Source organism: Cibotium barometz, chromosome 20, assembly GCF_041138505.1.
Source record: "Cibotium barometz isolate CiBa-2024 chromosome 20, ASM4113850v1, whole genome shotgun sequence".
Classification (NCBI taxonomy): Eukaryota; Viridiplantae; Streptophyta; class Polypodiopsida; order Cyatheales; family Cibotiaceae; genus Cibotium; species Cibotium barometz.
In genome coordinates, this window is record NC_141065.1 from 25,977,694 (window position 1) to 26,099,589 (window position 121,896).

Sequence of the window (121,896 nt, forward strand, 5' to 3'; positions counted from 1 at the left end):
CCATAGAGGGCCAATAATGTAACACAAATGGGAACAGGATGATGGCATCAAATGTTGCTCAGTTGATGATGGTCTGCACTTGTAGCTATAGCAGCTAGCTTCAGATCACATAAGATGGGCAATGGTCGTCGACAATGAAGAAGAGAACCACCAATGGGATACAGGATGGCACAAACTGTAAGTTGCAATGAGGTAGGTTAGGGGTGTTGTGGCAATTGGTGTTGGCTTGTAAAATGGCGAGCAGACGGAAGTGAAGCTGTGTGTGAAGAAATCACGACAACAACAGATCTTAAGACGGTTTAGTCTCATGCCCGTGCAACTGGGCAACATGTCGTCCGTGTTGTGGCACAAGGACTGGAAGGTTCTAATACCATTGTTGGTATCTTAGGGTTAGGGTTAGCATAACCTAAGGAGGTTAACCTAAGGAGGTTCAAACAAGAAAGCCATGGTTATGGTGTTTGGGAGCTTGACAGATATAGAAAAAGAGAGTGAGAGCTAGAGAGAGTAAAATACACGACTCAATGATATGACATTAGATTGTATTCATTCAATGGAGTACAAGTATCTTTATATAAGTACAAAGGTTCTCTTTTGACATCATTTCTTATGTCACTGCGCACACATAAATATCTAGATATTATTTATACCTCTAAGAGGTGGTACACACACACATAAACATAAAACCATACCATATAAATGAGTGTGTACACCCTTTTTATATGGATGTTCACACACACACACACATGGATACACAAACACAATTGCACATATTTCAACATACTCAAACCACCCATCAAAGTTGCATCCTCTTGTCTTTGCCATCTATGCATCCTCCTGTCTTCACCACATGCGCTATGCAAGTTGTGTAATCTTTCTCTCATACGTGAGCTCTATTACATCAATCTCTCCCTCTCTCTCTCTCTCTCTCTCTCTCTCTCTCTCTCTCTCTCTCTCTCTCTCATCCTTGTGCATCATTATTATGGCTTCGAGTCCCATATCACTCCATGAGCTTTTATCTCTTTTCCTATACACACACACCATGGATGACTTCAAGCTTCCATAGATCTTAAGCACCCCTTGATTTTCTACATTGTATTAGAGCCATGTATGAGTTCTATGCATTTTTTTCATTACCCCCTAGAAGTGTACATTTTTCTTTTCTTCCCTTTGTACATTGTGAGCCTGTGTTTCTACTCATCCACAAGATTCTACCTTGATTGCCTCTCAACCCTCATGCTGCTCGAGGATGGCTGCATTGCCTTACCCCTCTGTAAATGCCTCTGATTATCTTACCCCTTTGCATGGCCATTAGGAAATTTTCGAGGTCATTGAGAAAATAGAACGCAACCAATGAGGAAGAAGCACACGTAACGTTGAAAAATAGCTTAATTCATTGAAATTTTTTAAAAAATAGTCACGTTCAAATTCAATGAGGGTATCTTTTTAAAAAACGATTGAGTACACATTCAATGCGGGTATCTTTGTCAAATGAGGTAGAGTTACTTTATTAAATACGGCTCACGTCATCATTGGATAAGAAAAAACACTTCAAAGCTAAACTTTGTAGACACTTGGGTCTATACATTTCTTCTGATGGTATTTTGATGTTGAATTTGGTGCTTTTGACATCACCATTGCATCCAAAGTGGCAAAAACCCCCAAAATGACTTTTGAATCACTTAAATCGGACACCTGGAGAAGCAAAAACGACCAAAAGAAGGGGAGAAGAGGCTTGTGCAATTTGGCACGCATAGAGGCCTCAAACCCCCAAAAGGACTTTTGAATCACTTAAATCGGATACCTGGAGAGGCAGAAACGACCAAAAGAAGGGGAGAAGAGGCTTGTCCTCTACGCGCGCCAAATTGCACAAGCCTCTTCTCCCCTTCTTTTGGTCGTTTCTGCCTCTCCTCCAGGTGTCGGATTTAAGTGATTCAAAAGTCCTTTTGGAGGTTTTTGGCCACTTTGGACGCAATGGTGATGTCAAAAGCACCAAATTCTACACCAAACTGCTGATAAGTGTAGACTGTTAGAGTAGCATCAAATTTTTGGAAAAGGTGCCATATGATGACATAAGTGCCTTTTGCAAACCCAAAAAGTTGAGAGCAACTTGTAGCTAGTGCACATATTTCAATACCTTGTCAGATCCATTTTTTTTATAACTTGCGACAGTTTCTTGTCAAGTACACATTTAATGAGGGTATCTTTTTTTTAAAAATTCTAGAGAGAGAAAATACGAGTTTGTGAATTTCTTACAAGGCCCTAGAAATGACCTCCAAAATTTCCTAATGTTATCTCACTTCTTTGGCCTACTAATGGCCTTGATTTTTTGGTTGTTTATAGTAGCCCATCTTTGCGTTCAACACTGCAACCAACTCCTCCTGGTGGCTATCCCTCTACAATCAACCTTTTGGCTGTATTTTTTTTAGTTAAGCAACTTCATTGCACCATAGTAGTGCAATATTACTCTCAAGATCAAATCTACGTCATCTTATCCCTACTCATTTTTGTAATGCCACACCATAGGCCATTTTGTAAAATCTAACAACCAAAGATGCCCATGGGTCATCCAAAAAAGCCAAGGAGCACTATTTAAAACCTAAAAGCCAAATATTCTCATAGGTCATGCATAGGTGTCTCTTAAGGTGATGGATAATCATTTGAGAGGGAGTGTTAGATAAGCAAGAAATTATCTATCACATGTGGTGTGCTCTTGATAACAGATTTTGACATAAGATAATATCCCACATGGGATTACTTTTTATGTACTTTTGGTGCCTATAAAGGGCTTCCTCCACTAATGGGGGCAGTTATCATTGTTGCCTCTATCTTTTATGTTCACTCTCCTTAATCTCATGTGTGTTGCTCTAATTTAGTATTAATCATAATAAGGGTTTCTATCTTGCTTAATCATCATGAGTAATCACTACTTCTATCCATCCTAAATTCTTACAGGGATTTGATTTTGCATCGTTCAACCATACAAACCTTGTCCCAAGCTTTTGTGGAGAAGTGTCCATGGTCGCTTAAACATGAAGCTAATCCTCGGATTTGGCAGCATATTCTAGGAGGGGCTCATATTCTTCATTCTCATCTTTATCACCTAATATCTTATTACAAACTCTACAGATATCAAATTGACGTGGTGTGAGCCTTTGGGTTACATCTCTATAAATATCGATTGAAGTGATCCAAGTAGTTGTGTCAGACACATTGGTGAGAATTCCTCAACCATGGGATGAGTCTTCCCTATTTTCAACTTTTTTTTCAACAAGGACTGAATACCCGTGTATATATAAATATGATTGGTTTCCCAATCATGAACCAACCTTGTGTATCTCATCTAAGGCCTTTTGAGAATCATGGTGTATCACCCTCTTCTCTGAAATGGATATACTTGGTTCTAGGAATGTTGTCCTGCATTGTTTCACCCTAATTGAGGTTATAGACATGTGGGATGTAGCTCGATCTGGCTCCACTAGGCAAGAATGTCACTATGAAAGTGTGTCTCAAGACCTCATATAGCTGGGCTTTTCAAGTGGGTCTAGTGACCTAAACCATAGGCCTGCTTTGCCTTCAAGATAAAGTCCAAATGAGCAAATCTTGGTCGGATACCATGGCTTCGCAAATTTGATCGAACTTCTCTAGGCGTTGAATGGGATCTCTAGTTCCATAAAATTTGGTCATCATCCTTGAGATGTGGATTGGATTTCTTTTGCCCAACTCTAAGCCTCTAGGTGTTATGTTTATGATAACCTCCCTTCCCAATTCAAATGTTATCCTAACCATGTATTTTGTATATTCACATGGCGATGAAACGTAAAACAGTGGTTGTACAAAACCCTCCATTTTAGGATATGGGATCTCTTGCCCTATGAGGTTGGTGGGCTACGTGGTTTCCAATGGCACTTGTCCTCTTGCCAGCCTCACTTTAAGGTTGTAGGCTCCCACATTCTGTGAATGCCCTTGTTGACGAGGTAGTCCCACACATTGGCTCTTTATCCCTCTCCATTTTCCTTGTTTATCGTCTAAAACAGAGAAGAACTAGAATTTAGTTCCGTGATAAAGGTTCTTCCATAGTGAGCTCTTGTGGAAAGTGAGACTTATGCTTACTTCTTGCTCTATGTGTGCTTATTATTGTTGCGTATATTTTGGAACACTAGTACCTGGTGAGAGACAACAAAAGAGGCATGTCCCAATTGTCATATTTGTGGTTGGTAGGCCATTTTGTTGGTCATGGTTGGCTTGGGATAAACCTAGCTCACAATTGACACCAAATGTTTCAATGGGGGGTCTAACATGGTTTGACTACTTCTTGTGGGAGAAAACCTTGAGGTTCCTAGTCCTACTCTCGCCCTCCTTCACTAGAGCTATGCCCAAAGAGATAGGGAAGTGGAATGTCTTCTTCACAAAATTTAAGGCATTTCTAACAGAACTAGCTAGTGAATTCAAAGCTCAAAGGCCCATGGCAGCTCTCTTATTTCCAGGGGTTCCATTGTCTCTCCACTCACATATGTGTTTTGTTAGCTCATTTTCTTGCTTTAGGTGGATCCGAAGGAGTCTAACCTTCTTAACAAGGAGCACTTTGCTAATTGTTTTTCATTTTCTCAGATTGAAGGCTTGGTGGGTTTGAGAAGGTGTGGTTTGATGCACAGTTAATTGTATTATTTTTTCTAATAATTAGTCCAAATTAGTTCATATCAAAGGTGCAACTTGGTGTCTTAAGTGCATATCTGTAAAAAATAATTTTACACAAAATTTATTTTTTATTTTTTATTTTTGTTGTTTTGCTAAGCTCACATGTCCAGGTTCACACCCATCTCCATGCTCAAATCTATAAATTTCACGTCTAGAAGTTCTAGACTCACGTCTCTCTTGGCTCACATGTCCAAGTTCATGCCTCTAGACTAGCATCTCAAGGCTTACATTTATAGTTTCACGTATCTAGGTTCACATCTCTACTCATGTTTGTAGGCTCATGCATTTTTTGTATGAGCTCGTCTCAAGTACTTCCCTTGTATATGAAATGAGCATACCTGGGGCACGAAATTCTAGAAATTATACCTATGACAGGGTTGATGTGCAATTATTGTTGGGTACTTATTCTCTAATAATTATGAAGGCTAAGATTTTTCTTTGGAATTTGTAGCTATGTCTAACAATAAAATCTTCCAAGGACATGGGTAGGCATCTCCATACATGTCTTTATGACAATAATATTTGGTCCCCACTATATTAGGTATACCTACTTCTAGACTCATATCTGCAGGCTCACACGTTTACAGGTTCATGTGTCTAGCCTTATGGCTCACGTGTCTAGACTCACGGCTCACATATCCAATCTCATGTATGCGGGCTTACATGTCCAAGTTCACGTCTTTTTACGCGAGATTGTCCCTTACCCACCAAGAGCTAGTTTAGCCTAGTTTTTGGATGTTTTTGATAGATTTTGAACTTGTTAGGTCATCATTATCTTAATTAAGAGTTGTATTGCAAGTAGTTTAGCCTAGTTTTGGATGTTTTTGATAGATTTTTGAACTTGTTAGGTCATCATTATCTTAATTAAGAGTTGCAAGTAGTTGAATGGTTTTTTGTTATTTTTTATGGTTTAGCATGCTTGTAATTACCAAATTCACAATACATAAACACAAATTAGTTATTACACTCTAATTCAACCTAATGGAACTTAATTCTCATTTTTTAGGTGTGGATTCACAATTGGTAAGCAAACAAATCTAAGCCTCTGGGCTCCAATATTACGCAAATCACCAAAGAACCAGGGTTTTTTCTACCAATAGATGAAAATAAATGCTCTAATGCAAAATAAACTTTAATCAAAATCAAACACACAAATAAATGCATCCAACGCTCTGAAATTGTATGTTTATCGGAGTATGACCTCCTAATCAATACCAGGAAATATTGGGTGATCCTAATAGCTTGGAATGAATCAAAAAACGAAGCTAAGCCCTAGGCTAGTCCCCAGGAGCGGTGTCAAAATATGTTCAAGTCAAGGGCTTACCTTAGCCTCGCCGAAGCATGTGTCATTAGGTCTTGCCTTCAAGCCGCTAATGCAACTTCCCATTGTGGGTGCACTAGCTCGTCCGTTGTGTCCTCACACCGTTGTCGCACCAAAATGCTCCTTGCCAAAAAAGGGTGAAGGGAGAGCTCTTGATGCCTAGATGGAGGCATGAAGAGATCCGTCTTCAAGGTGGTTTGGGCTTCAAGGTTTTTTTTCCCCGATTGACCTTAGGCCCAAGACTCTCCTATAAGAGAAAACCTATAATCAAACCTATCTAGCATGCAAGATTATCTTGTAGGAGAAAACCTACAATCAAACCTATCTAGCATGCAAGACTGACTAGAATGCAAGCAATCAAGAAGAGGGAAGAAGCAAAGCCCACAATAAAACTGATTGTGCCTTGCTTATTGTCAAAAACGACTTATATACGAATGACTAGTTTTTTTACTAGGCAAGCCAAACTTAAAACTAGTAGGGTCTCTATTACTAGTCTTAAGCAACTATGTCCATGTACTTTTCTTCATTAAGTTCACGGTAAAGCCACTATATATGTTCTAGCACCGTCTTAGAAAAGATAAGTGCATGTTCACGTGGGTAAGATGGCAATGGTAGTAGGTTGGGGGGTGAAACCATGTAACTAACATAATGGTTAACTAGAAGCAGAGTTGGGGCTAGTGTTAGAAAGAAACATTTTCACCAACAAGTCAAGATAAGGAGAGGTATTTAGCTTTACCATGGTAAAGCCGCTTAATATGTTCCAGCACCATCTTAGAAACGATAAGTGCATGTTCACCTGGGTAAGATGGTAAAGTGCCTTCTTACAGTGGTGGTAGGTTGGGCGGGTGAAACCATGTTAACCAATAGAGTGGTTAACAAAAGCAATAGAGTTGGGGTTAGTGTTAGAAAGAAACATTTTCACCAACAAGTCAAGATAAGGAGAGGTATTTACCTTTACCAGTTTTTCCTCAAAATTCTACAAATCTATACGTTTTTTAACTAAAAATTTTAAAATCCTAGCCAAGGAAAAGAAAAATTTCAACTGGTTTTTCCAAATTTGAGCCATGAAAAATACACTAAAGAATGCCACAACTGGGACAAGTGCTGGTGGTAGGGAGTCTTATACAGAAGGTTAGGGCGGCTCGGGACTATAGGACAAACTTACTTGGTGCTATAGGGACATGCATGAAACTAGCAAGGTCTATCAAGGTTGTGAGGCAAGTAGGTCCAAAACAAATGGTGGATATACTATAGTGGCATTGTTTCTACATTGGTTGCACAACAAAGGTGTGTATGTTGATGGCAATGCCAATTGCCATGGTAATGATCATACAATTGGCATGCAAGGGGTATACGGTATTGGCAAAGGCACTATGTGATCTAGCAACAACAAGGTACAAATGCCTACTTTTTTTGCAATGTTTTTTTTCTCGCACACTCCTTTTAACCAACCCATTTGGTTTGGTTGAGTGGGAGGAGAGGTGGGTTAAGTTTAATTCAGACTCGTATCTCAGATCCCAACTCTACCCACATTGGGTTATTGTCCCCACCTCCCACAGACACCTAGTTTTATGATGACAAAAGAGAAGCTAAAAACATGGTCAAGTTTGTAGAATAAGAACCTACTTTCAAAGTTTACGAAAAGTATGCTACCCCTTGTGCATTGTCGATAAAATTTGGGCTCTACTACTCTAGGGAATGTGTCTCTTGATAGTGATAGTTTAGAAACCCAAGATGATTAATTGTACAATTAGTTGCATTATATTGTTAAAACATCAACATATCATTTTGAGTTGTTTTATATCCTCTTTGTTTAAGGTTTTTTGGTTTTGTGTTAGTTTTTTACATAAAAGAAAACTCCCCTCTTTACCAAAGAGCTGCTTGAGCTTTCTTTGTATGGTTTCTCACCAATAGAAGCATGAAATGCATTGAAGATTCCCATTATAATATCTACTAAAGGCTGCCAGTCTACCACGTTTGAAGGATAAGTGTAAGTAAAAAAATGAAACATGTTTTTACAGAGAAGCAATAGCTGCTCACCAATAGAAGCATGAAACACATATACTATCTCTAGGCTGCTAGTCTACCACGTTTGAAGGATATATATCTATAAAATAAATACAAGATAAGTGTAAGTAAAAAAATGAAACACGTTACATAAACTTAATGTAAAAGCCTTCCAAAAAAAACATTCACTTACAATTTGGTCCATGGAATGGCATGCCATTAGGCAAACGTTGCAAATGTAGTTCAGAGTGCATATAGGCATGTTGTATAAGGACTTTATTAGTGCTCCTACTTGTTAGATAGCTTGAAATATTTAACTCTGTGTTTGTAAGTATCAATGAACTCATTCGTCGCATTTTTTCTCTTCCTTGTGTGCAACATAACTCAACTACCAATAAAGATGGTGATAGGAATCCACCTTTGATTATCCATATCAAAGCTGTTGTATACTGCAATAGCTCTAACAGAGGAGCAGCGACACCTAGGATATGTGTTGCCATTGAAGCAAACACAAGCGTAAATGCAAATGAAAGAAGAGATAACCTTTAAAACGTACAAACATGGAAGAAAAGAACTTTAAAAGCCTGCGAAACTCTTAGAGGGAAATCCATTCATTAAATGAGCTGAAAAATTTAAAGAATTTTTAGAGGAAAAAACTACCTTTATTAAATGAGCTGACACCACTCTAATTTTCATGTGCGTTAATGAACTGTCAATATAAAGCGTGTAATTTTGGGCCTTTTTTCTCTAGAGAGAGAAAGGGTCTGGGGAGGAATAGGAAGAGAGCCTTCGTAAAAACGAAACTTTTGATAATTAGATGTTTTTCATATATTCTTTATATGAATATATTATTAATAGAGAAAAACGAATTACATTCGCAAAATACTTAAACAGTCAAATTCTCCCCTAATGCTGTTTCATTGTATTTTTGACATTGAATTGCAATAAAAAATGGTCAAAAGAGAAGTAAACTCAGTGCCATGAGACAATCGCCTTGATATTTGACCATAGTGACAAATATGATATACATTGAGGTTGATGGTACGTCAATAAGCACGTGAACCTATTTTTGCCTTTTGATAACTACTATGCTTATAGCATCAACTATTGAATATAAGATAGTTCCAATGATGTGATGAGGCGCTTCCTCAATGGCATCACCTATAGGCGGGCAAAAAAGTACCTATGGATGATGAAAAATAATAACTACGGGAGGATCTTGGGCCTAAGGCCACTTGGGGGGAGGGGATAGTTGACCTAGTTTTGCACAAAATTGTTTAGGTTTTTACCAATTTTATGAAATATTTTGGAGGAAAACTTGTTATTTGAGAGGTTTGAAAGACATGAAATTATTTTCAAGGGTTTAGCCACCACAATACATGTGTTCATGTTAGGAGATGTTTTTTTGGAACATAGAGGTCTTATTGAATACATGGAATGACACCACCTTGTAAAAAAGGAGCAACATTTACTCTAGTGCAATAACTCCAAAAGGCTTCTAAGTTTTTTTTTAAAAAGAAAACTAGTTTTTGCTCTTAATGATTGGCAATAGGCCATCTCGCGTTAAAAAACTTGTTATACTCACTAGAAGGGCTAAAAATAAGAAGTTTAAAAAACAAGTGTAAGGCAAGTGTATCACTTGCCTTATAGAAGATGAATAAGGAGGATTAAAATTATGAGCATAAAACTAAGAATTTTCTTGCCCCCCCCCCCCCCCCCCCACACACACACACACAGATTGTTTTGCCACATGCATGTACACCCATTAATTGCAACCCTTCTCATAAGTTTTAAAAAAGATCCTTTACATGTGTCTAAATGACTTTCATATAAGACTCTGTGTGACAATTAAAAACATGATTCCGTATCGTAAGCGATTAAACTCCAATGCGAACTACAAAGTATATAAAGACATAAAATATGAGAAGTAAGGGAAGGTAAAAAGACATAAAAAAATCAATATCACTATACTAAGGTTGCATATAACTTACTATGATAATATGCCATTAGCAGGAGAGCTGAGCTACGTCAAAATTAATGGAGCTAAACCACGGGCATACATCCACGAGAAAAGTCTACTGTGTGAAGTCAAAACAGCCGAAAGGCGAGAATCTACAATATAAACTTTCTCTTGAACCTCTGATAATGGGAGATTTGATAAAACCAAGCTGCATAGAAAAAATACAATATATAAGTCACTTTAAGCAAACAAAATACTTTAGAATCAAGATGATGAAAAGGATTTAGCAAACCTTAGAGAGCAACCAGCAAAACTTTATCGCTGACCTCCTTATGCAGATCCGATAGAATCCGAATCTCCTTCTATGTTGAAAGGAAATAATTGTGGAGTGTTTTGTATCGAAAGTTTTGACATAAAAGGAGAGACCCAAGATACGAAGTGATTCAACATTATTATGATGAATCACCTGACATGCATCTTCAATAGCAACATCCCTCCTCTGCCTCTCTTCCAGCACCTGATCCCTATCTTGGAGATCTTGATCCCTAGCTTAGTTACCTCTAGCCTGTGAATTGAGACGTGTGCCATGAGAATGAGTGACATCTATCGCATATGTGACCTGAACTTTTTTCCTCAAAGGAGGGATTTCAAGAATGTCTTTCATCTTCATATCCGAAAGATGCATAGGCTCAAGAGTCTTGTAATATTGAAATCTAACAAGCAAAAGGGAGTTAATATCCCTCGGCATCACTGCGACACTCTGCACATGAGCAACGAGGTCATAACTATCTTGAAAGAATTTGATAAGAAAGTCCTCCGCAATCTCATGGGGCCAAAAAAAAAAAAACTACGCACCATTGCGTCCAATAATTTATTAATAGGTGTACACAAGAAGTGAAAAAATGAGTTCATTAATTGATAAGATTTGATTGTAGGAGATGGAGAAAGGGTGGACTGTAGTGGTTAGCAAGAAGTAGAGAAAGAATGGATAGAAGTGGTGAGAAAACACCCCATACCCCCTTAGAAGAGCCACATGGACAACTGTGTCATCACACCCATCCAAGATCCCATGGACCCCAACAATTACAAGACCCTTATGATTGGCCACACATTGGCCAAACTTTATGGGTCACAGTACTTGAGATGGAGCATCATGCTCATCTTCCACGGGCAACTGCCCATCAACGTTATCCTTGGTAGCAACAACTTGTTCTTTCTGGGAGGAACCTTTAGTTAACCTTCAAAAAAAAACTTTGAAAGCCTTAAACATAGAAAGCTATGTGTTTTACTCTAACTCAGGTAGTAGAGGTACGTCCCTTAAGGTGAGAAGGATGAGCTAATATATACTCTTGTACTTATTTTCTAATATCCCGCTCCTCATTTGACAAAGCCATGAGAGAAAAAAAAAACCAATAAATGGCAAATTAGACTCTTTGTTCCTAAACACAGGCTTCAAACTTAACCATAAGCCATAAGTTGTTCTTTGTTCATTGACATATGCTTTCATTAATCAAATCTAGCAATGTTCTAAAATGATCAATGGATGGAGAGAGAGAGAGAGAGAGAGAGCGAGCAAACCCATCTAGCTTTCATTAATCAAATCTAGCAGTGTTGTAAGATGATCAATGGATGGAGAGAGAGAGAGAGAGAGAGAGAGAGAGAGAACAAACCCACCTGTCATTCGACATTGAGAAACTTAAAAAAGCCTGATGAAAAAGATTCAACTGTTGATTGCTTATACATGAATGATCAACCCTGTCTACCCATTTTCAATTTATCAGCATTTTCTACCCATAGACACTGACTTCAGTCCATCTCTTGTTGCCAACCTTATCCAGCCATAACCAAGATGGAAGAAAACAAGGTTGAGTGTCGCTAAGAGGCTGCCAATTTGATGTACAAAAGCTCTTGGGGGCACCCTTCCCGACAGCTACGTGATGAGAACATCAAAGAAATGCAATGTACTTTCACAAGCCTTTTACCCAAAAAGCGCTGCATTTGTGTACAGTGTTTCAAATGTGGGCATAAAAACAGCTGCTGCTTTGATATTTCTTTGTGAAAAGAAAAAGAAATCAGCTGTGTGTGTGTGTTGTGTCATCTTCTTCGCCTCCTGTGCTACCACCACTAGCATTTCGAGAACTTTATGAAGTACTGGCCAACAAGGCACAGCCCAGCAACAATTGAGCTTGCTGGAATTTTCCTCGGCAACAACAACAGCTGCTGGAAATCTTGTGGAGTTCCTAAGATTTCCCCAGAATGGGTGTAGCCCCTCACATGGAACCATTCTCCAAAATGGAAAAAAGCAATCACTTGGATTGCAACAATACACAAAATCTAAACAAAAGATTGATAAGGAATGCTCCCAAATAGAAAACACATGATGGGCACATTCCCATAGGGAGAGGAGCACGCGCGCGTGCGTGCGTGCGTGTGTGCGTGCGTGCGTGCGCGTACGCCCACGTGGAGTAATTTCTTTGGGTGGGTCCTTCGAGACCGACATGCAAAGACCATGTGTGGGTGCTTCCAAGACCAATATGCAGACACTTATTATTCAAGGTAATCTTTTGCTTTCCCTAGAAGGTCCATAGAAGCAAGTGGTGGTTATAGGACTCCTTTCCCAAATGGGAGTATTTACAGTTGAAGTGGTGGTTTCTTGTAGAGATTGAAGTAAGTATCTGCTAAGTCCTGGAATTCCCATGCATCATCTACACATAGGTCACCTGCGATCAGAGCCAAAACACCCAACCATGCATCAGTCCTGTAACTACACAACCATAAGATGTTGTCTCGAGCCTTGACTAGTGTGTCAATATGCCTGAGTTCTACAGCCCCACACAAAATCCATGCGAAGAGTGCTGACAACCTGTGGCACAACTTTAAGATGTGCAAAACAAAAGAAACCAACTTACCAATTTTCTCACGCCTTAATTTCGTCAAATGTGCGCAACTGTAAAGCAGAAAAAAGGAAACTCACTCACTCACTCTCTCTCTCACACACGCACACACACACTCTCTCTCTCTCTCTCTCTCTCTCTCTCTCTCTCTCTGGTAATAGTCATAGTACACATTTAAAATCTCTCCAAGGAATCGGGTCCATTATCCACAGCTATCAATTTCATAAACCCGCTATACTTGATGGAGCTACGCAGACATACACCTTTGCCTTGTCTTCTCTTGAGCAAAGTGATGCATTGGCTTCAACGCTTTTATCCTCTTCTCCTAATCTTTATATCCTAGCCATCCATCACAAGATTCTTTCTTGTGACACAGAAGGGCAGCCAATAATCCTCCCAAGCAGACCACAGCCCACAGGTGGCACCTGAGCAACTACGTCTCCCAGGAGTCATCGTGGATAGAGCACACTTGTTGCAGCGCACCAGACATGCACAGCCACCTGGCCCAAAATGACCCTCCACGCGGCTGCTCCAGATTCAAAGAATCTTCGGAGACGTAGGGATGCCCCTCCACACGCAGTGGACATAGAGAGCTTATATGACGTCATAGATGCAGCCCTGACGCTAATTATATTCCCCCTTGCTCTATTTTGGATGATACCTTGTATCAATGATTTAGATGTTTCTTTTTGGAGTCACGAGCTACCTCTAGTACTCGTGTGATTATCATTGTCTAGGCAACTAATTTTGTTATTTTTCAATTTCAATGACAGTACTTTATGGAAATTTCATAACACAATTTTTTGGTCTCATAGACCCTTTGGGTCTTATGTATACGTTAATACAACACACACTCTCTCTCTCTCTCTCTCTCTCTCTCCCTTTGGGTCTTATGTAGATGTTAATAGAACTCTCTCTCTCTCTCTCTCTCTCATCTCGGCCCCAACCACCTAGACCCCTCCCTTGCCAGCCAACCATCACCAGCTTCGTCCAAACCCAAGAGGAGGAGGACACCCATACAGTGTAACTCTCTCTCTCTCTCTCTCACCTCAGCCCCAACCACCCCGACCCCTCCCTTGCCAGCCAACCATCACCAGCTTCATCCAAACCCAAGAGGAGGACACCCATACAGTGGATCCTGTGGCACCTCAAGCTGCTCCGGACCCACCTCGCCCAAAAGGAGTTACCTCGGTCCAACGTGCCTGACACCCCCAATCCCCCCGACGTCGGCCACAATCCCCTCATCAGCTCCAGATCCAAGACATGCTCCACCACCATCGAGCTACCTTACCTCTCGGGCATACTTATGAGTCATTAGCCACATGCTTGATATTTTGGAGAGTGGTGTACCATCTAATGGGGGCTGATGCTCATCTCATGTTCCATGTTCCTCGTATTGCATGATGGGATTTCCATAGATAATTTTGTATCACCCCAGTGACATAGCTTTGTTTTGTTTCTATTTTACTTTCCGTTCCATGATGAGATATGCCATGGACATTTTTGTATCACTTTGGTCTCATAGGCCCATTGGGTCTTTAGTAGACGCTTAATCTCTCTCTCTCTCTCTCTCTCCGCCGACAACATGGCATGCCCTCACCATAGCCACATCTGCCATCAGGAGGCTTATAGAATCGTGTTTCAGTTTTCAGATTTCAGTTTTCATGTTCTTTTTTTGTTTTTCCACGGCCTTGTATACCCATGGCATCATCGTACTATTCATGGTCTCATATTCCCTTCGTGTCTTTTGTGGACGTTAATATACCTTGCATTCTCTCTCTCTCTCACACACACACACACAAGCTTGCTCGCTCGCCACACAACCACTCTTGATCTCTCTTTGCCTCTATAAGTCCTCACCTCGTAGCTCACCACCACCATTCATGCTCCACATACGCATGTTTTTCCTATACCATTCGCTCCAAACCGAGCCCCCTCTTGTCTCACAACCTCAAAACGGATGGTATGTGTTACATCCCAAACGGCCAAGAGTGAGGGCTAGGGACACGTGTGTTAACCCAAGATTAGGGTTAAGAAGAACTAAACCAAGGGCATGGGGACATGGAGGGTTCCCAAGTGGGCTAAGGTCGCTAGCACGAAGAGGTCTCGATTGGCTAAGAGCTTATAAATAATAGCCTAGGGCTAATAATGGCTAAAAGGTTATAAATAAAGCAAGAAAGCTTATAAATAAAAGCAAGCCACTTATAGCAGGGTTATTACTATATAAGGGACCTAGGGTCACTTATTAGACACAAGATCAAGGAGCCACACCGTACCCTCAGGCTACTACAGAGCGTGCAAGATCTCATGGTCATGGAACTGACAACGGGGGTGGCTGTCCCTTGGTGGTATGGAATGCTAGATTGGAGTCATCGGTGACTGGCAGGCTCACAACAATCTAACCTTAGGCTCCGGGATGGTTCGAGGTGCCGAACCTACGGTTGGGTGTCACCAACCTGGACATTTTCCAGTATGAAAGGGGTCTGGTGGACTCCAGGAGTCTAAATATTTGGAAAGTACAAGCTTTGGGAATGGGGGATTATCCTAGAATACAAAGGACCACACTCCTAAAATTTAAGAGAGTTGCTATTTTTGGCCCGACTCCGATGGAAATTCTGTTCGCGTCATTACATCTCGAATTGAGCAGATACCAAGAGTTGGCAAAGTGCCTATGACAGAATGTCTACCAGTTGGGATATTTTTAGAGATAAAGTTTATGGAAGGACCCATCTCTTAGATTGGGACATGTGGCAAGAAAGTAGATCTAGATCAAAGTGAGACAAGTGGCCCCAGACTCGTCACTTCAGCTATTGTGTGGCTCTCCACTTGTCATTGTAGCCTTCTCTTGCCTTTTTAGCTCATGGGAGGCCCAAATCTATAAATTGGAGCCCTCTCTCTTCATTAATAGAGGCTCTCTTGGTGTACACTAGCCTCTACCACCGTTACAGGTAGCCCTAATGATGGCTACTCTCTTTCTCTCTATCTTGAAGGCTGCGCATGAAGAATACCGGCTGTTGGGGACTGTTTTGGAGGCTTCCATCGTCGCGAAGAAATACTAAAGGCAAGGATATTTAATCATTTATTACGATTTCTAGCCACTGTACTTGTTGTACCAGTCCTTGTACCGGCAATACCAGCTTCTGTACTTGCTGTACCACCCATTGTACCGATTGTACCAGCTTCTGTACTTGTTGTACCACCCATTGTATCCACTGTACCAGCTTCTGTACTTGCAGTAGCAGCCACAGTACCTGCTGTACTAGTCACTGTACATGTTGTACCAACATTTGTACTTACTATACCTGCTGTACCAACCACCGTACCAGCTGTGCCAGCCACCGTACCTGCTGTACCAACCACTGTACCGACTGTACCAGCCATTGTACTTACTATACCGGCTGAATGGAGAGTTGTACTTGTTGTACGAGCTCTATTGCATGTAGACCCGTGGTTTTTGGGAAAGAATCAGTACCCACACGGAGGTATATGGATTACGTTGTTGGCTCGGCATTTCTACAACTTGTGTTCCGGCTCGGTTGCCTCGTGTTGGGCTGTGTTATGACATTTGTATATGGATAATCCGGCATCTCCCGTGGGGAGAGTAAGGCCCTCAAAGCTTGTACATGATATTATTCTCCTTGGATAATAAAATACTCGGGGGGGGGGCATTCCGGCCTCTATGCGGTGTCACATGTGCAAGCTCCATTTTCAACATTTGTGGACGTTTTGTCCAGCTTTTATGTTTCATGCAAAACGATGATGGATATGTGTTAAGGTTGTGGCCATGTTTAAATGTTTTAATATACATTGATGGTATCAACAAGTGTGTCAAAGGCCCTAGTCCCCCGGGCACCCGCCGCGAGTTTCATTGGTATCAGAGCATAGGCTTTCTTGGAAGGAGGCTTCCTTCTATCAATAAGGAAGAGAAAAGATCTTAAGTGGAGACTACACTTACCATCATTGCTATTAAGCATGGCCAGCCGCTTCATAGCTTATGAAGCAAGAGCATGAGCAGTAGACAGCTTGTTGGTCTAAGGATTTACGAATTCACAGAATTTATCTTGGAAGTATTGAGTTGGCTTTATGAGCACACGTTTAGCACTCTTTCCATATGGATATTGTGGATTATATTATCAAGCTTATAGACAAGCTATACGGAGATATATCTCACGATATCTTAAGGATATGGTGATGAGATATTTCTTTTGGCTTCATGACCAACCTGGCAAAGAAAAGCTAAGTATACTTTGAGTTTGCAAAGTTGGTGCTTTGGCTATTTACTATGAAGTATTTTTGATGTTCACTAATCCTTGTATAGCCATGCAAGGAGAAAGGTGGTGTTGTTTGCCTTGAGATGGTTTCGGGGAAACATTGTTTATGGCTCCCTTTATTGGGATGGATTATATCTATGGAGATTTCTTTCTTGGACGAGATTTATATAGATATTGGGCTTCACAAGCAATTTCTATGGACGAATTTGTCCGAGTTTATAAAGAAGAAATCTTTGGATATCTCATGGATATGATGCTTTTATGGATAAAGTCCACCTCTACTCCAAGGTGTGTGGTTAACAGTATGTGGTAAGAGGTATGGTATACAGGTCTATGGATTCCTGGACTTCTTTTCTAGGGATTTGGATCTACCTCAGGTTTATGGATTATTCTTTTTAGCTCCCTTTATTTGGGATGCACTGGACTTATGAAACTCATGGTTCGCATACCCTGTGTAGTGTTCTCTTGTCCTACGTGCTCTCTTGAAGATTGTTTCTACCATGTGGTGTGGATGGAACAATAGAGAGCAGATGGAAGGGAACATGGGCACTTCAGAGGGTAGTGTCGAGCACAACATACCGTGTGTAGTGTTCTCTTGTCCTACGTACTCTCTTGAAGATTGTTTCTACCATATCTGGGTGGAACAATAGAGAGCAGATGGAAGGGAACATGGGCACTTAAGAGGGTAGTGTGAGTTGGTGGCCGAAATGCCTATAAACTATGTGTAGCAAAAATGCTTATGGAACACCAGGTTATCTATGCCTGCGAGTGATTGTTTTATCTTGTTACTTGAGCCCACCTCTCATCCAAGGTGTGTGGTCAGAGTACCAACACGGAGTGCAAGTGGTAAAGTGGACATGATGCCTGGTTGGCACTGGACTTATGCCTATGCCAAGGGTCATGTGGACCGATGCCTTGTTAGCAGGAGACTTATTTTGTCTCGCCCATTTACTTGGGACATGGATTATGATATCTCGACTTATGGGACTGTTTTGTCTCGCCCATTTATTTGGGACATGGATTTATTAACCTTTATGCCATATTAGAATCACTATCTCCCCATACAGAGGCCAAGAGGTTCATTGTTCATCTCACCATGCATGTGGATTCATGTTGGGATTGTGAGAGGGCAATTCAATGAACACTCCACCATACACGTGGATTCGTGTTGCGATTATGGAGTGAGTGTTTCATTGTTTCCACACCATGCTTATTGATCAGAGTTGGGATTGTATGGGAGAACATGGGAACTGTTGGGATTGGGAGAAAGGATTGCCAGAACTATGGAAAACCAGCTTTTCTGTCACCATGGTTTGTACTTTTGAATGGCACCAGTTTGTGTGCATAGCACATGTTTCTGTGCGACACACTAGTTTCTTGTGCATGGCACTTATTTAAGTGTGTCTTAGCACCTAGTTCGTGATTTTCATTGGCATATGATTATCTCATTGATATTGGTGATTGAGACACAATTAGCTCTTGTGCCTTTGTCTAGCATATCTTCCACGGAATTCTCGCCTATTTATTTTCGGACATGATTTTAATATTGCTATTATGTGTTCTATGGACTCAGACAGAACGGGTCTCCAGTGCTTCAGTTTTCCGAAAAGGTTATCACTTTAGCATAGCAGTTAGGGCTATCTGGGCAGGCCAAGATGGATCAATTCATTCATGGATTAGATCCCAACATCCGGTTCACAGTTCATAACTTTGAACCCAGTACATATGACCGGGCTTTGACTCTCGCTCAAAATGAAAAAATGAAGATGAACGGAGGCAAGCCCAAGCAATCATCCCAGTCCAGTACCAAACCCCAACAGCAGCAATCTGCTGCACAGCCAGGGAAAGGTAATGCATTTTCCAAAGATGCTAAGGAGGACGGCAGTAATAGCTCCAGTTCAAGGGGTAAGAAGGATAAAGAATCTAAGCCTAAGAAAACCCCCGATGAAAAGGCTAAAGCAAGCATTACTGAGCCTAGCACTAAGAGAAGTAGTAAATAGAAAGAATTAGTACAGCAAATAAGTAGTTGATAGGGAAAATACACCACTAAAGATAGAAAGAATAAGCACAATATCAACTGGCCGCAACTCCGACGAAGAATTCACAATGTAAAATCTGCATGTCCGCTAATACAGAATTAGTGTCGAAACATCATGAAATGCCGAAGTCCATTGTAGGAGATAGAGATCCCATGACTATAAGTCTCTTTTGGCGGACCTTGTTTGAGAATATGGGTACCAAATTGGACTTCTCATCAGTTTATCACCCTCAAATGGATGGGCAAAGTGAGGCTACAAATTCAGTCGTGTTGGCCCTCTTGAAATGGTATGTGGCGGATCAAAAGTCTTCTTGGGAGAAGTACTTACACCTTGCATATAACAACAAAGTGCATGCATCCATGGGAAAGGCCCCGTTTGAGATTATTTGTGGTTAGGTGGTTTTGCCACCTAGCCTTTGCACAAAAGATGAGATATTTGCAGTTGATAAGTATGTAAGAGACTTGGATATTGTCTTTGCTCAAGTGCGGGCAGCCATTGCCAGGTCACAAAACAAAGATAAAAAGACTATCGATAAGCATAGAAGGCAATTTGATGTCAAAGAGAATGATTGGGTATTGCTGAAATTCAAGAAAGAAAGACTTGGAAAGAGGCCTAGCAAAGAGGGTGCATACCCTAAACTTGCAGCCAAGTACTATGGGCCTTTTTGAGTGATCAAGAAGATCAATGGAGTGGCTTTCAGGCTGGTATTGTCTAGTCATTGGCATATAAACAATGCTTTTCATCTTAGTCTCCTTCGCAAGTATGTAGGCCCACAGCCCAATGAACCGGTCATTGAGGATCCACCAGAAGTGGATAAGCTCGAGGAGATTTTGCAGCCAGAACAGATTGTGTATCACAAGGAACGCAAGCTTGCTGAAGGCAAACTTGTTAGGTGTTACCTTGTGAAGTTTAAGAACTATCCTCCCATTGATGCTCAATGGATAGATGAAGAGTTTTTTAGAGATTGCCCACACTTGCTTCAAACGTATTTGGATGCTTTTCAGTTGCAGAAAAGTGTTTAGAAGCCGCCCGGGGGGGGGGGATGTCACCATTTCACCACCCAACTGGTCCACCCTTGCTTTCTCATTATGTATATACATTGGACTAGTGTCCATGGTTGTTATGCAGGGATTGATGCCAGTCATGTGGTAGTGTGGATTTAGCTTTCTACCGCTGGGACTCGTGCCCATGTGTACATGCCCGAAAATGCCTGGAGGATTGGTGTTCCACTAGGTCTGGTATCTCGTGTACTTGCTTGGAACACGTCTATTTTGGTATAGTCTCATGAATGGAGATTATCCATACCAATATTGCATTGCATAGCATCTTTATGTGCTTGCCTGCAAATTGAATTTGCATGCTGTTTTCATACTTGCTTGACCAATGTGTAGTTCCGCTTAAGGGGACGCCCACCTGTGAACAGTGTGTGTGAAACTGTCTGTTGACATGGTTATGTGGCATGTGGCAAGTGGTAAGTATTAGTCAATTGCTCAGTGGCAATGGCAGTTGCGATCAGTTGTTGCAAGGTGTGACCAAGATACATTTGTAGTTCCACTTTGTACACGGGTTGTAATCCCTATTGAAACCTTCTCTTCCTTTCCGCCTCTAGAACATGCATAAATGGAGACACCTCCAAAAGCACTTTCCAAAACTTACACGCATATGCATACATTCACCCTTTTCCCTTTATTGTGTTTCACCCAATCCCACTTCATTGTTATCTCATTTAATGCATTGGGAGGCAAGAACTGGGCATTAAATCTCTACTTAAACTCTTCCCATGATCTAACGGGATTTGGGGAGAGCTTTTTAGTAAGCCACCAATAAGAAGTAATAGCTTTCATGGACATGCTTACATGTCGGATCATGGATTTGTGAGTGAAATCCTCATCACTAAAAGCAATATCAAACTGGGCAATAAAAGCAAGTGACGCATCATATTCCCCATGATAAGTATCAAACTTAACAGATTTGTCTCCGGCTTTAAAGCCACGAGACTTTGATGCATTAGTCTCCACCTCCACATGTTTTCATGTGTGTATGTCCCTTGGGACAACCCCTGTGGACTGGCATCATTTTGGGAACAAAAGGGGATTTATTGGGCATAGAAACATGTGTCCTATAAGCATGAGGCATGGCTAGCCCCTCAACATACACTGGTGCATTCTCACCCATAACTTCTCCATCACGAGCACACTCGAGGGCCTAAGTAGCATGAGAGATACGTGGAATACTTGAAAATTACAGCCCATGTCGGATGTGTTATACATGTACATTTCTATCCGGCAATGACATTTGACATACATTTTGACCACTACCATAAATATCGCATTCTTCATGGGCTACATAAGGTACACCTACCACGCGTAAAGTCGCAGATGGTTCCTCTCTAATTGTGTGAGGGTTCATCCTCTTAGACATGTACTCTTGTTCAACCACTTGTGGGATACCAAGACATGTGGGATAGTTACATTTTTTCCATATGCATTCTCAGTACGCACATGTTGCATCCCTCGGTTGCATGTGCAACTCTTGAGCTATCACTTCCTCGGTTTCACTTATATTCAGTTTATAGGTGTTTTGGTCCACCCGGCACATTTTATGGCCGAACATGTGAACACATCTCTTTAGGTCACTATTATGTGGCTATTGTACTTCACTTTTTTATCAAGCTGAATACACAAAAGTCGTGTTCTCTCTCTGTTGCTCTCCACGCCTGTTTGCAGCATCTCCAAACCCTAACCCTAACACCCCTTTTGCCTTCATTTGGTATCAGAGCTTTGAAGACTTGCCCTTGCCCTGCCCGTACACTGCCACATTCTGTCTCCGTACAACCCGTGCGCCGTCTGCAAACCGTACAGCTGCCGACTGTACTTGTTCGCTTGCAGCTGCTGTACCTGCTCGCTGCCGTCAGAGCAGGAGTACTGAAGCAATCCGTACAGCCCGTACAGTCAGCGCCGACTGCACCTATCAGCGTCCGTACCTGCTCCGTAGAGTCAGCGCCGACTGTATCTGTCAGCGCACGTCAACCGGCTTCGAACTGTACTAGTCGACTGCATTAAGTCGACTGCTTCTGTACCCGTGGTACCTGCCTGCAGTGTACCTGCAGTGAACCCGTACTGTACCTGCCTGCAGTGTACCTTCACAGTACCTGCAAAGTATCTACTACAGTACAAGTCGACTGTACCTGCACAGTACAGTCAACTGTACTTGCTCTTTTGGTGGACTGTACCTGCATAAGTACCACAATCTACTCAGTCAATCTGTGGTAAGCATTAAAAATTCTGTTTTTGGGCAATACTATTTTCTCTGTGAAAATATACAGGCACTACAGGCAGACTTTCTAGCAAAGAAGTCTACAGGTTTTTTGCACACTTTTGCGTGCAGTAAATTTGGGCATTTTGGCATTGTGTACGCCATTTGCTGCTCTACTCATTGGTGCATTGAGCTGCACATTCAGAGGATTGAGAGTGCAGGCATATTTGGGTGAACTGTATTCAGTGGAGTACAGTTGTTTTCAGGGTTCTTGCGATTGGGTTTTTTGATACACAGGTACAACATTGTGCGTTGGCATAATGGCAAATCAACAGCAGAGTGATGTATTCACGTATTTGTCTAAGGAAGACAAATTGGACGGCACGAACTACTCCTTGTGGAGTTTTATGCTGAAAAATGTGCTTGTGGCAAAAGGTCTTTGGGATTTTGTTAGTGGTGATGAACCACGTCCAGGTCCATTGGCTCCAGAGACTCCTCCCCAAGGGGGTAGGACAACAGGTACAGGCTCCAGGGCAGCCATTGCCTGTTCAAAGAACAAATGCTCAAAAGACATGGGATGCCAGCGATGCACAAGCTTTGTCACTCATTGCATTGTCAGTACAGAGGTCTATTATACCTCATATTCGTTCAGCTGGCTCTTCACAGAATGCATGGGTGACTTTGGAGCAGATGTATGCTGCTCGTAATGAGGCTAGGATCTCATTTTTGAAAAGAGAGCTGGAAAATCAGAAAATGAATGAAGGAGATGATATATCTAGCCACTTAAACAAGCTGCAGGATTTGAGAGAGCAACTCATCAATGTGGAGGAGATTATTCCTGAGACACAGCTTGTGTCCACCATCTTGCACTCTTTGCCAAGATCTTACTTGGCTTTTCATACCTCTTTGAACCTCAGCATGAGGAATGCTGTTGAACCCCTCAAGTATCAGGAACTTGTTGTTCTCTTGCTACAAGAAGAGCAAATGAGGAAGAATATGAATATGAACACAAATGCTGAACAAGCATTTACTACAGGTCAAAAGGGGAAAGGAAAAACTCAGCCAAAGAGTTCAAATCAGAATTCAGGTGATGGTGGTTCTTCACAGGATACCAAGAAAGGTGATGGACAGCCCAAGAAGAAGGGCAAATGTCATTACTGTAAGAAGCCAGGTCACTACATCACTGAATGTAGAAAGAGGATTGCCAAAGAAAAGGCAAAGGAAGCTGGGATGTCTGTTAATGATGCTTCTAAAGCTCCTCCAGAGACTGCTTCTTTTGTTGAGGACAGGGATTACTGTTTTTATACATGCAGCTATGATGCCTCTTGGTCTTCACAGGCACTCAGTATGACAGAGCATGCATGTACTTGGTATTTTGATAGTGGTGCCTCAAAGCATATCACATCTCGCAGGGATTTGTTTAGTCATGTTGGCCCTGCCCCTGTTGGCAGAACTATTCAGTGTGCCAACAATGCTTCATATCCAGTTCGTGGCATTGGGGAGATTCAGCTCACAGCCATTGATGGCTCCATTCTCCGCCTTACAGATGCCTTATATGTACCAGGGATAAAGAAGAATTTGTTGTCCATTTCTTCTTTAGCACATTGTGGTATGCAAGTCCACTTTGATGATGATAAATGCATGGTCAGAGACAAAGCTAATGCCTTGACCTTGATGCTTATTGGTACATTATGTCATGGACTTTATCAGTTGGATGCATTTCAGCCAGTGGATCAGTCTGCTTATAATGCATTCACTCTTACTCCAGCTATGGTTGATGCGGAGTTATGGCATGCTCGCATGGGGCATGTAAATTTTGGTAGTCTTATGCTTATGCAGCGACATAACATGTTTACAGATCTACCTCTCATGGAGAAGCCTCCAGATCACATTTGTAAAGGATGTATTTTGGGAAAAATGCATAGGTTTTCCTTCCCACGTGATCAGGCTCTAAGAGCAACTGTAAAGTTGCAGCTTATACACAGTGATCTATGTGGTCCCATGCAGACGAAGTCATTAGGTGGTTACTTCTATTTTGCAACATTTATTGATGACTTCTCTCGTATATGCTGGGTCTATCCTTTGACACAGAAATCACAGGTATATGATGCATTTTTGGCCTTTGTAGCACTTGCTGAGACAAAGTCAGGATGCAAGGTCAAGACTCTCCGTTCTGACTGAGGGGGGGAATATATGTCACACATGCTGAATTCCTTTCTTGGGAGTAGAGGTATAAAACATCAGTATACTACTTCTTACACTCCACAGCAGAATGGGGTTGCAGAAAAGAAGAATCGGTCACTCATGGAGATGGCCAGATGTATGCTAAAGGCAAAGAGGCTACCACATATCTTTTGGGTGGAAGCTGTTATGTGTGCTTGTCATATTTTGAATCGATGTCCCACAAAGGCATTGGTTTCCATTACTCCTTTCGAGGCTTGGCATGGCCGCAAGCCTTCTGTATCACATTTTCGTATCTTTGGGTGTCTTGCATATGCACACATACCCAAAGAGTTGAGGAGGAAGCTGGATGATAAAGCCACAAAATGCATTTTTGTTGGGTATAGCCGTGAGAGCAAGGGCTACCGGTTATATGACCCACTATCCAGGAAGATATTCACTAGTCGGGATGTGATTTTTGATGAAAAATCAGAAATATCCATGGCTGGTTATGAGGCAAATCAGGCTGAAAATGATGTGTTTGAAGGTCTACTACCTATGGAGTTTCATTCCACAGTTGGTGATCCAACTCATGAGGGTACAGGACAGCCAGCAAATGCTGTAGGTTGTGCAGAAATTCAGCAGCAAAATGAGCCAGAAGCTGAACCAAATATGGGGCAGCAGGCACCACAGGTCAGACACATACCTAGATGGTATTTGAGGACATTACAGGACAGCCATTTAGAGGGTCCTCCTGCTGGTCGTACTCGTAGGGAGACAAGGACCAATGAGCATGCACACATCATGGATTTGAATCTGGTTATGGCAGCCAGTTTACAGGATGATGATGAGCCTGATTCATTTGTGGATGCACGAGATAATGTGCATTGGAACAAAGCCATGCAGGATGAGCTTGATTCTATTAAAAGGAATCAAACATGGGATTTGGTTGATCTGCCCAAAGGCAAGAAAGCAATTGGTACTAAATGGGTCTATAAGTTGAAAAGACATGCAGATGGATCCATTGACAGGTACAAAGCCCGTCTAGTTGCAAAGGGCTATGCACAGACGAAGGGCATTGATTATGAGGAGACATTTGCTCCTACATCCCGTATGTCGACACTTAGGTGTGTCATTGCATTGGCTGCACACCGTGGTTGGGTTGTTCATCAGTTGGACATAAAGACTGCATTCCTACATGGGGACCTCGAGGAGGAAGTTTATGTATTTCAGCCCATGGGTTTTGCAGAACATGGTCATGAGGGGAAAGTATGCAAGCTGAAAAAGGCCTTGTATGATTTGAAACAAGCTCCACGAGCTTGGTATGCAAAAATAGATGCTTTCCTACTCACTCAGGGATTTGTGAACAGTCCATCAGAAGCCACTCTGTATGTAAAGAAAGAAGAGACAGATCTGCTGGTCATCAGTCTTTATGTGGATGATCTCTTGCTCATGGGATCAAATGATGACAAAATTGCAGCTTTTAAAGAGATACTGCAACAGACATTTGACATGTCTGACTTGGGGCTTGTACATTACTATTTGGGCATACAGTTTGTGCAGGATAACAGAGGCATTGGGTTGTTGCAATCACGGTATGTTGCTAAACTTCTGGAGAAGTTTAAATTTCACGATTGCAAGCCTATTAAGTACTCCTATGGAGCCTCGGATGAAACTGTCACTACAAGATGACAGTATTTCCTTTGATGCCACTACATATGCTCAGGCTGTTGGGTGCCTTATTTACTTGTGTAATACAAGGCCAGATATTCAGTATGCAGTCTCTCAGTTGAGCAGATTCATGCACAGCTCGCGGTTGTCACATTGGCAAGCTGTGAAGTGTGTATTCCATTATTTGCAGGGTACCTTGTCTCTTGGATTGCTTTATCCTGAGGGGGGTGACATGCAATTATACGCTTACAGTGATTCAGATTGGGCTAGTGATTTTGATACCAGACATTCCACTAGTGGAAATTGTTTCTTTCTTGGCTCTTCATGCATTTCTTGGCTAAGCAAGAAACATACCACAGTGGCCACTTCGTCTTGTGAGGCAGAGCACAGAGCAGCCTACACTACTACTGTTGAGTGTGTTTGGCTACGTCGTCTCATGACTGATATGGATATTTCAGTGGAGGAGCCTACACCTATCTATACTGATAGTCAGAGTGCCATTGCTGTGGCCAGGAATCCTGTGTTTCATGCTCGCACGAAACACATTGAGATTCACTATCATTTTGTTCGGGAGAGACTCCAGGCAGGAGATATCAGTCTGATCTACTGTCCTACAGATCAGAATGTGACAGACATCTTCACCAAGGCATTACCACGTCCGAAATTCGAAGCATTCCGTAGTGCTTTGAATTTGTTTCCTTTTGGTGGATGATGTACAGTAATCACATATCACTCCAGGGGGGTTTGTTGGGTTTTATGCTGTGTATGCACCCACAGGAGTGCTAGTGATCATCAGTAGATTACTGGGGCACTTTTTACTTCAGTTAGTGGAGGTTTTTTCCCCCAGTTTAGCTAGTTTCACTTGTATTCAGTTTATAGGTGTTTTGGTCCACCCGGCACATTTTATGGCCGGACATGTGAACACATCTCTTTAGGTCACTATTATGTGGCTATTGTACTTCACTTTTTTATCAAGCTGAATACACAAAAGTCGTGTTCTCTCTCTGTTGCTCTCCACGCCTGTTTGCAGCATCTCCAAACCCTAACCCTAACACCCCTTTTGCCTTCAACTGCTTCAAAAAGTTGGAAAAAGATCAAGAAAAGCATCATGCTAATCTCATAGCTGATGAGATGAGGAGGTGCCAACTGAAGATGAAGAAATAACCGCTGCAAATAGCCCAAGTCTCCCTCAATGAGGAAGACTATGACTGGGCATTCTAGCTACTTCTATGTGGGTGAAAGTCAATAAGGATTCTCTACCCTGGGTAGTCCCTCTAAAATCTAATTGTACTTATGTTTGTGTGTGCCTTTAGTTATAAAAGACTTTGTGTTATCCTTATCCCAAATAGGAGCCAACGGGTGACTAAAGTGATGGCCTTGCTACCTCGATTGTATTATGTGATTGGAGGGCTATCATGACACGGGAGGTGTGCATGATGAGTCGGCTATGACACACCATGTGATGGAGTTAGAAGCCTTGTCTTTGATAAAGACACACAAACTCAGGTAATGTCACATGGCAAGGCCTATGACATCACCGCTTATTACATTCATACATAAAAGCGGCTATAAGAGATTGTTCACACACAAACACACTAAGTCATCTAAGGGTTGTTTCACACACACATGGGACTCTGAATATCCAACAAACCCCCCTTCAAAGAGCGAAGGTGGTGAGACCCAACACGCAACGGAAGTAGCTACCTTATAACTCCATCACATCCAACAAGGGAATGATCTAGCCAGCTGCCATGTGCACCTTCCATGCCATGCTAATTCTCCAATCAAAAAGTAGCCAAAGCAGCAAGGCGAACTCTTCGTCACCTCCTAGCTCCAAACAAGAATAAAAGATATCAAGAAGCCTTTTATAGCATCAAGGCACACAAACACACTTTTTACAATCTTTTTCGGGAGCCATCTTGGGCCAAGAACCCTAATTGACACACACATAAAAAAAACAACTAGAATGCCCAGTCATAGTCTTCCTTATTGAGGGAGAACCTTGGGTTGTTGCTGCAGCTTCTTCACTTGGTACCTCCTCATCTTCAGCTGTGAGATTTACTTGATTTTCTTGCCCTATTTCCAGCTTTTTTAAGCAGTTGGACTCCGTGTGCCCCATCCTTGTGCAATACCTGCATTGAATCTTTTTATTACTCCTCCATTTCTGTGTTGCTCCAAACCCTTTGTCATAATCTAGTGATACCTTGTTGTTCTTTGTTGTTTCTTCTATCCTTCTCAAGAAGCAAAGCCACTAGGTCTTCAAAGCTTGTAGCCGCCACATGGAGGATTTCTAGAGTCTACTCAAATTGAGTGACCCTCGCATTCTCTTAATGAGTACAGCCACCTTGTCTTCATCCTCAGGTTCACATTTAAGGCTAGCAAGTTGTTGGACTATTGACCCAAACTTGGCCAAGTGATCACTTAACGCTTTATTTTCATTCATTTTAAGATCATTAGACTTGAGCTTCATGAAAACCTTAGAGTTAATGATTTTGTCACCTAAGATACCTTCCATTTTTGCCCAAATTTGTTTTACTTTGGATTTGAAATCTATGTGATGCACCAAGGAATCTGTAATACTTAGGCCGATCAGGGCAATGGCTCTCTCATTGCGTTGCTGCCAGACCTTTTTCTTGTCTGGTTCTGTATCTCCTCCATCTTTTGTCATCTCCTGAGACTATTTTTCCCATACTCCCTCCCACATCAACAAGAGCTACATATTGGTTTCCGATGCCAAAGAATCTATCAATTGCAGATGTTGATAGTGCCATTAAGAAGCAATGCTGAGAATATTGTGAACAGGATTATCAAACAGTTTCATCTAATTTTTGGAAAAGCCCTATAAATGACTGCTGATGTGGCATGTTCAGAGAGCGGCAGCACTGTTATGTATGGCCCACGAACAGAGCAGAACGGCCCTTAGGCGCAATGCAGAAGAGAATGTTGGGGTAAAGGCATTATGCCCACCCTTATAGTGTGTACAAGCCCATAAGTTATAGTACATAGTACACTTAGTACTTTTAATGTACTAAGTGCACTATGTGCATAGTTACCAGGGGACGGGGACGGGGACGAGGACGGCTCAAGATAGGGAACGGGGATGGGGAGTGGGGACGGCACTCAAAATTGTTAATTTTAGAGGAGTAAAGAATCAAGATTAATCAATCAATAACAACAAGCTTTCTAACTCCAAAAGTTATGAATCATGATACACATTACATTTAAAATTAAATTACGCTACGAGGTGCAAGAGTCAAGAGTCAAGACTTGCAAAGTCGGAAAAGAAAGACTTTAAAGTTGATAACATTAAATAGATATACTCAAAAGATGTTGGGGCCTAGGCGACACAAAATATAAGTCACTCGCGGGCCTAGGCGATACAAAATATAAGTCACTCGCTCCCATACTCTGCGCTCCCAATAAGAGAGGTGCTAGCCTCATGATCATGAGTGCGTGAAGTGTGGATGGGGTTTGTGTCATCCGATGAAGGCTCATGATGAGAACCATCTGTCCCACCCTCCTGTGCAATAGTTGTAGCTGCCTCCTCTTGTTCCATCTCCCACTGTGTAAAAGTATCGGCATTGCATCTTGCACTCTTGCCAAGCATGCGCAAGTTTGCGCTAATGAAGACAAGATCATTAGCTCTTTCCACCCCAAGCCGATTTCTTTTCTTTGATGAAATGTGACTGTAGGAGTACCATAATTGCTCTAGGCAAGAAGAGCTAACGGACTGGCTCAAGATCCGGATCGCCAACTGTTGTAGCTCTTGTCCATCTGATCCGAAGTCCTCCCACCATAATGCTGCACCAACCTTGAATCTGTCCTGCTGCGCATCTGCACATCCATATGAGCCTTGAAATGCCCTGTAATTAGAGAGCTGGTCTCTAATTTTGCGCCTAATTTCTGCATCCGGCGTGAGGCGATCCAAGATGAGTCTCCAACCGTTGCTCACCTCTTTATCACCCTCCTGCCCTTTTCCCTGAAATTCTGGGTCCACCATAAAAGCAGCTGCATGTAAAGGAGAGGAATATGAGCTCCATCTCGCCACACAAAGCGAGTGGATCTCCTCATATCTATCTACGTCTGGCTCAAGCTTCTCAAGACTCTCTATCATGTGGTCCATGGCTTCATATACTTTGCCGATGCATGGCTACATAGCATCAACAATCCTGAGCAAGTGGACAATGGGATGCACCATGGCGTCAGTGTGCTTGAGGTCCTCCCAAAAATCAGCATCGACGACCTTTTTCTTGCATGAAATCCCTACCTGTGTACGTGCAAAAGATGAGCAAAACTCATCACTGATGAATAGTTGCCACACGGCACCCTGACAATCCTTCAAGCGATGCAACATAAGAAAGTTGTATGCAAAGCGAGTGTCCGAGTACTTGAGAAGGACCTTTGTGGACCTCTTCCCAAACTCGGATCGAAGGTATGTGTGATTGTTGATGAAGGTCACAATTGCACATGCATCATCAATCATCGATTCAATCCATGACAATTTCCCAATATCTTTCAAAAGATTATTGAGACAATGTGCCATGCAAAAAGAGACGGTGATTTGAGGATACATACTCTCAAGAATAGCTCCCGCTGGGGAGGCCATCCCTATCTGAGATCTGCTCCTGCGAGCTCCGCCTCTCCCCCTCCCGCTGCTTCTCGCCGTCGCGTCCCTCTCCCCCCCGCCTGTCCCCCGCCTTCTCCTCCGTCCTCTCCCCCGCCTCCTTCCTCGCACCCTTCCTCGCCATCTCTCCCCCGCCTTCTGCCTCGCATCCTCCCCCGCCTTCTGCCTCACATCCTCCCCCGCCTCCTTCCTCGATCCCTCCCCCGCCTTCTCTCCCCCCCCCCGCCTTCTCCTCCTCCACCTCCTTCCTCGTTTCCTCCCCCGCCATTTCTCCCCCCCCCCCGCCTCCTTCCTCGCTTCCTTCCCCCGCCATCTCTACCCCCCACGCCTTCTCCTCCGCCTCGCTTCTCTCCCCCGCCATCTCTACCCCCCCCGCCTTCTCCCTCTCCTCCCCTTCCGTCTCGCCCCTCCCCCCACCGCTAGCTCCCCCGCCTCAGCTCCCCCCCCCCCCCCCCCCCCCCGCTATCCTCTAACCTTCCGCCTCTCCGTTTCCTCGTAGGGCTGTGTCCCTCCCGTTGGTGACCCCGGTTTCTGGCCTTTTCCCTCTGGAGGACTCCATGGAAGCCGCTCCGACTACCCCTGCCGATTCCGGTCTCCGTCTGGAGTTCACAGCTGCATATCATCAGTTGTTTGTTTCCACAGTATCCGCTCTTGAGGCCTCCTCCTTGGTCTGCAAGATAGTGGGTAGCCGTCCGATGCGGAGAGAGCTTCGCGACCTTTTGCAAGGCAGCCTCGTTGGCATGCCTACCAAGATCGTCAGCATCGATTTTTTGGGACGTGGCTACTACCATCCAACCTCCCCTGGGGGGCCCCCGCGAGTGATGGGGCTCCCAGTGCATTACGGTTTTTTCAGGTGCCTCCAGCTGGATGCTGGCCCGTTAAAGACACTAGTCGCGCCCTTGCGAGTTTGCGTGGTGTGCCATCCCTCTCGTTCTCCTTCAGTGGTGAGCAGCATGGTGGCCTTCTCCTTTCCTCTCAGTGTTGCCCCAGACACAGCATGGGATTGCAACTCTGTAGAGGAAGTTTTGCATGATCAGATACTAGAGTTTTCTCACCACTTCAGTGACTTGGGGCTCACAGACCTATTGCAGACCCGATTACACTCAGCCCGCATGAGCTTGTTTGGTATAGGAGATTGGCGGGCGGATCCGGTCCACACCTCAGTTGAGGCGGTGCTACTGATTCTCCTCCATGCCGCCCTGAGGGTGCAGCCTACCTTTAGATACATATATGCAGAGGATTGGTCTCACGCCTATGCCCTGGACAGGGCGAAGGCGGAGTGGGGCTAGACACAGAGACAGGTCACCCTCTTTTTGGAGAGACTCCGCACCCGGACAGACAGTGACTATTCTCCCTCCAAGCCGGCGCCCAAGACTCACAGAGTGGAGGGCAGATCATCCGGGCCAGCTGAGAGGGGTGAGCCAATGGCGGCTGCTTCACTTGCCATAGCTCATCCATGAGGATCCTCTCATGGAACATCCAGGGTCTCGGTGGACATCGCTGCTACATTGGTCGGGGCAGACTTCGCCAAGAGATCCAGAGGGCTCTCGTTGGAGGACCCATAGATATCCTTTTGATCCAGGAACACCACCTTTCTGCCGGGCGTACCCGCACCTGCGGGAAGATCTTGCCAGGCAGGAGTCACACTTTTTGGTCACCGGCATATGGCTCCCAGGGGAACCAGGGTGGAGTATGCATCTCAGTCAGCGAGCAGCTTCTATCCGAGGTTGTGGATTCTGGCACTCTGGTCCAGGGTCGAGCGCAGTGGATCAACCTTCGGGTTGGGGAAGACCGCATTGGCTTCCTCAACTTCTACGCCCCTAATGGGGCGACCGGGAGAGCCGAGTTCTGGAGCACCATTAGGCAGTCCCTCCCCATGGCAGACCATTGGTGCCTAGGGGGGGATTGCAACATGCTGGAGGATGCAGAGGACAGGATGGGGGGCAGCCAGGAGACCATTCATGGGCCGGAGCTCGCTGCCTGGGAGGAACTAGTGCTGCAGGTGAGAGGCCAAGATCCGTGGACTCTCTCGGAGTTTGGCAGGTTGCAGGGGAGTTTATCTTTCTCGCGCTCGGATAGACGGGCCACAGGAGTTAACCTTTCCCGCATCGACAAGTTTTACATTGATGAGTGGACTTGTGATAGAGGTGGCACTGTGGGCAGGTTGCAGGGGAGTTTATCTTTCTCGCGCTCGGATAGACGGGCAGCCAGGAGACCATTCATGGGCCGAAGCTCGCTGCCTGGGAGGAACTAGTGCTGCAGGTGAGAGGCCAGGATCCGTGGACTCTCTCGGAGTTTGGCAGGTTGCAGGGGAGTTTATCTTTCTCGCGCTCGGATAGACGGGCCACAGGAGTTAACCTTTCCCGCATCGACAGGTTTTACATTGATGAGTGGGCTTGTGATAGAGGTGGCACTGTGGGCATACTTGCAGGCTCCTCGTTTTCAGACCACTTTCCAGTGCTTCTCCAGATCGAGGACCCTACGAGAGGAGAGCGAGGCCAGAGCGTCCGGATTCCAGATTGTCTCATAGAGGAGCCCGAGATTGCGACCAGAGTTGAGCAGGTCTGGCAGGAGCTGCAGTTCAGGAGAGGATCGACAGCCAGCGATCTTGCCAGGGGCTTGCAGGAGATCAGTAGGATGCTCAGACAGGCTGCCCTGGACCGTCTGGAGGCCTTCAGAGAGCAGGAGAGGAGCCTGTGGAGGAGTCTAGCGTCCCTTCAGAGACTCCAGGAGAGGGATCCTACGAGCCCTTGGATTTCAAAGCAGATGGAGTCAGCTCGCACAGAGATCAGATCCATCGAGGAGAGGAGGGTGGAGTTCCGATTCCATGCTCGGGCTTCTTTTTAAACACAGGCTGGAGACAGAGTGACTCGAGATTTCTTTGAGGCGACAGGGCCTCGCTTCAGACGAGAGGGTCTCAGGCGTCTTCGGCAGGCTGATGGCCAGGTTGTGGTGGATCCCCCCAGGGTTCGGGCGATAGCCACAGATTTTTACAGGGATCTACTCTCTGCTGAGCCAACAGATGACAGGGTGAGAGAGGCTCGGGAGGCAGTCTGGAGCTTCACGAGACCGGTTGTGCCGGCCCATTTGCAGCACTCCCTTCTCTCCCCCTTCTCGAATACGGAACTGGAGGAGGCTCTTCAGGCACTTCCTCGGGGCAAATGCCCAGGAGAGGACGGTCTCTCAGTGGCTTTCTTCCAAAGGTACTGGGGTCTCTTGCATAGGGGTTTCAGATTGGCATTCCAGGAGATTATGGAGTCGGGAGACATGCCGGACAGCATGGCAGAGGGGTTGATTCACTTGATCCCCAAAGAGGGAGGAGACAGACTGGAGATTAGACAATGGAGACCAATCACCTTGCTAGGCACAGCCTACAAGGTCCTAGCTAAGGCGATCAGCAGGCGGCTTCAGCCTCACCTTTCGGACATCATCCACTCCACGCAGACAGGCTTCATCCAGGATAGGAGCATCCTGGATAACATCTTCTCTTTCTGGAAGGCTACGGCTTTGGCTAGATTTCGGCAGGAGGATCTGGCAGTGCTCCTTCTCGACTTCGAGAAGGCATATGATCGGGTGGACTAGGCCTTCTTGGAAGGCACTATGGAGAGGATGGGCTTCCCCCCTCAGTGGATCTGTGGGGTCTCTGCACTCTACACATCGGCTCATAGCCAGGTGCTGATACAGGGCGTGCACGGAGAGAGGTTCCAGCTCTCGCGCTCGGTGCGGCAGGGGTGCCCCTTGGCGCCCTTTCTTTTTCTTTTTGTGGCGGAGGCCATGAGCACTTTTTTGACGGCACAGGATACAGGTTTGCGGAGCTCCTAGACTCGGAGTTTGCGGATGACACTGCTGTCTATCTTCAGGGAGGAGAGGAGAACCTCCGCCGCTTCGCCTCAGCCATGGACAGGTTTTGCAGAGCTTCGGGCGCTTTGATCAACTGGCACAAGTCGTGTGGGTTGTGGGTCAGTTCTGTGCCCCCCCCCCGACTTGGAGGCCAGTTGATGGTTTTCAGTGGCTGCCCCCCGGCACTGTGGCTGCCCCCCGGCACTACAGTGCGCTATTTGGGATGCTATGTGGGCATTGACATATCTCCGGAGCAGCAGATAGCTCCCCTTCTTCTGAGCATTCGGAAGAAGCTTCTGTATTGGAGTACCGCTCGTTTATCTCTGGCTGGCCGAGTGGTTGTGGCCAACCAGGTTCTGCTTGCTACCATGTGGTACATCACTTCTTGCTGGGCCTTCTCTCTCGGGCGTGCATTGGCCAGGTGCAGAGGCTCATCAGGAACTTTCTTTGGTCCGGTGGCGACGGGCGGCCCGCCAGGGCCAAGGTGGCATGGGCTGTGATCACTCAGCCGAGGGAGAGAGGCGGCCTGGGCATTGTTGATCCTATTTGCCAAAGCCGAGCTTTGCTTGGCAAGTTGGTGGTTCGTGGCCTCCTACCAGGCGCTGAGCCGTGGAAGGAGTTTCTTGTTTCCAGGATTCTCAGCCGCACTCCTTCTCTTAGCGGCCCCTGGACCCCCAGCATCAGGTGGATCTTTACAGAGCAGCGATCCAGAGGAGTGGGCCTTGGCTTCGAGGAGCGTTTTGCAGCTAGCCTTCTGAGGGCCTGGGCGCATCTGAGGCCGTCACTCTTCCAGACTCCCCCGGGCACCGATGAGGAGCGCCTGAGGCAGCCATTGATCTGGAACCCCTTGATCTGACTTCCCAGTGGTCATATGGTTGGATCTCGGTCTCACGTGTCGTGGGGCCCGTTGAGCTCCGGCCCAGCCCAGTCCCTAGACGACTGGATATGTTTTCAGCAGCTGCCTCTAGAGGCTCAGGAGAGGAGACTCAGCGGGATGAGGGGCAGAGAGTTGATGAGGCAGGACATTGAGGCGACCATCCCCCGGTAGTGGCGGACCCCAGTACAGGACCCTCCACCTCCACAGTGGATGGGCGTCTTTACTCGGCATGAGATCCTTCTAGCGGTCTGCGGCTCAGCAGAGAGAGAGTCGCCCCACTCACTTTCGAGGTGGGAGAGGGTGGCTAGCTTCAGAGGACACGACTAGATTTGGATGAGCTCCAGGGTTGTATTTTTCAGAGGGTGCGGGTGGTCGGCTTTCATCAGAGACAGTGGCATGTAGACCCCTCACCGGCCTCGATAGGGGAGGACTTTTCTTGGAGATTATGGGCTTGGGACAGCAGGCCTCTTATTCGCCTTCAGTGGGATCCAGGTGAGTGGTTTTGGCGAGATCCCTACTCGGCCCCTACCTGCCCAGGCATCCCCTTTTTTCAGTACACAGCGAGGCTGGGGCGGCGGATCCAGAGGCACAGGATAGCGGGCACCCCGGCGGTGGCCGAGCATTGGCGGCGACAAGGGCTCTCCCCTGCCTTCCTTAGGGACTTCTGGCAGCGCCTTTGGGCCAGCTTCCGGCGCCGGAAGGTGACGCTTTTTCTCTGGCTTACAGCGCATAGAGGACTGGCTGTGGGGGCCTGGCTAGCTTTTGGCAGACACCCAGCGTCCTGCCCTCGGTGCGGCCATGCACAGGAGTCGCAACGGCACTGCTTATGGGATTGCCCACAGGCACAGCAGGTCTGGCAGCGCGCTCTCAGGATGGTTTTTGCAGGCTCGCCAGGTGAGATGATGGTGACGTGGGGTGCGGTGGCTTGGGCCACGGACAGCGGCCCGGCCCTTGGATACGAGGACGTCCCTGGCAGTGCGACCATCCAGGTCTCTGACAGGGCGATGGCGGTGGTTCCGACGCCAGACTTCTCTTCGACAGTCTCCCAGGAGGGGGACGGGCACAGATGGGAGATGATCAGCAGCATGACGGCTTGGCACATATGGAGAGCCCGATGCAGGGAGGCCATTGACCACCAGGCGACTCCACCGGCGGAGGTCATACAGGCCCTCTGGGTGGACATCATTCACACCTTGAGAGGACACTGGGGGAAACAGGGCGACTCGGATCGCATGAGAGGTCGCCGCAAGGCTTTCCTCCGCACTTGGCAGCCTGACCCTTTCCTCATCGCGAGGGGCGAGGATGTCACTTGGCACTATAGGCCTCCAGTTTGGCTCTTCTCACCTCCCACATGTACTACTAGGTAGCCCCCCCCAGAGAGCGGCCAGCCCCACGGGGGTGGAGCTCAGGTGTTCACTGTGTTTATTATCCCTCCTTGTGAGGTGAGCTTTGTAGCCTTATGGCGTTTTCTCATTAACTAATAGAAGGATCGTTTTTCCCCAAAAAAAAAAAAAAAAAGAATAGCTCCCGCTGCCCTATTTGTCGCCTCACCATCCGTGATGAAACCGATCACACATTCGGGGCCGATAATTTCGATAGCACTACTCCACTCAGCAGCAAGTACATCCGCACTCTTTCCCGTCCTTGAAGCATCATGTGAGGAGACAAAGTACATCTCCCCCCGTGAGTATGCCACAAGGCCATGGATAGACCTTTTCCGCGTGTCACTCCATCCGTCTGCAATCAAAGAGACTCCATTGCGAGCCCATTGTCTCTTTGTGTTTGCCGCCGCTTGCTCAACAAGGCGTTTCTCCTTGTCAAGCATAGTGGTCCGCAAGGTTTCGGAGGATGGAGGTGTGTAGTGAGGACCGTACTCGCCAATCTTCTTCACCATCGTTTTGAAGTAGTCGGACCTATTTATCATTTCAAAAAGTTGACCTCATCCCACCATGACCACCCATCCGTTCTACTCCTACCGCCTGCACGAGAAGAGGATGCCATGAATAGTTAGTAACTTAGTAGTAGTCTAGTAGAAGAGGGTGGAGAGAGCTTAGAGGGTAGAGTAGGAGAAGAGGTAGAGGGAAGATTTGCCTATCATCGACCACCTCTTGCCTATCTGCACACACGAGCAGCTATATGAATAGTACCATGAAGCCTACTGCACTCGCAGGAATGCTACAAATTGTGATCATGAGGCTACCTTAAATGTAATCTAAAGTGGTGTTGCTCACTGTTGTTTCTCTTCACCACCGCCTGAAAGGAACTGGGTATGTGGCTAGCTGTTTGTTTGGCTACAAGATCACTTTATGGGTGAGTAAGAGAAGTGGCTGCGCTGCCTCTGTGTATTATCCTCTCTCTCACAACCAAAAAGCAGAAAAATGGCTCTCTCTCAAAATGACATTTGAAATTTGTTCAAGTAGTCTAGTAGGAGAGGGTGGAGAGGTCCGAGGAAGGTGGTGGAGTAGGAGAGGGTGGAGAGGAAGGTGGTGGAGTAGGAGAGGGAGATAGTGGAGAGGAAAGCTTGAGTAGGAGAGGGAGATGGTGGAGAGCCTAGAGGTACATCATCATTCATGGAAGGCTTGAGCAATGAGTAGAAGAGGAGTAGCATAAGCCCATTATATAGCATATGGCAGCTCTCTCTCTCTCTCTCTCTCTCTCTCTCTCTCTCTCTCAAAGCCTCAAACGGCCAGCCTCAAACGGCCAGCTGCCAACACCTAGTAGCCGTTGCCCGAAAAAAAAACGGCTAGTTTTCTGTAGCCGTTGCGCCGTTGCAGGCGTCCCCCGTCCCCGGCTGACAACGTCCCGCCGTCCCCATCCGACGGGGACACCCGTCCCCTTGCCACGTCCCCTCTGTCCCGTCCCCTGGGCCGTCCCGCATCTGTCCCGCGCCTGCAGTTAATCGGGACGGCGTTCCCACGTCCCACGTGGGCGTCCCACCGTCCCCCTGTCACTATGACTATGTGTACTAGTGCAATATACATGTGTGATAGGGGAGTCACACACTCATTCCCATGAGTTGACTTATCCCCACAACTCTCTCTCTCTCTCTCTCCCTTCTTCTCTATGTATATCTTCTCTCCAGTGGTCAAAATGACGACACTTAGAGCTGTATTAGCTTTGGTTGCTCATGATGATCTGGATTTGATTCAGATGGATGTGAAGACTGCTTTTCTTCACGGTGATCTCCATGAGGAGATATATATGCAACAGCCAGAGGGTTATGCAGTAAATGGAAAGGAGAAGCTTGTATGCAAGTTGAAAAAGAGTCTTTATGGGCTCAAACAGGCACCAAGGGAATGGTATCATAAATTTGATACATTCATGAAATCCCAGGACTTCAGGAGAAAGTGACATAGATCACTGCTTATACACCAAGAAAGCTTTGGATGGCAGTCTATTGATCCTCATCTTGTATGTTGATGATATGTTGATTGCCGGGAAATCTCGTAAAGAGATGGATGCCTTGAAGAAGAGGCTGCATCAAACCTTTGATATGAAGGATTTGGGTGATGCAAATCACATTTTGGGTATGCGGATACTTCGGGACAGAAATCAGCATGTGTTGTATTTGTCTCAGAAGGAATATATTGGCAAAGTTTTGCAAAGGTTCAATATGGACGGGGGGAAGAAGACTAGTACTCCTTTGCCTCCATATGTGAAACTCAGTGCTATGGACAGCCCACAGTCAAATAGTGGCAGGGCTTATATGGCCAAGATTCCGTATGCTTCAGCTTGTGGCAGTCTCATGTATGCCATGGTTGCTACTAGGCCGGACATTGCATTTGCAGTGGGAGTGGTTAGTAGATACATGGCCAACCCTGGCAAGAAGCATTGGGAAGCAGTGAAAGGTGTCATGAGATACCTGAAGGGCACACAGGATATGTGCATTTGCTTTGGCAAACAGGATGCATTAGTGCATGGTTTCACGGATTCGGATTATGCCGGTCATCCAGATAACCGGAAGTCTACTACCAGTTATGTGTTTACATTCACAGGAGGTGCTGTGTCATGGATATCCAGGATGCAGAAGTGCACTGCCTTATCTACTACAGAGGCCGAGTATATTGCAGCCACAGAGGCTTGCAAGGAGGCATTATGCCTATCTCGGTTAGTGGTTGATTTGGGTTATACAGGGGATATTCCATTGTTGCATTGTGACAGTCAGAGTGCCATCCAGTTGGCAAAGAACCATGTCTTTCATGCAAAGACAAAGCATGTGGATGTGAAGTATCACTTCATCAGAGAGGTGATAGAGAACAAGCAAATTCAGCTTGTTAAGATTCATACGGATGACAACCCGGTTGATCTGTTGACAAAGAGTTTGCCTCCGAAGCGGTTTGCTCATTGCAGACACTTGATGGGCATTGGATGAGGCCAGTTTCAGCCTTGATATGGCCTTGTATATTATCATGTACATGCTGATTTTTCTTTTCCTTTACTTAAGGGCACTTTGCCTTTAAGTGGGAGGTTGTTGGGGTAAAGGCATTATGCCCACCCTTATAGTGTGTACAAGCCCATAAGTTATAGTACATAGTACAGTTAGTACTTTTAATGTACTAAGTGCACTATGTGTACTAGTGCAATATACATGTGTGATAGGGGAGTCACACACTCATTCCCATGAGTTGACTTATCCCCACAACTCTCTCTCTCTCTCTCCCTTCTTCTCTGTGTATGTCTCCCACATGAAAACCTAACCCTAATTAATCCTCCCATTCAGAGAACTGCAAGCGGAGCAGTGTGCACATTAAGGCGGACAAGAGCTACGTGTCGGGCTATGCAGGTACAGTCAAGCGACCGATGGTAAGAGAACATGCAACGCACAGTCAGAGCACGCAGAGCAGAAGGGGTCAACCACAAGTAAAAGAACGGACGGCAGCATAGAACAACAAGCAACATCAAAGAGGGCGAAAGAACAGCCTACCAGTGGGTAAGCTTAGAAGAGGTAGAACTCTGCCCGGTGCCTGGGTGGCTCGGCCCGGGGTCCTTGCCCCCCCAAATAAGGTGCCAAAGGACAACCATGCCGGACCGAACGAGAAAGCGGAAATCTGTCACCTCTGGCTCCCTGAATGAGAACCTACCTACGTGAAGCCAAGTATAGCCTGGAAACACCTCGGACGCACTCCTCAAGCAATCCGGTCCGGCAAATCGTTCCCTCCAGAAAGCCCGTCTACCCCCCGTGCCTCTAAAAGCATTGCGGTTCTCCCAAACCCTCAATGTTCCATGAGACAATCCACATAACTAAGATCAATGGAAGGCAAAACCTAGGTTGCCTAAAACGTTTCTGTTAGCGAAACGTCATAGGACAGGAAACACGAGGAAACGGCAAACCTATGTGGATGGAAACGCCGAGGGTAGGTTGGAGTTTCATAGCCAATATACATTGCAAAACATAAAGGGAACATTAAAACCACATTTAAAAGAAAGACTTTCTCCGAGTTTCTCATGAATCAAACAGTGAGAGACAGATACACGAGTGAAAAATACATAGGTGACATATCAATGACATGATACAGTTACATAGATTCCACAATTTCATCATCAAGTAGATCCTCGATACATGCTTCTAAATCATCCTCTTCCAATACATCCCACTGTTGGCATGGCCCAGAGACATAGGAAGCTTCTTTCCTAGATATTAACCTGAGGTTGCTATGCACATACACCAAGTCCTCAGCTTTCTTATGACCTAGTCGATTGCAATTAACCGAATGAATAAACCCATAAGTAGACCAGTTGCGCTCACAAGCTAAGGCACTAGACACATGAGACAACACCTGAATGGCCAATCTTTGCAAATGTGGAGCATTTGTGCCATGATTCTCCCACCATGCAATAGGAGACATTGTCTGCATAGTTTCTGCACCATCGCCAAAGTCCCCCTTCAATCCAATGTAATCGGACAATTGCTCCTTATATTTTGACTTCTCAGCAAGATCTTTGCCCACCCTATCCAATGTCTTCCTTCGCCCTCTCATCACAACCTTGTCAGTATGCGGCTTCTTTGAAAACCATCTTGGATTGAGAAGGAAAGTTGTTGCATGAAGAGGTGAATGCAACATTTCCCACCTTTCTTGCGCAAGTGCTCAGATCTCCTTATAATGAGAATCCCCCTCTTTCTCTTATTTCAATAGCTCCCTGATCTTCTCCAACATCTGACCAATGCCTTCATACACAACACCCATGCATGGCTCATCTTTGTCGACCATGCGAAGCATGGCCATATTTGGCTACAAAACCTTCACATACTTCTCCACATTAGCCCAAAATGCATCTGACAAGATCATGTTTTCAATTACCTTTGTTGGCTCGATATGGGCCTTCCAACCATCCCACTCATCACTTGTCAAAAGATGCTTGAGTGAACTCTTTACCTTCACTAGTCAATGCAACATAATGAAGTTAGAGGCAAACCGTGTATCCCCTGGCCTGATTAGCTTGAGTTTGGAGAGCTTACCAAACATGGCTCTTATGACATCATGATTTGCAATAAACTGTTGAACCTCCTTGCTGCTTGTGATTGCCTCCTCCATCCAAGTGATAGCGGCCAGATCCTTCAACAACAAATTCAAGCAAGTTGCACAAGGAGTCCAAAAAATATAAGGAAACTCCTCGTGCACCAAGTGTCCTACAAGCTTGCAATTTGCTGCATTGTCCGTGATAATCTGCACCACGTTCTCAACGCCTTGAGACTATAAAATTAAGGAGTGGCCTCTTAGCTGAGTCTATCCATCCATCAGAGACTATGGAGCAACCATAGTGAGGCCAAGTAGACTCAACAATAGAGAGACAGGAACATACCCTTGATCTTTCCTTGTCTAGAAGTGTGGTCCACAGCTTCTCGTAGTTGGGAGGCTTCTATCCTTTGCCAAAAGATGCTATCGCTGACACCATCGCATGGAAATACGGGGAGTGAGCCAATGCAAAAGCAAGACCACACGCGTAGAGCAAACAAGCCACCGCCTCATCTACCCCCTCTCTAGACTGCTCCTTGAACATGCCTTGCAAAGAGGGTTGTGTAACTTGTGGCACCAATGTCTTCTTGGCTGCACCATGCTGAGTCTTTTGCTTCTTGAGAGCACTCTCATGGTCCTCCCGAACCATATTTGCCCGGTCTTCAAGAATAACCTTGCAGCCATAGTTGTCACGGTACGAAAATACAATACCGTACGGTAGATACCATATGGGAATTTTCGGTACGATATGAAAAGTTGGGATACCGTACGATAAAATACGGTTTTTAATTAAAGAACACCTACAAACATAGACATTTTCAATTTGGAAGGATAGAGTCTAGAGAAGTTGTTTCAAACCAAAATTTTAGTTAAAAAAACAAGTTTGAAGTGACAAACAAAAGTACATAAAGCACAGAGGTGCAATGCGATCATGCACGCTAGGCGCGAGTACAAAAAAGTGAGTACAAAAAGGGGGCCAAGGCCCAAGGAGAGACTAGACAAAGGCATCACTATCAGAGCTCTCGCTAAATCATCCTCATGAGAAGAGGGCACATCAGTGGCCTCGCCGAAGTCGCCATCGCTTAAGGAGGCTTCCCTCATCATCGAACTCAGGCTCTCTAAGCTCATGTGAAAAGCCAAAGGGAGCATTCCTCATCTGCAAGAGCTACCCGAACCACGCACTATGTCCTTGGAAGCACCACGAATCGTGCATCCATGGCTTCCTACTTGCACTCCTCTACCACCACCTCCACGCCCACAGCGAGTGCGAGTAGGTCGTCAATCAAACGACTCGAGCTCTCAATAGATCTCTGCATAGATCCTCTCCTCCTCCTCATCTTGCTCTTTTGTTAATACTCTCAAGAGTGCCCCTATGAGCTTGAATGCATCCACATTCACCTACATTGTACAATGATCAATTGACAAGCAATGTATTAGAATTTAGTTTCAATAAACATTGAAGTTTGAAATTTGAATGCTTATAACTTATAAGTTATAACTTATACCTGTATCGCCAATTCCATCTTTTGCATTGCGCGCACCATCAGAAAGTTAGCGCGGCAATACACTAGCCGCTCTAACTGTTGCGTGCTCAAGCGATTGCATAACTTCGTGTGTACAAGTGAGTAGGAACTCCAGTTCCTCTCACATGCACCCGAAGAGCAATCCTGAGCTTGATGCTGATACAATGTTGGCTAGTCACCACACCACCAAAAGGTCAAGACACGGGCAATGGTTTCATCCATGTGCGATGTAGTAAGGGTGGGTGGGGCAGCAACACTACCTCATAATTAGGCCGATGCTCTGATATCAATGGCACATGCGGAAGCTCTAGGAGTCTTCTTTTCAGTCCTAACTACTGCATGAGAACTCTTGATGCAAGAACAATCAACCTAGATAGAGAATAGAGGAGAGAGAGAGAGAGAGAGAGAGATGGATATGTATTTAGTATATTCAAATAGTACAAAAAGGTACATCAATCTGGCTGCCTTAGCAACCCCAAAAGTCTATCTAATCACCCATCTTCTAAGGGGAGAGAGAGAACTAACAATGAGCAATAGTATGCCTTTTACAGGCAATTGGAGCTATTAACCAAATGGCCCACCTGCTATCGGCCAGCTCCATGCCGACTGGAAGTACACGACCTCCACCTGGCCGACAGGGTCCTGACTCCTGGTCACCTCTAGCCCTCCTCAAGCCTGTGACAGTGTTTACTGCTCCAATCCTGATGTTTATCCTGCTGGAGATCAGGAATTAGCCTGGGATTAAGCATGTCCATGTGCCTGCACGACAAGCGCGGGGGGGGGGGTGTTGGGGGGCGCCCAAAACAGCAGACGGAGGAAGGGAAGGCAGGAGCTCAACAGGACGGGGGAAGCGGGCAGAAGCCGGGCAAGAAGAGGGGTGGCTGCACTGAGGCGCAGGCCACTAAGGGCAATGGTGGGGGCGCAACGGGCGGAAGAGGAGAAGGCAGGAGCTGAGGCCGACACCAAGCAGGAGGGACCAAGCAGAGAGAGGGAACAGGCAATTGCAGGGCAGCACGAGGTGGAGGGCAGCAGGTGGCTGGTGATGGGGAGGTCAGGTGCGCAGACCGGGGGGGGGGAGCTCCAAGGATGCTGTTAAGGCAACACTAGCACCATTGAATTATCTTGACAAACACCCAGCCTAAGAGATCAAACTTGCCACAAGAGGGCACCTGGGATCACGGATCTACTAACGCCTCGCTGGAGTCATCGGGGATCAGACACAGTCCCTTGAGAGAGCCAGATGTCATCACCCTCCGAGATCCATCTTTTATGCCAGCCTGCTCCAGATCGAGGATATATTCCAATGCCAGAGTGGCACCACCCCTAGACTTTGACTCCATGTATACTGCATAAGAGGAGGATGACACATGATGAGTCCCATTGGTTTCACTTGCCTCACCTTTAATTGTACATGTAGGGCCCACGTAATACGCAGATCTATTCCTTTTGGCACTTAATTTTGTTTCCATGTTTCTGATTTCCAGTTTACACATGGAACATATGTGACACTTTTTGGTCTCGTAGACCCATTGGGTCTTTAGAAGACATTTATCATCTCTCTCTCTCTCTCTCTTCCAGTTCCAGTTTCATTTTCTAGGTGCCAGTAGTATCATCTTTATTTTTCATTTTCTGGTTTTTTATCCAGACATTGTATCAGATCCACCATGATGTAACTTTTTGGTCTCATAGGTCATTATGGCCTTTTGAAGACGTTAATACAACATTTCATTTCATTTCATTTCTCTCTCTCTCTCTTTCTCTTTCTCATTGTACCATATTCCTTGCATAGTAGGATCTAGATTCTTCATATGTATAATCTCAGAGGCTGAGATCTTAGCTTTCAGTTTTAGTTTACTATTGCTTTATCTTATTTCATCCATGACGAGATTTCCTGGACACTATGTACACATCACTTTGGTCTCATAGTCTTCTGAAGACGTTAATATAACTTTATTTCATAGGTCATTTTGGTCTTTTGTGGTCCTTTCCTTTCTCTCAGAATCTGAGATCTTAGCTTTCAGTTTTCAGTTCTCAGTTTTAGTTTATTGTTGCTTTTTCTTGTTTCATCCATGATGAGATTTCATGGACGCTATGTATACATGTCTCATAGACCCTTTGGGTCTTTTGAAGACATTAATACAACTTTTGTTCTTTCTCACACACACACGAGCAAACACACATACCTATTCAAAGCCCTGCCCATATCAGCACACAAAGAACGTATGTATGTTCCTTTGGAGCAGCAAACATAGAAATCCAGCTCCTGCCTGCAATCCGCCTTTCAAATATATAAGTCTGCCTTTCAAAAAAACAATAACATAGCCATAACTGTAGTCGCTTCAATCCATTAAATACCAAACCCTCGTAATGTGATACAGATGTTTCTAATAAATAGTACTTCTCCACAAAAGGGAGAGCTTAAAAAGCGACAAATATACTGTACCTGCTCAGGACAAACATGGAGTAATGTCAAACATGATCCCAGACTCTTCAAACATCCAACTACCAGGGATCTACTCCAAATGGGTGGTGGGTGATAAGCAGCCTCATGACTTGGCATGTCTGACGAGGCACAATACCATGAAATTAGAGAGGCAGCTCTCACCCCAGCAAAGCCTCAATGCCATTTGGACGGATCTGATGATGCGCAAGGGTCCAAATGCAGGCTGTTAAAAATCCTGTCGGTCTCCTTGCCCACTCCCACGGGTGGCAGTTAAGGCTACTTCCACAGTGGGCTTTTACCCCTCCCCCTGACATTGTCATCTGAGATCTCCCTACCGAAGGGGCTAATGAAGGCCATCGCAAGAAACTGTGTTCCATGCTCCACTACATTCAATTATACAATCACATTAAGGGAAAGCTCATAATGGATCAAGCAAGCAAGCTCGTGCACCACCCACAAAGGTGTAGAATACTGAAATCTTCTACAGACAGAAATCATGGACGTCGTCGTCTACGTCAGCAGCCTAGGAGGTGATTTCAACTTTGGTAGTTAGAAGGCAACACTCTCCAGCTCTATTACTTTTAAACAGTCTGAGATTTAAAGATTAAGTATCAAACCTGTCTTCCTTGTTCCGCTCTATTCGAAATTCATACACGCTTATTTTCCGTGCAGGAACATCAAGATGCTCTCCTCGTCTCGCTTTCTCATATAATCGTTCTCCATCAACCTGAGGGGGGAAGAAACATCTCTCTCTCTCTCTCTCTCTCTCTCTCTCTCTCTCCCACACACACACACTCATCAAGAGTGAGAATCCTGCTCAATTAGCTTGAGAAATCTTCCAAAAAGATTGGGAATGATGCTCAGAGAGTTCATTGGTGCAGCAATGAGAGATGAATTCTCTCTCTTGAAGGATATTGTTATGATGTACATAGAGAAGACCACAACATTAGTAATAGATGTGACCAAGTTGTTGTATTCACCCTGCTAAGTGTGAGCACGTATTGGGAAAACAGTCTCGTAAATAACAATCACTTAAATACTTAATGAAATGGAAACAGCACAAAACATAAACAAAGCTGAGAACTGAAATATATACCTAGATGAATCCAGGAACATGCCCAAATTCACCTTATAAGAAAGTGCAGTTTATAACCTCATGGTAGTTATCCACAAGACAATAAACCATCAACTCCATCATGCATAGTATGGACTAGATACTACGACATCCCCACTAACGTCATCAGTGCCCAATAGTAGGTGTAGAACTTGGTATCAATATATGCTCCCACACACACACCCTACACACGCACACACACACACACACATAAGAGCATACATTCATACAAAGGTCTATGAACTGAGTTTCCGTCAGAGCTCCGGAGACGCACGGCAAACTCAGCCATAATGAAGCCTAGCACTAAGGATCATAACAAATAGAAAGCATTATTACAACAAAAAGGTAGTTGATAGGGCACATGCACCACTAAAGATAGAAAGAATTAACAGAATATCAACTGGCTGCACCTTGGACGAAAACTTCACAATGTGAAATTTGCATGTCCGCTAATACAGCATAAAGATATACCTAGATGAATCCAAGAACATGCCCAAATTCACCTTATAAGAAAGTGCAATTTATAACGTCATGGTAGTCATCCACAAGACAATAAACCATCAACTCCATCATGCATAGTATGGACTAGATACTACAACATCCCCACTAACGTCATTAGTGCCCAATAGTGGGTGTAGAACTTGGTATCAATATATGCTCCCACACACACACATTACAAAGCATTTTAATAGATTAATACAAGAGTTTTGAGTGCACTTACCGCCTCTTCACATGCCACAAAACACATTAGAACATAGGGCATTCACACGGTTCACAAGTAGGTGTCCCAAGCCCATAGTTGTCAGGTACCAAAAGTTCGATAGTTCAAATACGGTCTCAGAACGCACCGCTAAATTTTGAAAATAAAAAACAATGGAGGTACGGTCTATTAAAAAATACTTAAAAATATAAATATAGATGCAAAACTTATAGAGCTTGGTGATTCTCTACTCCAAGGTTATGGCTCTCGACCACTACTACAAGCTGTCCCAATGCTGCCTCATAGGTTGAGTTCGGCCTCTAGTAGACGTTAATACAGCTTTCTTTCTTTCTTTCTCTCTCTCCAAGGCTGCCCATGAAGTACAACGGTTGCTGGGGACTATTTTGAAGGCTTCCATCACAAAGAAATATTGAACGCAATGGTATTTAATCATTGTGTTATGATTTTCAAGCATTGGGTATTTGCCTTCTTAATTAGTTATATATGGACAACAAGCTTATCACTGCCAAATCACATTAATCAACTTTTAACCATGGTTGAAAATTGAAGTAAAACTTGTGAATTTTCAGCCAACAATACTTGAGCCAAATAGATGGAAGAATAAATGAGAGAGAGAGAGAGAGACGACACAGCATAGACCCGGAACGGCCGGGCCCCTTCATGGGAATATGAATTATTCCTCCACAATTTTATGACTGTATGGACTGATTTGAATCAGCATGGTACAGCCAACAAACAAGATAGAAAACAAAGCCTTTGAATCTCCTAGTTTGTATGTGGTGGCCTACCACACACACACACAAGTGTTGGAGAAACTCACCCGTCTATGTGCCACCCCAATGGCCTACCAATGGGTCACACAACCGGTTATCTTCTCTTGTGGCAAGGATGCTCACAAGAGTGAAGTCCTTTGATGAAGAAAATCAGCAAGCTCTTCTTCAACTCTTCAAAGCCTCTTTTTGAGGAGCATCTCCGTCTTCACATGATAGCCTTCTCTCTTGAAAAATGGTGCTCTACACTTGGTAGAGAAGAAGCTAGTCTTCTTGCCTTCCTGCTCTCAAAAATGCACAAGTTTACATAAACTCTCCTCTTCCAAAATGAAGGGAATCACCTCTTTTTATAGGTGAATTCCTTTCTAAAAAGCTTTCTTAGTTCAAAATAGAAAAAGCTTACACATGTTAGGTTGCATGGGGAACTTTTACACATGTTTTAGTTTGCATGAGAAACTTTTACACATGTTTAGTTTTGCATGGGAAACTTTCCTTTGTCAACAAATAGAAAGAGTTAAGTTCTCTTTCTCTCTTTGAAAAATAGAAAGAGATACTTATAACTCAAGTTCTAAAACGAATTTGCATGTGCAACTCAAGAGACAGTTCCTGAGATGGCCTGGGCAAGTCGCCACGTCACCTCAAAAAAAAATTAATTTTTATTTTTATTTTTATTTTGCATGTGCAACTCGAGACATTTCCTGAGATGGCCTGGGCAAGTCGCCACGTCACCTCAAAAAAATTTAAAAAAATTGCCCGAGGGGTTTTCGACCGCTCTGATTCCGATTCCAGTCTCTGTTTTCCCAAAAGATAGAGGGAAAGGCCTCAAAATCGACCTCCAACTTAAAAGGTACATATCTTGTAAAACTATCAAAATTGAAAGTAGTTTAAGTAAGAAACATACTTAACCTCCTGCAAATTACAAGTCGCTAGATCAGCAACCAGTATTATGCACAAGTTCGATGCTTTAAGATGAATGTCTAAATGTTCAAGCATTCTCAAAATCAGCATCCAATGCAAGATCTTCAAACAGCTTATTGTGCATGTGCCTAAGGTGAGTACCATCCGTTCCATACACTTGTATCCATCTATATGCTCTCCCATAATGGTAAGAGTGCATAGTCCATCATGCTTATGAAGCATGTCCAATCATACTTCCCCACGTCGGGATGGAAGCATGTCCATTCATGCATACAATATTATGCTCTCCTATTTCGGAATAGTAGCATGTCTAATCATGGTTCCTTGGAAAAGAACACATGTCCAATCATGAAGTCTGCCATGCTAGGTCAGACAACATGTCCAAGTTTTATTAACTTCAAAATTCTTGATACAAAATTTCCTGTAAGCTAATTAGGGTTTTGGATTGGGAATTTCTCACAAATACAGGCGGGTGACAGTGAACATGACGCCTGGTTGGCAAGGGACTTATGTCTACGGCAAGGGTCATGTGGACTGACACTAGTTGGCAAAGGACTTATGTCTACGCCAAGGGTCATGCGAACAAACACCTTGTTGGCACGGGACTTATGCCTACGCAACGTATCAGTAGACTAGCATTTGATATGCTGGGAAGTTGACGTCTGCGCTCAAATCCAGTGGACGTTCTACGTCTGCATACATAGTCAATCGGTCTTCTATTTCTCGGCTTGGTGTTCACATGTGTAAGCATGGAAGCCAGTGGAGAGTAGCTTGCCTTTGACGTGACACTGGGAATTGGGAAACGAGGGACGACTCCTTGGATTTCGTGGATTCGACTTGGAGTATGAACATAGAGATATGATTTGGATATTTGTATTATGGAGACTCATTTGTCTCACCAATTTATTTGATCCATGGTTATGATATCTGCACTTATGGGACTGCTTTGTCTTGCACATTTATTTGAGACATGAATATGATATCTGGACTTATGGCACAGTTTTGTCTCGCACATTTATTTGAGAAATGAATATGATATCTGGACTTATGGCACTGTTTTGTCTCGCACATTTATTTGGAACATGATTATGTTATCTGAACTTATGGGACTATTTTATCTCGCCCATTTATTTGAGACATGGATTTTTTCAATTATATTGGATTTATGAGGCTGTCTCATCTCGCCCACTTGATGGGAAATGATTATATCTTGGATGTATGGCTTGAAGCTTAAAGTTGTGGACAACATTTAAGAAGCTCGGAAGAATGTCAACAGCCCAAACATTTCCCAGTATAAAAGGGGTCTAGTGGACTCCGAGACATCTAAAGATTTGGAGAGTACAAGCTTTGGGAATGGGAGGATTATCCAATACAAAAGATCTAGCGCCTGAAGCTTGGTGAGATGGTTTCTTGGACACAAAACTGGACATTCGAGCTCAAGTGTCAAGTGGAAAGCATGTATGGCGAGTTCTCGAGTAATTGGGAGAGATCTAGTATTGAAACTATTGGCACATATGCTATGAGTAGTGCCACATGGGCTAACCAAGGGCACTTTTCTCCCTTTGGATTTTTCCCCTTGGATATTAGGTGTGAAAGGACACCACAATTATTGTATTTTGATATTGTGGAGTCAACCCCAAATCTTCTGTGTGAGCATCAATCACCATCTCTCTCTTGAGAGTGCTTGCTCCTATTCATTCCCTGTGTGTTCCTATCTGTGTGGAACCCTAACCCTAACAGTGACATCAGAGCTTCCAGGTTGCAGGCGCCGCACCCTTCCGTCCGTCGGCTCCACTTCTCCATCGCTCGAGCTCGATCCTTCGCCTATTGTACTCTCCCGCCCGCCCAGCCGAGAACCGCCCATTTCCACCGCCAAACCCGGCGGCACTAGTGCCGAGGGCTCCAACACCGCCCAGCCAGGCAAAGGCGCTCTCACCACAGTGGGCAGTGCTTGGCAGAGCTCAGCCACACTCATGGCTAATGTGGCATTTGACAGAATTGTGAGTTTTTTTGGAGGCAACTTCTGTCGCTGGCCACCAGTCCGTCGTCGTTCCATCCGGCAACCAATTCCATCACCGTCGACTTCGTGCTCCGTCTACAGCATCACCATCGCACTTCACACTCTACCTACAGCGTCGCTGTCGACCTCGTGCTCTTTCGCTCTGTATGCAGCCTGCCGACTCCTGCATCTCGTCGTCCACTGCTCCCGTCACTCGTCACCTGCATTTCGCCATCGTCAACAGCAACTCGCCATCATCAGCAGCAACTCGCCGTCTGCACGCTGCTTGTCCATCTATGACTCCGTCCGCCAGCCCATCCGTCTGCCACCTGCAGCTCCCACGTGCGCCGACAACGACCTCTTCAAAGTCTTGCTTCAACAAGAGAGTCCACACCTATAACAGTGGACGTCCCGCCTCCTTGTCTGCCAACTGTCCACCTGAAATTTTGCAAAATCAAGGTTACAGGTAACTGAATTTTTGTTTCAGTTCAAGGGGCTTTTTTACATTTCTTGCTTCATTGCAAAATCAAGTGCAAGCAACAGTGCAGAGCAACATCTCAATGCGGGATTCAAGGAAAATTTAGGGATTTTTCAGAATTTGGGGATTTTCCTAACTTACACAATTGCAGTTACTAGGGACAGAAATTTGGGGCTTTCTTAAAATCACTGCATAATTGCACAATTAAAGCTCATTAGTACACAAATTTTGGGGGGCTTTTGTGAATTATGTGCAATTGACACATAAATCAGTCCCTTGGTGCTCAAAAATTTGGGGATGTTCAGCATTGCTTATCTGCAGCCTTGTATCCAAGGCAAAACATTTGCACGGGACTTTGTGGTTGCCTGGCATTGCACTCCAGTGCATTTGGCATTTTGCCTGCAGGTGCTTTTTACAGCATATTTGGTTGCACGTGTTTGCATATCTCTTAGTAAAGAGATTTCAGCAAATGGTTCGCAATACGACCGATATATTCGGGGTTTTGTCCCAAGAGGACAAATTGGATGGCAATAATCACTCCCTCTAGAGTTTCATGGTCCAAAATCTTCTTGTGGCCAAAGGCTTATGGGGTTATGTGTCAGGTGAAGATGTACGCCCTGTTGGCATAATGTCTATGAGTTGAGATATGCCATCTCTAAAATTGCTATAGATATTGGGCATGAAACTGAACCATTGGGCACTTGCTAGTGCCATGGGGTATTGTATCTTAGCCATATTGGCTTATGGACAGCTTTATGGACTTATGGTTCAGCCATATGGGTTCATGGACAACTTTATGTGCTTATAATTCAGCCATACAGATACATGGACAGGTTTATGGTCTTATGATTCAGCCATATGGGTTTATGGACAGCTATGTGGGCTACTGGATAAGCTATGTTGGCCGGTATCCACACGGAATATACATATCCTTAGCATTTTCATGGAGCTTTTTGATGACAACCCGGGTATATGAATTATTCAAGGTTGTATGTGGATAAATCTGGAGCATGTGCTCCCCCAAAGCTTATACATGATATTAAAATACTTCAAGGGGAAAAGCGCCGCCGTGGGGGTATGTGGTGTCAGATGTTTTATAGTTTTTTAGAATTAAGTAGCATATGTTTAAGTCCGTGACCAATTTAAGTGTTTAATTCCATTAATGGTCAAGTGTTTTGTGAAACCCCTTCTGCCCCACTCAAAGTTACAACATTAAAGCAAATACACCATTCATGGTGGGGACCCTAGAGAGCGTATTTGGGACCCAACACTATGTACTCTCTCTCTCTCTCTCTCTCTCTCTCTCTCTCTCTCTCTCTCTCTCTCAGACAGAGATCCACCCCACTCCCAGCCCCTACACAGCAGGGAATTACTCTCCAGAGAGCAGAGACACTCAGAGCCCGTAGGAGACAGAGGACACCTCGCTTTCGGACACCACGCCTATACCAGAGAGATGACAGAGATCAGAGCTCAGTTTCACAGAGAGGGTGAGGAGCAACTGGCTCGCTTCAGAGCAGACCCAGGCATGTTCTTCAGGGAGCTGTGGACACCCCTTTCATTGATGTATACCATTTTATATCCCCAGTATGGTACAGGATGGAGCTAGCTAGGTTGCATATCATGATTGTATACTCCATGCATATAGCTTTGCATTCTCCTAGTAGTAGAGCTCCATCCCCTCCCCCACTCATTGCACTTATTGCACACCCACATTCAGCTTTTTAGTTCAGTACTTTTTCAATTTGTTGGGATGACAGAGGATACCCCACACAGGTACACTGATTTGTCTCATAGGCCGAGTTCGATCTTTTGGAAGACGTTAATAAAATCTCTCTCTCTCTCTCTCTCTCTCTCTCTCTCTCTCTCTCTCTACGCATTCTTGTATACCCTACGCATATAGGTTGCATACTGAGCCTCTAGCAGTAGTGCTCCATCCATCACACCCCCCCCCCCCCACTAGCTCAGTACTTTCATAGTTTATTTCATGTTCATTTTGTCCTTTTTTTTCTGGACATCCAGAAGACATTGACAGTTGTACATTGATTTGTCTCATAGGTCAAGTTCGGCCTCTAGTAGACGTTAATACAGCTTTCTTTCTTTCTCTCTCAGCACTCTATTCTCTTCATATTGTGCTATTCATCGTCAAGAACTGCTCTACTGTTGGGATACATGGCCCGTATGGCAATTATCCATTCCAAGAATCCTTGGCAAAGGTAAGCTAAATTTCGTCCCTTTCTTGAGCAATTATACCATACACCAGAGGAAGGACAACAAACATCATCAGTTATTGCTGAAAAAACACGAGTACAAACATCAATTATTTCTACAAAAACCTTGTTAAAGAAACTGCTTGAATGCCATGGGCAGCTATGCTGTCTGGAAGTGTGGGGTGCTATGATACCTTTTCACAAAGGCAATCAACCTAGCCACCCAGACAACACTTGACTGCAAAATGAGCAAGATCCTGCAATGCACATGGACTCCAATCACTGTTGAAACAACACTTTGTGGTCCCCTACTTCGTTGAGCTACCAAGACCAACACCTTACAAGCTGCTGCAAGTAGCTACTAGTGTATGGAATAATAACAAATAAATTAGCAAAATTCTGTAAAAAGGTTCACCTTGTTAGCATTCATGGTGCCAGGATGGAGCATGTGCAAAGAGAGAGATGGAGGTTCAACTCATGACAAGTTGGTGCACAGAGATAGAGAGAGTAAGATGGAGACAGAGCTAAAGATGAGATAGCACTCCCAGTGGTTTTAGAGATGTCTCATCAGCCAGTGCATGTATTTAAGCAACTGCTAACTAAGATCCCTCGGAGGTTCAACAACTCCTTGGATCATTCGTTATTTGATGGTTATGTACAGCAGGCTGCAGCCTATCGATCATTTTATGGGCGAGTTGAACCAATCTGGCTTGCTGGCTTGGGATGGCTTTCTTAACAACATACAAAGGGTCGCTCGCCAATATGGTATTCATCATGCATTTAAAAAGAGGGAGGAGTTGTTTCGGATGCAAGAGTTGCTTGCTCTTTGCCACTGTTTGTTGACAGATAACCCGAGCAATGATCGTATACTCTCTTTGGCAACATTTCTGGCTTAGACAATGGCTGATTTGCAGCCAACATAGGTGAAATTGAGAACTATAAATGAGAGTTTGCATGACCACAATTGCCAAACACGTGAATTTTTTCATCCCTTGCATGCTTCGTATGCTCGGGAAAATGTGGTGAGACTTCAAACTTCAGAAGGCAACATTGTAACTGAACCTCGGAGCATCGTTGATATGTGCTGGCAATACTATGCTGAACTTTTGGGTCCACATGAGTTGCTTGATGATCATGTCAAAGGAACTCGTGCCACTTTCTTTGAGTTGATTACACAGCAAGTTCCGGATGCACTGGCTTCTAAGCTAGAAGCAAATATATCAGAAGAAGAGGTGGGTGCTGTCTTGACACATTTGCCAAACGATAGAAGCCCCGGTTACGATGGTCTTACTAATGAGTTCTTTATTAAATATGCTGACTAATTGAAGGATCCTTTGGCGGTTGTATGTCAGAAAGTATGGCACTCAGGATGCATGCCAGACTCTTGGAAACTTGGGCTGATTAAATTGCTGCCTAAAATACCCTCGCCATTCACCTTCAAACATTGGAGGCCTATTTCGTTGATGGGGGGCCATGTATGAAATATTTGCAAAGGTCCTGGCAAACCGTCTTTACAAGTGTTTGCCAACATTCATACATCCGGCACAATATGGATTTATCAAGGAACGAAACATTTTGCATAACATACTTAATGTTCAGCTGGGTATAGACTATGCAAAATATGCACATCAAGAGATTGTCATGGTTCAGCTGGATCTCGAGAAGGCTTTTGATCATCTTAGTTGGTCCTTCCTTGCAAAGCCGATGAGCGTTATGGGCTTTGGTCCACGCATGTCCAGATTGATTTTCACGATTGGTCTTGGGTCTCAATCCCGAGTTATGACCAATGGCAGGGCCACGAATCCGATAGCTCTCACCCGATCAGTCAAACAAGGATGTCCATTGAGCCCTCTGTTGTTTGCTCTTGCTACACATCCAATGTTAACTATGCTCTCGCATTTGGCCACTAATGGAGAGCTCTTTGCACTTTCGTTGCCTTTTGGACAACAATTTGTTGGGCAGGCACTTGCTGATGATTCCTTTATGTTTCTCAAGGCTGATAAGCATAACTTGCATAAGGCGATGGATGCTTGGTCTTTGTTTGCTACAACCTTGGGTTTGTGTATTAATGTGTGCAAATCAGCCCTCATTTCATGCATAGAGAGGGATATCTATGCTCTTGGTTGGCAGGGGGAGATTGTGTCACGTGGGACTGTCACCGAACATTTGGGGTATCCGATTGGGGTTTATGTCACTCGAAAGCAGCTCATTCACTAGATTTTAGGCAAAATTGCAAATAAGTCTGTCTATTGGAAATCCCAGGCTTGGCCTTTCAATGTTAGACTTAAAGCTGCACAAGCAATAACGCTTCCGATGGTGTCTTACTTCCTGCCTTTGCTGCCGTGGACCAACAAAACATTGACTGCACTTGTGTAGCCTATTCATTTCATGCTTTGGAAAAAGAATATTTCCCAAGTTGGCTTGCATTGGGTTTCTTGGGAACACATTTGTATGCCGAAGAGAATGGGAGGTGTAGCTATATTGGATGTGCAAATGCACATGGTAGCAAGAAGATGGTCTCTTCTCCAGGATGTATGTGCTTGTTCTGGGCAGCAGCCATGGATTGATATTGTAACATTCCTTATAGAGGATACGGCCATACATCATGGTAATACCCATATTCAAGCTTCATGGTGGCATGTGGTTAATGCGGATCAACATATTAAAATTCGGTCTTCGCCCATACTTCACCACCTTGTAGCTTCATGGCACGAGGTATTGCAAATGGCAACTTGGAGATCTCCGGACTCCCGCCGCCAAGCTAATTCCTTTCAATCAGAGATTCTGGCTACATCGCATTTGATCACATGGTCTGACAAGCAAGAAATCCGCCCCAAATTCAACCGCATGGCCAGATTGCGTGTGGTGTGTTTGTCTGACATTATGCTTGCCTCACAAAACAGGCTGATTTCCTTCCGATCAGCGAGGCGCCTCTTTCATGTCCCACGTGGATATAGGGAGATTTGGGATCAGTTTGCAGAGTTGCATGGCTGCTTTTGGGCCCATTCCAGATCTACATCAGTCAAATCCATGGGAGGATTGGGCATTATTGGGACATGTGACTCTTTTGCATGCTTCCGCAAATGATGTTTATCACATGCAGATCAAAAAGAAATCGTGGATGCATCAGCATGCAAATAAAACATGGCATTTACGAAAAACAGCTTCTTGGTAGCAAACGACAGTGTTTCGGGGATGGCACTCAGCCCTTCCCTTCAAGGCCAAGGTCTTCATCTGGTGGGTGATGATTGGTGGGCTGCCATTAGTGGATGCTCTTCATAAAAGACACATCTCTGATGGTACATGCTTCTTCTGCACTACCTCCCCGGAGAATAGTCACCATAGGTTCCTCATGTGTCCAATGGCCAGACATACTTGGACATATCTTTCAGCTATCCGGAGATCCATGACATCTGCTACACTAACTCCACGTCAGCGGGTTTTCGGGCAGCAACATGACCACCATCCTCAACACTTTGACATGCTCTTTGATTTCATGAGATTCTCGGGTTTATGGCATAACTGGACGATGAGGAATGCTTTCCTCTTTGATGCTCAGCATGGAGTTCATGGCCATGTAGGCCGTCTGCGAGGGCTACTTTTATGGCAGATTTCATCTTTGGTGTCGCCAATCATCTCACTAGGGAGCATGCTGATCCCTGGTGTGCAGCTATGCATACAGTGTTATTGCCTCCTCGACAGAGAGCTTGAGAGGCTTGCTCTTGTGGCTGCTCTTGCGGCAGCTCTTTTCCTTGGTGTTTGCTAGATGTCTTACCAGGGAGCAGGCTCATCCTTGGTCTACAACTATACGCACAGCATCCTTGCCACTCCTAGTTGCACGTTCTTGTTTGGTGGCCATGCGGCCTGATTTTGTACATGTTTGTTACCGATCATGCGACCTTCTGTATGTTGTTTTTTCGAAATTAATATATATTACCCATTACGAAAAGAAAAAAAAAAGATGAGATGGCAAACATGAGAGAGAGATTGCAACACTTAAATGATGCTCAATGTTAATAGAACCACCCAAGTGTTAGCACATTCATCCCCAGTTTCTGCCCATTTCTGGTGTCCTTTTGGTCCCTTTTGCATGGCCCTTGATTGTGGGCTGGCCACCCCTATTTTACATATTTTTCTGGGATTTTTCCCAGCCTGTTTGGTATTTTCACAGTCGGCCAGCTCTCCTCACCTATAAATAGGTGGGGCTGGCCTCTCACTTTTCATTCAGTCTTGTACATATTTTGCTCCCTCACTTATGAGACTTCTAGTGTCTCTTGCTTGGGACTGTTTTGCTTCAGTATATTCAGCATAGTTGCTCCATATCTCTCTCTCTCTTGCACTCTCTATTCAGCACACTCTAGTGCCACTTTGCTTCCGCTCTGTGCACTCTTTCATGGTATCATCGCTCCCGGTTCAGCGACTCCTTTGCTGCCCCAGATTCAGCCCTACTTGAGCACCCTCTCCTCTGCGTTTTTTCTCAGATTTGCACCCCCTTTGCTGCTGCGTTTTCTGGACAGCACCTGCTGGTCACTTCTCCTTCAGATTGGCTTCACCGATTGCAGCCATCAGGTACTTTCTGATCAGCGTTTTCTTTCCACGTGGAGGTTGGACATAGGCGGCCTGTTTTTCAGGACAGCAGCCCTTCTTGTGCTGCGTTTTCCTCTCCAGTGGTCCTTTCCCTTTGCAGAGGGGGTCTGTGGTGATTCGGGCTTTGGTGGCACTCTTGGTACCTTTGGAGGACAGTTCTTCTTCTGAGATTGTGCATTTTTTTTTAGGAGAGCCCAAGCTACTGTCCTTGTTGTTGCCTTTCCCTCTTGCACCCTCTTACAACATATTCCCAGGCCCTGTGCGGCTGCCTTTCCTCTCTATATCAAATCTGCATTTTTTTGTTTCCCTCTTCCGGTGACCTCAAGGTTGGAGGTACAGTCGACAGAAGCTTCTCCGTTTTTTTGCTACAGGAGGATTTTCGGGTGCTGTCTAGCCTCTTAGGGCTGCGTTTTGGTGGAAGGAAGGGCCCTATATCAGCGTTTTCTGATTTGGACAGTTTTATCTTATGAGGGTTGGTCCTATTGATTGGATCAATGATGACAACTTCAGATTTGGCTCCCGTACCACTCTCTTGTTATTTCCTAGATGAGGCAGACAAGTTGGATGGTGGTAGCTTTCAATCATGGAAGTTGCAAGTTACTTCTATTCTCAGGGAGTATGGTTTGATGGAGTTTCTCTCGTACAAGAATCGGTGCTTGTCGGACCTTGCCTCTGCAGAGGATAAGTGTCGGTGGAGGAAGACTGACGGACAAATCTATGGCTTTATCCTCCTGAATTTTCAGGATTCGATTCTTCGACACTTCATCTATGCTCCTGATGATGCTTCTACTTTCTATGTGTGGCAATTGCTTTGTGACCTTGTTGGTGATGCCAGTGATCGACAGATGGTTTCTACTTTTGGGTGCTATGCAACCAGTGATCTTGTGGATACTTCTTTTGGAGATGTTCCTGCAACGAAGGATAGTGGGCCAATTTTGCTCACTGCATCTGAGGAGTTTGTTTCTCCTATTGCCCTGCCTTCAGTTTCTGTGCATACTTCTCCTTTGCCAGGATGATTTATCTGGTAATGTTTTTGAGGAAGTTTGTGGGCTATCTTTGCTCACAGCTTTTGAGGGGGATTTGTCTCCTATTGCTTCGCCTCCGACTCTTTCTTCGACAACCAGTGACCAAGATGTGTTGCTGGTCCCTTTGCCTTCTATGGAGGAGCCTACTTCTACGTTGTGTGATGCTATTGAGGAGGCTACTTCAGTTACCACTACTATGAATGTTCCTATTTCCCTTTGTGTGAGGATTTTGGATTGTGGTCAGGTGTGTCCGTGACCGTGCCTGGGGCACAGTGGTGTACTTCCAGGGCTTGAAGGATTGGGATTTGGATTTGGTTGGGCTTGTGGAGTCCCGACATTAGTTTTCAAAGGGGGCAGTTGAGTTCTTACATCTCGCGATGCCAACCTTCGAGGAGGGTGCTATTGTACAGCATTTGGCTACTCTTGGTACAGAGGTGGAGCAATTTCTTTCGAGGGTATTATCTTCTTGGAGCTACAGGCTTCTAGGGATTCCTGTGACACTGTGTTTTCAGTTGGGTTTGGCACCGATCTTTGGAGCAGCACGATGCAAGCTACATGGTTGTTCTCTTCTAGAGAAGCAGTGTACCTGGCAGCTTGTTCTGTTGCTTTTGTAGCTAAGTTTTTGTGGAGCTTGCTTGTGGAGCTTTCCTGGTACCTGTTGTTGCTGCATTCTTTTGTCTTTGACAGAGGACAAGTTCTTCGGCTTCTCGGAGTATGTTCAGCATCTGGTGCTGAGAGGGGGTGTTAGCACATTCATCCCCAGTTTCTGCCCATTTCTGGTCTCCTTTTGGTTCCTTTTGCATGGCCCTTGATTGTGGGCTGGCCACCCCTGTTTTACATATTTTTCTGGGAATTTTCCCAGCTTGTTTGGTATTTTCACAGTCGGCCAGCTCCTCTGCTCCAGTCGGCCAGCTCTCCTCACCTATAAATAGGTGGGGCTAGCCTCTCACTTTTCATTCAATCTTGTACATATTTTGCTCCCTCACGTATGAGACTTCTAGTGTCTCTTGCTTGGGACTGTTTTGTTTCAATATATTCAGCATAGTTGCTCCATATCTCTCTCTCTCTCTTGCACTCTCTATTCAGCACACTCTAGTGCCACTTTGCTTCCGCTCTGTGCACTCTTTCACCAAGTACATGCTTTTATTGGCATCAAGCCTTATCTGTTGACCAAAACCTAATAAGGGTTGTTCACACCCAAAGAGGGTGTTCAACCAACTAAGAAGTGTGAGAAGAAGAAGGGTGACTAAATTACATTAGGAGTATGTGAAGATTGATGTGATGTGGTTTCACAATGGCAAAGGAGTCTCTTTTTGTGCTCGTGGGGATGCTTTGCCATTGACCATGGGAGGAATGGTAACCACCAAAAATTGTAGCAAAAATTACCTTCATAAGAAATACCCAACAAACCCCCCTTCGGAGGGATAGAGGTGATGCCTAACAAACTTTCATTAGTCGTCACAGTGATATGGACTCTAAACTGCAATCACATGATACAAAATAACACCGTGATGCCGACACCCGAACTCTCATGCCGAGCGTGGTATAAGATCTTGACCACTATAGATGACAGCCTGCATCAATAATCGCTGATGGCTGCCCCTTCTGTCTACTGAGCTGGCTGGATGTATAGGCGACAAAGAAACAGCCTGTTATGAGGGTTTTCTGCGGGCTGAGGGGTGGCCAATCTGTGTGTTAGCACCTGGGCGTCAGGATGGCTGCATTTTCACATGTAGACCCTTCTTGGCATGTGTGTTTTGCTGTTCCCCACCTGTTGGTCTTCTTGAAGCCGCGCTAGCAACTTGGCTGCCTGCATTAGTGCCCTAGCTGCCCTAGAGCTGATGGTGATGTGGACAGCAGGCGACTCATGGAGAGGTACACGGGGCAGCGAAGATGAGAAAACGCATAGGGGGCAGATCTGATGAGATACCGCACAGTTCAGAAAAAATGCAGCAGCAAAAACGCAGAGAGGACATGTGAAGCATAGCTCAAGTGACTAAGGTGGCTATGACACCATGTTAGCATTCATGGTGCCAGGATGGAGCATGTGTGGGAAGTTCAACTCATGACAAGTTGGTGCACAGACATAGAGAGATAGAGAGAGAAAAAGGGAGAGAGAGATAGAGATGAGATAGCAAACAACAGAGCAAGATTGCACGACTCAAATGATGTGCTTGATATTAACAGAACCACCCAAGCACATGCTTTTATAGGCATCAAGCCTTATCCTTTGACCAAAACCTAATATGGGTTGTTCACACCCAAAGAGGGTATTCACAAAATACCCAACACACCTGAGGTCACCTGAACTAGAGCCATGATCTAGACCTCACTTCGTGTAGGGTTTCCCTCATGGCATAGTTTGTTGTAAAGACTCTACAATATATAGGCCTTTCACTAGATCCTTGGGAGATAAAGAAGACCCTTTTATCCTACATGCTAAGCAAGCCATTCTTTGCCTCACTCAACCCGTTTTTCCACAAGTCCAAATGCAATGCTGGATAGTCTCAACTAGGGCTGAGACTCAAATTCCTCAGAATAACACTGCATGATCCAACTTTTTTTTTTAAATGCATGAGTGCATAGTAATGTATCTTGTTTGTGAGCTACCATCTCCACATTATGTTCTTCTACTTAAAAAATTTAGGATTTCAACCTTAACCAAGGCACCTTTGCAATACTATTCTAATGACAAGGAAAAAGCAAGAGCCATCCCAGAGAGAGGTGGTAAGACCTTGATAGCAGAGAACATGGGCGGAATCTGCATAATTTCACCTATAAAGGCTTCTTTTGCATTATGTATATGAGTGTCTGTAATGTGCTCCCAAGGTTTTCGCTCATTCACCTGAACAACACGGTGCATTTGAAAGCATCAAACCAGCCTTTTTTAAGTAGTCATTGCTACAATTCCATCTACACTCATTTGAAACCAGCAACTGTTGGAACTTATTTCAAAAACTGCAAGTATAAGCTCCCAATTCCAAAATAGATCTTGTAAAAGGCACTCATATTAACTTCAAAAACCTTGCGGTAGTCTAGAAGTTCTTACCAGTGAGTCCGCATCACACGAAGATGTTGCTTCTCCTAGCCGAAATGTTCCAGTGTAAACTTTGATCAGTGCTTGATAGCTGCATACAAAGAATCGGATTTCTGATTGTGATTGCAAGTAGGATATAATGTACTCTTAAAAGTTATGTATTCAATGGAGTGTCTCCACATCCAAGGTAATGAAAAAAATTGAGGTAAGGGGAGCTTTTCAATTTTATCTGTCTAACTTTGACGTGTCACTTGTTGATTGTATAAACTGTAGAGTGAGAGAAAATTTACAGCAGAATGGCCAGCAGTAGGGAGCCCAAACAATGGAGTTTTCCCACTTTGGGCACTCAAAGGCCCTTTTCACATGCACAACCCTTGGCCCAGGCTTGGACAACTGGCCAAGACTAGAGTTGCTTATGGGTTGTAAACAAGCCCTAAAACATTCAAACATGCCCACCCCTGTGGTTCCCTGCCGATAATTGAAATCTTCCCAAATCAATGTCCAAAGCCTTATCCGATTGTTCTCAGGCTATCACTCTCCTAGGTCTTTGCCTCCATTGTTATGTCTCGTGCTTGGACATAATGAGGCTAGTGATTAGAGCCTGGCCAGACACAGTTTACATAGCAGTGTGAACTAGCCATTGGGCTATATAGTTCGGATTGTGGCTCATTTGTAAGCAAGTTCAGTGGTGGACTCTACCTTGGGAGAGGGGAACCCAACTTGTGCTAGCCCAATAGCTACTCGCACCAGTGACGGTCATGAGGATTGGAGATGGGAACCCAACTTGTGTTAGGCCAATAGCTACTCGGACCAGTGACGGTCGTGAGGATTGGAGGTGCATGGTATGGGAAGTGCATGCCTTGAGGAAGCGGGCCTGCTATGGTTGCCTTCATCTCTAGCTCTGGGGTGGCTTACCACTGCGGGTGAGCGCTAGCTGAACCCCTTTACTTTCCCTAAGTTCGTGTGATTGTGTGTTGGTCAGATGTGCATGATTACAGTGGCTTGGACGTGCTTCTTGGGTATTACTTGGCATGTTTCATCCATGCACAGAACTCTCCTATCACAGGCCTGCACCTACCCTATCCTAGTGTATTCTCGTTTATTTGTACATTCAATGGCCTTGCATCTCTCTTAAGTACACTGCTCCAATAGGCAAGACACATGCATCCTAGCCCTTACACATGTGACATCCCCTCCTCAACTTCAAATAGATGGGTAAGTGTCAGGTTGGACACTCCTCCAAGGTCAGGATCTTGGATTCGATCTAGTCCATCTTCAAATCGTCAGTCTGTAACAATAACCAATCCTTCTAGTGTCTATTTCCACTTTCAGCAGTTCTGGTGCTCCTGAAAACCTTGCAACTGGAAGCTGTTATGCGAAGTCTTCGAAATCTGTTGTTTTGCCAAAAGCTGGGCTGGATTCATTTCACATCCAAAATTAACCTTAAGATAAGAGGAAGTTTTACCAGATGTATTTGCCTTAGTGGCTTGAAGAACTGAACAGATACTCGACCGTAAGCATGTGCAAGCACATAGCTACAGAGAGCAAATGAATTTTAACTTCCATACAAAAAAATTCACTATGGAAAACTAGCCCTAAAAACAAGCTTGGGAACTTTTGTTACATAATTGCCAAAGGCAAAGCCAATCTAGGATTGACATGGCATGTTCGTGGTACTAGTGACCAAGGGCTAACAATCCAAAATCCTTGAGATCTAGTGCTGTGAATGTAAACAATGTTTTATGGGCTTGCCTTTTGATATTAGAATTGCAGGATTGCAAATTTTCTTGCTGTTCTGATAGTAAATTTGCATCTCTAGGGAAAACAGCAAGCCATAAATGCATTTGTAATTCAAACAAGCCAGAACCCCTGTTGTGAGCTCCTGTACCTGGACACTCACAAACCCCCAACCCCTACAGGGGGTTGACTGTTGGCTGATCCACCCCCCAACCCCCTGAACACTCACAAACCACCAACCCTCACAGGTTGGGGGGTGGCTGATCTGCACCAGGTCACCAAGCTCCATGGACAGCTTTATGCACTTGAAGTCCCTAGATATCAAGCCAAGCTTGGAGATTGGGACCCACCAAACCGAGGAATTGTAACCAAGGTCAAGGAAGAGTTGCAAGAGACAGTCAAGCAAATTAAGACAAAGTCGCAGCTGAAATTGAGGAGCGAAGGAGGAGGGTTCGCTGATTCAGTACTCTCTGGTCTGGGGAGGATGGCAGCAGCCAGATCAGAGCAAAGGTCTCCTGACGCACTCTTCTTCTGTCTCTACACCAGGGAGGCCTTGGCATCATCAACCTGAAGACAAAGCAGAGCTGTACAATGCCATCTTATGGTTCGTGGACTCCCATCTCAGTGAAAGGATTCCTATCCCCCCAGCTTGTACCCCCACCAAATTGCAAAGTTCGCTAGTAGCCTGCTGAGCTCATGGAAAAAGCTCAAAACGAAAAGAGAATTTTACACATCCTAGGCTCTGACATGATTGTAAGACTAATAGTGCTGTGAAAGTACTAACAGAGAGAGAAGTGCATCACAAGACTTGCAGACAACAATCACACACAAGTAACCTAGTATTATATACAGAATACGTACAACTAACTGTTTTGACGTACAAATGATGATGAAACTGCTAAAGTCAGCCGAAGTTGCAGAAGCAGGCTGTTGTTTAGAAGCAAACACTGGATGCCAAATCCTTTTCCTTCACTCTTCCAATTGCCTCTGGACTTTCTTGCTGGAGAGGCCTGAGTGCAGAATACTTCATGATGAATGAGGGGGCTGGGGCACCTTTATATAGGGCCTTATGGGGGCATTTTTTTCAAATGATGCAACTCCTGTACACCCAATGTTAGGAGGACAAATGAGCACAACAAGCACAGAAAGACCAAGAAGATCATGAACAACAAGCTCGCGAAGACCGGGAAGACAATAACCGATGGGATTCACAAGACCAAGAGGCCACCTGGGAAGCACGGAAGGCTAAGTACTATCAAAAACAAGAGGCCACCCAAGAGGGCCGTTCAAGAAGAATGCAAGGCACAATACTAGAAGAAACAGGGTGAACATGAAGCCAAGGACCAGCAAGCCCAGCAAGATAGAGAACTGTCACATGCGTGAAAGCTCTGTGTACCTTCTTTCAGCCCTAAGTATGCTGAATAGGAACCTTGATGCAAGACACCAACAAATGTCAAAGAGAGAGAGAGAGAGAGAGAGAAAGAGAGAGAGAGAGAGAAAGAGCTGTATTTTCAGTATACTAAACGGTACAAAAGATGTCAATATGACCATACAAAATCTGTAGCCTTTTGTCACGTGCATCGCGCACTTGGATGCCATGTGGACATATTTGAACAGAAGGTGCAAGACCTGGGGTGGAAACTGGTCCCATGTGAGCCCTAGTCCGGGACGAGTCAGCCAGGGTTGCACTCTAAGCGTCCAAGGTCCCGTCACCGGACGAGTGAGAGCCCCAGGAGGTACATCACAGAAGATTTCCAGCACTATTGGGGTGAAACAGGGCTGCCCTCTATCGCCCACTCTTTTCGGCCTCTACATTGATGAGATTTCGAGCTTCATTGATGGATTAGGCAGGGCTGGTCCCACACTGGCAGGCATATTGATCCCCATACTACTTTACATCGTCCTCCTCTCAGACTCAGCCGAAGGGCTTCAGAGACAGTCGGATGCCTTACATGACTTTTGCACTCAGCGGGACCTCTCTGTTAACCTTGATAAAACCAAGGTAATGGTCTTCAATACCCCTCGCCCCTTCACATCCAGATTGAGCTTCACATATAGAGGGGATCCTGTGGAGATTGTCTCATCCTATGTCTACATTGGTGTCACTTTCAGTGGCCCATGCTTTACCATGGTTCCCGCAGCACATGCCAGAGTGACGCGGGGATATGCAGCCTTGAGCTTACTTGAGCGGCAGTGCTTCCAGGCACATTTCCAGGAGCCCATGATGAAGGGCTGGCCTTTTGACACCCTCGTCACACCAGCCTTGATGTATATGGAGCAGCCTTCTGAGGCCAGATTTATCTGATGAGGATTGGCAGCGAGTTGAGAGGCCCGAGGTCATGTTGTTCTCCCGTATGATCCGCAGCAAACCATCAGTCCCACACCAGATTATCCAGGCAGAGTTTGCTGCAGCCACGATCGTAGTGGATGCACTCTTCGAGATAGTCACATACCTCCATCGCATCAGTCACATGGATCCCTACAGGTACCCGAGGCTTGCCCTGGAGTCCTCCACACAGCTAGCACTTGACGGGCACTCTGGAGTATGGTATGCACTAGTTTCCACTTGGTTCTCAATATATGGGCTCTGCATGGACCACCTACCCCCCCTTCAGTACAGTCTGGACTCCCCTTTTCTCCAGCTGTCTCACGAGGATACCAACCGGGTCATCCAGCTAGATCTTCTCAGCCTCTACACACATTGCACATGGATCACACCTCCGGAGCTCCCCACCACGAAGATGCACTTCTACAGAGATCACTCCCTCACACTCACTGAGGATGGATTCATCCAGCAGCCGGGCTACTTGAGTGTTCACATGTCCCATGCCATGCAGATTGCGATTGGCCAGATACGGGTTTCATCCCACCGCCTCAGAGTGGAGACAGGTAGAGCTGAGCGCATCTTCAGAGCCGGGAAGCTCATACGGAGACCCAAAGAGGAGAGGATCTGCCGACTATGCCACACAGAGGTTGAGACAGACGAGCATTACATATGCCGCTGCCCAATATACTATGAGATCCGCGGGACGTTTCACTGTCTATTTCGTGAGGGATTCGGTCCACTCTCCAAGATCATTGACTTCTAGGACCAGCGTTGCCTGGGCCTCTTCCTGCTTGAGCTCCGCAGACACAGGGACACCTTCTTGAGAGAGCCTCAGCCCCAGCCACCCCGCCCCCTCCCTCACCAGCCAACCATCACCAGTTTCTTCCGGACCCAAGAGGTGGAGGACACCGACATATTGGATCTTGTGGACCCTCCACGAGCTGCTCTGGACCTACCTCGCCCATGAGGAGTTACCTCGGACCGAGCCTCTGCCCTCCAGTGTGCCCGGCACCTTGGACCCCCCATCGGCCACAATCACCGCATCAGCTCCAGATCCAGGACATGCTCCACCGCCATCGAGCTACCTTTTCACGTGACATAGCTGAGGGAGACCTCTCGACCATACTCATTAGCCCCATGCTTGATATTTTGGAGAGTGGTATACCATCTACTCGGAGCTGATGTTGCTCTCATGTTTCTATGTTCTTAGTATTCCATGATGAGTTTCCATGGATAGTTTTGTATCACCCCAGTGAGATATCTATATATATATACCTAGATGAATCCAAGAACATGCCCAAATTCACCTTTTAGGAACGTGCATGTTATATACTCATGGTAGTCAACCCACAAGACTATATAACTATCAACTCCATTATGCATAGTATGGACTAGATACTACGACATCCCCACTAACGTCATTAGTGCCCAATAGTGGGTGTAGAACTCTGTATCAAGATATGCTCTCACACACACAATCCACACACACACACACACACACACACATAAGAGCATATATTCACACAAAGCCCTTCGTACTGAGTTTTATTTATGTTTTCTTTCTGTTTTATTTTCCATTCCATGATGAGATATGCCATGGACATTATTATATCACTTTGGTCTCATAGGCCCATTGGGTCTTTAGTAGACGATTAATATCTCTCTTTTTTTTTCGTGAAATGGTGTTTTATATTATGATTAATCTCTCTCTCTCTCTCTCTCTCTCTCTCTCTCTCTCTCTCTTGTGTGTTATCTTCGTCACGAAAGATTGCTGAATTCTGAACATTGGAAGTTACCGATTCTATCCATCGATGTTACATTGGTATCAGAGCCTTCTTCAAGCATGAAGATTCAGCAAGAAAACCAGGAAAAAAGAGAAAAAATTTCGCCTATGTGGTTGGTTTCTAGACTCCGGAGGACCACCCCTTTCGGTCTAACTCCTGTCCCTAGAAGAACGCTTGATTTTTAGCCTCCGTAAAATCTCCCACACGCATAGTGGATGGTTTTATTGCGTTCCAAAAAGGAAGTGCATATTCTCACTATGGTGAGCTTTGACAAAGAGAGAGAACAAAGAACTTCGAAACAAGGAACAGCATGTAGTCCTTCAAGGGCAGCAGACATGAGTGTGCACAACATGATCCAGATGATGATGCAAGCAATCGCAGACCAGAGCACCAAATTGGAAAAAGTAAAAGGTGTAGATCTTGGCCCTAGAAGAAAGAACCCGTTTCTAACTCCTTTTTTCTCTATCTCCTCCTCTCTACTTCTCTTTTTCGCATCCCGATAACAAATCCCCTTCCCGACAACCCTTCTAAAGGGTTACTACCGCAATCGAGTTCGATACTCGAGTTGCAGATGCAAGCATTCGAGATTCGATTGATGGAAGACCGTGCAACAGCATCCCATGCTGCTTCACACAAAGACACTAGGCAACGCATGAAGCACGAAAAATTTATTGCGGCCTTAGACACAAGAGAAACACCAGCTTCTTCCTCAAGTCATCCTCCCGAGAGGATGAACTTCAATATAAGTATAATGGTAAACTGGACCCCACGACCCTTTATTCCTAGTTGCATCAATTTGAAGCTTATTTTGCTGCTATGAGAAAAAATGATAGTGACGTATTAATGTTGGCTAGTTAGTATTTAGAAGGTGAGGCCATTCCATGGTGGACCTAGTGGGCTCACGCCCACACCAGATTAAGTACGACAGCTTATGTCTAGGACGAGTTTGTCCTAGATCTCAGGTAGCAGTTTCTATGCCCCATTACCTTGAGTAACTCAAAGATAAGTTCAAGGAGCATGTCAAAACGCGTAACCAATTCTACACTTTGCCAATAAGATTTCAAACTTATGTTGGCAATTGGGCATTTTTGACAAGAACAAGAAAGGGCAGTTCCTTTATGGCCTTGACATGCAAATCCAGTGGGAAGTACATATGTTTCTGCCAACCACCATCAACGATGCACTCTCGCTTGCGCAAGGTGTTGAAATGAAGCACAATGGCGGAAAGCTCGGGACTTCGCAACCTTCCACTCCCAAGGCACCCGCCTCGTGGGAAAAAGGCCTGAACCAGACGGGGTCTTCCCCATGACAGAGCACCGGAGCCTCTGGCTCCAAGAACTCGACCAATGCGCCCAAGCTTACTCTAGACCACAAAGCTCAGGCAAACAAGACCAGTGGGAAACTAGGTGTAGAAGATACAGCTCAATACAAGAAGGAGGCTAGGTGTTCTTTTGTCACACAAAAGGACACACTTCTAAGGATTGTTCAAAGAAGACTACCACTCCACAGAAGACCACCCTAGCCTCAACGGCTTCCCTGGTGAGCCTCGCTCCCACACAGACCCCAACGGCAATGCCTAGTTCTTCGGACCCCAATTCTTCAGTTGGTGCAATCAATAGCCGGGAGCCCGAAGGTAAGCAGAAGGGTGCCCAAGACCAGCAGTATGAGTGCAACAAATTGCTCAAGACCTTTGGCTACATAGGTGGCCAGAGAGTCGTCGTCTTGTTTGACAGTGGCAGCCACAGGATGTGGTCACGGAACAGACTGCTCAACGAGCCCGGTTCCTACTGACTTCGATAGACAAGAAGGTTCATGGTTTTAGCACCGGCATGACGATGACCATCAAGTTTGAAGCTCAAGCTGCCAAGTTAGTGATTCACGGCATAGAGTTGTGCGAGAATCTACGGTTGGCCCTCTTGTAGGACTCAAGAGCAGGAGCACACATAATCTTGGGAATTCAATGGTTTCACAAGTTCGAGCCAGACATTGATTCAGACAGGCACACTTTTCGGATTACCCGGAATGTGTCCACAGCCCGGCCGGTGACCATTAAGTGTGAGCCAGGAGTCCCGAACTTTCCTCTTAGAAGCCACTTGTAGGCTAAACGAGAAATTGGGAGAGACGCACAATGTGCGATGATTTATATCCAAACTGCCCAAACGGAGGTCCGTGCTTCAGAGAAGTACCAGGCTCTCCATGACAAGTTCCAGAAGATTTTTCTTCGAGACAATCTCCCTCCCCAATTCCCCCTGATCGAATGACCAAAAGATAGACCTCCTCCCAGGCTCAGATCCCTCGAGCAAGTTTCCATACCGCCTATCCATAGTTGCCAGGCGTTTCAGAAACGGCAGGTATGAAACGGGTTTCATACGTTTTGAAACGTTTCATAAAAGGTAAGAAACGGGTACAAAAAGGTTTCATACAAAATAGAAAAAACATGTATATTTTTAACTTGAAATATAGAAAAGAAAAAACTGTTGACATAACTTATTAGAGACCACATTGAATTCATTTCAATAAAAACAAAATACATGTAAGATATGATGATATCACAAATCACGTGGGTGATCACTGATGACTAAGCAGAAATCAAAAGGATCACCACGTGGGTGATGAGTCATGACTCAAAATCCAAGATCAAAATAAATAGCATGTCCAAAGTTCAAACTAAATAACATGTCCAAATAAAATGATACTGGCAGCAGCTGCTAGCTACTATCTGCATCTCATCTGCATCCTCATGCTCATCCTCATCTGCATCTTTTGCCTTTGCAGCCTCACTCTCAAGGTCACTGCTGGTAGCCGAGTCCTCAAATGCCTCATCCTCTAGAGGTGCAGGTGCACCACTAGTACTAGCCTCTCGAGAAGATCGTGTAGTGCGAGCCGGAGCCATGATCTCCTCATAGAGCATAGAATAGATGTCTCTCTCCTCCTGAGGAATGTCGGGAATCTCCTTGCACTTCATGATATCAATCTTATCTGGATTCACTTGGCGAGGCTCAATGGGATGACCCTTTTGTTCTAGCAATCAGAGATTGCAATGACAAAAGACAAGCCTCTCCAATTGTGCTGAGGAGAGTCTATTTCTCTTTTTCGTGTGAAAAAGAGCCCATGTACTCCAGTTTCTCTCACAAGGCCCTGAACTGCAATCCTGGGAGAGAACTCTCAATGCAATCCGTCTCTACATTGTACACAAAAAAAAAAAAAAAAAAAAAAAAAATGGATGATGAAAAAAAACGCGTTTCATACAGGACGAAACGTTTCGAAACGTTTCGTACGTTTCGAACCTGTATGAAACGCGTTTCTATGCAACTGTGCGCCTATCTAAGGCAATGGAATCAGAGGTGGACCGCTAACTCCAAGAACTGTTGCAGTATGGCTTCATACGCCCTAGTGTCTCGCCATTTGCAGCCCCTATCCTGTTTGTCAAGGAAAAAGATGGTTCTTCCCGATTGTGTGTCAATTATCGTGCACTCAATAAGCTGACTATCAAGAGTAAGTTCCTGATGCCTCGAATAGATTACATTCTCGAGAGGCTAAATGGAGCCAGGGTGTTCTCGAAACTGGATTTGAAGAGTGGATACCACCAAGTTAGGATTGTTGAGGGGATAACATTCTCGAGAGGCTAAATGGAACCAGGGTTTTCTCAAAACTGGATTTGAAGAGTTATACCACCAAGTTAGGATTGTTGAGGGTGTTAGGGGACTCACACACTCACACACAGCTAGGGTTCCTGCAGATGAGGGTTAGATGCAGCAAGAAAAAGCTCACATAGAAGAGAGAGAAAGAGAGCTAGACACAAAATGTGTGGTGATCACAAATGCAAGTCAACCCTTGCATGTGAGTCACATCCATACAATATAGAAGTACAAAAGTTATATGGATAGAGTGTCCTTTCACACTTGAAATCCAAGGGAAAAAACCACATGGAAAAAAGTGCCCTTGGTCAAGCCATGTTCACACGTAGCACTACTATAAATGAGCATATGCCTACAAATCCCCCCTTAGTGGAAGTGTGAACCTGTACAAGGTAGCAGATCAATCTCTGTATGGGAGTAAGCCCAAAGCTTTGCGGAAAGCTTCAAACTTCTCTCGAGGTAAAGCTTTTGTGAACAGATCTGCAACATTATCCTGTGTAGGGTAGTAAGATAAACTGATCTCCTCTACATGTAGCCTCTCTCTGACATAGTGATAATGAATCTCAATGTGCTTGGTACGTGCATGAAATATGGGACTTCGTGCCACGGCCATAGCACTCTAGCTATAAGTGAGAATGATGGTGGGTGTCTACTGACACTCACGAAGATCAACCAATAATCTCCTCAACCATACACGATCTATTGTAGCTGTGAAGACTACCCTATACTCAGCCTCGCAAGTGGATGTGGCAATAGTGGGTTGCTTTTTGCTTAACCAAGATATGCATGAACTGCCAAGAAAAAAACAATTTCCACTGGTGGATTGCCTGGTATCATAATCACCAGCCCAATCTGAATCACTATATGCATAAAGCTGCAAGCTGCCCCTCCTGGGATAGAACAAACCAAGATCCAGGGTACCCTGTAAACAAGAGAAAATGCGTTTGACTACTTACCAATGCTTTGAGCCTGGACTGTGCATGAATTTGCTCAACAAAGACCATAGTTGTCAGCTACGAAAAGTTTGATTCGGTACGATACGTTCAAATACGGTCTCGGAACGCACCACTAAATTTTGAAAATAAAAATACGGTGGAGGTACGGTCCATTAAAAATTACTTAAAAATATAAATATAGATGCAAAACTTAGAGAAGTTACAACTTACAACTTACCGAAAACATAAAAATTTAGAATGTTGCAACTTGCAAGTTGCATCGAAAATGAAAGTAGACAAATGTACATGTGACATGTCAAAGAGTCATGAATATATATGAAACCGGCCTGACGAGCGGTGAAACAAACACTCGCACATAGAACACTTCAACGCCATTGAGGACCTAGAAAAGGAAAACAAACAGGGGGAGCTAGAGTGCTCCTGCAAACAGTACACGGACACCAATTGGCCCCAAAACGCAGTGGCGCCCCTTGCGGTATTTCTTTAATTGATTTTAAGAGCTTTGATTACAATAAGGCTGGAAACTCAGCCGTCACACTAGAACCCCTGAAGCCTGCAAAGAACCTGCATCATGGCTTCTTGTCCACTCGGCATCCACAAACAAGTCCAGCCATTGTTCACATCGAAAGACTCTCTCACATTGAGTCTGCATACAGAAGCTTTCTCTCATGATCAGGGCTGCCACAACCATCCATAGCCTCTCACACTATGAACAGCATCACACCCTGACACATCCAGTGCTTCTGCATCACAACACAGACTCCCAAACTCTCTCTCAAAAGAGAACTCGCATCACAGCACAGCATACCATACAGTCGACACACATGTACCAACCCTCTCTACCTTCCAAGGGTACTATCCATCTCTGTCATGGATTCACTGTCCCCTGCCCAATCAGTAGCAAGGCTGTACCAAACATGTGTCCAGTCCTGTACCTTCTGCCTGCATGTGACCTATCTCCCGGAGAAACCCAAAAACATGTTTCCTCGAGAAACCTACGACCTGTTTCCACATGAAACCCTTAGGCTTGTTTCCCTTTGAAACTTCTGTCCTATTTCCATACAGAACCATTCATGGCACCATTCAACAACAGTGCCAACAACGGCATACATCTAGTTACCTGTTCCCTCATGAAACATCTGGAAACATAGAGATGCCCATAACTGTAGGTCCCTCTGTTCCTTTCTAGCAGGAAGAAAACAATCTACTCCATGAGCACGCAGCCATGCGAGCTTGCATCATTCCCATGCCAAGAAACATAACCAAGTGACCTATACTTGCAGCCGGAAACCCAAGTACATAGCTGAATTTGCAGTCAAACAAAAACAGCCCATAAACTGTGTCAAAACAGTCCCGGCTATGCACCTCCTTCTGCCCGCCTCCTTTCAAAAGAAAGAGAGAGAGAGAGAGAGAAAAACCTGTCTTGCACTTCCTAGAGCCGGCCTCCTTTCAAGAGAGATAGAGCGTGAGAATCTGTTGGTTGGGCGCTTCTTGCAGCCAGCCCACCAGCCTCTCTTCCAAGCCAGTAAAGCACATGTCTATGCTGCATCTGCCCGCCCAGACCTTCCTGCAGGCCTATCCACTTTTCAGCAGAGGGGGAGAGAGAGAGAGAGAGAGAGCAGTACTGGCTGTCCCCACGTGTACGCCCCTGTTTCTCCTGCAGTCCCCTCTTTCCAAGAGAGCCTCTCATGCCCTGTTCAGTCCAGCACCTCTGCAGTTGTGCGCTTCCTACAGCTGCCTGCAGCCCATCGCTTGCTTCCATGAGAGAGAGAAAGAAGCACGAGAAAACCTGCTCTCCGTCCAGCACAACCTGCAGTCCAGCCCGCCGGTTGTTCCCTGCAGACCTACGCAGCTTTTCACCAGGAGGAAGGAGAGACCTATACACGCAATCAACCGGCCTGCCATATCTTCTCCTCCATACAGCCAGCTTGCACGACTCCTCCCCAAAAGCAAGAGAGAGAGAAGAGAGTAGTGGGCCTCCAAAAGTGGAGTAGCCTCTATAAATTGCTTAGGGGCCTCCCAAGGTTTTAAAACCTTTAAAACTTTAATTTTTTGCCCACCAAAGGTTATAAAACCTTTTTAAATTAAAGTATCTTTGCCCCCTTCACACTTGGGGTTGTCCACACATGGGCTTCCTTTTTAACTCTAATCTGATGCCATTCACACTGTCCACCATGTCCCCGTGCACACCTGCATACTGTCCAGAGAAAAACACAGGGTCGTGACATACCCCCCTCTTGAAAAATGGCAAGCGTCCTCGATTGCACTCAATGGCATAGTAAAGCATCTTATGAGCAAAGACACCCCATATGGCAAAAACAATGGCCCTCCAATGCATCTGGATGATAAAACAATCATCCTGCACAATAGGTCACACTGTCACGTCAAAGTGACACACCACTCTTGCTTGTTCCTTCAGAACCTACAGCAAAAGTCTAAAACCAAATGGAAACACGTTAACTGTGTTAGCCAAAAACAAAACCATGCATCATTCTACATATGGCACACATATGCATGACACATATGCATTTGCAAACAATATGCTCCCCAAGATGCTCTACCTACTCAAAAGTAACAGTCTAAGGGCTGCTCGCAAGCCTTACGCCCATGGGCATCCCGCAGGACCCACGACTGATGGTACAACATGAGCATATGAAAGCACTCAATGCATCCAAACACTACATCCACGAAGTACTTCCCACATATGTCTCATGGCCATCCCGTAGGAGTCACACCCAGCGGTGCATCCATGAACATAATAAAGCACTTGATGTATCATACCAATATACATGCAGCACACAACACAATCCAGAGTATTTCCCAATGTATTCTCAATGGTACCAGGATCCAATGGCACCAGAATACAAAAATACCTCTACCTCAAAAAGTGAATGCATACATGCACAAACAGAGTTCGATCCATATATCCATGAACCAAACCAACTCTAGGACTCCTCGCAAGACTTATGCCCTCCATAGAGCTATCCATAGTTGCAGTTATAGTTCAAGGTGCGGCCGACTGTGAACCATACCCAACTTTACCATCTCATGTGTCTAGAACACAAGATCATAGAAGTCCCATAAGCAGATGTACTGTCAGTCTCAGTACCTTCGGGTGAATTCAAAGATGTCACCAAGCGACTCCTAGATAACAAATGAGCCTGTCTGTAACAAGGGAGCGGAGGTGCTACCCCCCTCTTGAGCATCAGGCAATGCTCTAGACCTATGCTCTGCTGAACCTGAATGAGCCGTAACAAAAGTCGACTCCAACTCAAAGGCATCAAGATAAAGCTACAAATCCTGAGGTGAATCTGCTAAGTCACCCTCCTCCATCCACTTCGCATCCATCAGTGAACCTCCTCCATCCAATTTGCATCCATCAGTGAACAGCACTTGAACTTCACAGGATAGCGACGGGAAACTTTACCCAGTACCTTTCTTTCCTTATGTGCCAGTATCTGCTCGGAAATAAGAACCTCGTCAAGTTCCTCCGCTTCCGTCTGAGCCTCATCTGATACATCCTCAGGCACCCAAAACCTGCTTGCACTCCACCCAAGTGGTAAGCACAAGTCCTCGATGAAGCATAGTAGATCACCACTGCTTAACATAGAAAGAAACTGTCTTCCGAACCCATAAAGCCTCTATGAAGATATGACTGGTGACAAACTGTCGAAAGCCATAGCCTTCAACGCATCTCCTGCACCATAACACTTCAACTGCTTCTTGTTCCTGGCCAACTACTTCTTGTCCTTGGTGTCTTTTCTCCTGAGCTTCATCTTTAGCTCTTGCTCTTCACCTCATATAGGCAAAGACACACAATCCTGCACTGTGTCCTGCACTTCCTTTTCACTTTCCTCATGTTGAAGCTTTTGATGTGACTCTCATGAGACAACCACGAGCTCGCCCCCTAAGGAAAGTTGGCAATTGTCCGGCAATGGAACCTTGAAACCGGCCTGACGGGCGGTGAAACAGACACTCGCACATAGAACACTTCAACGCCATTGAGGACCTAGAAAAGGAAAACAAACAGGGGGAGCTAGAGTGCTCCTGCAAACAGTACACGGACACCAATTGGCCCCAAAACGCAGTGGCGCCCCTTGCGGTATTTCTTTAATTAATTTTAAGAGCTTTGATTACAATAAGGCTGGAAACTCAGCCGTCACACTAGAACCCCTGAAGCCTGCAAAGAACCTGCATCATGGCTTCTTGTCCACTTGACATCCACAAACAAGTCCAGCCATTGTTCACATCGAAAGACTCTCTCACATTGAGTCTGCATACAGAAGCTTTCTCCCATGATCAGGGCTGCCACAACCATCCATAGCCTCTCACACTATGAACAGCATCACACCCTGACACATCCAGTGCTTCTGCATCACAACACAGACTCCCAAACTCTCTCTCAAAAGAGAACTCGCATCACAGCACAGCATACCATACAGTCGACACACCTGTACCAACCCTCTCTATCTTCCAAGGGTACTATCCATCTCTGTCATGGATTCACTGTCCCCTGCCCAATCAGTAGCAAGGCTGTACCAAACATGTGTCCAGTCCTGTACCTTCTGCCTGCATGTGACCTATCTCCTGGAGAAACCCCAAAACATGTTTCCTCGAGAAATCTACGACCTGTTTCCACATGAAACCCTTAGGCCTGTTTCCCTTTGAAACTTCTGTCCTGTTTCCATACAGAACCATTCATGGCACCATTCAACAACAATGCCAACAACGGCATACATCTAGTTACCTGTTCCCTCATGAAACATCTGGAAACATAGAGATGCCCATAACTCTAGGTCCCTCTGTTCCTTTCTAGCAGGAAGAAAACAATCTGCTCCATGAGCACGCAGCCATGCGAGCTTGCATCATTCCCATGCCAAGAAACATAACCAAGTGACCTGTACTTGCAGCCGGAAACCCAAGTACATAGCTGAATTTGCAGCCAAACAAAAACAGCCCATAAACTGTCCCAAAACAGTCCCGGCTATGCGCCTCCTTCTGCCCGCCTCCTTCCAAAAGAAAGAGAGAGAGAGAGAGAGAGAGAGAGAGAGAGAGAAACCTGTCTTGCACTTCCTAGAGCCGGCCTCCTTTCAAGAGAGAAAGAGCGTGAGAATCTGTTGGCTGGGCGCTTCTTGCAGCCAGCCCACCAGCCTCTCTTCCAAGCCAGTAAAGCACGTGTCTGTGCTGCATCTGCCCGCCCAGACCTTCCTGCAGGCCTATCCACTTTTCAGCAGAGGAAGAGAGAGAGAGAGAGAGAGAGAGCAGTACTGGCTGTCCCCACGTGTACGCCCCTGTTTCTCCTGCAGTCCCCTCTTTCCAAGAGAGCCTCTCATGCCCTGTTCAGTCCAGCACCTCTGCAGTTGTGCGCTTCCTACAGCTGCCTGCAGCCCATCGCTTGCTTCCATGAGAGAGAGAAAGAAGCACGAGAAAACCTGCTCTCCGTCCAGCACAACCTGCAGTCCAGCCCACCGGTTGTTCCCTGCAGACCTGCGTAGCTTTTCACCAGGAAGAAGGAGAGACCCATACACGCAATCAACCGGCCTGCCATATCTTCTCCTCCATACAACCAGCTTGCACGACTCCTCCCCAAAAGAAAGAGAGAGAGAAGAGAGTCGTGGGCCTCCAAAAGTGGAATAGCCTCTATAAATTGCTTAGGGGCCTCCCAAGGTTTTAAAACCTTTAAAACTTTTATTTTTTGCCCACCAAAGGTTATAAAACCTTTTTAAATTAAAGTGTCTTTGCCCCCTTCACACTTGGGGTTGTCCACACATGGGCTTCCTTTTTAACTCTAATTTGATGCCATTCACACTGTCCACCATGTCCCCGTGCACACCTGCATACTGTCCAGAAAAAAACACAGGGTCGTGACAATATATAAAGCCGCAAAAGTCAGCATGCCACAAAGCAAGTACAAAAATGCAAAAAGCCCATAGAGGACTATAGAGGCTAAAAGCCTATGTCACCATCTATGCCAGGACTCAAAGCTATCGCTAGGCTCTTCAATATCCTCACTAGAGGAGAACACCTAAGAGCTTCCACCAAAATCCCCATCGCTAAGAACGTTGCCCTCATCATTGCCTCATGATCATATTCGGCTTCCTAATATCACCATGAACTACCGAAGAAGACTCCGCAATGAAAGCATCCTCAACTCTAACCGTTGCGGGGATAGAGCTCTAACTCATTGAGCCATGTCTCACATAGGTAGCAACTGGACGATCAGAGCCAAAAGTAAGAATAGGCCAAACCTGTACTACACCTCTAGCTCAGCGGCCACGACGAGTGCGAGTGACTAGCTCTTTATAGAGCTCTGCATATATGGCCTCCTCCTCTGCATTACGCTCCTTGTGGACACTTTTAAGAGTGTCCACCATCAACTTGAATTCATCGACGTTTATCTACAAGTTTAATAATTGATTAGGGACTAAATAATAAAACATTGAAAGTTATATAAGTCTAACATGTTACATAACAATATACTTGTCTAGCTTGACTCATATCGTGTATTGCACGCATCATGCGCAAGTTATTGCGGCAATAGACCAACCGCTCTAACTGTCTCGCGCTCAATCGATTGTGTAACTTCGTGTATATAAGTAGGAACTCCAGTTCCTCTCACATGCACCCGAAGAGCAATCCTAATCCACAATAAAAATAAAGGATGTTCAAGATTCTAGTATCTACACATAATTTAGTAACTTGGTGCGAAGTGGTTAGCGGTTGCGGGGCCCCTTTGATCATTATAGTTGATGAGCTCCTGTAAGAACTGAAATTGCCCTTTCTCATCATCGAGTAATGCTTTCGGTAAGAAAGCATCCCTAGCTGAAAGCAAGTCTTGATCAGTGAAAAGTGAGAGTGCTTTGTAGGCAGGATGCAACAAAGCAGCAAGGCCATGGATAGACCTCTTCATCCACTTCCATCTTTTCTCCACGAGTGCCAAGATAGCATCACGTCGAGGAGTAGCCTCAAGGGGATCATTGTGAATTTTAAAATAAAGAAAGAAAATCTTATATGAGAAAAACGAAAGAACAAGTATTTAGATTCAACATTCTATTTTAGTTTATTTCTTGTTCTTGAATCTTACTTACCTTGTTAGCATATACTCTGGATCAAACTCATCGAGGATTGTGGTGTGGGTAATCTCAACAATGGCCTCTCTCATAAAGTGAGTGAGGAGCCCCATAGTAGCCCCCTCCATGTCTGTCATGCATAAAACCCTATACAAGGGAGTAGGGCGCGGACCTGGCGCCAAAACTCCTCTCCCAAGCATAGCCGTTGAATGGCTCTTGCCTCATCAACACGCAAAGGTATCTCACCTTGTATCCATTCTTGCAACTCCGGTGAAACCACTGTTACTTGGAGCTTAGGCATGACATCATAAAGGCGCTCTAGAAGAAGCCACATGTAGGCAAAGCGCGTCAAGGATGGCTTCTTCATCTCCAAGTCGCTGTGATGGCGGAAGATAGCAAGGGCCTTGACTTTTTGACTGAATAGGGTGACAATTTTTCACCCACTCTAACTTGGCTATGTCCTCCATAAGCAAGTCAAGGCAATGAGAGGCACAAGGAGTCCATACTATGGACTTAAACTCCTGCTCAAGCAAGCGACCCATCTTGCGGCAATTGGACGCATTGTCCGTAACCACTTGAACCACATTTTCGAGGCCAACCTAAAAGGATGATGGATGCATGAAAAAGAAAAACAAATAAGACTTGAAAGTTGCGTAAAAGGCAAAGGCTAAACTTTCAAGCTTCAAACTCAAAAATTAAAATTGTATCTCACGTCGATTATGGCTTGTCGAATGTAGCGATAGATGAAATTGCCCGAGGTTTTCTTCCCCGCCTTTCCAGCATCCACAACCCGCAAGAAGTTCCAAGAGGGCAAGATACTAGAATGTTGAGGATGCCCCTCTTCTTTCTATCAGTCCATCCGTCGGAGAGAATGGAACACCCATACTTCACCCATCCTGCTCGGACGGGCTCGAGAGTCTTGTTGACTCTCTCCTTTTCTTCATCAAGTGCCTTCGTGTGCATGTCATTGTAGGTGATACCATGCCAAGGGCCATGGCATGGTCCTACTTCGGCAATGGCCCTCACCATCCTTTGCCATTGAGAAGTTTTAAGACACGAAATGTGAGATTGCACTCAATGACCTTGCGTGCAATCTCCACATTTGCGTCTTGTTGCTTTGCTCGAACCCAAGAGAGAGGCCACATTTTCTCCAATGGAGCCTCCAAGAGTGGCTTGCCTCTTGTGTGAAACCTCAAACTCACGTGGTCTCTTTGATGAGGGGTTGGAGTTGGTGAAGGGGATGAAGGATGCGGAGAAGGATGAGGAGGATGTATCCCCTGCCGGCGGGATGACTTCATCTTGAGCGGCGGCAACGGCGGGGGCGTGGGTGCGGGGGGGGGGGGGGGGGGGGGACTCTTCCACTATCACGTGCTTGTGCCAAGCAAGGAGTACTTCTTCACAATGCTATCGGAAATGTCCTGAGGGATCATCTTGCAGGGTGCAATTTGCCACCTCCATGTTGGAGAGAGGTGCAAGAAGCCTAGTGGCACTACTAGTGTAGGCCTTGCCACAATACTTGCAAGTCCACTTCCATGCCCCCGGCTTCACCTCGTTCTTCTCATGGGTAATGCCATGCAAAGTAAAGGCTTCATGCTTTTCTCTCATGGCGGAAGAGGAGAGAAGGGTCCCGGGAGAAGGAAAGGGAGAGGGAGGGAGAGGCTTCAGAAAGAGGGAGAGAGGGAGAGGGAGGGAGAGGCTTGAGGAAGACTCAAGAGGGAGAGGCTTGAAAGTTGAGGAAGAGGGAGAGGCTTGAGCCTTGAGGAAGAGGAAGAGATCCTAGAGGGGACTCAAGGGAGAGGATGGACTTGAGCAATGAGCACTTGTGAGGGGAGGGTTGAGCAATGAGCACTTGTGAGGATGGGGTTGGGGGAGGGCCTATTATATAGATAATAGGGAGAGGCTCAAGGCTCAAGCAAAGGCAAGTTGGCAACCAAAGGACCAAGCCTCCAAGGCAAGCAAGAAAAAGCTAAGCAATAAACAGCCCCAAAAAACGCCCAACAAACGGCTCTCCAAATGGCCAAAAAAAAAAAACGGCGAACAAAACGGTCGCCTAAGATCCGTATCAAACCGCTAGCGCACCGTCCGTTTCAAACCGTACCGAACCGTCTGTATCGAACCTGGGGAGCGGTGCGCGAACCGGGTGCAACTATGACAGACACCCCAAAAGATATGTCACGCCTCATGTTACACAAGTAAATGAGGCATCCCATTGCCTAGCTGTAAATGCCAGCCTCAAAAGGCTCTCCAATATCATGCATAGTAAGCCGTACACCTGGTTCTACTGGCGTAGAAATTGGCTTACATTCATCCATGTGAAACCTTTTTAGCAAACTTTTTATGTACTTAGTTTGTTGCATAGCAATGCCATCATCTCTATGCATAAATTGTATGCCGAGATAGTAATGCAAGTCAACCCTTGCATGTGAGTCACATCCATATAATATAGAAGTACAAAAGTTATATGGATAGAGTATCCTTTCACACTTGATATCCAAGGGAAAAAACCACTTGGGAAAAAGTGCCCTTGGTTAAGCCCTGTTCACACGTAGCACTACTATAAGTGAGCATATGTCTACAGAGGGGGACATCCCCAAGACAGCCTTCCGTACGGAATGGACCTACTATGAATTTCTGGTCATGCCTTTTGGCTTGACCAACGCCCCAACCACATTCAACCGTATGATGATGTTGATATTCAAGGACTTGATTGAAAAGTATGTGCTCATATTTTTGGACGACATACTGGTATTTTCAGCTACGATTGAGCAATATGACATTGATGTGGAGAAAGTCTTAAAGTTGTTGGAAAGCAACGAGCTCTATGTCAATGAGAAGAAGTCGGAATTTCATCTGTGTTGAGGTTCACTACCTTGGATATATAATCAGTGCCAAAGGCATCCGACTTAATCCGGCCAAGGTGACCGAGATAGTCAATTGGGAGATACCACAGACAGCATACGACATCCGATCGTTTGTGGGCATATGCCAAGCATATTCCACCCACAGAGAGAAATCCTCTAACCTCTTAGCGGATCTCACCGATCTACTTAAGGGTGTCAAGACCAGAAGACAGCGCCCGAATGACTCCACGAGCTTGGAGGCATTCAGGAACCTCAAGGTGGCTTTGTCAAAAGCTCCTTTTCTAGCGCTTGTCTCATGCGACAAGCCGTTCCAGGTAATCACCGTTGCGAGTAACATCACTTTGATTCAGAACACTAGACTCGACCTTGTTGGTAAGGGACTAGATGCATAGTAGCAGTGGAACCCCATTTCCCCACATGGGGAACGGTGGAGCGCGTTTTCCTATGGCCAGCATAAAGGGAACGAGGGAAACGCGGCTCGAGAACAATAGGAGGCAGAACGGCCATGGAACGCAAGTGGAACAGCCATGGAACACAAGTCGGAACGGTGGACTGCCATTCCCCCACGTGGCAACGATGACATGTATTTATTTATTTTTTTAGCGAAAAGGTACTATACCTGCCCATCGCCAGTCGTCCGTCACGTTTCCATATCGCACGTCCGTACTGTTGTCGCCTTTCGCCCGCCTACCCATACTGCTGTCACCTGTGTACCAGCCAGCCAGTCTAGCCCAGCTACTGCAGCCAGTCGCCCCAGCCCCCAACCCTTGCCCGTGCCACGTGTACACTACTACTACACTGTACCTGGTACCAGCCTCCAACGGTGCAACCTGCCTGTGCTGTTCACAACTTCACATTGGACAGAGTGATCAAGTTCAACAGTACAGTGACAACTTACAACTGTACAAGGCAAGGCAGCAAGCTTTTCTCTCTCTTCTCTCTCTCTCTTTCTCTGTTTGAACTTTTGGTCTTTTAAAAATTACATATGTCAGAGTTTGGACTCTACATAGTCTGCAACAAATAGCAAAATTTAAAACTCCTTATTCTCTCTTGACTCTCGAGTCTCTCCCCATTATACAGTAGACAAAAAAAGGACTCATTTCTCTATAATGGTTAACTTTGAAAGTCTATTCAACTTGTTGCCCAAATTTGCAGAAATCATGGCTTACTCGGGTTCAAAGCGATCGGCTTCGAATGCTACTTGGTGGGACGAGGTTGAAAGGCTAGAACGGTATTCATCGAAGGGAGGTGCAACACGATGGAAATGCAAGCAATGTAACAAAGAGACATCAGGAGGAGCAAACCGTGTGAGAGCACATCTATGCCATGTAAACAATGAAAAAGCACAAGTGAACAAATGCCCAGGGACAACACCTGAAATGCATAGAGAGCTTTTGGCAAAGTACCCAAGTGAAGAGGAGAAAGCATGTGCACGAAAGAAACCAGCAATTGATGCATCTTACTTCAGTAGACATGGGGAAGATGTACACTTGGGAGATGGAAAGCAGTATGGAGGACTTGGGAGCTTTGCATTTTCCCAAGATTTGCAGCCTATGGGTGCAAGCTTCGGCAAGCAGCAAACCTTGGGAGCAGCTTGGGATCCCCGCAAGAAAGAGAGGGTAGATGCAACTGTTGCAAGGTTCTTTTATTGATCATGTAGCATTCAATATTGCCAGGTCTCCATATTTCATTGAAATGGTCCAGGAGATTGCACAGTATGGCCCAACATACAAGCCTCCTTCGTATGAGACACTACGCACCACCTTGTTGCAAAAGGAGAAAGGTGCAATTGAATGTGCTTTAGAGTCTATGCATGAAAGTTGGGCAAAGAATGGTGTGTCACTTATTGCAGATGGCTGGAGTGACACTCGAAAAAGGTCCATTCATGGCATGGTTGCTTATTCTCGAGGAAGAATGCAATTCATTTCGTCACATACTGAAGAATGTTGGCACCTTGCCATGGGTTGATCCACACATTCAAAAAGGCAAGGAGATAATAAGCTTCATTCAAAACCATCAGTTTATTTTGGATGAATTCCACAAGAGATCGCTCGAGAAGAATCTCTGGAAGTACTCAAAGACACGCTTTGGTTATAACTTTCTCAAGAGGTTATCCAAAGTGCACTTGCCTTTGAAGCAGTTGGTTGTATGCAATGAGTGGATGGGATGGGCTCTTTCTCGGTCAAGAGCCGGCATAGAGGTTGCAAGAACCATACAAGACTTCACATTTTGGGATGAAGTCAACACTATCAATGCTGTGATGAAACCGATCATACGCTTGATGCGCATTGCAGATGGACGAGAGCCATGCATTGGCAAGGTTTATGAGGGGGCTGACCGAATGATCGAGAAAATAGGAAAAATGGACTTGTGTGATGAGAAATATGTAGAGGTTCGAGAATTATGTGAAGCACAATGGAATGGTTATCATTCTCCTATGCATGCTGCTGCGTATGTCTTGGATCCCGAGTTCCAAGGATGTGGACAAGAGGCCGATGATGAGGTGATGGATGGTTGGGAGACAGTGCTTTCTAGGCAGGTTCGTGATGCAGATAAAACGAAGGTTGGTAAAAGACCAACTTGGATTTTATCACAGAAGCAGCAAGTTGGGAAGGTTTGGATCGGTTGATGCACAGAGAGACCGGTTTAAGATAAGGGCTGCTTTATGGTGGGAGGATTATGGGACTCGTATACCAGAGCTTCAATCATTGGCAATAAGGATCTTGTCAAAAGATGCAAGCTCCTCTCCGATTGAGCACCTATGGAGTGTGTTTGGTCATGTTGCATCCAAGAAGAGGAACAAATTTGGGACAAAACAAGTCAATGACTTGATTTTTGTAAGTGCTAATTTGCGCTTGCTTGGTGATATGGCTTCTCCCAAACCAAAGAAGTTTATATTACTTGATGAGGAGTCCTCGGATGATGAGGAGACACATGGACTTGCAAATCCTAGTCACAATGGGGTTGAAGATTTGGATGCTAAAGATGTTGGTCTTGTGATGATATGGCTTTCTTGGATGACATAGATGATCGTCTCCTTGATGGCATCACTGGCAGTAGCCATGCATGATATCTCCTTACTATTTGCATGTCACCTTAAGGCTTGGACTCTGGACTTGGGTTGTTTCTTTTATCTAGGCCGTGGGCCACATTTTGTGCCTTTTGTCACTTATGTCATGTATGATGTGGGCTAATTTATTTTGACTTGTGAGATCTGTTCATTGTTAGTATCTAGCCATGCAAATTGTATGGTGCACTAGACTTTAGTGTGTCTCTGATTTGGTTATATAAATGAGCGTTGTATGTTAAGATTTATTGTCATTTCTAGGAATTATCTAGGTCGTTCCCCGTTTCCATTCCCCCTTTTTTCCGTTTCTGTTCCCCGGGTGGTACTTTCGTTCCGTTCTCGTTCCCATTCCGTTGCTACTATGACTGGACTATGCACAACGTGTTCCATGTCAATTGGCTGAAACCATATGCAGGTCCAATCCCTTTAGAAATTAAAGACGAAATGGAACCAGACATAGTTGATGAAGGTGAAGTGATGGTTCCCAAACAAATCCTTTTGCACCGCTTCAAGCACGGCTCCAACCCCTCACGAAGTTTCAAGACCAAGGGACTCACGAAGCGGTTTGGCTTGACAAAAGAATTCTTCAAATACTATTCAGCTTTATTGACGGACTATCTCAAGGCTTTGCAACTTCCGTCAATTAAGCAAAAGGGGATGTCACGAGCATCTTGCACTTGGATGCCATGTGGACATATCTGAACAAAAGGTGTAGGACCTATAGTGGAAACTAGTCCCATGTGAGCCCTAGTTCGGGACGAGTCAGCCAGGGTTCCACTCTAAGCGTCCAAGGTCATGTGTACAAGTCCCGTATGGAATGATATCTATTTTGAGTGTTGGGTTTGTAGCTGAACACTAGGCATCTGTAGGTTGCATGTAGAAGGAGGCCAACCGTTAGGGCTACCCCAGAGAAGGGATGGAATCCCTTGCATTGGGCATGGGGTAGGCCTTAGGCCACTCCAGGGGGTAACAAGGCCCATGGCTTTGCCTACCAGCCCATTGAAGGGCTGGGCAGGCTGTCGGCCAGCCCATGGGGCTTGCCCAATCAGCCGACAGGCCCTAGAGGCCAGCCCAGCCAGCCAGCCAGGGCATAGAAGCTGCCCACCAGCCTGCGCAAGACTCGACAGCAGCCAGGACAACGCACAGGGCAGCCAGCCAACAGCACAGTGTGAAAGCGCCGATTTAAAGGTATTAAATGACATGAGACCTGGTTGTGGAGATTAATAAACAGGCCAACCCCTGTTTGGGCCAGCCGACCAGCATAGTTAGGGGCCATAAATAGCCAAGTTTGGATTGCATTCATTTATCTCATAATTCACAAAGGGCTGCTGAATTCCAAGGGCCAGGACAGCCAAGGGGAGCTCTCAGCCAAGGTGAAGAGTGCAAGTCAAGAACCAGATTTTTATTTGCAGAATTTGCATCATTCTGATAAAGCAATTACACCATTCGTGGTGGGGAGCCTACAGAGGGTATTCGGGACCCAATACTTATTACTGTGTCCGACGACTCCTCTCTCTCTCTCTCTCTCTCTCTCTCTCCAATACCTATTACAGGCGAGCCGACAGATGAGGATCCTCACACGCCGTAAGAGGCGTGCATATGAGGAGGCACAATACTGGGATATATACCACCTACTCGAGCAAAGATGCAGCCACTGCATGGCGCAGGATGAGAGAGCCTCGCCCTCGTACCCCGATTGAGGATCCACACACATGGCACACATATGCAAAGAGCCTCTACCATATCCCTCAGCAGCCGCCCATACCACAGCCACAGGAATCCCGCCCTACCACCTCTACTTTCTTTACCACCTCGATGGTAGAGATAGCTATCCGCCGGTTACAGCATGGGAGATCGGCTGACCACACATGTATACAGAGTGAGCATCTTATTTATGCAGCTGACACACTGGAACCCTTTGTTGCTCACCTCTTTAATAGGGCACTAGTGGAGGGCCTACCAGCTGAGTGGACTATGCACACCATCGTGCCTCTCCACAAAGCGGGAGACATGCTAGACCCAGCAACTACAGGACTATCATGATTGGTCATACATTGGCCAAACTTTATGGCGCAGTGCTCGAGGCAGAGTTGAGCTCATATGCAGAGAACGAGGGACTGCGAGCACCAGGGCAGGCTGGATTCCGACAAGCTTTCTCCACTATTCACCATATATTCACTCTGAGACGTCTGATTGACCAGGCTAGGGCATGGGAGAAGAGATTATTCTGTTGCTTTGTGGATTTCCGCAAAGCATTTGACACAGTGCCACGAGAGAGACTCTTCCAGCGCCTACAGTTATTGGGGATCCCATCAGAGATGGTTTGGGGCATCTATGCTTTATATGAGCAGGTCTTCGGGCGCATACGATGCCCCGGGGGGCTATCTGATGTTATTGCTAGCACCATAGGTGTGAAGCAAGGATGCCCACTCTCTCCTACACTATTTTGGGCTATACGTCGATGAGGTGGCTGACTTCATTGGTCACGGTGGTGGGGACAGGGTAGACATCTCAGGTACCACAATCCACATTATGCTATATGCAGATGATATTATTCTGGTCTCTGAGTCGTGGATGGGACTACAGTACCATCTCCATGCACTCGATGACTTCTGCACACAGAGGGGGCTTACAGTGAACCTTGGGAAAACCAAGGCCATGATTTTCCACACCTCAGGGCCGGTTCGACGATAGGCCATCTTCACACTAGCAGGAGGACAGGTAGAGGCGGTAGACTCATATGTGTACCTGGGGATTACATTTACGACTCCATCAGGAAGATTTACTATGGCACAGGCAGCCAGGGATAGACTCACACAAGGGTATGCAGCTCTGGCCATGCTAGAGAGACAGTGTCACCAGACACGCTTCCAGGAGCCCCGCACGAAGGGGTGGTTGTTTGACACACTAGTCAACCCTGCTTTGATGAATGCTGCAGCAGTATGGGCACCTGGGCTCACCACCTCCACATGGTCTCAGATAGACAAGCCTCAGATTCTCATGCTCTCACGGATGATCCTCAATAAACCCTCCGTCCCACATGACATTGTCCGAACGGAGTTTGCTGCACCTCCTATGCTAGTAGAGGCCCTCTTCCAGACGATCTGCTTCATGCAGAGGATCAGAGATATGCCATCAGATCCACTCTCACATAGAGCTTTTGAGGCATCCAGGCAGCTCGCAGAGAGTGGAGATAGGAGATCATGGTATTCACAGATGATACAGTGGCTCACTCAGCATGGTCTTGACATAGATCACCTGCCACCTTTCCAGTATGATATACATGCACCACACATCCAGCTCTCTCACAATGAGAGAAACAAAGTCCTTCGGCAGGATTTATGGCAGCGATACACTCAAGAGACTTGGATTACACCCAGTCAGCCTCTACCGCCAAAGATGCTATACTACAGAGATCAGTTTATGCGTATCTCAGTGGATGGATTCATACAGAGACCTAGATACATGGATGTGTACATGCCTCACAGTGCCCGAGTGGTGATTGGCCAGCTCAGAGTGTCATCACACCAGCTTGAGATTGAGGCAAGTAGGGCAACACGGATCCCTAGAGCAAAGAGGATATGCAGACTATGCCAAGAGGAGGTTGAGAGTGAGGAACATTATGTCTGTAGATGCAGAGCATATAGTGTCATTAGAGAGAGATACACCACCATCTTCAGTGGACATCCCTCACTTTGCCAGATCATGGAGTCCGCAGACCAGCGCAGATTTGGCCAGCTCTTGCTAGAGACACAGCGCCACAGAGAGACACTACTACGGACCCATACCACAAGGAGAGGTGGGCAACAGCTCCAGCTCACTGATTTCTTCCAGAGATCTATCCCAGTGCCTACCCTGACACGGGAGGGGGTTACACTTCAGCGCGTTGTGGACCTCCGAGCCAGACGGAGACCGAGAGCACCAGGCTACCAGACTCCCAGACTACATCAGAGGGAGATCACAGAGATACGGGCTCGACATCAGCACCATATCCAGGAGCGGCTAGCTCAATTACACTCACACCCGGAGATCATGCTCCAAGGTATTTTTGCCTCGCCATCGCCTATGTATCACATATTACACCCCCATTATGGTACTGGTTGGAGCTAGAGAGATCTGCATTGCATTCTTGTATACCCTGCGCATATAGGTTGCATACTGAGCCTCTAGCAGTAGTGCTCCATCCATCACACCCCCCCACTAGCTCAGTACTTTCATAGTTTATTTCATGTTCATTTTGTCCTTTTTTTTTCTGGACATCCAGAAGACATTGACAGTTGTACATTGATTTGACTCATAGGTCGAGTTCGGCCTCTAGTAGACGTTAATACATATTTCTTTCTTTCTTTCTTTCTTTCTCTCTCGAATTGAGGTTTTGATACAGCTATACACCCATGCATCAGTGTATTAGCTTCTTCATTTGGCACGAGATCTCTGAGTTGGATTAAGATATGTACATCATAAGTCCCTTACAGAAGTATAAGGGCATGCATGAATGCTGTGTGTATGAGAGGATGTGCATGTAAGGCAGGGGAGGTGGAAGGAGGGGACGCATGAGATTACTGTTTGCAAGTTGGACTATGTACTCTTTTTAGCTGTGTGAATTCCACTTATGAAAAGGATAAAACAGTTAATGAGAAGAAAACGAGGAATTGCATGTTAATAAATGCCAAAGCAATACCACTATATGATTTGAAAAACCAAAGAAATAACTCCAACTACCTAAAGCCCTTCTCACCTGTCAGCCAATTTTGTTGCGGGGCCCACACACACCACCAAAAGGCCAGTAGCCATGGGATCAAGAGTGCCTGCATGCCCCACCTGCATAGAGCATGTTATTACAGATAATACTCGTATCAGTGAGGTTGTATCACATGGTAACAAAAATATGACTGCATTAAAAAGACTGTTAGTTACCTTCTTCACTCTTACAAGTCTTCGAACCCTCTCACACACAGAAAAGGATGTCCATCCTACCAACAAAGCATCCCCATTATCAATCTTCTTTCAAAAAACAAGCAGTAAGGTTGTGCTTTGAAATATTTTAGTCAGTTTTTTGCAGGTTTCACCTCAATTCATGTGTATGGAATGCTGAAAAGGGTGGCTCACACAATTTCAAAAAGACTATTGCACCTAGGGTCCGGGGCACATAGCAGGCCTGGTCTAGGGCTGCCAATGGGCTTTGAATAAGCCCTAAAACAGGAATTTTCATGTTTATCCTCAGATTTGCCTAACTGTGCTGTCCAAAGCATGCCCCGTCTGTCCATGCATTGCTCCAGCTGCTCCCAGCATGTCACTCTTATAGGCCTTTACCTCCCAGAACCAAAATCTCCCATCACATGTGTGCGCCTAGCCCTAGTTACCAAGGTCACTCTGGCCTATGTCCCTTTTGCCAAATAAAGCTGATAAATGGCCAACATTCATATCACCTCTCACAGCTCCCCAGTAGTATGGTACATTCATCCATGCTGGGGATGATATGACAGCTTTATACTGTTCAGCATTACCCAAAAATCCAGGAAATCTTCAATGCCTTTGCTCTCCTCTTCTCCGTCTCTCTATATTACACAATCAAGCTCAACTAGGTCACCAAAAAACCAACTATATTAACAACGAGCATTTGAAGCTCAACAAGTAGCTTGGAACATTCAACGTCAAGAATCCAACAAGCAGAATCCAAGAAGCAACCCAAGCCCTTGTCTCCACACGATGGCACAATAGCACCTCAGAACCAGACTCAGTTTACATGTTGCACACATCACAACTTGGATGCATGTGCCCCCACTATTGAGAACTGGGGTATAAGTAGGTGTTCACACCTGTCTGTGATGGGATCTTTTCATACTGCCTGGAGACAAGGGCTGAGAATATGCAGGCCCAGAACAAAAGAGCAACACAAGGAAAACAGATTAGGAGTAAGAGAAATCAGTAGCAGTTTGGGCAGTGAAAATTCTAGTTGATCCAGATCCAAGAGGAGAATCAGACATGAATACCTTACCGTACAGGTTCAAGGGGATGTCACATGCGAATGTCATGCTGACGCTACATGTTGGGTTAAGATTTAGCAATTGGGTCAAAAGTTAGCCCATAGGACACGCCTCACCCTATGGTACACGTGGACAGCCTGCAGGGCAGTCGGGCAGCAGGCACATCAGGTCGGGCAGCAGGAACAGGTGCACACAGGCCTGTGGGCCGCATCAGGAGTCCAGGACAAGCATGGGTGCCACATGGTAGTCGGGCATTGGGACAACATGTCGGACAGGCCTACATCATTTTATGTTCGGCTGACCTTCTTCTTGTATATAATATAGAACCAGTAGTGTGCACACTGTGTTAATTCCATTGCCCTCTTATCTCAACCCTTATTACATATGCACAAGTGTTCTACAGCCCATGTTCCCAGCCCTCATTTACAGAGAAAGAAAAAGAGGCTACAAAATTGTGAGGAACAATTCCTACCAAAAAAACACAAATGATTTCAATTTTTTTGAATCAACGCAAATAGCTGGCCTCACTTTAAAGTCTGTATAGTAAATCCCCTCTAGCCATTCTATGCATCTTTTGGATGCAGCCAAGCAAGGGAAAGAAGACCAATCATGAAACCTGAACCAAAATCCACCCTGCCACTAAACTAAATCCCAAACATAGCAAACAGTCAAACTACGCTTCCTTTTTTACCGCCACTTGCTCTGCCCAATCTTCTTGTTCTCCTGTTCTCCATCCAAACGCTTCTCCATAAGCTACAAGACCTGCTACTGCATGTAAATCCAGTGCTGGTGTTGCATATGACATCTGCCACATGTGCATTGTCGTCTAACCTATGGGGATGTAGCGCTCATGGGTGGCATCTGGAATTGAGGGGTTTGTGGTAATGGGTGTCACATGCATGCCCAACATGACAACATGTGGACACGCTTTCTTCTTGTAGCCAGTATCTTGGCAACAAGAAGCCGGATATGGGCAGACTGAACCAGTTTTAGAGGCCAAGACACTGCCCCCATATGCCCGAAACTGCACAATAGGTTAGAATGCATGAACAGGATCCGAGTCAAGATCCAAGAACCATTGTATATATGAGCATTTAGCAATATACAGTAGATTAGCATTACACTCATCTTCTGTGTGTTTGGAAGTTAAGTGTTAATCTCTCTTGCTTAGCATTAATCAAGATCACACTTCTGTTATGCCTATAACAACCCTATCACAGCCTAGGGCAGTCCTCAAGTATAGTTTTTGCATGCCGAATTAGGGTTTGCAGGCCAAGATTCGGGTTCCCCTGTTTTGCATTAGTACAATCCTTGCATTGACATTTTCAGTGCCACTTTAGTTTGCATTGTTAGAAGTCATCTCCTGTCTTTACTGAGACACCAAGGCCTCTGTTGTGGGTGTGCCCGCCCTTGTAGGTGTTTTCTCATTTTTCCTCACTCCCCGTATTTTTCCCCCATTTTTCCCATATTTTCTCTGGCTTGGGTGGCAGCCCTGAGGTGGCAGGATGTCCTTTTTGTTGGTAGCCGACTGCATCAGTCTTCTTAGTGGTGCTGGCCAACTGTATGTGGACAGGTCGTGGACCTTCTTGGTGCTGGCCGACACCTCTATGAGCTGGCCGACTGGTGTATACAGTTGTGGGCACTTCTGGACTCTTGTCGGCTGTCCTACAGCAGGCCGACTGCAGTTTGGGGGGCCATTTTAAATGGCCCGACAGCCCCTTGCCACATTGTATCATTGTATCATACACGGGATCTTCTTTGTGTATATAGAGCAGAGTTACACGCCTCTATCTCTCTCCCTCTCTTGTGCTGTTTTTCTGCATTGCGTTTGCTCGTGTTCCCAGATTTGGTCATCATCTCCACTGCATATTCTAACATGATATCAGAGCCCTAGGCTCTTGATAGTTCTTGGGATTTGTGTGATCAAGAGGGGGACTGTTGTGTTGCTGATTGGACTGTTCGGGACAGATCAGGAAGAGGAGAAGCAAGAGGACGGAGGGCTAATTTGCTGGACAGCCACTTGCAGGTGTAAGTTCTTCTTTGTTCCCACCAACCCACCCTTTTTCAGATTACATCCCCACAATGGCAGATTTGTTAGAGATGGCTGAGAGGCATGTGAAGATCCCTACACTCCCCACGTTCCCGGTGGACCATCAGTTGGACGGGAACAACTACGGCATATGGAAGGTTATGATGGAATCTGTTTTGGAGTCTTAAGACCTTGATGATTTCATCGTTGTTGGGGTTCTACGGCCGGAAGTAGAGGAAGGGGAGTTACCGTCGATCAGTAAGGACCAGGAGGCACAGGCACAGTTGCGGGATCCTATCAACGCCAAGGTCCGCTCATTTATCTTCCTCAACTACACACCACAGGTAATCAATCATGTCAAGCATATGACACTAGCCAAAGGTATATGGCAGCATTTGGCTTCTCTTCACAACAGGGTATCGCCCATGAAGAGGATTTCCTTTGACTCGGAAGCAGAATGGTTCATTGATTTGGTTGATGGACACCAAATTGGACGTGAGCTTCCTGATGAAGCTGTTAAGCTCATGGTTGTAGATGACTCTTTGGGAGGCAAGATTGCGTATCTTGTGGTTTCTGTAGCATGCGAAGGATCATGGACTCTTTTACACAGGAGGGGGATTGATGGATGGAGTCCGACCCCACGGTTGGAGTGACTCAGATTGGGGAGGAGATCCAAACACGAGGCCCAGGAGCAGTTTTATGGAGCAGTAAGAGACAGTCATCTTTTCACTTGTCGTCGACAAAGGCAGAGTATCGGGCTGCTTGTGATGCTGCTTGCGAGGTGGTGAGGTTGCAGAGGTTGCATGGCAGGATTGGGCTTCCACTGGAGGAACCCACGGTCATCCAGAGGCACTTTGTTCGTGAACAAATCGTGCTGATGACATCTTGCTAGAGTTCTGTTCGACGGAGGACAGTACGGTGGACCTCTTCACGAAGTTGCTATCTCAGGATTTGCTCAGGCGGCACCCCAGCTCCCTGTGGTTGGTTTCACAGCCAGAAGCTGAGAGGGAGTGTTAGAAGTCATCTCCTGTCTTTACTGAGACACTAGGGCCTCTGTTGTGGGTGTGCCCGCCTTTGTAGGTGTTTTCTCATTTTTCCTCACTCCTCGTATTTTTCCCCCATTTTTCCCATTTTTTCTCTGGCTTGGGTGGCAGCCCTGAGATGGCAGGATGTCCTTTTTGGTAACCGATTGCATCAGTCTTCTTAGTGGTGCTGGCCAAGTGTATGTGGACAGGTCGTGGACCTTCTTGGTGCTGGCCGACACCCCTATGAGCTGGCTGACTGGTGTACACAGTCGTGGGCACTTCTGGACTCTTGTCGCCTGTCCTACAGCAGGCCGACTGCAATTTGGGGGCCATATAAAATGGCCCCATAGCCCCTTGCCACATTGTATCATTGTATAATACTCGGGATCTTCTTTGTGTATATAGAGCAGAGTTACACGCCTCTATCTCTCTCCCTCTCTTGTGCTGTTTTTCTGCATTGCATTTGCTCTTGTGTTCCCAGATTTGGTCATCATCTCCGCTGCGTATTCTGACATGCATGGCAAATAAGGGTATGTGTTTTAGCATTTTAAGCCCATTTTTGCGTGTACCATATAGGTTGCATGTAGTCTAGGACTTGCAAAAGTCTCAGCCTAGGTCAAGACTGTTAAATATTAATATTGATTAATGTGTGAATAAATAGGTGCTAGGTGGTTGCGTAAACTGGCACTTAATAACTTAGTATTCTAGGCTTTAAATAAAGCAATTCTAGTGTGTGTAAACAACCGCTGGTGTGTAGGTTCATTTATGTGTGGGAACAACCCCTTAGAAAGCAATGATGTGTAAAGGTGACGCCTCGTAGGGACACTTGGCATGGCTTGACATGTGGCATGTGTGGTGCCAGCATATGTGTTGGAAGTCTCTTGTATCATGTATGTCCACCACGTATACCTGTCAGTATGTGTGTAACCATGTATATGTGTTTGTATAGGTGTGAACACCTATTTAGGCATGAACACCCCATGTATGTGTAAGTGTGCCTATGCTTGTGTGAACACCCTCTTATCGGGAAGGTGATTCTAAGAGTTGGAGGATGAAATTAAGCTCATGGAAGGTGATTCTGATGGGGCTTTTTGCATGGGCTATAGATCTTGATGAGGGGCATGAGTGTCAGAATGCACAACGGAAATGAAAGACAACTGCTGTGTAGAGAGCAATACACAGATGAAAGAGAGAGAGAAGCTACTGTAACTCTGCTATATACACCAATAAAATCCCGGAATAATACATGGAAGAGTGTGGGGGCAAGGGGCCATTTTATATGCCCCTGGCTGCAGGTCGGCCAGCCCCATAGTAACATGAAACGTTTTGTCCGTTTCGTTGTTTCGAAGGTTTCGTTTCATTTCGTTTCGTCTCTTTTGGACGAAACACAAAGGTTTCGAAATGACACTTCTCATATACACATACCAAATTTATAACATACCAACAAAAAGATGAACATGCATTTTTTGGGACTAGCGGGTATGAAATTAGTGATTTTGGGAGTAGGTTTTTTGGTATTTTCAAAATTTGGGCAAGAAAAGAAGAAAGAGAGGAGGAAAGAAACAAGTTGGAAGGGAAGTGGAGAAAAGGGAACGAGGTGAGAAGAAAAGGAGAGAAAGTTGGAAGGCAAGAAAAGGAGAGAAAGAGGAGGAGGGAAGAGGAGGCATGGACCCTGGAGGAGAAGAGAGAGAGAGAGAGGAAAAGGGAAGAGAAAGAAGAGGAGGCAATGGAGGGGAAGAAGTGAAGGAGCAAAGAGGAGGAGTGGATGAGGAGAAGAGGCAGAGCAACGAGCTGCAGCCGGGAAGAAGCGTGGGATGCCCGAAGTGGCAAATGGGCAGCAAATATGGCGAAAACGACGGCAAATATTGCATTTGCCAAAAAAAAAAAACTTTCGCCCGTTTTTTTGACCTGACTTTACATTTGGGTGAAACGTCGTTTCAATGGGCAAGTTTTGTTTTGTTTCGAAACATTTCGTGCCAAAAACGTTTCGTGCCGTTTCGAGAGGGCAAAACGTGTTTTTATGTTACTATGGCCAGCCCAAAGTCAGCCAACAGCAGCCCACGACCAGAATATGCATAGTCGGCCAGCAAAAAAGCAGTCGGCCAACACAAAAATACAGTCGTGCATCACCTGATCAGTCAAGCAGCACAGACACAGTCGGCCAAGCATCTGGGGGCAACCGACAGCCCACACACAGCTCCAGAAAAATAGGAAAAAATACGGAGAGTGAGGAAAAATGGGAAGACACCAAATACGAGCGGGCACACCCACAACAGAGGCCCTGACATAGTGTACAGACAGGAGATGACTACTAACACCCCCTTTCAGCTCCTGGATGTGGAACCAACCCCAATGAGCTGGAGTGCCGCCGGAGCATAGCCTGAGGTAGAGACTTCGTGAAGAGGTCCGCCGCATTGTCCTCCATCGAGCAATAAAGAAGCAAGATGTCACCAGCCAAGATCTTCTCACGAACAAAGTGATATTGTATCTCTATGTGCTTGGTGCGAGCATGAAAGACCGGGTTCCGAGCAATAGCGATGTAACACGCGGAAGCTCTGGGGGTCTTCTTTCAGCCCTAAACACCACTGGCAACATGCTGATGCAAAACGCAGACATGAAGAGAGAGTAGAGAGAGAGAGAGAGATGCTGGAAATTCAGTATATTAATATAGTACAAAAAGGGTACTCTTCTACAGCCCTAGGCTGTCTCATATAAAAGGTGAAACATCACCAAAATCTGGTCCCTACTTGGACCCTAAGGACCCATCCCCATAAAACTTCATGGAAAGCTGGCCGACTACTGTCGGCCAGCTGACTGGACATAAAATCATCAGAATGATGCGCCTGTAGCCACCTAGTTTCTGATTCAGTCGACAGCCCTTCTGGTCTCAGCCGACAGCTCCTGTTCTGTTTCTGGTGCAGACGACAGGGATCCAAGTCCATTCTCCAGTCCAACACTGCACCTTGTGCTCCAAGTCCTAGCTCTATCTGGTTCATACTCTTTATCTGGCTGCCTCTTCTGGACCAGCACCTGAGAATGTCCATGGCATCTCTCATGCACATGACAAGCGATACAACTCTGGTTATCGCACTAGATGACCGTGGGCTTCTTTGTGGAAACCCAATCTCGCCAAGCAACCTCCGCAGCCACACAACCTTGCAAGCAGCACCACAAGCAGCCCGGTACTCTGCCTCTGTCGACGACAAGGCAATAGTTGGCTACCTCTTGCTGCTCCATGAAACTGCTCCTGAGCCGAGGGTAAAACTGTAGCCTGATGTAGATCTCCTCGTGTCTGGATCTCCTCCCCAATCTGAGTCACTCCAACCTTGGAGTCGAACTCGTTCCATCATTTCACCTCCAGTGGTGTAGAAGAGTCCAAGATCCTTCGTACCCTGCAGATACCGCAAGATCCGCAATCCTGCGTCCCAATGAGACTTCAACAGCATCTGCATAAATGAGCTCAACAACCCCACAAGAAAGCCCAAGTCCAATCTGGTGTTCAGCAACCAGATCAATGAACCAAACAGGTACAAAGAGGCATCAACTGGCTCACAAGGATCATTAACTGTAAGTTTCGTGTTCGGATCCATCGATGACGTGATAGGCTTGCAGTTCTCCATCCCAAAGGCCTCAAGCAACTCATGGACATACCGCTGCTGAGAGACAAAGAACCCCCTCTAGGTCTACCAGATCTCTAATCCCAAGAAGAAGTGGAGTAAGCCTAAATCGGTCATCTCAAACTCCTTTGACAAGGCAGCCTTCGTCACTGCAATGTGCTCCATATGACTGCCGGTGAGAATGAGGTCATCCACATAAAGCATGATCAACGTGACCATGCCGCGTTCCCGAAAGAGATATAGATTGGGATCAACAACCGATCTCTGAAATCCAATCCGTAGAAAGAAGGAATCAATCTTCTGATTCCAAGCCCTGGAGCCTCCTTAAGATTATACAAGGCCTTCTGCAACCTTAAAACCATCCCCTTTGATCCTAGAGCCTCAAAGCCTAGAGGCTGCTCAACATACACCTCCTCTTGCAGGTCACCATTAAGGAACGCAGATTTAACATCCATCTTAAATACGGGCCACCACTGAGAAGAAGCAAAGGCAAGAATGGTCCGAATCGTGGTCATCCTCACTATCAGTGCAAAGGTATCCTCATAATCGATGCCAGGCCGTTGAGCATAACCCTTAGCCACAAGTCTAGCTTTGTGTTTGTCCACGGACCCATCTGACGTATACTTGGTCTTAAAGACCCACTTGACACCAATGACAAACCATTTCGACGGCCTCGAAACCAACTCCCAAGTGTTATTCTTCTCAATGGCATCCAGTTCCACCTGCATGGCTTTCCTCCAAGTATCCTGTGCAAGGGCTTCCTTAACGGAAGTGGGCTCTTTGTCCCGCATGATACGAGACATCAAAGCATAGTTTACTTGTAAGAGCTCCGCTGAATGACTTTTGTCTCGATCTCTATGCGATCTTTGAGGTCCGTCCTCTGTGGTCCATTCGGAGGGAAGCTCCATGACACCCGACTCCCGAAGGGTGTCTACCAACCACCTAGGTACTCGAACAGAACGTGGAACCTCCTGCTGCTGCGAGGGCTCATCTCCAGCTGCGGGCTCAACCTCCTCAACTAACTGAGGCTGTACAGCTAGAACAATCAACTGGGAATCATCATCAGAATCCTCTGGGTCTCCAAGAAGTGGTGGCTCATCAACAGTGGAAACCGGAACACGCTCGTCAAAAACCACATCCCTGCTGACAAGGACGACCTCGTTCCTCTCTAGATCATACAAAATATATCCCTTGGAAAGAGAGTTATATCCCACAAAGACAAGTTTTTGGGACTTTGAGTCGAGCTTCCCCTTCTGCTTCTTTGGAATGTGAACATATGCATCACTCCCAAACACACGGAAATGGGAGACATCAGGTTTACTGCCAAAATACGCCTCAAAGGGAGTCATGTTCGGTACTGAAGTCGTCGGAGAACGGTTGAGCATATGGACAACCATAGCCATAGCCATAGCCACAGCCTCTCCCCAAAGTGGACGAGGAAGACCACGATGCTCCAGCATCGTCCTCGCCATCTCCACCACAGTCCTGTTCTTACACTCAACTACTCGATTCTCTGACGGCGAACCTGTATTGGCCAGCTCCTGCTTGATGCCATGTTCCACACAAAACCGCATGAATGCATTGGAAGAAAATTATCCTCCTTTGTCAGCCTTAAGAGTCTTTATCTGCAAGCCAGACTCTTTCATCACATGCCACTCCTTGAACTAAGCAAAAGCTTGGTCCTTCTGTGAAAGAAAATAAACCCATGTGAATCTGCTACAATCATCAACAAGCAGCATAGAGTACAAAGAACCTCCCAAGGATGCTGTCTGCATAGGTCCACACAAGTCAGTGTGTACCAACTCCAAAGTTTTCAAAGCCCACCTCGAAGCCTGCTTCCCTGTGCTGCTTACCACGAATGCAAGAACTACACGTCCTTGCCTGCTACCAACATCTTGCAAGCCAACCACCATCTGGTTCCGGAAAGCTCGCCGCAACGCATCCACATTCAAGTGGCCAAACCGAAAGTGCCACAAATCACAAATCTGAGAACCTGTCAAAGAGGAGAGTGCGGAGAGTTTGTATATACCATTCTCCATGCCGCCTTCTCAAACAACCTGGCCAGTCTCGGACAGAATGCTCCTCAAACTCCACTCGGAAGCCAGTCTTGCACACCTCATGCACTGACAACATATGAAAACCAAGTGCGGGGACGTAAAGAACACGAGAGGAATGCTTCCCCCCTCTGCCATTGGGAATGATCTCCATCCGGCCCTCACTGTGAATCGGTATGGTGAAATTGTTGCCAATGAAAATGCGACATGACTGCCGTTTCAGATCCTGAAAGAAGTCACGGGAAGGAGTCATGTGTCTGGAAGCACCACTATCAAGAATCCATTCCCGAGTATCCTTGGCGGTGAAGCCAACTACCTCCTCGCTCGAAGAAGATGAAGCACCAGTGTCCAACATCTCCAAGTGCACAAAGGCTGGAGTCTCTGCAACAGCAGCTGAAGCTAAAGAATCAACACTCTTTCCAATCCACTTGGGACACTTCCTCCAATAGTGGCCTTTCTCGCCACAATCATTACAGGTCCTCTTGGCCTTCAGTTTCTCTCGGTCTCGGATCGAGCTTCTTCTTAGAAGACTTCTCCGATGAAGACTTCCTTTGCCCTTCTTGTTGTTGTTATGGCCTTTCGACCGTTGGCTAGTCAAGGCCTCAAAACCTCCACCTTGTGGAGGGTTCGTGAATCGCTCTTCCTAGTCCAAGACCATGAGCACAAGCTCCTCCCATGTGATGGTGCTAAGCCTGCCACTGGTGATCAAAGAGGAGTAAAATGCAGAGTACTGAGAGGGCAAGTGTGACAACAACGTTATGGCCATATCCTCTGACGATATCTCTTTCCCGGCCTAGGGAACTTCCAACTGAAGACCCTGCAGCTTGTTGATGTGCTCCCGCATCGTCGACGACTTTGCAGGATTCATCACCTGCATCTTGTTAGCACTTTCATCCCCAATTTCTGCTCTGTATGGTGCCCATTTGGTCCCCTTTTGTATGGCCCTTGCTTGTGGGCTGGCCACCCCTTTTTTAGTATTTTTCTGGGATTTTTCCCAGCCATTCTGGCATTTTTCCAGTGAGCCATGTCCAACAGCTCCAGTCGGCCTGTTTCTGAGCTCCAGTCGGCCAGCTCTTCCCCACTATAAATAGTGGGTGCTGGCCTCTCATTTTTCATAGAGTCTTGTACTTATTTGCTCCCTCACTTATGAGACTATCACTGTCTCTTGCTTGGGACTGTTTTGGTTCAGTATATTCAGCATAGTTTGCTCCATATCTCTCTCTCTCTTGCACTCTCTGTTCAGCACATTCTAGTGCCACTCTGCTTCCGCTCTGTGCACTCTTTCATGGTATCATCGCTCCAGGTTTAGCAACCTTTCTGCTGCCCCAGATTCAGCCCTGTTTTCAGCACCTTCTCCTCTGCGTTTTCTTCCAGATCCATAGCTTTTGCTGCTGCGTTTTCTGGACAGCACTCTGCTGGTCGGTTTTTCTTCAGATTGGCTTCACCGATTCAGCCATCTGGCTCTTGGAGATCAGCGTTTCATTGCCCACTTGGAGATTGGACTGCAGGCGGCCTGTTTTCTACAGGACAGCACTTCTTCATTGCTGCGTTTTCCTCTCCAGTGGTTCTTTCCCTTTGCAGAGGGGGCTTGTGGTGTTGCAGGCTTTGGTGGCACTCTTGGTACCTGTGGAGGACACCTTTTCTTCAGAGATTGTGCATTTCTTGAGATTGAGCCCAAGCTCTTGTGATGGCTGCTCCCACTTCTCTTCATATGTTTGCTGAGTCTGCCAAGTTGGATGGTTCCAACTACACCCTATGGAAGGTGAAGGTGAAATCGGCCTTGCGTGGCGTGGATCTCTGGGATTGGCTTGTTACACCAGCCAATGCCACCCCTCCCACCCTTGCTTCTGGTGGTGTGACTCAGGCACAGATTGATATTTGGCAGTCGAATGATCGACGTGTTTTCTCCTTCCTGATGTTGAACTGTCAGGATGCTGTTCTCTCTCATGTGCGTACCGCAGATGCGGCACATGAAGTTTGGAAGGCTTTTGCAGATCTCTATGAGATGAAGTGTAATATGCGGAAGCTTCGGAGAAGGATCGGTACTTCAAAACTCAGAAATCAGCACTCTTATCGCGACGGAATTAACGCACAATACTGAAAGACGATGTGCAGAAAATAGAGAGAGAAAAGGGGAGATGGAGAGGACACAGTATTGGGTCCCAATTACCCTCTGTAGGGCCCCCACCACGGATGGTGTATTTGCTTTATTAGAATGATGTAAATCTGAAAACAAATACAAAGTACTTGACCTTTTCTTGGCTGGAAAACCTGCCCTTGACCTTCAGTCCTTCACCCCTTTGCGTTAGCAACCTCTTGGCTGTCCTGGCCCTTGTTTGCTTGGAGCACTTGGTGAATTATGAGATGAATGATGGGATTATGGCCTCCACTATATATACTCCTCCTGAGGAGCAGTCGGCCAGCTGAAAAAACAAGCTAAGTCCCACGACTGGTGAAATTCAGCAATAAATGCTGAATTAAATCCCAAAAAATACTACCTTTTTTTCCTAACAGGCTGAAAGTGATGCGCCTGCTTCTGATTGGCTAGACACCACTTTTGTCCACAATCCCAAGGCTGGGCAGCCTGTATGGGCTGCCCCATACATGCCCTACAGCCATATAAAGGCTTTAATCTCCTGGAGATTGCCTGATCTGTGCCCTAGGGCTGTCCTACAGCCCCTCCATGGCCGGTGGGTTCAGCCTGGGCCTTCCTGGCCCTCATGGGGGTGGTTCTACACCATTCCCGTGCCCCCACTCAGATCCGGGGTAGCCCTATGGGCTGGCCCCTTGTCCTAAACCTAATCTACTCAGTGATCTGGCATCTGGTACCAAACCAGATACACAAAACCACTGACATCATTCTAGAGGGAGACTCACAGCGCGGACTGGCACTGTTTCATGTGCAGGATAGTGCACACCTGACCTCGGACGACTGAGATGGATCCCTGGCTGACTCGTCCCGGACTGGGCTCACATGGGACCAGTTCACCATCCCAGGTCCTGCACCTTCTGTACAGAAATGTCTACGTGGCATCCAAGTGCGGGGCGCACGTGACATCCCCTTCTGCTTAACTTGACGGAAGCTGCATAGCCTCCAAATAATCCGTCAATAATGCCAGATAGTCTTCGAAAAATTCTTTGTCGAGCCATACCGCTTCATGAGTTCCTCGGTCCTGAAACTTCGTGAGAAACTGTCGTAGTCTTCGGCCTGAGCCATGCTTGAAACGATGCAGAAGGAGCTGTTCTGGAACCATAAGTTCTGCTTCATCAATGATGTCTGGTTCCGCTTCGTCTTTGACCTCTGAAGGGGGTGGACCTGCATATGGCTTTAACCAACTGACATGAAATACATCGTGCATAGTCCAACTCGGAGGTAGCTTTAACTGCATAGACACCTCATTAATCTTTTTCCGGATGGGAAATGGTCCGAATTTCCTGAAAGACAACTTTGGGCATCGCTTGTCCACCTGCTTCAATCTTTGCTTCATAATCCGAAGATACACCCAATCCCCTTCCAAAAACTTCATGTCCCTTCGGTCTTTATTGGCCTGTCGAGTGTAGGCCTCTTGCGCTTTAGCCAATCTGTCTCTAACGGACTCTAGGATCTCCTGGTAAGACTCCGTCACTCTGTTCGCCTCCGGTACTGAAGACGAAGTCCTGGTTAACAACGACTGGAAAGGCCTTCCAAACGCTGCCTCATATGGAGTCCTGCCAATAGCTGAAGAAAAAGAGTCATTCAAAACAGCTTGAACTAAAGGCAAAAATGATTCCCACTTACCTTGCTGATCGTGGACATAACACTTCAGCACATCAAAGGCCAACTGGTTGTATATCTCTGTCTGGCCATCTGTCTGTGGGTGGAATGCACTGGAAAAATTCAACTTAGTACCAAAATTATCAAACAATGCCCTCCAAAAATGACTGGTAAACTTGGCATCTCGGTCTGACACTATGGTCCTAGGAATCCCACCAATCGGGTACCAATGCCGAATGAATAGTTGGGCAACATCCTCGGCGGTCACATTGGCCCTGCAAGGAATAAGCATAATAAATTTGCTGAACCTGTCAACAATAGTTAAACACTGTGTATTACGCTTACTCGGACTGGGAGGCAGATTTGTGACAAAGTCCATCGAAATGTCCTGGAAAGGACCCTCAGGAATTGGCAAAGGCTGTAACAACCCTATCTTCTTTCCACGAGGAGCTTTCACCTTTTGACAAATGTCACAGCATTGTACATATGTAAACACATCACGCCTCATCTTTGGCCAATAGTATTGCCGTTCTAATTTCTCCAGAGTCGAATTCATGCCCCTATGACCACCTGTAATGGCGTCATGGACATCATGGAGAAGAGCTACCCGGAATGATTTCATGACACATAGTCGGCCTTTGTAGAAAAGCCAACCATCGCGTATCAGAAAATGGCATGGTCCTGTGGCATCCAATGCCTGTTCCCATTGTGTACCGAATTCCTCGGAATCCGCGTACGTGTGCTTCATGTCTTCTAGTCCTGTACCAACAAGGTCAAGTCTAGTGGTCTGCATCGCAGATACTTGTCCCTTCCTGCTCAAAGCATCGGCCATTGGATTGGCCTTTCCTGGAAGGTACTCAATCATGCCAAGGCTGGGCAGCCTGTATGGGCTGCCCCATACATGCCCTACAGCCATATAAAGGCTTTAATCTCCTGGAGATTGCCTGATCTGTGCCCTAGGGCTGTCCTACAGCCCCTCCATGGCCGATGGGTTCAGCCTGGGCCTTCCTGGCCCTCATGGGGGTGGTTCTACACCATTCCCGTGCCCCCACTCAGATCCGGGGTAGCCCTATGGGCTGGCCCCTTGTCCTAAACCTAATCTACTCAGTGATCTGGCATCTGGTACCAAACCAGATACAAAGAACCACTGACATCATTCTAGAGGGAGACTCACAGCGCGGACTGGCACTGTTTCATGTGCAGGACAGTGCACACCTGACCTCGGACGACTGAGATGGATCCCTGGCTAACTCGTCCCGGACTGGGCTCACATGGGACCAATTCACCATCCCAGGTCCTGCACCTTCTGTACAGAAATGTCTACGTGGCATCCAAGTGCGGGGCGCACGTGACATTAAGTCTCCGGGTCGGATTTTGGCATTGGAAAAGCAACTTATGAACTTATCAGTTTTTGCGTTTCCATCTTTATCTGCTTTCATCTCGAAGATGAAAGATCTCCGGGACGAGCTTGCTGTTTGTGGCAAGGACATCTCCACAGAGGATATGGCTATTCGGCTGCTCTCCAAACTTCCAGAGAGGTTTGATGCATACTTTCAGTCTCTGGTTTCTTCTCCTCGTCCTGTTCCAGTTACTTGGGAGGAAGTTCTCCCCTCCATTATGCAGATAGAGTCTCGCTTTGAGGAGCGGACTGGCACCTCCGGTGGCCCTGATGGAGCTTTGGCAGCACGAGATAAAGGGAAGTCTCAACAAAAGAAAGGTAAAGGGGGTTCTGACAAGAACTCCAAGGATTCCGATAAGGATAAAGACAACAAATCTTCAAAGAATAAGGACATTGAATGTCACTATTGTGGCAAGAAGGGTCACAAGTCACCCCAATGTCACAAGAAGAAGCGTGATGAAGCAGCAAAGAACTCTTCCTCAACAGCGGTGTCTCAACCCAAGAAGGATGATGGAATACTTCTCTTAGCAGGTACTCGGCGTATACTTGCTCTTGTGACTTCTCAGTCACGGTCTTGGATTGTTGATAGCGGTGCTACTGCTCATATGACACCCCATCGAGATTGGTTCGAGGACTTCACTGCCAGATCAGGCGAGATCACTCTGGGTGATTCTTCTTCTGTGCCAGTGCATGGTCATGGCACTATCCCCATCTTCCGTTCTGAAGAGGACAAGAGGTACTTCTTTGACGTTCTGTGTATTCCAGATTTGGCTTTTAACCTTTTGTCAGTGAGTGCTCTCACAGCTCAGGGTGCGGAGGTGATCTTTTCTCGTTATGAGATTACCATTCGTGATAAAGCGACTGGTAGCATCTTGGCTCAGGGAGTCCAAGATAGTGGCCTCTACAAACTGACCGCTCTGCTTTCTTCTGGTGCTTCTTCTGCTCTTTGGCATGCTCGGTTTGGCCACTTGAGCTATCAGCTTCTGCAGCGAGCTTCGAAGGATGGGTTGGTTGATGGATTACCAACCATCAAGGCTCCGTCTTCTCGCACCGAGCCGCCTTTTCGAAGGAGGCGACACACAGATCTTCGACATCACTTGCTCTCATTCATGCAGACTTATGTGGTCCTATGAGTACCGCGTCTTTGAGTAAGGCGTTGTACATGCTCGTGATGGTGGATGATTTTACCAGATATACTTGGGTTTTCTTTCTGAAGACCAAGGATGAGACTTTTCATCACTTTTGTGATTGGAAAGCCGAGGTGGAAAAAGAGACCGGTCACTCGGTCAAGGCTCTCAGGACCGATGGAGGGGGTGAGTTTACATCCCAAGAGTTTCAGCAATATTGCAAGACACATGGCATTCGGAGACAGCTTACTACAGCATATACTCCATCTCAGAATGGAGTTGCCGAGAGGAAGAATAGGACCATTATGGAGATGGCCCGTGCTATGCTTGAGCATTCTTCATTACCTCGACGTTTCTGGGCTGAGGCGGCTTCCACTGCTGTCTACATTCAGAATAGGTCTCCTACTGCTGCTCTTCCCGACAAAACTCCATATGAGGCTTTCCATGGTGAGAAGCCCTCCGTTGTTCATTTCCGGATATTTGGATGTACGGCGTATGTTCATGTGCCTAAGGAGCACCGCTCCAAGTTGGACTCGAAGTCTCAGCATATGACTTTTCTCGGATACAGCACTGTGTCCAAGGCATATCGTCTTTATGATCCTCAAGCCGATAAAGTTGTTGTGAGCCGTGATGTGGTGTTCGACGAGACTCCTACATCTTCAGAGGGGGGTGGTGAGCTTCTTCTTCCTGCACCTCCTTCTCCTCCTCCTACTCCTCCTCCTGCTCCCGCTGTTACTGTTACACCTCGAGCTGAGGATTCTCAGTTAGATGATGATGACCCTTCTCCTCCTCCGGCGAGTTCGAGCAAATCTGTACCTGGTTGGTATTATCAGACAGTTCGTGACTCTGGGTTACGTGAGCTCCCTTCTGCTCCTCCGCCTGGTTCTCTTCGGCGTTCTTCCAGAGTTTCAGGGAAACAAATTCATGAGGGCAACATGTTTGTTAATTATGCTCTTATGTCTACAATCATTAATGGTCCTTCTGATCCCACTTCTGTAGACGAGGCTCTTTCACATGAGTCTTGGCGTCATGCTATGCAGACAGAGCTGGATGCTATCGGACGGAATGGCACTTGGATTTTGGTGCCTCGGCCTCTGCAACGTAAGGTGATTGGTGTGCGTTGGATTTTCAAATCAAAGTTCCGAGCTGATGGCAGCTTGGACAAGCACAAGGCGAGGTTGGTTGCCAAGGGTTATGCTCAACGCCCTGGTGTCGACTTCGATGAGACTTTCGCTCCAACGGCCCGAATGACTACCATTCGCACCGTTCTTGCACTTGCAGGACATCATAGATGGCCCGTTTTCCAGATGGACGTCAAGTCGGCTTTCTTGAATGGAGAGCTTACACAGGAGGTTTATGTTGATCAGCCGCCAGGATTTGTTGTTCCGGGCAAACAGGATCATGTGTACCGGCTGAAGAAGGCTTTATATGGTCTAAAGCAGGCTCCGCGGGCTTGGTACCAGCGGATTGATGAGTTCTTTCAGAAGCTCGGCCTGCGCCGTTCTCATGCAGATTCGAACCTTTATATCCTCCTTGAGAGGGGGTTGATTGTTATCATTGTGGTCTATGTTGATGACCTCATCTTTACAGGTTCTTATTCTGTGCGGATCCGTTCTGTTATGGATGCTTTGGAGACAAAGTTTGAGATGACGGATCTGGGCCTCTTGCACTATTTTCTTGGCTTTGAGATTTGGCAGACCTCGAAGGGCATTTTCTTCTCTCGGCAAAAGTACACTCGGGAGATTCTCGACAGATTTCAGATGACTGGGTGCAAACCAGTATCTTCTCCTTTGGATATTGGTGAGAAGCTTTCTTCACTTGATGCTTCTCCAGGGACTGATCAGGGACAGTATCGGGTTCTCGTCGGTTGTTTGGTATGGTTGACCTACTCCCGATTGGACATATGCTTCGCAGTCAGTTTATTGAGTTCCTTCTCATCCAAACCCCGTCAGCAGCATTGGCGGTGTGCTCTCAGAGTTCTTCGGTACTTACGTGGCACTCTGGATTTTGGCATCTTTTATGGCCAAGGACGCACTCTTGTTGGATGGTCTGACTCAGACCGGGCTGGAGATCCAGATACACGGCGTTCGACCACTGGTTGTGTTTTTTCACTTGGGTCTGGAGCCATTTCTTGGAGCAATAAAAAGCAGCCTACTGTGGCGCTTTCCTCTACCGAGGCGGAGTACCGTGCAGTTTGCTATGCTGCATGTGAGGCGATATGGTTGCGGAGATTATTGGAGGAGCTTGGCTGTCCTCCTACCGGATCTACTCTTCTTTGGTGTGACAATCAGAGTTGCATCGCCATCGCCAAGAACCCTGTGTTTCATGCTCGTACGAAACACATTGAGATTCAGTATCACTATGTTCGTGAACGGGTTCTTGCTGGAGATTTGCGTTTGGAGTATTGTCCTTCCGCAGAGAATGCTGCAGATTTGTTCACCAAGCCGTTTCTCAGGCTTCCTTGGCTCCTCATCTTCGGATTCTCGGAGTTTGTTCAGCATCTGGTGCTGAGAGGGGGTGTTAGCACTTTCATCCCCAGTTTCTGCTCTGTATGGTGCCCATTTGGTCCCCTTTTGTATGGCCCTTGCTTGTGGGCTGGCCACCCCTTTATTAGTATTTTTCTGGGATTTTTCCCAGCCATTCTGGCATTTTTCCAGTGAGCCATGTCCAACAGCTCCAGTCGGCCTGTTTCTGAGCTCCAGTCGGCCAGCTCTTCCCCACTATAAATAGTGGGTGCTGGCCTCTCATTTTTCATAGAGTCTTGTACTTATTTGCTCCCTCACTTATGAGACTATCACTGTCTCTTGCTTGGGACTGTTTTGGTTCAGTATATTCAGCATAGTTTGCTCCATATCTCTCTCTCTCTTGCACTCTCTGGTTCAGCACATTCTAGTGCCACTCTGCTTCCGCTCTGTGCACTCTTTCACATCTAAACTTCCAAGGAGATTCTCTTCATGGGTGATACCCTGTTGTAGAGAGAAGCCAAATGTTGCCAAGTCCCTCTGGCCAGCGTCATATGCTTTATGTGATTGATCACCTATGGTGTGCAATTGAGGAAGACGAAAGAACGGACTCAGGCATTAACACAATCCCATAATTGTGCCTGTGCCTCCCGTTCCTTCCGAATAGAGGGTAACTCCCCTTCTTCCAACTCCGACCGTGGAACCCCAACAACAATGAAATCAACCAAGTCATAGGACTCCAAAACAGATTCCATCATTACCTTCCATATGCCGTAGTTGTTCCCATCCAACAGTCGGTCCACCGGGAACGTGGGGAGTGTCGAGATCTTCACGTGCTTCTCAGCCATCTCAAGCAAATCTACCATCTCAAGGGTTCACAAGGTCTTGTGAAGGGAGGGCAGGTCAGAAAAAAGAAGAAGAAGAGGCTGCAAATAGAATGCAAGGTGACTGTCCAACGGTGATGGCAAGCTTCTACCCGATCTCCAAGTCCCGTACAGCCCAAACAGTCTCCAATCAGCACCTCAATCAGCAAAACCTCGACGTCCCACTGTCTCCAAGCCTTCAAGCCACCTGGGACTCTGATACCATGTCAGAATGCACAGCGAAAATGAAGACAACTGCTGTAGAGAGCAATATAAAGATGAAAGAGAGAGAGAAGCTAGTGTAACTCTGCTATATACACCAATAAAATCCCAGAATAATACATGGAAGAGTGCGAGGGCAAGGGGCCATTTTATGTGGCCCTTGGCTGCTCGTCGGTCAGCCCATGGTCAGCCGACAGCAGTCGTGCATCACGTGATCAGTCGGGCAACACAAACACAGTCGGCCAGCACAAAAAAACAGTCGTGCATCACCTGATCAGTCGGGCAACACAAACACAGTCGGCCAGGCATCTGGGGGCAACCGACAACCCCCACACAGCTCTAGAAAAATAGGAAAAAATACGAAGAGTGAGGAAAAATGGGAAGACACCAAATATGGGCGGTCACACCCACAACAGAGGCCCTGACATAGTGTACAGATAGATGACTGCTAACAATGAGATCTCCAGCTCAAAACCACTCTGTAACTCTAAATCTGTCCAAAACAAAGCAACTGGTTTTCAGCTTGCTGTTCCCACTCCCGTGGATGAAAAGAGTGGCTTAGGTGATGGAGAATGAGCACCTAAGAGGGTTTGGCCCAATTCAAAATGGTTTGGGAGAATGGAGCTTATAACTGGCATGAGAAACTAGGATATGAGCCTAAGATTTATCCTTGACACAGAATGGGGTAATCCCTTGAGGGGGGGATTGTTGGGAATCAAGGTCTTACCTATGTGTGAACCCACTCCTAGAGTGAGGAAGTATGTGTGTGTGTGTGTGTGTGTGTGTGTGTATGTGTGTGTGTGTGAACCACCTCTTAGAGGGGTATCAAATAATATCTAGATGTTTGTGTGCCAGTGACATAAGCAGTGATGTCAGGAGGCAACCTTTGTAACCTATAAAGATACTTGTACTTTCATTGAAATTATCAAGCAAGAGTCACGTCATTGTGTCGTGTACTTTACCTCTCTCTAGTCTTGAGCTGTGTTCTCTCTCTAATACTCCATAGCCATGGCTGCCTCTTACCTTTAAGCCTCCATAGCTATGAACTATGGTTCAACAAGCAAAGATGCCATGATCAACCTCAGGAAGGAGACCATTGCGGTGTTCAGGGACAGGGCATGAAGGCAAGGGGACAAAGCGGAACAGATGCACAAATCTCAACACCATGTTTGGAGTGGAATCAAAGACATGGCAATGTTTTCAATGAAAAGGTTGCCAAGAAGGAAGAATGACAAGTTTGGGAGTCCATGAAGAGACAAAGGGATGATGACGGTCATCCAAAGTCAAAGGTTGGAATCTTGCCGTAAGGTTTAACGGGAGGGGATGTCATGTGCACACATGGACATGGCTAACCTCAAGGCTAATCCCTGATTTGGGCAGCCGATAAACAAGAGTTTAGGGCACTAGCAACGCTCAGGACCTCAGGTTTATGCAGAAGAATCCGTATTTGGCCAGACAGTCGTCGGCTACGTGGACAAGAGCTTACAGATGAAGTCAAGATTTCATGTATTTGTCGGTTTTGTCCTTGTTGCTGGCCAACAATAGGTCGGCTTGTTTATGGGCATATAAGGAGCCTATATAAAGGCTAGGCCAAGATTTAGAAGGGCATCTGACCCCATTCTTGGGATAGGTCAAAAGTCAATTCATTAGAGGTATAGGTTACCTTTTGGAAGGCCAAAGGCCACATATTTGTATAGTCATATTGACATCTTTTGTACCATATAAAATAATGAAAATACGTCTCTCTCTCTCTCTCTCTCTCTCTCTCTCTCTCTCTCTCTCTCGGTGTCATGCATCAAGGTTCCTATTCAATTTACTTAGGGCTGGAAGAAGGTACATAGAGCTTCCGCATATGACAGTTGAAAAGTAGCTAGAAGCCATATGTTGTCTTCAAGCTGTTCGAGGACATGGGACATACGCAGAAATTGATGGGGAGTCTTATGCTTGCCCTAAAGTATCTACCGGTTATATGTGACAATACCATCTCCATTCAATCTTAGATGAGGATTGGACAGGGGAGACCTTGTGGTTGGAATATTGCACTAGAAGCACAAGGCACTAGGACTTGTTTGTGCATTAAGCGGACTAGTGTTTGCCAACAACTAATGCAGGATGCATTTGGCATGACAATTGAGCTGTGTTATGATAGAGATTATTGAACTTTAAGACTAGATGTCCTATTGGGATTTGGCTCTTGGATGAGAGTTGGATTAGCAAGGTCTACACTAGCCTAGGTAAGAGGCAAAACACTTGAGTAGATGCTAAGGACAAATGTACAGATCTAGCCAGGGATTCACTTACATAGACTCATCTCCTTATACATTTACGAGGACATGAATTGAACAAGAGAAGGGAAGTATGTTACGTCCTGACAAGCCTAGGATTAGAGCTAGAAGTGTTACCCAGGTTAGGATAAGGGCTCAATTGGGACGTGGGGACCTTGAGGGTTCACATGTGGGCTAAAGGCGCTAGCAAAATGAGGTCTAGATTGACTGAGCTTACTAGGCTAACAATGGCTAAAAGCTTATAAATAAAGCAACAGCCAATAATAGCCAGGTTATTGCTATGTAAGTGACCTTGGAGGCACTTATGAGTTATTAAGGTATCCACGCAATAGACGAGGGCTACCAAGGGCATGCAGGACCTCATGGCCATAAAGTTGCAAGGTGGTTGATTTGGCCTAGTGGTATGGGACGCTGGGTTGGGACCATTGGTACTGAGCAGGCTCACCACAATCAAACCTCATGGTCGCGGGTGGTTCGAGGCACTGAATCTAAAGTGGGGTGGTGAGTCGCGAGCCACAATCTATCCCGGCCATGTGATGCATACGATGTCACGTCTATGAAACCTCGTTAGGGTTTTAGTTCTAGGATAGATAATCCTTGGGTTTGGCCTATGGAGATCCTGCAGTTGTGCCTGTGGCACAAGTCTATGTACCCTCTTTACAAGTTTTATAATGTTGTACTGGCCAATTGGTCACTTATTAGACCATTTGGTCGAGTGCTTGGGGAAGCCCAAGTGTGTGTCAAGTCCTGTCCAAGTCCTGAGCAAATGTGTCATGTCAAAGTGTCAAAAGGCAACCATTTATACGGTCAAAAGCCTTAGTCTTTAGGGGGCCATGGGCCAACCCATGGGCACCCTTGGTCTGGAACAAAAAGGGGCAAAGGTGGACCAATTATTGGGCTGATGGAGGGTGTCTATGTAAAAAGACTTTAAGGGCACATTTTTTGAGAGCAATCTTGGGGCCAACCCTAGCTCTTGATGCCTATATGAGAGCAGCCAGCCAAGGGCGTAAACCATCTTGCAACCTATGAGCTCAAGGATCATCCCAAGCATGAAGAGGTAATTGACCCTTGAATAGCTTGCATAAGGGGAGCATAGAGATCAACCATATCTTCATCATCTACGCGACCACATCTGGAACAAAACGCACAGGACATAAGCACCCTACAGCAGCAAGAAAACACAGCATACAGGCCCACCAGACAGCTGAAGCAACAGGGTATATACAGAGAGAAAACACAGCCCTACAAATGTCCCGAAAAAGCCCCAAAACAGAGGTTCCATTCAGCCCAAAACAGTCCAAAGGTGTCTCTGTTCACTGTCTAGCAGACAGCCAGTAAGTCAATCTTGTGCTTCATTTACATCTTGTAATACATAAGTAAATACACCTCGCAAACAGGTGGGGGCCCTTAAGAGGGTGGTTGGCACAAAATCGGGTGTGTTGTGTGAAATCTCTCTCTCTCTCTCTCTAACTCTCCTTTATCATTCCTGCAAATTTCAGCAGGAGCTTGAGGGTTTATTACTAGTCAGTTCAAACATCTACTCGATGAGAGAGATGTATGTGCCAAATGGTCCTGACATTGAACACATAGAGAAGACCTTCAAGGAGAAAGTCACTGCACCATGCTCAACTCTTTTGCTAGAACAAGGCCAAAGAACAATAGAAAAAAAGGCCTGCATGAAAGTTCACCACTAAAACAATCAAAACAAATATGCAAACTCAACCACAGGAGACTACCCCCCTTAGCAAACTAGAACAAGAACAAAGTATGCCTCAAGAAATACGACTCCCAAGTAGACAAGTATATTGAGGGCACATGTTCTAGCCCCAAAGCAAACTGGTAAATCAAATGAGAGACGTCGATACCTTTAGGCTTGTCTATGAGCACAACAGTGCCACCCGGCACATTCCACTTTTCAGGAAGATCCATTCCACGCTTCAAAATTGGCGGCTTCGGAGGATTGTTTGCATCCATATTATCGTCTTGCACGGCTGATGATTGCTGGACTTGCTGTTCACTTCTAATTCTATTCTCATATAATTGCTCAGTAGATGAAACCCATGTGTCCTCTACGACCCCTGCATTCCCATGCTCTCTACTGGTGGTTTTCCCATCATGTGACGAAACTGCTGATGGAGCCCGGGATTCTGGGTACACTGATGGACCTGATGACCCATGGTACAATGGGGCCCTTATTGTCCGAATAGTAGGTGTGGTATCAAAGAAAGGGCCATCACCATCAACATCGTTTATAGAGCTTTTCTTTATAGAGCTAGGCCGGGAACGTTGGCTGCGAAAGCTCTCTTGGCCTGCAGCTCCAGGACTCAAGGCCTTCGCAATGGTGGGGTAGTCCATTTTCTTGTAGACTCTATCATCAGGAAACCCTGCTGCTGCTGCTGCTGCTGAGGGCTTTGAAGGGGGGGGTTCAGGGGTTTTGTTTCTGTAAGCAGGCAAAAGCATACAGTCCAAGCCATGCTTTGGGAAATACTTTTGTTCAAGCCTTCTGCGGAAGCGTTCAGTTCTACCCCTCTGCCATGGAAAAGCTAGAAGCTCATGGAAGAACTTCTCCTCTTCCATGGCAGCATAAGAGGGGAATTCAACCACATGGGGCTCCCAGACCACAGAACCTTTGCCAGGGGGGTACTTGTCCTCATCACTATCGGATGATTCGCAGCTCTCACTTTCCGAGATGTACTTACCTCTCCTCTTCAGTAGAGCACAGCTTGCTGAGATGTTGGCGGCAAAGTGGAGACAGTAGTACCTTGCATAGCTGGGTTTGGGATTTAGCATAGGACCCAAGCTCCTCATTTGAGTCCTGGGTGTATATACCGTCTGGGCTGCAACTCGTATGAGGCTTTCATGTACACTTAAGACTTCAGCCATTGCAGGAAGCTTACTTGTGTTGAAGATGGCCCCATGGACAACTTGTTGTAAGGGAGGTTACAAACGACATAGGTGAAAATAAATAATTAACATCGCTATTTGGGTTATAATGATTTTACTTATCTTTACCTTGAATGCAAATATATATATATATATAGATATATAGATATATAAGGCCCCAAAACGTTTTTTTCAAAATTTATTAATTTGCTTGTTTTTGTTTCTAAGGTATTTTTGGATTTCAGGTTTTTAGGCTTTGTAGATTGCATACTATAAGTGACAGATTTTATTTTTCCATTTATAGTAGATTTTGAACACGTGTTCGTCTCTCTCCCCTCTTCTGCATGCCTCTCGACGACACAGCACCCAAAAAAACTAGTTGCGAGACAAACTGGCTCTCTCTCTCTCTCTCTCTCTCTCTCTCTCTCTCTCTCTCTCAAAACTCATCGAAGGAGACATCAACGATGTAACAGAAGTTTAGTGCTTCATGTTGTCACGCTCTCGCACAACAAAAGGAAGGGGGGAGATTTTATTCTTCTCTCCATTGCTCCTGAGCTCTCTCTCTGCCGCTATCAGGCATGTGTACGTGTTGCTATCCATTCCTCTAGCTCACAAGCAATTACTCTCTCTCTCTCTCTCTCTCTCTCTCTCTCTCTCTCTCTCTCTCTCTCTCTCTCTCTCTCTCTCTCTCTTGCATACAGCCGACGAGCCCGAGACACTCTCCCTCATATAAGGCTAACAATCTCGCTCTACATGATTCGCAGAGAGCCGACAAGATTCCTCGCTACACACTCTCTTGCACTCGCTCTCTCTCCACGTTTCTGCAACAAAAGTGGGAGGTTGCTTACCCAATGGAGCTGTGTCACCAACGTGGAGAGGGAGACGGGTAGGGGGGGTTGTAGGTTGTAATGATATTATTGATTAATGCCACATGAGTGGCATTAATAAATACATACCAAATAATTGTCTTAATATACATACCAAATAATTGTCTCAATATATATATATATATATATATATGTAAATATTCCAAAATCTAGTGGAATGTCTGTAGCATGTCAACATGTCGAATATTGGACAGTGTGTTGTTTCCTCCCCCTCTATCTCTCCCTGACTTGTGTAGGAGCACGTCGTTTACCAAGCTCTCTCTCTTGCATATTCTCTTGCTTGGAATCCAATCACTAATGCTTAGAGAGTTATCAGCATAGTAGGACTCTCTCGCATGTCTCTCTCTTGCTATGGATGTTGAAGATGTTGTCTCTCTCTCTCTTGCTATGGACGTTGAAGATGCTCTCTCTCTCTCTCTCTCTCTCTCTCTCTCTCTCTCTCTCTCTCTCTCTCTCTCTCTCTCTCTCTCTCTCTCTCTCACACACACACACATACACGACGGGAATGGGGTGCATGCTCTTCTTTTGTTGTCATAGGAAGGGTATGTGCATGTTGAGTATGTTCTCTCTCTTTGCTCATGTACCTAGATCAGATTTTATAGTTCTAGATTTTTGTTATCTTTCTTTATTACTATTTTGTGCCCAGGATGATGTACCTCATGGATATTATGTAACCTTTTGGTCTCATAGGTCATTTTGGCCTTTTGAAGACGTTAATACAACTTTCTTTCTTTATTTCTTCTTCTTCTTCTTCTTCTTCTTCTTCCTCTCTCTCTCTCTCTCTCTCTCTCATGCACACACACACACACGATGGGAATGGGGTTAATGCTCTCCTTTTGTTGTCCATAGGAAGGTGTAGCATTATATGGTAGTGATGGACCGTCAAGGGCACTTTTTCCCTCACTAGGAGGTTTTTTCCCCCATGTGTATGTACACCCTCTTATCTACTCATTTTGGGGTGTGACCTTATCTTTTGTATCTGGCACACATTTGTTTATTCTAATCTAGTGAGTTTGTGTGCTCTCAAGCTTCTTTATCTTATGTGTGTGCATTGTTGTAACCCTAACCCTAATTCCAACAATTGGTCAACAAAGATTTGGTGTGCAGCAACATCTACAGTGTCTTCAACAACATCAACCATCATACTTTCGCCAGTAACACTCTATTCTCTACTCTGTGTTATTTTTTATACACTTTGCAGGTGATTCAGTCAGTTGGCATCCATCCGGGGTTGCATTCAATGAATACGGAGTACTTGCAGTGTGTGAAAAGATTTTGCATTTGGTAGACAGTCATGGCTAGTGGTAGTGATGTATTTAACATGTTGTCTGCTGAGAGGACAAACTTAATGAGACTAACTACCCATTGTGGTCCTATATGATAAGGCATGTACTAGTTGCTAAAGGCCTTTGGAATGTGGTCAATGGTAGTGAAACTCGTCCTGTTTCACAACTACCAGTACATCTGAAGTAGAATTTGATATAGATGTGGCTCCTCCACATGCACCACTAGTACCTCCCACTGGTGCTCAAATGAGATGGGATGGAAAAGATGCACAGGCACATATATTGCTTGCACTTTCTGTGAAGCGAAGCATTATTCCACATATTTGGTCATGTAAGACTTCGAAACAGGTATGGGATGCACTTGTTGCATTATACCAGGTGCGCAATGAAGCACGTGTTGCATATCTGCGCACAAACAATTGGAGTCTAAGCACATAAATGAGGGAGACTCAATGAACAGCTTCTTATCATAGTTTTGCCTCTACCCTTAGACTCATGATGAAGGGAAATCCAAATGCCCTTACATTTGATGAGCTGGTTTCAATACTCTTGCAAGAAGAGCAATCTAGGAAAAACAGATTTGTTATGCGAGTTGGTGACCAAGCTTTTGTTGCAGTCAAAAAGGCAAAGGTAAAGCTTCTTCGCATGGTGGCTAAAATCAAAAATCAGAATCCTCAGGTAAGGATGCAAAGAAAGAAGGTGATAAGCCTAAAAAGAAGAAAAAGTGTCATTATTGCAGGAAACCAGGACACTACATAAATGCAAAAAAAAGCTAGAGAAGGAGAAAAAGAAAGAATCGGGCATGGTTGTGTGGTTGATGCATCTGCACCAAGTGTAGAGAAGAAGGAATCTCTAAGTTTTGCTCAAGATGATTGAGCATGGACTGTACATTGCAGTTATGACCCTTCTCTGTTCATGATGTATGCATGTCAGTGGTAGAATCGGATGCTTGGTGCTTTGACAGTGGTGCTAGTAAGCACATTACTTCACAAAAAAAATTGTTCTCATCTATGGAATCTGTCCCAAGTGCAGGAACCATCACATGTGCAAATGGTTCCTCATATCCTGTCAAAGGAGTTGGTAGAGTTGTGCTCACTGCTGCAAATAGGGGTGCATTTACTCTTTCTAAATTTTTATATATGCCAGGCATTAAGAAGAACTTGCTGTTAGTTTCAGCCTTTGCCTTGTTATGCTTGATGGTAAAATTTGTGGATGACAGATGTATAGTTCATGATAGAAATGATGGTTATTCTATCATTGTCTCAAGTACCTTGTTTCATGGCCTATACAAGATGGATGTATTTGAGAAGTTACAGCATGATGCTTGCTCAGTCTCTACCACTCGTGCTATGAGTGATGATGGCATGAACAATTCGGCCATCTGAATTATGGCAGTTTGTTACGCCTTCAAAGATATAATATAGTGTCTGAGTTGCCAACTCTTGAGACCCCTGCTAGACATGTATGTGAGGGGTGTATTCTTTGTAAAATGCATTGGGCATCATTTCCAAAGGATGGATCTGTGAGACTTGTTAAGAAATTACAGCTTATACATAGTGATGTATGTGGTCCTATGAGGACACCATCTATTGGGGGATATCTCTACTTCGTCACTTTTATTGATGATTACTCTAGATATAGCTGGGTGTATCAATTAAAGTAGAAGTCGGAGGTTTTTATGTGTTTTAGACACTTTGTTTCCATGGCTGAAAATGCATGTGAATGTAAAGTTGGCACCCTTCGTTCAGATCGCAGGGGGGGAGTATATGTCCAAGGAATTTCATGCATATATGGCTGAAAAAGGCATAAGGCATCAATGTACAGTGCCATACACACCTCAACAAAATGGTGTGGCTGAGAGGAAGAACATGTCTCTCATGGTGGAGATGGCACGATGTATGGTGAAAGCCCAAGATTTACTTCATGGTTTTTGGTTAGAGGCAACTATGTGTGCAAACTATGTGTTAAACAAATACCCTACCAAGGCCTTGCAGTCTAAAACTCCTTATGAATCTTCGCATGGCAGGAAGCCTTCAGTGGCTCAGTTGCGTGTTTTTGGTTGTCTTGCTTATGCTCTTGTGCCTCAGCAACAATGCAGTAAGCTTAATGATAAGGCAGTTAAATGCATATTTGTGGGATACAATTCAGAAAGCAAGGGATATAGACTCTACCATCCGACCTCAACGTGGATTTTGGTAAGTAGAGATGTTGTTTTTGTCAAAAACTCAGTTCAGCCCATGCTTTCATGTAAAAAACAACAGAATGTATGCTCACAGGACATGTTTGGTTTGCTCCTACCTATGGAGGGCAGCCATACGTAGAGCAATTGAATGCTCAACCAAGTGCTAAAATTCAGCCTTTGCAGGTGCACTTGGTTGAGCAATTGAATGCTCAACCAAGTGCTGAAATTCAGCCTTTGCAAGTGCAAAATCAGCATGCAAATCAGCCTTTTGATGAGGCAATTATTGAGGATGTAGTGGATGAGGAGAGAGTAGCCATAGAAGAATCTAGGCGTATGCCAAAATGGCTTGTGCAGACATTAAGGGATAGCAAGTTGGCAGCTCCTTTACCTAGCAGATCTCGTGCAAGTTCTCATCATGCAGGTTATTTTCATGTGGATCATGTTCTCATTTCTACTTTATGTAATGAGGAGGAACCTGCTTCATTTGAGGAAGCACATGATGATGATCATTGGATGCATGCTAACTCTATACTCAAGAATGCCACCTCGCATTTGATAGATCTACCTCATGGCAAGAAGGCCATTGGTACTAAGTGGGTTTACAAGTTAAAACGCAAAGCAGATGGTAGCATTAATCACTACAAGGCCAAAATTGTTGCAAAGGGATATGTCTAGCCAAAGGGCATGAGACCTTTGCACCCACATCTCGTATAACTACCAATAGGTGTCTCATTACTTTGGCAGCACATCATGGGCAGAATGTACATCAGTTGGACATTAAGAGTGCATTCTTGAATGGTGATTTACATAAGGAGGTGTATGTACAGCCTCCCGGTTTTGTGCTGTAAGGAGAAGAGTCTAAAAAGTATGTAGGTTGCTTAAGGCCCTTTATGGCCTTAAGCAGGCTCCTAGAGCATGGTATAAGAAGATTCATGCATACTTGGTTGCAAATGATTTTTGCAACAGTCCAATAGAGAGTACCCTCTATGTGAAGAGGAGTAAGGACACATTTTTGGTCAGCGTTCTATACGCTGATGACATGCTGCTCATGGGACTTGATATAGATCAGGTCCCATGAGCAGATTTGGGGACCTGATATAGATCAGATTTTAACCTTTAAGACTGATTTACAGTCATCGTTTGAGATGTCAGATTTGGGGCTCTTGCATTACTATTTGGGGATTCAGTTTATGCAGCGCAGTCATGTGGCTACACTTTGGAGAGACAGGTTCTCGACTTAGTCTTCAAGATGCAAGAGATTCTTTTGATGCTAGTTTATATCAGCGGGCTGTTGGATCTCTTCTTTATGTGTGCAACACGAGGCCAGATATACATAGTTGAGCAAATTTATGTATAGCCCAAGTACGAAGTATTGGCAGGCTGTTAAGCAGTTTTTTCGCTATTTATAGAGGGCACTCACTATTTTGGATTATTTTATCCAAAGGGGGGTGAGTCACATCTGCATGCTTTTAGTGATTCAAATTGGGCTGGATGTTATGACACA

At 45.6% G+C, this 121,896-nt stretch overlaps 1 protein-coding gene and 1 pseudogene across 1 annotated transcript; both read right to left on the minus strand.

The window, feature by feature from the left end:
* Positions 1 to 11,658: 11,658 nt before the first annotated feature.
* On the minus strand, positions 11,659 to 116,108 carry LOC147627712 (Pseudouridine synthase family protein). The gene is made up of 9 exons (XM_086814664.1): positions 115,020 to 116,108; positions 91,248 to 91,303; positions 91,069 to 91,151; positions 62,904 to 62,982; positions 62,589 to 62,699; positions 46,653 to 46,762; positions 45,776 to 45,859; positions 12,893 to 12,930; positions 11,659 to 12,703 (listed from the first exon to the last, which is right to left on the minus strand). Exons 1-9 carry the CDS (start codon positions 116,035 to 116,037, stop codon positions 12,615 to 12,617), a joined length of 1,668 nt encoding a protein of 555 aa, XP_086670790.1. The 5' UTR covers positions 116,038 to 116,108; the 3' UTR covers positions 11,659 to 12,614.
* On the minus strand, positions 79,599 to 80,944 carry LOC147627713 (uncharacterized; annotated as a pseudogene).
* Positions 116,109 to 121,896: the final 5,788 nt, after the last annotated feature.

Excerpts from the sequence above, each read along its gene's own strand:
- LOC147627712 (XM_086814664.1), bottom strand. The coding sequence starts at position 116,037 with ATGGCTGAAGTCTTAAGTGTACATGAAAGCCTCATACGAGTTGCAGCC. Across the intron at positions 91,152-91,247 it reads GACTTGTAAGAGTGAAGAAG|GTGGGGCATGCAGGCACTCT; the intron begins GTAACTAACAGT and ends TGCTCTATGCAG. Across the intron at positions 62,983-91,068 it reads GCAACAAAATTGGCTGACAG|CTATCAAGCACTGATCAAAG; the intron begins GTGAGAAGGGCT and ends CTTTGTATGCAG.